At 44.1% G+C, this 140,397-nt stretch overlaps 5 protein-coding genes, 1 non-coding gene and 1 pseudogene across 16 annotated transcripts; 1 reads left to right on the forward strand and 6 right to left on the reverse strand.

Annotated features, from left to right (window-relative positions):
• Window positions 1-4,301: 4,301 nt before the first annotated feature.
• CDSN (corneodesmosin) lies at window positions 4,302-9,011 on the reverse strand. The gene is made up of 2 exons (XM_060189425.1): window positions 8,856-9,011; window positions 4,302-6,665 (listed from the first exon to the last, which is right to left on the reverse strand). Exons 1-2 carry the CDS (start codon window positions 8,938-8,940, stop codon window positions 4,996-4,998), a joined length of 1,755 nt encoding a protein of 584 aa, XP_060045408.1. The 5' UTR covers window positions 8,941-9,011; the 3' UTR covers window positions 4,302-4,995.
• A 33,753-nt stretch (window positions 9,012-42,764) lies between these two features.
• PSORS1C2 (psoriasis susceptibility 1 candidate 2) lies at window positions 42,765-45,266 on the reverse strand. Its single transcript, XM_016192194.2, has 2 exons — window positions 45,125-45,266; window positions 42,765-43,496 (listed from the first exon to the last, which is right to left on the reverse strand). The coding sequence occupies exons 1-2, from the start codon at window positions 45,177-45,179 to the stop codon at window positions 43,141-43,143; spliced, it is 411 nt and encodes a 136-aa protein (XP_016047680.1). The 5' UTR covers window positions 45,180-45,266; the 3' UTR covers window positions 42,765-43,140.
• A 1,318-nt stretch (window positions 45,267-46,584) lies between these two features.
• Window positions 46,585-67,319, reverse strand: CCHCR1 (coiled-coil alpha-helical rod protein 1). Of its 9 annotated transcripts, none has more exons than XM_060189434.1 (18): window positions 67,242-67,319; window positions 66,095-66,161; window positions 65,809-66,016; window positions 62,038-62,341; window positions 60,556-60,719; window positions 60,006-60,141; window positions 59,722-59,832; window positions 59,150-59,299; window positions 55,471-55,581; window positions 55,279-55,385; window positions 51,868-51,980; window positions 51,658-51,715; window positions 51,365-51,501; window positions 51,028-51,216; window positions 50,836-50,937; window positions 47,629-47,780; window positions 47,344-47,515; window positions 46,585-46,845 (listed from the first exon to the last, which is right to left on the reverse strand). In XM_060189434.1, exons 2-18 carry the CDS (start codon window positions 66,108-66,110, stop codon window positions 46,736-46,738), a joined length of 2,340 nt encoding a protein of 779 aa, XP_060045417.1. In that variant the 5' UTR covers window positions 66,111-66,161; window positions 67,242-67,319; the 3' UTR covers window positions 46,585-46,735. The 9 variants fall into 9 exon arrangements, with proteins under 9 accessions (XP_060045417.1, XP_060045415.1, XP_060045413.1 ...); XM_060189432.1 differs by having other exon boundaries at window positions 66,095-66,228; window positions 67,242-67,302; XM_060189430.1 differs by having other exon boundaries at window positions 67,201-67,251.
• A 282-nt stretch (window positions 67,320-67,601) lies between these two features.
• TCF19 (transcription factor 19) lies at window positions 67,602-71,121 on the forward strand. The gene is given in 6 exon segments (XM_007532339.3): window positions 67,602-67,808; window positions 68,177-68,734; window positions 69,475-70,027; window positions 70,260-70,299; window positions 70,301-70,362; window positions 70,364-71,121. Coding segments are annotated over 5 exon segments (1,029 nt in total). The 5' UTR covers window positions 67,602-67,808; window positions 68,177-68,496; the 3' UTR covers window positions 70,500-71,121.
• A 1,741-nt stretch (window positions 71,122-72,862) lies between these two features.
• Window positions 72,863-99,622, reverse strand: POU5F1 (POU class 5 homeobox 1). 3 transcript variants are annotated; one of them, XM_060189437.1, is made up of 6 exons: window positions 99,490-99,622; window positions 97,252-97,410; window positions 74,611-74,731; window positions 74,257-74,387; window positions 73,730-73,888; window positions 72,863-73,371 (listed from the first exon to the last, which is right to left on the reverse strand). In XM_060189437.1, exons 1-6 carry the CDS (start codon window positions 99,508-99,510, stop codon window positions 73,105-73,107), a joined length of 858 nt encoding a protein of 285 aa, XP_060045420.1. In that variant the 5' UTR covers window positions 99,511-99,622; the 3' UTR covers window positions 72,863-73,104. The 3 variants fall into 3 exon arrangements, with proteins under 3 accessions (XP_060045420.1, XP_060045421.1, XP_007532379.1); XM_060189438.1 differs by lacking the exon at window positions 97,252-97,410 and having other exon boundaries at window positions 99,490-99,620; XM_007532317.2 differs by lacking the exons at window positions 97,252-97,410; window positions 99,490-99,622 and adding an exon at window positions 80,435-82,669.
• A 21,357-nt stretch (window positions 99,623-120,979) lies between these two features.
• LOC132538486 (small nucleolar RNA Z195/SNORD33/SNORD32 family) lies at window positions 120,980-121,063 on the reverse strand. Its single transcript, XR_009549842.1, has one exon. It is a non-coding gene; the product is annotated as a small nucleolar RNA Z195/SNORD33/SNORD32 family (small nucleolar RNA).
• A 10,400-nt stretch (window positions 121,064-131,463) lies between these two features.
• On the reverse strand, window positions 131,464-132,109 carry LOC103128072 (charged multivesicular body protein 5-like; annotated as a pseudogene).
• Between the last annotated feature and the right edge of the window lie 8,288 nt (window positions 132,110-140,397).

The raw sequence follows: 140,397 nt of genomic DNA on the forward strand, positions 1-140,397 counted from the left end.
AATGAAAATGAACCATTATATTTCACCAAATACAAAAGTAAATTCCAAGTGGATCAAGGACTTGGATGTTAGACCACAAACTATCAGATACTTACAGGAAAAGATTGGCAGAACTCTTTTCCTCATAAATTTTAAAGACATCTTCAATGAAATGAATCCAATTACAAAGAAGGCCAAGGCAAGCATAAACCTATGGGACTACATCAAATTAAAAAGCTTCTTCACAGCAAAAGAAACCACTACCCAAACCAAAAGACCTCTCACAGAATGGGAAAAGATCTTTACATGTCATACATCAGACAAAAGTTTAATAACCAAAATATATAAAGAGCTTGCCAAACTCAACAACAAGAAAACAAATAACCCCATCCAAAAATGGGGGGAGGACATGGACAGAATATTCACCACAGAAGAGATCCAAAAGAAAGAGAAACACATGAAAAAATGCTGCAAGTCTCTGATTGTCAGAGAAATGCAAATAAAGAAAACAATGAAATACCACTTCACTCCTCTGAGAATGTCATACATCAAAAAATGTAACAGCAGCAAATGCTGGAGAGGTTGTGGGGTCAAAGGAACCCTCCCACACTGCTGGTGGGAATGTAAATTGGTCCAACCTCTGTGGAGAACAGTCTGGAGAACTCTCAGAAGGCTAGAAATGCACCTACCCTATGATCCTGCAATTCCTCTTCTGGGGATATATCCTAAGGAACCCAACACACCATCCAAAAAGATCTCTGTACACATATGTTCTTGGCAGCACAATTTGTAATAGCCAAAACCTGGAAGCAACCCAGGTGTCCAACAACAGATGAGTGGCTGAGCAAGTTGTGGTATATATACACAATGGAATACTACTCAGCTACAAAGAATGGTGACTTCACCATTTTCAGTTGATCTTGGATGGACCTTTAAAAATTCATGTTAAGGGAGTCAGGCAGTAGCGCAGTGGGTTACGCACATGTGGCTCAAAGAGCAAGGACCAGAATAAGGATCCCGGTTCAAGCCCCTGGCTCCCCACCTGCAGGGGAGTCGCTCCACAGGCGGTGAAGCAGGTCTGCAGGTGTCTATCTTTCTCTCCCCCTCTCTGTCTTCCCCTCCTCTCTCCATTTCTCTCTGTCCTATCTAACAACGATGGCATCAATACAACAATAATAACTACAACAACAATAAGACAGCAAGGGCAACAAAAAGGGAAAATAAATAAATAAATTTTTTTAAAAATTCATGTTAAGTGAAATAAGTCAGAAACAGAAGGATGAATATGGGATGATCTCACTCTCTGGCAGAAGTTAAAAAACAAGATCAGAAAAGAAAACACAAGTAGAACCCCAACTGGAATTGACATATTGCACCAAAGTAAAAGACTGGGGTGTGGGGGAGAATACAGATCCAAGAAGGATGACAGAGGACCTAGTAGGGGTTGTATTGTTACATGGAAAACTGAGAAATGTTATGCATGTACAAACTATTGTATTTTTACTGTCAAATGTAAAACATTAATTCCCCCCCCAAAAAAAAAAAAACATTAATTCCCCAATACAGAATTTTTTTTTAAAAAAAAAGAACAAATGAAACTAAAATGGAATGAAGATATAAAAGATCTTAAATAAAATTATTGAATAAGAAATTTAAAAGGGTGGTTATGCAAAAAGACTTTCATTCCTGATGCTCCAAAGTCCCCCACACCACCATAAGCCAGAGCTGAGCAGTGCTCTGCTTTTTCTTTTTTCTTTATTTTTTTCTTTATGTAATATATATGTATATGATAAGGGTAAGGGTAATTTAAAAAAAGCAATGAAATCATGAATTGATTCTTTGAAAGGATAATACTTATGGGCCTTTAACCAGGATTACTAATTTAAAAAAAGAGAAAGGGTGAAGGGAAAGTCTAATGAAAAGAATCAGAAACAAAAAAGCCTTTAAGTACCTTTCTTATCTCTGTTGTGTCGAGGACACACCCACACTAAGCATTCCTTGCTGCATGAAGTTTAAATATTAGTGTAAGATTTTACAGTTCCATCCGGATCCCCTGCTTTAGCTAGCTAGTTACTAAAAGAATTCCTGTGACCTGGAAGGTGACGCAATGAATTAAGCCTTGAACTATCAAGCATGAGGTGCTAAGTTCAATCCCTAGCATGATACATGCCAGCCTAATTCTCTGGTTCCTTTTCTCATAATAAATAAATAAATAAATCTTAGAAAGAAAGAGAGAAAGAAAGAAAAAAGAAAGAGAGAGAGAAAGAGAGAAATAAAGAAAGAGAGAGAGAGAAAGAAAGAGAGAAAGAAAGGAAGGAAGAAAAGAAAAGAAAAGAAAAGAAAAGAAAAGAAAAGAAAAGAAAAGAAAAAAGAAGCATGGGGGGCATAGCCTTTTGAGATGACCACCTCCAGATTTGCAGAAGTGTCTGACCTGGACCACACCAGGCATGAAAGAAATTGCCACAGCAGAGACTGTAACCCTTCAACAATTGTGGGAGACTCTGACTGACTAGATAGACTCTCGTTACTGGCTGCCTGCCGGGAGCCAGATGCCAGACCAAAGATGACTCAACAATGATGCCAGGTAGGACTGTTTTGGATCCCTCCTTTGTCTTCAGCCAGACATGCAGGTTGTCCCAGGTCTGTCTCTATCTATCTATCTATCTATCTATCTATCTATCTATCTATCTATCTATCTATCTTTGCCTGTCTCTGTCTGTCTCTCTGTATGTGACTCTCTCCAGTGTTGGAGATTAAACGCAAGATCTCACTGTAAAGCATATCTTCTACCACTGAGTTATATCCCCAGTCTCCCCAGGCCATTTTTTTTTATTTCTTTATTTCTTTATTGGGGAATTAATGTTTTACATTCGACAATAAATACAATAGTTTGTACATGCATAACATTCCCCAGTTTTCCATATAACAATACAACCCCCACTAGGTCCTCTGTCATCCTTCTTGGACCTTATTCTCCTCTCCCACCCACCCAGCTCAGAATCTTTTACTTTGGTGCAATATGCCAATTCTAGTTCAGGTTCTACTTGTGTTTTCTTTTCTGATCTTGTTTTTCAACTTCGGCCCAGGCCATTTTTGATCAGTGTAGTACAGTTCTGCTTGCTCAGGTCAACAACAGTTCTAAATTCAAGACTTGCTAACACCATTCCAATGGGAAGGAATGGGCTAAAGCCTAGAACGAGTTCCTTGTTAATCAGAGTTCTGAGAAGTGGCCTGGACTTTGGAGTGAGGTCTTTCTCTAGGGACCTGCACAGCTCACTCATTCTTCCTTCCATGATGTATGAGGAGTTCTTCTGTTCAACCTCTCTCTGACTGTCTCCAGAACATCATAAATGTGCCTCATCACCTGCTACGCTCTCTTTCTCTTGGAGAAAAGAACAAGTAGAACCTTTCACAGAGGCACCTCCTTTTCTCCACAACGGTGCTCTGACCTCTTGTTCCTATAGCTCTCTAGAACTGCCATAGAGACAGAGGTAGAGAGGACAGCACTGACTCTGTTCTGCCAAGGGCTGGGACATTTTTATGAAAACTAGTGAGTCACTCTGCTTCACTGACTCCCTGTTATGATCCCACCCTTTCTTTCATTCTCTCCGCCCACAGCTTCCAGAACCACGCCCACCCACCCATCCGAACTCCCACTCAGTCATCAGGAATCTGGTCTGGGGTGTTGTGTCCCTGTGTTCCCAAGGTTCCCGGTATCCCAGAAACCCAGGAGACTGACGCTCAGGAATCCCAAGAAGAATGGCATCTAGAAGGTGAGGCCAATTAATAGTAGAGAAGGAACCTGGGTCAGGAGGGTGGGAATAGTTGGAGCTCCAGTCGTGAGAAAGGAATACAATAGGATGAGTGGGAAATGGAGAGAAAAAATTCTCTGCAACAATGAGAGAGGAGAAGAATGGGGGGAAGGAGCTGGGTGATCCAGGCAAGCACTGCTTTCCAGTTGACAATTTTTTTAAAAAGATTTTATTTATTTATTAATGAGAAAGATAAGAGGAGAGAGAAAGAACTAGACATCACTATGGCACATGTGCTGCTGGGGATTGAACTCAGGACTTCATGCTTGAGAGTCCAAAGTTTTATCACTGCACCACCTCCAGGACCACCCAGTTGACAATTTTTATTGTTTTCCTCCTTTGTGGAACTTTAAGGTATGAAAGTGATATTAGGCCAACTTGTGAATAAAAACGGAGAACACAGGAGACATCACCCAGGTCTCAAGACATCACCTGTGTCTAGAGACACAGGAGAACATCACCCAGGTCTCAAGAGGAGACCCAGGACTCCAATAAGGCACACATTCTTCATCTAGTTCACACAGTTTATTGAGAAATCTGTCCAGGATTTAGGGGGAGCAAAGGACCCTGCTCCAGTTTCCCCAGATGTCCTCCCTCACACAAGGAAGCACATTGAGGAAAGTAGAAGCCAGGAGGGAGACGTGGTAGAGAGATGAAGAGGTATGTTGGGAACTCACAGAGGGTGTGGTAAATTCTGTAATGGAGGCTGAAAGTGGAATCAAGAGTATGAGAGCCCAGTGATATATCCTGTTGCCTGACTAGGTGGTAAGGAAAGGCCATTGAGAAGTAGTCATTGTTTTTGGATAACAATTTGGACTGTGTCTAATTTACCAAAAGAGAAGATAACTTATCCAGACATCAGAGTTATACTGGGACAGTTGAGAGATCTCCCAGTCAAAATTTTCAATAGGTAGGAGTAGCCAACAGATTGTACTATCTCAAAGAAATGGAAGAGGAAATTTTAGGAAGGAGGTATCTGTCAGAGAAGACAATGCAGTAGAATGGGAATCTAAGCTACAGAATGGAATGTTAAGAAGGGCTGAGGGTCCACACTTTTGGAAGATGAAGGTGATAAGAAAGGAAGGAAACTGAGTTCATCCCATGCTTGGGTCCCTAGACTTCTCCCAACTGGGAGGTGGTGGTGGTGGTGGTGGTGGTGTGTGTGTGTGTATATGTCCACATAGGCATGTATATAAAAGCTGATTTATGTTCTGTCTTGTGGCTCTCCCTCGGGTAGGAAAACTTTAGGGTCAACTAGCTGGGGTCCCAGAGGGTTCACTTGAGTCAGAATGTCCCGGATGGAGCGGCAGGGCATCTTCACAGAACTGCCAGGGCCACAGGGCTTGGCACCAGCTGAGGGATCAGGCTGAGGATTACCATCAGGACCCCCACTCAAGGTTGAAGAGGAGACAGAAATGCAAGGTTGACCAGAGGAGCTGGACTTGCTGCCACAGGGTTGAAGGATGACTTTGCCACTGGACTGGGAGCTGGAGCTACCACTCAAAGAGCCAGTGCCTGGTGGGGAGCAGGGACCCTGAGAAACACTGCCACAGGGATGGTAGGAGGAACTGGAACTGCTGGAAATGCCAGAACTACTAGAAATGCTAGAACTGCTTTGGACTCCAGAAATGGAGAGGTTGCAGGGTCCCTTAGAGCCTTTGGAACCAACTCTACAGGGCCGAACACCACCAGAACCCACTGGCTGGAACACAATGACAGAGGAAGGCCCTGACTGGTAGATTCTGGAACCAGAAGAACTCTGACTGGGAATGATGGGATTGCTGGAGAAGTATTTTCCCTCAGAGATGGGGGGTCCAGCCGCAAAGGATGGGGCTCCTGGAGATCCTCTGATAGGGTTATCTTTGGTGAAGTAGCCTACAGGATAGATTTTTCCCCCACTGTAGGTCATGCCTGGGGCCAGGTAATTGTCGGGAGAGCCGCCCACCACCTCATAGCTACCATAGGTGTTGTCTACAGAGGTGATGGGGGGGCAAGGCTTGCCTGGAACGCCACCATTACTGCAGGGGCCACCTTGAACCACTCCAGGGCCACCAGAACCATGTTGCTCCACCACCACCACCACTGGCCTTTGACCTCCTGACACAGAGTGGGAGCTAGAGATGTAAGGGCCAGAGTGTGAGGCAATGGGCCCCCCACTACAGGGAGAATCAGGGACATCTGAACTGCAAGGACGTTGACTGGATACCGAGGAAGTTTGGGAAACAGAAGAGCTTCCTCCAGTCTGTGAATAGCCATCCCTGACTGGTAGAGCTGAACCTGACCCTGAATGGGAACCGCTGCTTCCAGAGAGGGAGCTGCTGCTCACTGAGTGGGAACTGGTGCTCACAGAGTGGGAACTGGTGCTCACAGAGTGGGAACTGCTGCTTCCAGAGTTGGAACTGCTGCTTCCCGAATGGGAACTGCTGCTTCCAGAGTTGCTGTTTCCAAACTGGGAGGACCCAGATGCACCTTGTTGACTAGAGCCAGATCCATAGACGTAGCTGCCCTGGGAATATCCTGTTCCTGGCTTAAATACTGAATATCCTGAAGAGCCACCCTGAATGACACTGGATCCACTGGAGCCACCACTGGAGCCACCGCTGAAGCCACCGCTGGAGCCACTGCTGGAGCCACCACTGGAACCACCACTGGAGCCACCACTGGAGCCACCACTGGAACCACCACTGGAACCACCACTGGAACCACCACTAAAACCACTAGAGTCAACACTGGAACCACTACTGGAACTGCTGTAGCCACCATGGCTACTGAAGCTATTGGAACCTCCTGTTAGACAGGGGTCATTAGGGGAGGTGATTCGAGAGGGGTCTTTACAGGGATCGGAGAAGGTCCTGATGCTCTTAGACAAAGTTCCTGTGGAGGAAAGTAATAGTTAGTAAGAGCTTGAGATATATAGCTTTCTCCAAATATACCTTTTAGACATGTTTTAGTCATCTTCCACTGCTTTCTCCCAAGAGAGGGGTCCAAGAAGGGCTTGGGTGAAACAGGGAGAAAAAACTGTTGTCTCTATGGTAAAATAAAATAGCAACAGAAGGGCAGTTTTATTTAGGAGTGGGAGGTAGGAAGAGTTTGGCTTGGATAGAAGAAACATCTACCAGAGGGAGGAAATGAGACTCCAAAGTAGGAGGCCTCAAAAAACGTTGAGAGGGAACAGAGCAGTGGCAGGAACAAACAAATCTACAAGAAAGGGCCCCAGAAAGAGAAGAAGAAAACAGGTTCTGAGAAGTAGGGGGATAAACTTGCAAGGATGAAACCCTGGTACAGCCCTGGGGCCAAATGGAAGAAGACAAAAGATGAAACAACAGAGCACTGAGAAGGGAAGGGGAAAAAATAAAAGAAAGGAAAAACAAGAGAGCTGATGACAGAGGGACTGAAGATCTGGACTCTCTCAAACTGCTTCAACTGCCTCCCTTAAAACCAGGCCTGGGTACAAGATGGACATTGTCTTCTCTGCTCAGCATTATCCATGCCAGGAAACCTGGGTGGGTGCCCAGATGTAGGGGCACTGACCATTGCTACAGAACCTGCTGAGACCAGTGAGACAGGACACCCCACCCTGAGCCTCCCCTTCTCTCATGGCCCAGCCCAGGGACATGGGGATGAAACCATCCTCCCAGCCTCATGACTATTATCAGCTTCTTTCTCTCCACCCAGCCATGGCACGTATGCCTATGTGGCTCCCTGCAACCCAGCCCCACATCTGACTTGGACTTTAACTCCTGCTCAGCTGTGCAAACACTCCTTTTCAAACCTGTACTTCTAGCCCCTATCTTGTTTTACCTCTAACCCTCCTGTGCTCTCCACATCAATACCCTAGGTACCAAGTAGCTCGGACAAAGCATTATACCTTAGTTTATACCTTCAGCCAGGCTGAATCTGTCCTGCCTTCTCATAGTATTGCTGCATGCACTGAGTGTGATCATCTATGTGCTTTAAAAAAGCAAAGCACTAGGCATCATGATTTATGGTCAGCACACGTTCCATGCACCTCCATCATTAGCCAGGTCTGCACAGGCTGTACTGTCTCCTGTCTGCTCAAAAAAGAATTTCTCTGTATAGGGGTGAAACTATACAACTAAATTTTTTTATAATGTGAACCCATGTTAAATATTAAATCAATACTTTAAAAAAGGAAGGAAGTAAAAAAAAATTCTATGTCCCCTTCCACATTAAAAGCCATCCCTTTTCTCAGTCCCCTCCACACTCAGCGGTCCCCTCTCCTCTGTTCCCCACAGGGTGCACAGCCTGCTCTCACCACCTGCTGTGGACACAGCATTATAACTATCATGTCATCAACAGCTTAGTCCAGGTTTGGACCCTGCTTTATTGCTTTTTAGTTTATGATCTTGAGTCAGATTCCTGATTCCTGATTTTTTGAGCTCAGAGTCCTAGTATGGAGAGCTGGAATGACAAATCTCTCACAAGGTTCTTCTAATGATCAAATATTCTATGGCATTTAAAGTGCTAGAATAGTGTCTGACACACAAAAGGGGCTCCATAAATGGTAGCAATTATTATTAAATTAACTATTAAATGCCCATTCTTCATCCTCCACCACTTTAATCACATTAATAATAATAGCAACAACAACCACTTTCTATAGCCCTCCAATATATATTCTTTTCTTTTTTATTATCTAACCAGAGCACTGCTCAGTTCTGCCTTATAGTGGGGGGGTTGAACCTGGGACTTCCGGAGCCTCAGGCATGAGAGCCTCTTTGCATAACCATTATGCTATCTACCCCCGGCCAGCCCTTCAATATAATTGTCACTTATATTATTTAATTTGAGACTCACTGAGAGACTTGAACTAAGTGTTGTCACTGAGCCCATTTTAAAATTTCAGAAACTGAAGTTCAGAAAGTATAAGTAACTTCCCTAAGGTGGAAAGACCATGAGGAATAAATAGCCTCTGATCCCCTGTACTTTCCCCCTTGCTGAGGCTTCTCACCACAATGGCTTCCCTCCCAGCACTGGATCCCCAGCTTCCCCAGATGTGCTTCCAGCTCCCGCTGTGCACTCCCAGGGGCCCCAGTCTCCTACCTGGCAGGAGGAGACTGATCAGCAGCAGTGTCATCATTCCTTGCCCTCCCACACACCCTGTCCTGGGTGCCTGTGAGGAACCCATCTTGCACTGTGCAGCCTCCTGACTGACAGGAGATCGTGGACACCTCGGCCTTTATGTCAGGATGGACATTCTCTGGGCAGGAGTCACGGTGGGGAGGGGAGGAGGGGAGGTGGGGCAGGTGCCTGAGGGGCGTTGGTGTGGCCATGAGGAGCTGAAGTAATCAGCTGGGGCATCTGCCTACTCAGCAGCAGAGGTGGCTATAGTGTGGGTACCCATGGCCATGGGGCCCTAACAGCTCCTACCACCTTGACTGGCCTGCCCTGGCCCTTGTTGCCTAACCTGGAACCAGGCACTCTGCCCTGACAGCCACCCACTCTGGGGTGGCCACTCTCACCCTGGGGGCCCCTCACCTAGCTCCTTACCTCTCTTGCTTTGCTGCTGCCAGCCTGTCAGACTCTCATCCTCTTTCCACCCTTGCAGACTGGGCATTTCAACTTTCCTTCTCCCTGCTGGAAACTTCATGTGCCTGCCTGAAGTCCCCAACCACAGGCTCTCTTTGGCCCTTTCCTTACAATCCCTGTCTCAGGCTCCATATAGGACACTCTCTCCTGCTGTCACTACCCAAGAACCATGCCTGCCACACACACACACACACACACACACACACACACACACACACACACACACCACATGTGCCATCAAAGAGCTAGACTTTCCCTCTCAGAAACTAGGAATTTGCATTTCAAAAGTCCCTTCAGAGTGAGTCTAGGGGTTGTATGAGGAGGTTCTAGGGGCCAGAACTTTAGTCTAGGAGAGACCCTTGTCATAGCTGGGTCTTGGTTACTCACCTGCCACTCACAGCTGGTGACCCTGTCTCCAGTTTGTGAGCAAGAGGCTAATAAGGCTAATTGGGAAGGTGGTGGCCATACAGCCCATTAGCTGGCTCCTTGGCCTGGATGAGTGAACAGGAAGCAGCCAGCTCACTAGGTCGGGTGAAGGAGGGCCTGGAAGGCAGGAAGGCAGGACTGGAGGGTCAGAGCTCTAGGATCTGCTAAAGGAGGGGGCTCCTCCTCCATCACGTTGCCTGCTCCTGTTGCACTCCTGGCCCCACCTTAGATAATTGCTCACTGGTATTGCCCAAAGTATCAGTATGCCTTGGAGGGAGGGATCAGGAGTAAGGTCAAGTTGCCCTCTCTTGCTCTCCCAGGACCACCCTAGACTTCTTCCTGCTCCCCCCCTTTTTAAAAAATTTATTTATAAAATGGAAATGTTGACCAAAACCATAGGATAAGAGGGATATAATTCCACAAAATTCCCACCACCAGAACTCTGTATCCCATCCCTTGAAAGCATTCCTATTCTTTATCCCTCTGGGAACATGGACCCAGGGTGAGATCCACATCTCCAGACTTCTCTGCTCCACACAAGACAGCTCTCTCGCTAGCCTTTGCCTTGTCTCTGCCATTCTCCCTTCTGCCCTGCCTCTAACTCTAGCCCAGTGCTGTCCACAGAACTTTCTAGACAATGAAGATATTCCTGATCTGAGTTATCCAACCCCAAAGCTGCTGTCTATATGTGATTTTGAGTGCTTGAATTGAGGCCAATGAGAAGCTGAACTTTAAATTTTACTTAATTTAAATGTAAATAGCTTTATGCACTTAATGGCTGTCATCTAGACTAGGCTTTGAATTTCTCTTCAGCACTCTAATGGGAGTGGGACTCAAGAGGGGCTATGGGAGCTATGACAAGAGGAGATGATGGGGCACCTCTGTAAAGCATTGACCAGTGTGAAGAAAAACAAACAAAAAAACATAGTTTTAGAATCAGGATAACCTGGGTTCAAGTCCCAGTTAACAGCCTGGCTCACCAAACTTTTCTGACCAATAGTTTTCTTTTCTTCCTTTCCTTTTCCTCCTTTCTTTCTTTACTTTTTTTTTTCTCCCAGAGTGCTGCCCAGCTCTGGCTTATAGAGGTGCAGGGAATTGAACCTGGGACTTGGGAGTCTCAGGCAGGAAAGTCTTTTTGTGGGAGTCAGGTGGTAGTGCAGCAGGTTAAGCGCAGGTGGCACATAGTGCAAGGACCAGCGTAAGGATCCCAGTTCAAGCCCCCGGCTCCCCACCTGCAGGGGAGTCGCTTCACAAGCAGTGAAGCAGGTCTGCAGGTGTCTATCTTTCTCTCCCGCTCTCTGTCTTCCCCTCCTCTCTCCATTCCTCTCTGTCCTACCCAACAATAACGACATCAATAACAACAACAATAATAACTGCAATAATGGCAACAGAAGGGAATAAATAAATAAATAAATAAATAAAATTTTTAAAAGAAAGTCTTTTTGCATAACCATTATGCAATCATCCCTGTCTGACCACCATTGTTCTTATTTATAAATTGGAGCTATTTAACTTCATTTATTTACTGACTTATTTTACTATAGCACTGCTTATCTCTGGTTTATGGTGATGCTGGGGTTATAATCAGGGACCTTGGAGTCTCAGGCATGAAAGTCTATTGCATAAACCACCCTGGTATCTCCCCAGTCTTCAAATAGGGGTTCTTTTGTTTTGTTTTGTTTTTTAACTATACCTACCTTCATAGGATTTTGTGGAGATTGAATAGAAAACTATCAGGAAGATTAAAGGGGTAAAAGGCATACGCTTCAGAAAAATTAAAGGTGGACTGGAGAGACAGTATAATGATTATGCAAAAATACTTCCATGCCTGAGGCACCAAAGGTTCCAGGTTCAATCCCCACCGCCATAAACCAGAGATGAGCAGTGGCCTGGTACTCTGATGAGAAAGAAAGAAAGGAAGGAAGGAAGGAAGGAAGGAAGGAAGGAAGGAAGGAAGGAAGGAAGGAAGGAAGGAGGGAAGGAGGGAGGGAGGGAGGGAGGGAGGGAGGGAAGGAAGGAAGGAAGGAAGGAAGGAAGGAAGGAAGGAAGGAAGTTGGATGGCGGAGCTAGATAGCATAATGGTGTGCAAAGAGACTCTAGTGCCTGTGGCTCCAAAGCTCCAGGTTCAGTCTTCCACACCACCTTAATCCAGAACTGATCAGTGTTCTGGTTTAAAATAATAATAATAATGACACTAAAAAGTCTTATCTCAGCAATGGAGGATTAATTACTAAAAAAAATTTTTTTAATTTATTTTGTTAAATTGTTATTTATTGGATAGAGACAGGAAGAAATCAAGAAGGAAAGAAGAGATAGAGAGGGAGAGAGAAAGACAAGACACCTGTAGCACTGATTCTCCACCTGTGACGCTTTCCTCCAGCAGGTGGGAACCAGATGCTTGAACCTGGGTCCTTGTTCATGGTAGGGTGTGTACTCTACCAGGTGCATCACAACACATCCCCCAAAATTGAAAATTTAATGACACAGGCACTCAGAAAACAGAACCCAGGTGCTGGGTTGTGATGTACCAGTAGAGAACACACACAACCATGTATGAGGATTTGGGTTCAAGGCCCTGATCCCCACCTGCCAAGGGAAAGTTTCACCAGGAGTGGTGCTGTCCTACAGGTGTCTCTCCTAGTTGCCTCTCTTCCCTCCTCCCCATCCCACCTCTTTGTGTCTCACTTCTTTTTTTTTTTTTGTTAAGATTTTATTTATTTTTGTGTAGACTTTTAAAAATACTTTATTTCTTTATTTATTTTAAAAAGGAGACATTAACAAAACCATAGGATAAGAGGGGTACAACTCCACATGATTCCCAGATCTCTGTATCTCATCCCCTCCCCTGATAACTTTCCTATTCTTTATCTCTCTGAGAATATGGACCCAGGGTCATTGTGGGGTGCAGAAGTTGGAAGGTCTGGCTTCTATAATTGCTTCCCTGCTGAACATGGGTGTTTACTGGTCAATCCATACTCCCAGCCTGCTTCTCTCTTTCCCTAGTGGGGTGGGGCTCTGGGGAACTCCAGGACACATTGGTGAGTTAGTCTGTCCAGGGAAATCTGGTCGGCATCATACTGGCATCTGGAACCTGGTGGCTGAAAAGACAATTAACATACAAAGCCAAACAAATTGTTGAACATTTATTTATTTATTTATGAGAAATATAAGAGAAGAGAGAAAAAGCCAGACATCACTCTGGTATATGTGCTGCCGGGTATTGAACTCAGGACCTCATGCTTGAGAGTCCCATGTTTTATCCACTGTGCCACCTCCCGGACCACTGTGTCTCACTTCTTACGAACAAACAAAAATGAAATGGTGGTGGGATTGTGCAGTTATGTAACCTCAGAGATAACCCTGGTGACAAAAAACCTGGTGACAGAAAACAAAACCTAAAATGTTCTGTGTCTTCCACAAGCAAATGGGACTGGCTCGCCCATAGCCCCAGGCTCTCTCTGCAGCCTCACCTAGGCAATCTCCTTTCCTGCCACTCTCACCGGGCCCCTTAGAGCAGCACACAAAAGTGCTATTTAAAAAGAAATCAATTTTATCAGTTCCTGGGCCAGGCCAGACTTACCCCTCCCTAGACTCTCGGCCTGTTGGTTTTGGTTCCAGGAGGGAGTGGCCAGGCAAAGAGGAGCAAGAAGCCTTGCAGGTGGGAAAGAAGAAAAGAATAGCAAAGCCTGTGGGGTTTTCTTTCCTAGCACAAACAGAGGTGGCCCTATTTGTCCTGTTTCTCCCTCCCGTTCTTCCCAGATGACGTCAGTCAGACACTGGCCAGGGCAGCCAGGGCTGGAGGAGGCAGTCTCTCATGGACTCAGGCCACACACTCCATCTCACACAACCCTGGGTGTGCCCACATGCTTTCATTCTTCTCTACTGTCCTCTTGTCCATGCTGCCTCTCTGCAACTCCTCCTCCATTCAAATCTGCCTGTTCCAGACATTTTTTTGAACTATGCATGATTTTACTTTCCCAGGCCACGCTTTCATTTAGAGAGACAAAGAGCGGGGGCAACACCACAACATCAGGTCTCACTCTCTTGCATAGCACCGCTCACGTGGTGCCTGGACTTGGATTTGAGAGGCATTAAAGGCTACTATGTCTGGCCCTGTGGACAGACACCTGCAGATCCTTAAACCCTTTAAAAATTCAAACAAATGTTCTCCTGTCTTAGGAAATCTTCCATTCTTTTAAAAAATATTTTTATTTATTATTGAATGCAGACAGAAGGAAATTGAGAGGGGAGAGGGAGAAAGAAGGGAGAGACACAGAGAAACACCTGCAGCACTGCTTCACCACTTGTGAAGTTTTCTCCCTGCAGGTGGAAACTAGAAGCTTGAACCTGGGACCTTGTGCACTGTAATGTGTGTGCTTAACCAGGTGTGCCACCGCCTGGCCCATATCTTCCATTTCTTTTTTTTAAATATTTATGTATGGGGTCAGGTGTTGGCTCAACATATGGCTGAGCACATATGTTACAATGCACAAGGGCCTGGGTTCAATCCCCTGATTCCCAACTGCAAGGGGAAAGCTTCACAAGTGGTGAAACAGTGCTGCACGTGTCTATCTTTCTCCTCCCTTCTCTGTCTACCCCTCCTCTCTCGATTTCTTTCTGTCCTATCCAACAACAACAGCAGTAACAACAATAACAGTCGTAACAGTAAAGGCAACAAAAAAATGGGGAAAATGGCCTCCAGGAGCAGTGGATTTGTACTGTAGGCACCGAACCCCAGCAATAACTCTGGGGGCAAAATAAAAGATTTATTTATTATTCAGAGTAAGAGAGAACCAGAGTACCACTCTGGCAGTCCAATGCCAGGAATTGAATTCAGGACCTCATGCTAGCAAGTACAGCATTTTCTCTACTGTGTCAGGTCCTAGGCTTCATGAGATGTATTTCTTTTACTATTCTATACTTTCATTACCTAAAATAAATCCTTGTTGCTTACACACACACACACACACACACACACACACACACACACCATGCAAAATTCCTGTTGTGCACTGTGTCTTTCTAGAGAGAAGATTCAAGCTATCATCAAAGTCACAAAAGTTCAGAAGCCCCAAGTGAGAGTATCAGTAATACTGTTCTCCCATTCAACCCTTTGTCTTATGTATTTTACCCACAAATCTACAGGGATGGACATTTCAGAATAGAAATGTCCATTTTAGATCAAGGACCTGAGCTTGAGAGAATAAAAAGAAAGTGGGAGGGGGGGAAGCCAGTGAAATAACTCACTTAAATTGTGCACTGTTTTGCCATGTGTACAACCCAGGATTGAGCTCAGCCCCCATCCCATCAAAGGAAACTTTGGTGCTGTGGAGAGAGAGAAGGAGAGAGAGAGAGAGAAGGAGAGAGAGAGAGAGAAAAGGAGAGAGAGAGAGGAGAGAGAGAGAAAGAGAGAGAGAGAAGGAGAGAGAGAGACAGAAGGAGAGAGAGAGAAGGAGGAGGAAGAGGAGGAGAAAAGAAACAAACATGAGAAATATCGAGGTTAGACATTGACACACCTGGTTGAGTGCATACATTACAATGCACAAGAACCTGGGTTCAAGTGCCCAGTCCCCACTTGCATGAGGATAGTTTCACAATCAGTGAAGCAGGGCTGGATGTTTCTCTCTCTCCCTCTCTCTCTCTCTCTCTCCCTCTCCCTCTCCCTCTCTCTCTCTCTTTCCCCCCTTCCTGTCTCTCTCTCTTCCCTCTCTGTCTCTATCCAATAAATAAATATAAATTTAAAATAATAGTAAAATAAAATGAGAAAATAGCTGAAAGTAGATCTCATTTTGTGACAGAGACAGGTGGAAAGAGGACACTCAGAATCACTGGGGCTCTGGGACCTTTGCCCCCTCTCTCCCTCTACTTCAGTTAAAATATTTGCCTCTCCTCTCTCCTTCTCTCTCCACCCCGTCTACCTATGTGAACTAACCCGGGAGTATCACTATTCCCTCCTTCAAAGCTAGTGCTCCTGCCAACTCACAGGAGGATCTTCCCTCTGGTTGTTTTCTGCAGTGGGGTTGGTGACCCTGACTCATCCACATTCTCCAGCTTGTCCCTCATGATCAAAAGCATGGAAGGAAACTAGGCATCTGCATGCAAAAGCCCCTACTATTCTGAACTTGGGGGAAGGGGACCTTTAGCCCAGGTGGGCCAATGTGAATGACAACCACAGTCCGTTCTTGTCTCCTTTGTTTGCCTCTTATGAATGTCTCACTCACTGCTGTGATTTCCTGTCTGTGCTCAACGACAAAGGCAGAACCCAGGTCTCTTTGACCTGTTCTCAGACTTGTAGCACATTGTCTATCCAGTCCCCGCATGGCCTCAGAGTGAGATAGGGGACCTTGGCCCTCAATTGTGGGGTTCATGGCAGTGAGTAAAATACATCTCTTTATTGAATTCCAAGCACTTGATCATGGAAGCACTTGATTTTTCTGGAATAAGAGAATGAGTAAAAGGGCCCTGGGTGGTGGCATAGCTGGTTAACTACGTACATTACAGTGTGCGAGGACCTGGGTTCAAGTAGAAGGGAAAGCTTCACAAAAGATGAAGCAGTTCTGCAGGTGTCTCTCTGTCTCCCTTTCTCTCTATCCCCCTTCCCTCTCAATTTCTCTCTACCCTATTAAATAAATAAAGTTAAAAAAAAGTGTAAGTGAAGATTTAAGAAATAGTTCACTTGGATAATATACTGGTTTGCAATATGTTCAGTCCAGGTTTAAGCCCAGCCTCCACCACGTTGAATAAAGCTTTGATGCTATAGTCTCTTTCCCTAGCTCTCTCTCTCTCTCTCTCAGAACTTGAAATATATATATATATATAATTAAGGTGAGGAGAACTTGAATCATACATATATATAAAATTAAGGTGAAGAGCTGGTCAGTGGTGCTCCTAGTTAAACGCATATAGTATGAAGGACCCACACAAGGATGGGGGCTCAAGCCCCTACTCCCCACCTACAGGGGGAAAGCTTCATGAGCAGCAAAGCAGGTTTGCAGTTGTCTATCTTTCTCTCTCCCTCTGTCTCCCCCACCCTCTTGATTTCTCTCAGTGCTAGCCAATAAAAAAAAAAAAAAGGAAAGAATGACTGCCAGGAGCAGTGGATTCTGTAATTCCTGCACTGAACCCCAGTGATAACCCTGGAGGCAAAAAAAAAAAATTAATTAAAAAAAATTTTAAGGTGACGTACGAGGAGGTGGCATAGTGAGTAAGATGCTAAACTTGGAAGCACGTGGTCCTAAATTTCATCCCAGGAATTCCATGTGTAAGAGTGATACTCTGTCTTCTTCCTCTCTTTTGTTAGCAAATAAATAAAATAAGAAAAAAGAAAGAGAGAAAGAAAAAAAGGAAGAAGAAAGAAAGGGAGGGAGGGAGGAAGGGAGAGAGAAGTATGAATGAATCAACAAGTATGCCCAGGCCACTCTTATTCTTTCTTCTTCACTCCGGATGCATCTCCTCACCTTCTGGTTACCATGGTCTCCCCTCCCAACCTCATCACCCTACAATAGCTGTTCAGTGAAGTATGAAGACCAAGGTCTAGCCCCCAGGATCACTCAGTCTTGTGGGGTGGAGGGACAGCAAGTACATAAACTTGGCTGTGACACAGAGGCACTCACTGAGCCTTCTTGTATCTGTCCCGCCCTCATTCCTCCACAGTGACTGTCTCCCCAGTTCCTCTCTTCACTGGATTATCTCTTTTCTCTGAGGATGAAATGCACTTCTGTTAACAAATAGCAGTGCTCACGTGGCTGTGATGAGGAAACTCTGGGATTTCCCCGTGGAGCATGGCACTCGTCAGATGCTGGGTGTGGGTAGGACAGTGCTATTTGGTTTAAAAATCCCCTGGGTGACTCGTGTAGGGAATCCCACCTTAGCATAGCATTTAATTTTTTTAAATTTTATTAGTGATTCAATAGTGATCCACAATATTGTGGGATAAGAGGGGTACAATTCCCACCACCAGAGTTCTGTATCCCATCCCCTCTATTTGGCAAATTCCCTGTTCTTTACCTCTCTGGGAGTATGGACCAAAGATCTTTATGTGGTGCAGAAGGTGGAGCATAGCATTTTTTAAAAACTATTTAATTGGTGGTTATTGGTTTATAGTATGGTTGTTGACGTGTGGCTATAATTTCTCATCTTCCATGATAGGTGCCTGTAAAATACTCTCACCCTCAGCTTAAGTCCTTTTTCATCAGCATGTACCAAAACTCTAAAGGCCCCACTCTTCACCCGAGCTGAGAACCAGTGCTCTGGGGAGCAGTTTACACACATCAAAACAGAATTCATGGGAGTTGGGTGGTAGCGCAGTGGGTTAAGCGCAGGTGGTGCAAAGCTCAAGTACCGGCGTAAGGACCCCGGTTCAAGCCCTTGGCTCCCCTCCTGCAGGGGAGTCGCTTCACAGGTGGTGAAGCAGGTCTGCAGGTGTCTAGCTTTCTCTCCCCCTCTCTGTCTTCCCCTCCTCTCTCCATTTCTCTCTGTCCTATCCAACAACAACAACAACAATAATAACTACAACAATAAAACAATAAGAGTAACAAAAGGGAATAAATAAATATTTTCAAAAAAAAATAGAATTCACTTTCTCAAAGTCGATCCAGTGGTGTGTTCTGTACTGCTTCCACCTGCCTCTTCCTGCATTGCACTCTTCTAGGACTGACCTTCAGGAACATGACCTGGTCAGCCTCCACTTAGCTCCCCCATGCCTGGCCTCACCCCTGCTCAGCCCGGCTGGTACGCTTCAAGGGACCTAGGGCCCAGCAGCTGGGACATGAGAGTGAAGATGGAGTCAGAGCCAGGGGCATCCTGATACAGTGACTACTAAAGAGAAAGCATTTGGCAGATGAGGGATCTTCCTACTAGACTATCTGCCCCGACATCCTTACACACACACACACACACACACACACACACACACACACACACACTCCACGAGCAGCAGTGGATCAGCTAAGTGACAGTCATGCTGCCCAGGCCCAAGACCTCATCACTGTGTTTCAATCACATCTACTCAGGTTACCACCCTCCCATATTGTGAGGAGGTGAGCACAGAGGCTGTGATTATCTTTCAGAATAACAATAATATTTTCCTGTTCTTTGTAGAGTGGGTGCTAAGGAAACCATGCTCACTGTCTGCTCATATCCTCGACTATTAAACAGTCATTCTTTCCAATGTGATTATTAGTGCTTTTTATTGTTACCAGTCACCCAGAATTTGAGACTAGGTTCCCATCCTGATGGGAGTTTCAGAAAACAGCTTGGAGAGGGTGTAAAGGAGGCCCTGTGGAGTCTGAAAACACCTTTGCTTTAGGAAGAGGATGGAGCACAAGGAGAGACTTCCAGTCAGACATGGCCCTCAGCTTCTGGAGACAGATGAGTGTGGATGGTCTTCTCTCCTCCAGGCCCGAGTCCGTTAGTGTGAGAACTCCTCCTGACAGGAAGTGTCTCCTATCCCCCATGTGGGGTCTGACAATTCACCAGCACACAGAGCTCAGCAATAAACACAGAACCCCTTTAATTTTTTCAAAGATTTATTTAACCTATTACATAAGAGAGAGTTTCACATGAGACAGACAGAGAGAGAAAGTGATAGCACTGTTCCAATACATGGGGTAGCAGGGATCATGCTAGGACTCAGACATGCTAGCCTGATGCAGTTGAGCTATTTCCCCAGGCTAAACACACAATCCTATTGAAGAGTCTGGCATTGGGGCCCATCTTCGTTATCCTGGAGCTGAGAACCAGAACCAGAGAGTAACACACTGATCCTGATAAATGTAGCAGTCAGCTTAACAAGCATCCACACATAGGTGTGGGAGGGGTTAATCTTCCTTCTCTAAAAGACCTTGAGAAACAGTCTTTCCTCTGAAGCTGCAGGCGCCAGACCTGGGATCTAAAATGATGCCTTCTAAGCGCACGTAGCACAAAGCACAAGGACCGGTGTAAGGATCCGGGTTCGAGCCCCCAGCTCCCCACCTGTAGGGGAGTCACTTCACAGGCAGTGAAGCAGGTCTGCAGGTGTCTATCTTTCTCTCTCCCTCTCTGTCTTCCCCTCCTCTACATTTCTCTCTGTCCTATCCAACAACAACGACATCAATAACAACAATAATAACTACAACAACCATGAAAAACAAGGGCAACAAAAGAGAAAATAAATAAATAAATACAAATAAATAAATAAATGTTTCAAACTTAAAAAAAATAAAAATAAAATAAAATGACCATGGTGCTGTCTTCTAGTCCTTGAATAAAACTGGCATATTCCCAAGTTTTAACTGCTTATTTCATTCAGTGCTTGTCACCTACCATTGCCTCAGAGGCTCTCTCTGACTTATCTGTTTAAAATCACATCCCCCCCACCTCCAAAAATATTTTCATTAGATATGATCTATTGCAGCAGACCCAAGGACTCTAAAGGAGGAATATGAGAAGGGGATGGAAAGGGAGAGGTAGGGACTAGTGTCCTATGGTGGAGGAAGAGAACAAGTTGGTGGAGGGTGTGGTACGTTGACATCCGTCATGGAGAGTTGTGAAACTGTACACCTGTCACAACAACAGTCTCATAAATTAAAATTCCCCCAATAAAGTGATCTGTAAAAGTATTAAAAACTGGACAAATAAAATCGCATGTTCAGAGTCAGGAGGCAGCTCATCTAGTCATGCATGAAGATCACATAGTAACAACAAAAAGAGGAAGCTTCACAAGTGGTGGATCTGTCCTGTGGTGTCTCTCCTTCTACATCTATCCCTCCCTTTACATTTCTCAACCTCTTTGTGGGGATAGGAGGGGGCTGCTGGAAATGGTAGAATTGCATAGCTGCAAAGCCCTACTAGCAGCAGAATAAAATAAAATTGTGTCGCTGGTATCACAGCAGTAGTACCAGTCTCTCATGCCTGAGGTCCCAGAAGTACCACATTCAATCCCCAGCACCATATTCACAAACTAGTCTCCCTGCCTCTCTCTTTCTCTCTCTCTCTCTTTCTCCCTCTCCCTCTTTTTCTTGAATAAATGGAATAAAATTGACTCTCCACATACACACAAACTGACACTGCTTCCTTCTTCTGTCTTACTTTCCTTCCTAGCACTTACCACAACATGGAATCCTATTATATATATTTTGACTGCATCTGTTTATTTTCTGGATCATGAGAGAAACTCAATAAGCAATGAGAAAAATGAAGAATGAATGTGCGGACCACTTGGCCAAGCATATGTAGATGAATTTTCCAGAGGGTCCTGGAGCCTACCTCCCCTCTTCTCTGTGTCTTGGGTCACCTTTGAGATGAAGAGGGTACCAGTGCAGCCTGGTGCAGCCCAGAGCCTAGGGAGTGTTGATGTTGGAGGCTTGCCTAAGAGCCAGGGCTCTGGAAGGAAATACATTAAGGGGGGCGGGGGGGGGGGGGGGGGGGCGGGGGTTGTATCTAGGTCTCCCTCTGGTGGAGAAGACTGGAACAGCTTCATATAAGAAAATTGATACGTCCTTGCCTCCTACCCCAGGGTGTGGCACTCTCTAATTTAACCTTATTACACTTTTTTTTAATGGTATAACTTTTTTGTTTTTTTCTTTAATATTTATTTATTTATTCCCTTTTGTTGCCCTTGTTTTATTTTTGTAGTTATTACTGTTAATGATGTCGTCGTCGTTGGATAGGACAGAGAGAAATGGAGAGAGGAGGGGAAGACAGAGAGGGGGAGAGAAAGAGACACCTGCAGACCTGCTTCACCGCTTGTGAAGCGACTCCCCTGCAGGTGGGAAGCCGAGGGCTCGAACTGGGATCCTTATGTCAGTCCTTGCACCAGGTGCGCTTAACCCACTGCGCTACCGCCCGACTCCCACCTTATTACATTTTATTGCCATGATTTACTTATTTATTTCCTACCTACACACCGAGCTCCTGGAGGGCAGTGAAGACTGAAACTACTTCCTGGGATTTCACTATCACTTGGTACCCCACGTAGTAGATGTTCAGTAAGTAATAACTGTATGGGCAAATGAATAAACAAATGGATGATTTGGAATGTGTACAGATCTTTCTTATCCAAAGACAGTTTGCTTGCCCAAAGGCTGAGGGTCTGTTCCAATGCATCCTCAAAAGAGTTCTTCTCTAATTAGATTATATACTATCATATGCTAGTTCTGTGTTCGTTCTGTCATTGGCCAAGTATTTATTGACTACCTGCCATCTCCCAGGTGCAGAGCCATTGTTCTCCAGATTGGTGCTTCTATACTATTATTTAATTCTACGACTCTATGTTGCCATAAAATGCAGCTGTGTTCCGTCTGCAGTCACTCCTAGATGACGTCACTCACTCAAGGCAGACGGGAAGAATCAGCACTGTCTAATCTGAATGGATAAGTCGGCACAATGTGTCCCCTGCACTATTATTCCATACCAACCAATCCCACTCAGTCTCTTCCCCAGATAACATGGTGTATCTGAGAGCCAATACCTATTGCCTATTAATAGGTATTAAAATTTCCTATTACCTCATACCACCCCCTTCATTTTTCTGCTCACACACTTTACTTTGTTTTGTTTTTGTTTCTTTAGATAGTAAGAGCAAGACAGAGAGGGAGGGCACACAGCACTGACTTTCTTCAATGAACTAAGGGCTAGGCTTGAACCTGAGCTGCAAAACAGAACCTGTCCTGTCAAACTGTGAAGAAGTGGTTTAGAACCAGGGAGCACTTGTGGTATGGCTCAAGCAAATAAGTTACCTCTCTCAGTAATAACTTCTTCATGTGTAAATGGGACTGATAAAGTGTTTGTTGAGCACCATCTAGAATAAGTGTCAGAAGAGAAATAAGGTGAGGGGCCAAGTGTTGACACACCTGGTTCAGTGTACACATTATCATGCACAAGGACCCAGGTTCAAACCCCAGGTCCTCACCTGCAGGGAGGTAAGTTTCACATGTGGTAAGGCAGGGCTGCAGATATTTCTTTCTCCTTCTTTATCTCCCACCCCCACCCCTCAATTTCTGTCTGCCCTATCAAATAAAACAAAGAAAAGGAGATGGTGCATTGCACCAAAGTAAAAGACTGAGGTGGGTGGGGAGGGGGAGAGTACAGGTCCAAAAAGGATGATAGAGGACCTAGTGGGGGTTATAGTATTATTTTTATTATTGTTATTATCTTTATTTATTGGATAGAGACAACCAGAAATATAGAAAAGGAAGGGGGTAACAGAGAGGAAGAGAAAGATAGACAACTGCAACAACACTGTTTCACAACTTGTGAAGGTTTCCCCCTGCAGGTGGGGACCAGGGGTTCAAACTCAGGTACTTGAGCATTGTGACATGTGTGCTCAACCAGGTGAGCCACCGAACGGCCCCTGGGGGTTGTATTGTTCTGTGGAAAACTGAGAAATGTTATGCATGTACAAACTATTGTATTTACTGTCAAATGTAAAACATTAATCCCCCAATAAAGAAAAAAAAAGGAGAGAGGAGAGGGGGAGAGAGAGAGAGAGATGGAGAGAGAGAAATAAGGCTTAGAGCCAGGGAGATAGCTCAGCCTGTTAAAGCACCAACTTGCATAACTGACGCCCCAGAGGCCACAAATTCAACCCCATCCATCTTATGCCTAGCTGAGCAGTGCTCTGTCTCTTCCTCCTCTTTCTCAAACAAAATAAGTAAATAAAACTTAAAAAGAAAGAGGAGGAGGATGGAAAGCAATAAGGATTTAAAGATACACAAATAGAGGGCCAAGCATGTGACTTGCACTCATGAGGCCCTGGGTTTCATCCCTGTCACTTAGTCTCCTTTCTCTCTCTCTCTCTCTTTCTCTCTCTCTCTCTTCCTCCAAATGGCTTATGGTGGTGTGGGGGATTGAACCTGAGACTTCGGAGCCTCAGGCATGAGAGTCTCTTTGCATAATCATTATGCTATCTAGCCCCACCCCTTTCTCTCTCAAAATAAATAAATAAATAGTAAATTTACCAAAAAAAAGTTGGAGGGAGTCGGGTGGTAGCTCAGCAAGTTAAGCGCACGTGACACAAAGCACAAGGACCAGCCTAAGGATTCCAGTTCAAGCCATTGGCTCCCCACCTGCAGGGGAGTCACTTCACAGGCGGTGAAGCAGGTCTGCAGGTGTCTATCTTTCTCTCCCCCTCTCTGTCTTGCCCTCCTCTCTCCATTTCTCTCTGTCCTATCCAACTACAATGACATCAATAACAACAATAATAACTACAACAATAAAACAAGGGCAACAAAAGTGAAAATAAATAAATATTTTTTTTAAAGTTGGAGGGAAAAATAGAATAATGGTTATAGAGGTTGGGTGGTAGCACAGCAGGTTAAAGGCACATGGCACTAAACTCAAGGAACGAGTAAGGATCCCAATTCGAGCCCCCAGCTCTCCACCTGCAGGAGGGTCACTTCACAGGTTGTGAAGCAAGTCTGCAGGTGTCTATCTTTCCTCCTCTCTGTCCTCCCCTCCTCTCTCGATTTCTCTCTGTCCTATCCAACAATGACAGCAATAACAATAACTGTTGTGCGCGGGCCACAGAGAAGAGAGAGAGGAGGGGTCCAGAGCGAAGAGGAAACACAAATCTTTATTTGCGCTGGCACCTCAGAGTTGGGTGCTAGAGAAGCAGGTTGGGCCACGTGGAGGTAGCGAAAATGGCCGCCTCACGCAGTAACCTTTCCTGCTTCTGAACACCGGAGTGAAGCGCTGGCAAGAGAGTGAGGTGCTGAAAACAAAGGGTTTTTATAGGAGTAACTTTCACGAGAATGGGAAGGGGGAGGAGCAACCATAGCCCTCCAGGATAGGATGATAACTCTCATGAGAATGGGAGGGGGGAGGAGTAACCAGAGCACTCCAAATAACGCGGGGATATAGACAATGTCCTGAGGGCATAACATGGCAGAACACGCACTCCCAGAATGTCCCAACTCTCACGGGAACTAGTAGCCTGAGGGGAAAACATGGCAGATGTGAATGCATCTGCACAATTTCCCAGCAAACAGCAATAATAATAATAACAATGATAAACAACAAGGGCAACAAAAGGAAAAAACCTCCAGGAGCAGTATAGGCACTGAGTCCCTGCAATAACCCTGGAGGCAAAATAATAATAATAATAATAATGGTTATGCAAAAAGATTTTAATGCCTGAAGCTTCAAAGACCCTGGTTCAATACTCTGCACTATCATAAGCCCTAGCTGAGTAGTGCCCTGATTAAAATAATACTGATAAAAGTATGGCTGTGAAAAATGGTTGGATGACAAGATTCTACTCAGTACTTAAATTCTGTAGTTCTAAATTATAGTGCCCACTGTCAGGAAAAAGATAAGGGGCCATACCTGCCCTCAAAAACCTTGTACTTACAAGTAGAGAAAAACAAAGGCATCTACAGACTATCATAGTAATCAAATGAGCATGATGAAGACCTTTGCCTGGATCACATCAGAGACTTAGTTGCTTTGCCTCACTTTCTCCATTAAGATTTTTTTTTTTCCCAGGGGGCTGGGTGGTGGTACATCTGGTTGCTGTGTGCAAGGACCCAGGGTCAAGCCCCCCCCACACCCCTGTCCCCACCTGCAGGGGAGAAGCTTCTCTAGCAGTGAGCAGAGTTGCAGGTCTCCCCCACCCATGTTCCCCTCCCTCTCAATTTCTCTCTGTTTCTATCCAATAAATAAAGCATTAAAATTTTTTTAAAAAATTCTCAATGATACTAAGGACAACTACTAAATGGTTTGCATGTGGAACAAATTATACTGAAGAAAAAGAAAAGGTAGCCAAACTGTCTCTGGGACTTTGTGAGAACTATATTGGGGGGTGGGGAGAGGTGTTTGAGAGGGAGCACCAGGCACAAGAACTTTGGTGGAGCATACGCTGACCTTAGTGTGTTCAATTATAGTCCTGTAGTCCTATGATTTTGCAAAATTCTGTTAAGTCAGCCATAAAAAGTAACGAAGGGGAGTTGGCGGTAGCGCAGCAGGTTAAGTGCACGTGGTTCAAAGCTCAAAGACCGGAGGAAGTATCCTGGTTCAAGCCCCCAGCTCCCCACCTGCAGGGGAGTCGCTTCACAGGTGGTGAAGCAGGTCTGCAGGTGTCTATCTTTCTCTCCCCCTCTGTCTTCCCCTCCTCTCTCCATTTCTCTGTCCTATCCAACAACAATGACATCAGTAACAACAACAATAATAACTACAACAATAAAAAACAATAAGGGCAACAAAAGGGAATAAATAAATAAAATTTTTAATTGTTTTTAAGTAGGGGAAAATTTCATTTCTGTCTTTCCCTTTCCAACAAATATTTCACTGGCTTGTAGTTGTTGAGAATCAATCTGAGGAGGACAGACTTCCATTTTCCTTTCATCCCATTCTCCCTCCCACAATACACTCAACAATGTGAGTTTCTTTCCACTGCTGGGCACAGTTCTGTCAGAAAAGAAAGACTTTCAGAAAAAAAAAAAAAAAAAAAAAAAAGACTATCATATATCAGCACTAAATCTTTCCCTAACTACTGCCATCACCCACCCAGTTTACTAGTCTACAGAATTTCCTTCTTCCCCAGGTTATAAACCCCTCAATGTAACCACTTCTATCTACTCTCTGTTGCCTACACTTATTATGCATTAATGAATTTAGCCACTCATAAAGCAGGTATGTGGTGTTTGATTTTATTTGCCAACTTGATTGGCTAAGGGATGTCCACATAGCCGGGAAAAAGCAGTGTTCCTGAGTATGTCTGAGAGGGACTTTTTTTTCTTTTATTATTATTATTATTATTTATTATACTTCATTTATTGGATAGACAGCCAGATACTGAGAGGGTAGAGGGAGAAAGGGAGCCAGATGGTGGCGCAGGGGAAAAGTTTGATGAGTGGTGAAGCAGGTGTCTCTCTATCTCTCTCCCTCTCTCTCTATCTTCCCCTCCCCTCTCAATTTCTGGCTGTCTCTATTCAATAAATAAAGATAATAATATATATATATATATATATATTTAAAAGAGAGAGACCTGCAGCACTGCTTTACCACTCGAAAAGCTCTCCAACTGCAGGTGGGGACCAAGGGCTCAAACCCAGGTCCTAGTGCAATGTAACATGTGTGCTTAATCAAGTCCACTACCACCACCATCGCCATCACCATCCCTCTTGAGAGGGAGTTTCTAAAAGAAGTTAACATTTGAGTTGGTCAGCTGAGTAAAGAAAATCTCCTGGGGGGGGGGGGGTTGGTAGATAGCATAATGGTTATGCAAAGAGACTCTCATGCCTGAGGCTCGCTCCAAAATTCCAGGTTCAATCCCCTGCACCACCCAAGCCAGAGTTTAGCAGTGCTCTGGTAACAAATAAATAAATAAATAGTCTATACTGAGGATGAGCAGTGACACACCTGCTTAATCATACACTCTACCATGCACAAACACCCAGGTTTAAGCCCTGGTCCCCACCACTGGGGGAGTGTTGGGGCGGAGCTTTAGAGTGGTGAAACACTGATGGAAGTGTCTCTTTTTTTAAATTTTTTTAATTATTATCTTTATTTATATATTGGATAGAGACAGCCAGAAATTGAGAGGAAAGGGGGTGATAGGGAGAGACACAGAGAGACATCTGCAAACCTGCTTCACTGCCTGCAAAGCTTTCCCCCTGCAGTGGGGACTGGGGGCTCCAACCAGAGTCCTTGTGCACTGTAACATGTGCGCTCAACCAGGTGCGCCACCACCCGGCCCCAATCTCTTAAGAAAAGGAAAGAAAGGGAGTTGGGTGGTAGCGCAGCGGGTTAAGCGCAGGTGGCACAAAGCACAAGGACCGTCATAAGGATCCCTGGCTTCTCACCTACAGGGGAGTCGCTTCACAAGTGGTGAAGGAGGTCTGCAGGTATCTTTCTCTCCCCCTCTCTGTCTTCCCTTCCTCTCTCGATTTCTCTCTGTCCTATCCAACAACGACAACAACAATAAAAATTTTAAAAATAGGGCAACAAAAGGAAATATTAAAAAAAAAAAAAAAAAAAAAGGAAAGAAGGGGGTCGGTCAATCAGCACAGCGGGTTAAGTGCACATGGCGCAAAGCACAAAGACCGGCTTAAGGATCCCGGTTCCAGCCCCCCGGCTCCCAACTGCAGGGGCGTTGCTTCACAGGCCATGAAACAGTCTGCAGGTGTCTGTCTTTCTCTCCCCTCTGTCTTCCCCTCCTCTCTCCATTTCTCTCTGTCTCTGTGTTGTTGACATCATCAACAACAACAACAATAAAACAACAAGGGCAACAAAATAAAAAATAAATTTAAAAAATTTAAAAAAGAAAAAAGGAAGAGGTGGGAAGGGAAGGGAATGGGGTGGGGTGGGGTGGGGTGGGAAGGGAGAAGGGAAGGGAAGGAAGGGAAGGGAAGGGAAGGGAGGGAAGGGAAGGGAAGGGAAGGAAGGGAAGGGACGGAAGGGAATGGGGTGGGAAGGAGGGAAGGGAAGGAAGGAAAGGAAAGGAAAGGAAGGGAAGGAAGGGAAGGGAAGGAAGGGAAGGGAAGGGAAGGGAAGGAAGGAAGGGAAGGGAAGGGAAGGGAAGGGAAGGAGAATGGGGGTGGGAAGGGAAGGGAATGGGTGGGAAGGGAAGGGAATGGGGTGGGAAGGGAAGGGAAGGGAAGGGAAGGGAAGGGAAGGGAAGGGAAGGAAGGGAAGGGAAGGGAGTGGGAAGGGGAGGGGAGGGGAGGGAAGGGAAGGGAAGGAAGGAAGGGAAGGGAAGTGGGAAGGGAGGAGGGGAGGGAAGGGAAGGGAAGGGAAGGGAATGGGGTGGGAAGGGAAGGGAAGGGAAGGGAAGGGAGTGGGAAGGGGAGGAGAGGGGAGGGGAGGGAAGGGAAGGGAAGGGAATGGGGGAGGGAAGGAAGGGAAGGGAGTGGGAAGGGGAGGGGAGGGAAGGGAAGGGAAGGGAGTGGGAAGGGGAGGGGAGGGAAGGGAAGGGAAGGGAAGGGAAGGGAAGGGAAGGGAAGGGAAGGGAAGGGAATGGGGTGGGAAGGGAAGGGAAGGGAAGGGAGTGGGAAGGGGAGGGGAGGGAAGGGAAGGGAAGGGAAGGGAGTGGGAAGGGGAGGGGAGGGGAGGGGAGTGGAGGGGAGGGGAGGGAAGATCTCCCTTAAGGCTGTGGGTGGGTCTCCTTCAGTATGATGAAGGTTGAATACAATAACAACAAAGTGGAGGCAGGATGTTTGCTCTCTCAACTGAAAACCTAGCTTCTGTCTTGGACATTGGTGCTTTTTCAGGTTCATAGGCATTTAGGCCCCTTCTGGGATTTACACTATCAATCTCCTGATTCTGGGATCTTCAAATGTCATTAACTCACTCCAATAGCTTCCCTGGTTCTGTAGTTTACAGATGACAGGTGATGGGAGTCCTCCATGATCAGTTCCTGCAATAAATCTCCGTTTCTTTATATTATTGGTACTGTTTCCCTAGAGAAACCTGACTGGTACAGTGTATTAAGTTTCTATGAAGGCCCAGACACAGCATTATATAGATAGAGATGGAACCATGAGTGGTTAAAATCAGAGACTTTGCCATTGAACAGGCTGGAGCACAAACCTCAGTTTTATCATTTCCCCTGTGATTCTGTATGAGTTACTGTACCTCTCCACCCTCCACAGCTCTCTTCCAAGAAATGGTGATAAAAATAGAATTATTATGCAAATTAAACTAGAGCTTAATCTCTAGGGTCACAGTTCCTAAACAGCACAGGCTTAAATGGAAACTGCAAAACAAGAGTGGCTTTGACTCAACAAGAGACTTCTTTAAAGAAAAAAAGAAAAAGTGGTTATGCAAAAACCCTCATGCCTGAGGCTCCAAGATTACAAATTCAATCCCTGTTGGTACTATAAACCAGAGTTTAGCCGTGCTCTCATGCCTCTCTCTCTCACTAAAACATAAGTTAAAATTAAAAAGCTATTATTAAATAAATAAAAAATAAGATGCCATGCTCTTAAAAAAAGAAAGAGAAGGGAAGAAGAGAAAAGAAAAGAAAAAAGAAAGAAAAGAAGTGGGCCTGGCCCTGGCACACTCCTTTAAGCACACATATCACCATGTGCATGGATCTGGGTTCAAGCTCCCACTCCCCACTTACAGGGAAGATACTTCACAAGTAGTGAAGCAGGTCTGCAGGTGTCTATATTTATTTTTTAAATTTTTTATTAATAAAAAGGAAACACTGACTAAACCATAGGATAAGAGGAGTAAAGCTTCACACAATTCCCACCACCAGAACTCTGTATCCCATCCCCTCCCCTGATAGCTTTCCTATTCTTTATCCCTCTGGGAGTATGGACCCAAGGTCATTGTGGGATGCAGAAGGTTGAAGGTCTGGCTTCTGTAATTGTTTCCCCACTGAACATGGGCGTTGACAGGTGGATCCATACTCCCAGCCTGTCTCTCTCTTTCCCTAGTGGGGAAGGGCTCTGGGGAAGCAGAGCTCCAGGACACATTGGTGGGATTGTCTGTCCAGGGAAGTCTGGTCGGCATCATGCTGGCATCTGGAACCTGGTGGCTGAAAAGAAAGTTAACATACAAAGCCAAACAAATTGTTGACCAATCATGGACCTAAGGGCTGGAATAGTGCAGGTGAAGAGTTGGGAGTCCTCCATTTTGTAGACAGCTAGTAGGCATATTTTAGTTAAATTCCAAAGGGTCTGTGGCTATGCTAGGCTTTTTTTTTTTTGGCCCCTGAGCCTGAAATCTGATATGCCAGTGGGTCAAAGTTACTGTCTGGGAGATGATGTTATAGCTGGGAAAAGGACCAGAAAGCTGGATCAGGAAAGAGAATAGTTCCCTGGTATGGGAAAGGGTTACAAATGTTGTTGACTGTAAACCCCATCGATTTGATGTGATCTGGGGTCCATAATTAGCTTAGGAGCCTGTATGACCTCTGCATCCCTGTAGATCTGAGCTCACATTCTGTGGTCATAAGCAGGAACATTCCAAGCTGCCCCAATGTGGACCCATCTTCCTCAGGTGTAGTAGTATAGAGTATGTTGTCCATCCTCCCTGTGGAGGATGGAACATTCTCTACCATTGATGATCCAATTTGAGGGGTATGGGGGCCCTCAAAGGGGTCTATTTTGTTGTTCCTGATAGAAATGACCAGTAACAATGAAGAGAGGGATATATTCGAGGTCTAGGCCCATCAAGTTTGTTTGGTAATCTCAGGACTCCCCGATTAGGGCCCCAGCTGATAGAATGGCCTGATAGTGACTAAAGAGTCATCATTAAAGTATGCCAGTCTCTTGCCCTTATTCAGCTTTTGCAGTCCTTGCTTTATAAGGTTATCTTTGGAGTGAGTGAGAGAACTTTAATAGGAAGTAGGTGAGGAGGGTATCTAAGTCTAAGTAGATACTATTTCATTATGAACTTGATATTGACTCACTCACTACAGACTATTGTGTATTTTTGCTTTCAGGTATATATTTTGCCCTAGTTTATGGATATATGTGAACATATGCTCTTACAGGACCTGGTCTATATCTAGGTTTTGGGACTTTGTTAGGAAGTGAACCTCCTGGAATGGAATTAGAGAATAACATGAAAGGAAAGGTCTCACCCTAGACATGAGGGTGCAGGGTTGGCATTCCATGCCTGACGTCTCTGGACACAGTCTGAAGTGAAGCATGCTGAGATGGTACTCGTTGCATTGATTAGGTTGGGATTTGCAGATGCAAAATCATTTGGTATGACTTGAGAGAAGCATGCAGGAAAGTGAGCACCACCCCAGAGGTTCCAGGATTGGGGGAAATATAGGCTCTATAGAGGAAGTGGGAGGTTCCTGCTGTCTTAAGGTTTAAGAAGACAATAGATAGTTATTGCTATAATCGCATTGTTTGGCAATTGGGCTAACTTTGAAAAATTCCTTTGTTAGGATTTGCTGTATCATACACACCATCACCATATTTTATGTCCTTTGACATTATTTGTATATAGCTATGCCACCCGTTGCTTCTGTTTTCCCTGGACTAAGCTTTTAAGAGAGTCAACATATCAAAGACTCAGCCTATGTATAAAAAAGACTCAGTCTGTGCTTTAAAAAGTTTGAGACATTCAATCAGTTTTCCCCCTCTCATATTACTTAAATAGTGATTTATGTGACTACAAATTAATAGGAGTGTACATAAACACCATTCCCACTACCAAAAGACTGTGTCCCATCTCACCCCTTCTCCCTTCCCCCCTCCCCACCTCATGAAGCTGAACATCCATCCTCACCCTCAACTTCATCCCAGGGTTTTTACTCTGGTGCCCTACTATAGGTGTCTATATTTCTCTCTCCTGCTCTAGCTCCCCCTCCCCCTCTTAATTTCTCTCTGTCCTGTCAAATAAAAATAAAGTAGAAAGCAAAAAAAAAAGTAAACTCAAAAAGAAAAGAAAGTATATGATGACAGCATTTTATATACATTAACACCCTTTTAGTAAGTGAGCAGTGATTCCTTTAACCAATCAATGTATGTACCTTGGTTTCTTTCCCATTCTGCTTTCCCAGTGAAGTTTGCTGACCTCAAACAAAAAGCATCAGTTATGTCACCAGTGAAATAGTTTTACTGGGAAACAGCCATGAAGCAGTTTAGAAACGGCATCTGTAGCCACCACCTCTCATATATAGCCTTTGAGTACAGAGCTCTGGGTAAAGATGCCTTCTTCCTCCTGCTGGGCTGGGAAGCAAAATCACTTGCAGTCAGAGATGTAGGTAGGGTGTGGTGAGTTCTACCTTTGGCTGACTGTTCATGCTGGGTGCTCGTTTATAATTTCTCAAACTCACTTAAATAGGATCTTTATTCTCACCATCTTTATCCTAATGAAATAATTTTCTTTCCTTTTTTTTAATTGATAATATTTGTGGAAAGCTTTTTATTTTTTTAAACTTTTTTATTAGGTTTATTTATTGGATAGAGACAGCCAGAAATCGAGAGAGAGAGGGGATAATAGAGAGGGAGAAAGACAGAGAGACACCTGCAGCACAACTTAACCACTTACAAAGCTTTTCCCCTGTAGGTGGGGACTCGGGGCTCGAACCGGGGTCTTTGCACATTGTAACATGTGTGCACAACTAGGTGCACCACCACCTGGCCCCAGAAAGCTTTTTATTTGATATCTGTTATGAAAACACACACATATATTGTGGGACAGTGGATAAAGCAATGTTATTCTCAACCATGATGTCCTGAGTTTGATCCCGGGCAGCACATGTATCAGAGTGATGTCTGGTTCTTTCTCTCCTCATCTCTCATGAGTAAATAAATAAATTCTTAAAAAATAAAACAAAACAAAAGGCATGCATATAAATAGAAATTTATCTCTTGTGGCCATAAAGCTTTAAGCATTAAAAATGTCTATTCTACATTGGACTTAATAAACAAAATTATTACAAGACACAATAAACTGAAACTATAAATATCCATGACATTTAAACAGAAAACTCATTGAAATAGGCAACCCTGGGCAAAGGAATTCTCCTGCACTGCTGGAAGAAATGTAAATTGGCCCATCCCTTGTAGACAGCAGTCTCTTGAACTCTCAGAAGGCTAGAAGTGGACCTACCATATGACTCTGCAATTCCTCTCCTGGGGATATATCCTAAGGAACCAAATACAATCCAAAAAAGATATGTATACTTACATCCATAGCAGCACAATTTGTAATAGCCAAAACCTGGAAGCAACCCAGGTGTTCAACAACAGATAAGTGACTGAGAAATTTTTGGTATGTATACACAATGAAATACTACTCAGCATGGTTCAGAAGGTAATGTAGTGGATAAAGCACTGACCAGACTCTCAAATATGAGGTCCTGAGTTCAATTCCTGGCAGTACATGTGCTAGGGTGGTGTCTGGTTCTTTCTCTTTCCTCATATCTTTCCCAATAATAAATAAATAAATAAATAAATAAATAAAATATTAAAAAGAAAAGGAAGAAAGAAGGGAAAACATACTACTCAGATATTAAAAATGATAAATTCACCTTCTTCACCTCATCTTGGATAGAGCTTGAAGGAATCATGCAAAAATGAAATAAGCCAGAAAGAGAAGGATGAATATGGGATGATCTCATTTATAGAAGTTGAAAAATAAGAACAGAAGGGAAAACACAGAGAATTTGGAAAGGCTTTGGTATATTGCACCAAAATAAAGGACTCTGGGGGGGGGGGGGGCCTCTCAGGTCCTGGTGCACAAAGGTGAAGAACATAGGCGAGGGGTTAGAGTGTTTTGTAGAAAACTGAGAAATTTTACACATGTACCAACAATTGTATTTACTGTTTACTGCAAACCATTAATCCCCCCTATAAAATAAAAAGGAGGGGCAGGCAGTAGCACACCAGATTAAGCATCCATAGTGTGAAGTGGAAGAATCCCTGGTTTGAGTCCCTGGTTCCCCACCAGGAGGGGCGTAGCTTTGCAAGCAGTGAAGCAGGTCTGCAGGTGTCTTTTTCTTCCCTTTTTTGTCTGCCCCTCCTCTCTCAATTTCTCTCTGTCCTATCAAGCAACAACAGCAACACAACAATAACAACAGGAGAAATGGCCTCCAGGAGCAGTGGATTCATAGTGCAGGCACCAAGCCCCAGCAATAATCCTGGAGGCAAAAAAGAAAGGAAGGAAGGAAGGAAGGAAGGAAGGAAGGAAGGAAGGAAGGAAGGAAGGAAGGAGAAAGAAAGGGAGAAAGAAAGAAAGAAAGAAAGAAAGAAAGAAAGAAAGAAAGAAAGAAAGAAAGAAAGAAGGAAAAAAGGAAGGGGGAGTCGGGTGGTAGCACAGCAGGTTAAGCACAGGTGGCGCAAAGCACAAGGACCAGCGTAATGATCCTGGTTCAAGCCCCCAGCTCCCCACCTGCAAGGGAGTGATTCACAAGCAGTGAAGCAAGTCTGCAGGTGTCTGTCTTTCTCTCCCCCTCTCTTCCCTTCCTCTCTCCTTCTCTCTGTCCTATCCAACAACAATGACATCAATAATAACTACAACAATAAAACAAGGGCAACAAAGGGGAATAAATAAATAAATAAATAAATATTTTATTTTAAAAAAGAAAGAAAAAAGGAAGGAAGGAAGGAAAGAAAGAAAAAGAAAAAGAAAAGGAAAATTCATTCTTTCAGTGAGATGTGAAAAGACTTCTTCCTGTTTCGCATTGGTGTTATTTTGTAAAGTCCAAGAAAAGCACCAGGGTCAGATGAGAGCGGGTGAGAGAGCTTTGCCTTTCTCTGTGTAGTAGAGTGATTTTCTAATGAAGCAGGTAGAAAAGGAAAGCGATATCTTCAGGCAAATTCATTTTAGCTTTTTATTTTTTGCCTCCAGGGTTATCGATGGGGCTCAGTGCCTGCACCTGGAGGCCATTCTCCCCATTTTTGTTGCCCTTGTTGTTGCCCTTGTTGTTGTTGGGTAGCCAGGGGCACGAACCAGGATCCTTATGCCAGTCCTTGCACTTTGTGCCATGTGCGCTACTACTGGCCCTGGGAAGATTCATTTTAGAAAGGGGCACATATACTTCTGGAAATTAAGCCCCTTGCAAGGGGAGGCAGCACAATGACTATGCATGCTTTAGGCCTCAAAGTCCCAGGTTCAATCCCACACACCACTATAAACCAGAGCTGGGCAGTGTTCTGGTAAAAACAAATAGGATAGGACAGGATAGGACAGGACAGGACAGGACAGGACAGGGTAAGGTAGGGTAGGAATAGAATAGAATAGAATAGAATAGAATAGAATAGAATAGAATAGAATAGAATAGAATAGAATAGAATAGAATAGAATAGAATAGAATTAGATAATGAAGTTGAAGGGTTGTCATTCCACACGTGAAGTCTCTGGACACAGTCTGAAGTGAAGCATGTTGAGGTGGCAATCGTTGTGTTGGTTAGGTTGTGATCATCAGATGCAATATTATTTGATATGGATTGGGAGATGCATACGGGAAAGTGGGCCGGCCCTATCCTAAGGTTCCAGGACTGGGGGAAGTAGAGGCTCTATAGTGGAGATGTGAGGTTTCTACTGTCTTAGGGTTCAAAAAGACAATCGATAGTTAATGTTATCATCACATTATTTGGTAATTGGGTTAACTTTGAAAAGTCCTTTTGTTAGGGTTTGCTGTACAGTACCCAGTATCTTGTATATAGCTGTGCTATTGATTGCTTCTGATCTACTTGGTCTAGGCTTTTGAGAGAGGCTGCATATCAATTACACAGCCTATATATTGAGAAGATTCAGTTTGTGTTTTGAAAAACTTTGAGACATACAATTAATTTTCCCCCTCTCGTATTAATTAACTAGTGATTTATATGATTACATTTTACTAGGAGTGTACATAAACACCATTCCCACCACCAAAAGACTGTGACCCATCCCTCCCACCCACTCCCACCCCCCACTGGCCCAGGAAGCTGCATGTCTACCCTTCACCTCAGGGTTATTACTTTGGTGCCCTACTTACAATTTGGTCAGGTCCTGCTTTTAGTTTCCCTTTCAGATCTTCTTACTCAACTTCTGTTGATGAGTGGGATCATCCCATACTCATCTTTATCTTTCTGACTTAGCTCACTTAACATAATTCCTTCTAGCTCTGTCCAAGATGTCTTCCCCTCCTGTCTCCATTTCTCTCTGTCCTATCCAACAACAACAACAGCTATGACAGCAATAACAACTACAACAAGCAAAACAACAAGGGCAACAAAATGGGAAAAATAGCCTCCTGGAGCAGTGGATTCGTAGTGCAGGCACAGAGCCTCAGCAATAACCCTGGAGGCAAAATAAATAAATAAATAAATAAATAAATAAATAAGTAAATATCAGCCAGGGTTATGCAAACAGACACTCATGCCTAAGGCTCTGAAGTCCCAGGTTTAATCCCCTGCACCACCACAAGCTGAGCAGTGCTCTTGTTAAAAAAGAAAGAAAGAAAGAAAGAAAGAAAGAAAGAAAGAAAGAAAGGGAAAGATAGATAGAAGTCTTTAAAAAGACAGTCACTGGGAATGTTTTCATATTTAACCTGAGATTTTCAAATGGCAAACTACTACATAGACTCAACTTGGCATTAGAGTCTCAAACATGAAGTCCCTGAGTTCAATCCCAGCATGACATGTGCCAGGATGATGCTCTGCCCATCCCCAACGCCCCTGAATAATCTAAAAATCACACACACTCCAGAAAAGACCTAGAATTGCCAAAACAATCTTGAGAAGAAAGAACAGAAATGGAGGCATCACACTCCCAGATCTCAAACTGTATTATAGGGCCATTGTCATTAAAACTGCTTGGTACTGGAACATGAATAGACATACTGACCAGTGGAATAGAATTGAGAGCCCAGAAGTGAGCCCCCACACCTATGGACATCTAATCTTTGACAAAGGTACCCAGACTATTAAATGGGGAAAGCAGAGTCTCTTCAGCAAATGGTGTTGGAAACAATGGGATGAAACATGCAGAAGAATGAAACTAAACCACCATATTTCACCAAACAAAAGTAAATTCCAGGGAGTCGGGTGGTAGCAGAGTGGGTTCAGTGCATGTGGTGCCAAGTGCAAGGACCAGAGTAAGGATCCTGGTTCAAGCCCTCAGCCCCCCACCTGCAGGGGAGTCACTTCACAGGTGGTTTAATATACGTAAATCAATCAATGTGATCCACCACATCAACAAAAGCAAGACCAAAAACCACATGGTCATATCAATAGATGCAGAGAAAGCCTTTGACAAAATACAACATCCCTTTATGATCAAAACACTGCAAAAAATGGGAATAGATGGAAAATTCCTGAAGATAGTGGAGTCTATATATAGCAAACCTACAGCCAACATCATACTCAATGGTGAAAAACTGGAAGCATTTCCCCTATGATCAGGTACTAGACAGGGCTGCCCACTATCACCATTACTATTCAACATAGTGTTGGAAGTTCTTGACATAGCAATCAGGCAGGAGCAAGGAATTAAAGGGATACAGATTGGAAGAGAAGAAGTCAAACTCTCCTTATTTGCAGATGACATGATAGTATACACAGAAAAACCTAAGGAATCCAGCAAGAAGCTTTTGGAAATCATCAGGCAATACAGTAAGGTGTCAGGCTATAAAATTAACATTCAAAAGTCAGTAGCATTCCTCTATGCAAACACTAAGTTAGAAGAAATTGAAATCCAGAAATCAACTCCCTTTACTATAGCAACAAAAACAATAAAATATCTAGGAGTAAATCCAACCAAGGAAGTGAAAGACTTGTATACTGAAAATTATGAGTCACTACTCAAAGAAATTGAAAAAGACACAAAGAAGTGGAAAGATATTCCATGTTCATGGGTTGGAAGAATTCACATCATCAAAATGAATATATTACCCAGAGCCATCTACAAATTTAATGCTATCCCCATCAAGATCCCAAGCACATTTTTTAGGAGAATAGAAAAAATGCTACAAATGTTTATCTGGAACCAGAAAAGGCCTAGAATTGCCAAAACAATCTTGAGAAAAAAGAACAGAACCGGAGGCATCACACTCCCAGATCTCAAACTATATTATAGGGCCGCTATCATCAAAACTGCTTGGTACTGGAACATGAATAGACACACTGACCAGTGGAATAGAATTGAGATCCCAGATGTGAGCCCCCACACCTATGGACATCTAATCTTTGACAAAGAGGCCCAGACTATTAAATGGGGAAAGCAGAGTCTCTTCAACAAATGGTGTTGGAAACAATGGGTTGAAACATGCAGAAGAATGAAACTGAATCACTGTATTTCACCAAATACAAAAGTAAATTCCAAGTGGATCAAGGACATGGATGTTAGACCACAAACTATCAAATGCTTAGAGGAAAATATTGGCATAACTCTTTTCCGCATAAATTTTAAAGACATCTTCAATGAAACAAATCCAATTACAAAGAAGACTAAGGCAAGTATAAACCTATGGGACTACATCAAATTAAAAAGCTTCTTCACAGCAAAAGAAACCACTACCCAAACCAAGAGACCCCTCACAGAATGGGAGAAGATCTTTACATGCCATACATCAGATAAGAGTTTAATAACCAACATATATAAAGAGCTTGCCAGACTCAACAACAAGAAAACAAATAACCCCATCCAAAAATGGGGGGAGGACTTGGACAGAATATTCACCACAGAAGAGATCCAAAAGGCCGAGAAACACATGAAAAAATGCTCCAAGTCTTTGATTGTCAGAGAAATGCAAATAAAGACAACAATGAGATATCACTTCACTCCTGTGAGAATGTCATACATCAGAAAAGGTAACAGCAGCAAATGCTGGAAGAGGGTGTGGGGTCAAAGGAACCCTCCTGCACTGCCAGTGGGAATGCAAATTGGTCCAACCTCTGTGGAGAACAGTCTGGAGAACTCTCAGAAGGCTAGAAATGGACCTACCCTATGACCCTGCAATTCCTCTCCTGGGGATATATCCTAAGGAACCCAACACATCCATCCAAAAAGATCTGTGTACACATATGTTCTTGGCAGCACAATTTGTAATAGCCAAAACCTGGAAACAACCCAGGTGTCCAACAACAGATGAGTGGCTGAGCAAGTTGTGGTCTATATACACAATGGAATACTACTCAGCTGTAAAAAATGGTGACTTCACCATTTTCAGCCGATCTTGGATGGACCTTGAAAAAATCATGTTGAGTGGAATAAGTCAGAAACAGAAGGATGAATATGGGATGATCTCACTCTCAGGCAGAAGTTGAAAAACAAAATCAGAAAAGAAAACACAAGTAGAACCTGAAATGGAATTGGCATATTGCACTAAAGTAAAAGACTCTGGGGTGGGTGGGTTGGTAGAATACAGGTCCATGAAGGATGATAAATGACATAGTGGGGGTTGTATTGTTAAATGGGAAACTGAGGAATGTTATGCATGTACAAACTATTGTATTTACTGTTGAATGTAAAACATTACCCAATAAAGAAATAAATTAAAAAAAAAAGACTTTGGGAAAAAAAAAAAAAAAGAAAGAAATTGATAAACAAGATTAGATGAGAAAACACAAGTAGAACCTGAACTGGAGTTGGTGTATTGCACCAAAGTATGACTCTGGGGTGGGTGGGTGGGGAGAATACAGGTCCAAAAAGGATTCAGAGGACCTAGTGGGGGTTGTATTGTTATATGGGAAACTGGGGAATGTTATGCATGTACAAACTATTGTACTTACTGTTGAATGTAGAACTTTTTTTTTTTAAAAGGAACTGATTTCTGGATTTCAATTTCTTCTAACTTAGTGTTTGCATAGAGGAATGCCTCTGACTTTTGAATGTTAATTTTTTTAAATTTTTTATTAAGAAAGGATTAATGAACAAAAACATAAGGTAGGAGAGGTACAACTCCACACAATTCCCACCAACCAATCCCCATAACCCACCCCCTCCCATGATAGCTTTCCCATTCTCTAGCCCTCTGGGAGCATGGACCCAGGGTCGTTGAGGGTTGCAGAAGGTAGAAGGTCTGGCTTCTGTAATTGCTTCCCAGCTGAACATGGGCGTTGACTGGTCGGTCCATACTCCCAGTCTGCCTCTCTCTTTCCCTAGTAGGGTGTGCCTCTGGGGAAGCTGAGCTCCAGGACACATTGGTGGGGTCTTCAATCCAGGGAAGCCTGGCCAGCATCCTGGTGGCATCTGGAACCCGAGTAATGAAGCTGAAGGGTTGTCATTCCACGTGTGAAGTCTCTGGATACAGTCTGAGGTGAAGCATGTTGAGATGGCAATCGTTGCTTTGGTTAGGTTGTGATCGGCGGATGCAATATTATTTGGTTTGGATTGGGAGATGCATACGGGAAAGTGGGCCCTATCCAAGGGTTCCAGGACTGGGGGAAGTAGGGGCTCTATAGTGGAGATGTGAGGTTCCTGCTGTAATTTGATCAGGTCCTGCTTTTAGTTTCCCTTTCAGATCTTCTTAGCTTCTGTTGATGAGTGGGATCATCCCATACTCATCTTTATCTTTCTGACTTAGTTCACTTAACATAATTCCTTCTAGCTCTGGAATGTAAAACATTAATTCCCCAATAATAAAAAAAATAATAGGAAATCTTTCAAGGGAGGGGATGGGATAAGGAGTTCTGGTGGTGGGAATGGTGTGGAATTGTATCCCTCTTATCTATGTATGTCAATATTTCCATTTTATAAATAAAGGGGAATAAAAGAAAAAAAAGAAGAGAGAAAAACAAGACTCTGGGGTTGAAGGTGGGGGAGTACAGGTCCAAGAAGGATGACAGAGGACCTAGTGGGGGTTGTATTGTTATGTGGAAAACTGGGAAACGTTATGCATGTACAAGCTATTGTAATCACTGTCAAATGTAAAACATTAATCCCCCAATAAAGGGGAAAAGAAGAAGAAGGAGGAGGAGGAGGAGGAGGAGGAGAAAAAGAAGAAGTAGAAGTAGAAGAAAAGAACTCTAAAGAACACTAAAAAATAAAATAAAATAAAACAAAATAAAACACAAAGCGAACACTCAACTTGGTTTCTTTCTCCAAACAAAGGTCCCAGAATGGGGGAAAATGTGAGCCTGAATGTTCCTGTAACATTGATATATTTCCAACTATCCTCCTTCTAAGTTCCATGTCTTTATCCACATGGTTAAAACTGGAATTCAGCAGCCTGAAGAGGTTAACTCAGTGAATAGAGCACAGACTTGTATGCATAAGGTCCTGGGTTGAATCCCCAGCACTTCATGTACTGGAGCGGTATGCTGATCTTGTTAGAATTGTGTTCCAGGAAGTCGGCCAGTAGCACTGTGGGTTAAGCGCACGTGGTACAAAGCACAAGGACCAGAGTAAGGATCCGGGTTCAAGCCCCTGGCTTCCCACCTGCAGGGGAGTCGCTTCACAGGCGATGAAGCAGGTCTGCAGGTGTCTGTCTTTCTCTCCTCCTCTCTGTCTTCCCCTCCTCTCTCCATTTCTCTCTGTCCTATCCAACAACAATGACATCAATAACAACAACAATAAAACAACAATGACAACAAAAGGGAATAAGTAATTTTTTTTAAAAAAAGAATAGTGCTCTGATCTCTCATTAATATAGAAATAATAATAAATGATAAATTTTAAAAAGAAAGGAAAAGAAGACAGCAACTCAAACTACTTTCAGATCTCCATGCTTTATCCACTGCACCACCTCACAGGCCACCTTTCTTTCTTTTTTTTTTTTATTTAAGAAAGGATTAATTAACAAAACCATAGGGTAGGAGGGGTACAACTCCACACAATTAACAGGCCACCTTTCAAATCTCTGTGGATAGAAGAGGACATCTAAGGAGCCAGTGATGGTGCACCTGGTTAAGCGCACACATCACAACGCACAAGGGGACCCAGGTTCAAGCCCCTGGTTCCCACCTGCAGGGGGATAGCTTCACAAGTGGTAAAGCAGGGCTGCAGGTGTCTGTCCCTCTCCCTTTCTATCTCCCTCTCCCCTCTCATTGCCTCTCTGTCTCTATCCAATAATAAATTGAAAACAAAAGAAGAGAACATATGAATACTCATGACTTAACTATTGGCAAAGAAGCAACATAGATTCAAAATTAAGAGCACATGGGCCCGGGTGGTGGCACACCTAGTTGAGTGCACATGTGTCAATGCGCAAGGACCCAGATTCAAGCCCCAAGCCCCCACCTGCAGGGGGAAAGCTTTCCAAGTGGTGATGCAGTGTTGCAGGTGTATCTCTGTCTCTCTCCCATCTCTACCACTCTCTTCCTTCTCAATTTCTGGCTTTCTCTATCCAATAAATAAATAAATTAAAAAAAAACAAACACAAAACTGGGAGTTGGGCTATAGCGCTGCGGGTTAAGCACAGGTGGCGCAAAGCACAAAGACCGGCGTAAGGATCACAGTTCGAGCCCCCAGCTCTCCACCTGAAGGGGGGGGGGTCACTTCACAAGTGGTGAAGCAGGTCTTCAGGTGTCTTTCTCTCCCCGGCTCTGTCTTCCCCTCTCCATTTCTCTCTGTCCTATCCAACAATGACGACAACAACAACAACAACAATAATAACTACAACAATAAAATAAGGGCAATAAAATATAATAAATAAGTAAATATTTTTAAAAACACAAAACTAAGAACACATGATGTTTATTTTGTTTTCATTCATGGAAGCACATCTTCCTGATAGCTTCCGGTCACAGACCACCAGGTGGCAGCAGAGAACTCAGTGGTGCTAGCTCCACCCCAAGAAAGAGAAGATGGAAGGGAAGAGGACTGGCGAGGTAGGGGTGTTTAGCTCTAAGAGAAAAAGGAGGGGGAAATGCGAGGGGTAAATAGGGTCTTAAGAGGAGACAGAAAACAGAGCGATTTCTTTAGGGTTCATAATAAGAGTAATGAGGAAGAGGATTAAGGATTTAGGTCAAATTGGAGAGAATTTGAGAGGAACAGAGGGTACAGATGGGCTCAGGTGCTCGCAGCCTGGACAAGAGAAGGCCTCTGCAGCATCCTGTTATCTGTACTCTTCCCGGGGTGGGTCGAGGTCTGGCTCCTCCTGGGATCCATGGTCCACCTCAGGGGCAGGGGGCCAGGGGTTTTCTGGTGGTTGAGGTCCTGCTGGCCAGGGATCATCAGGTCTGGGAGGCTGAGGAGGAGTGGTTGTTGGGGGCTTAGGAGGCCAGTCTCCAGAATTAGGCAGGTCTCTCCAGGGACGATTGGGGCCTGGAGGTGGAGGGTCCTCAAAGAGAGGTGGCGCCCCTGGCCAAGGGTCACCAGGGATAGGGGGGCCCTGAGGTAGTGTTGGGGGGCCCTCCTCCTCTCCAGCTTCTGTGGGTGGGAGAGAAGGGTGGTCTCCGCTGCCTGAGATGCCTGTAGAGGAGGAAGGGGAAAGGTAATAAATAAGGGAAACGAAGTCCAAGTTTTGCCCTACTCCACCTCCCAGTTACAAAGCCAGATGTGTGCGTTGGGGGACAATCTCTTTGGGATGGATCACAGCCTGACCTGGTCCCACAAGACATGTCAAAAGCAAATCTAAGGCGAGGAATATAGCTCACTTAGATTGTGAGAATGTACACAGCTCAGCTTCCAGCCATGCTCCTCCCCACCCCATAAGGAAACTTAGTGCTATGGTTCTTTCACTTTTTCTTTGCCTGTCTCTAGAAAAAAAAGAAGTCTACACATTGAACTATCTCTAGTGACCTGGGAGGTGAAGTGGTGTACAGTTGATAAAGTGTTGAATCCACTGGTATGAGGTCCCAAGTTCGATCCCTGACATAACATATACATGAGTGATGCTCTGGTTATCTCTCTCTTATGTTAATAACAAATATTTTTAAAAGGATCTCAAAATAAAGTAATCTCAAAGTGACATGAAAACCCTGCCTTGAGTAGTTATCTGAACTGTGGTCTGGAAGATGGTGCAGCAGATAAAGCACTGGACTCTCAAGCATAACATCCCAAGTTCAATCCCTGGCAGCACATGTACCAGAGTGGTAACTGGTTCTTTCTCTCTCTCCTCATTTCTCATTAATAAATAAAATACTTTTAAAAAGGGGGAGTCAGGAGGTAGCATAGTGGGTTAAGCGCATGTGGTGTGAAGCACAAGGACGGGCATAAGGATCCCGGTTCGAGCCCCCAGCTCCCCACCTGCAGGGGAGTCGCTTCACAGGTGGTGAAACAGGTCTACAGGCATCTACCTGTCTTCCACTCCTCTCTCCATTTCTCTCTGTCCTATCCAACAACGACTACATCAATAACAACAATAATAACTACAACAATAAAATAACAAGGGCAACAAAAGGGAAAATAAATTTTTTAATATTTAAAAATTTTAAAAAGGGCAGATGGTAGATAGCATAATGGTTATGCGAAGAGACTATCTTGTGCCTGAGGCTCCAAAGTCCCAGGTTCAATTTCCCGCACCACCATAAGCCAGAGCTGAGCAGTGCTCCATAGAGAATGGGAAAGCTACCATGGGAGGGGGTGGGTTATGGGGATTGGGTGGTGGGAATTGTGTGGAGTTGTACCCCTCCTACCTTATGCTTTTGTTCACTAATCCTTTCTTAAATAAAAAATTTAAAGAAAAAAAGGAAAAGAAATAATTATCTAAACTTAACCAACTTTAAACTGATAGGATCCCCCCCCCAAATAAGCTCTACCCAAACCTGGCTGGGACTCCCCACTATCATGACCCCTATAGTGGTGTGCAGTCTCACAGCAGTGTACCTGAGCCCCGTGATGCCCAGACCCCATCTCGACAGTGAATTCCATCCTCCTCAGCACAGACCGCAGAGCCAGTAAATACTTGCCCACACACCATCTCAACTCTGATCAAAAGCCTGCATGGAGTTAACACCCAAACCAGCAAAACATTGATTCTGAGCTGAAATGCACTTTCCTGCATCATACTCCTGTGAATTCCCAGAATCTCTTATGTGCATACAGTTTACCCTCCCCTCATCTTGCCCCTTCTCCATAACCTCCTGGTCACAGCTCACCTCCAGCACACAGGCAAAGGATCAAGATCCCCAGCAGTTTCCAGTTGAGCATCATGACTGTCTCCTGGCCCCCAGTGTCGGGGGTGGGCTAAGTCTGGGTGCCTAGGAACCCCAAGGGGTTTTATAAGGAAGGAGGTCAGTCTCTGGGGAGGGGCCAAACCAGCGACACAAGGAATCCCAACAGAACTTAACCGGTCAAACCCGTTTGGAAGGCCAAAGCTGATGTGTAACCTCTGACGGTGGCGTCCCTCATTTTAGTGATCGATTCGGGACCCAGGCACCCTGCTTCTGAGTGACTTAGTCCTTGATCACCCACATTTGTTTTCCCTTCCCCTTCACACACATCCTTCAGTAATCAGGACTCGTCTGTCATTTCCATAATCACAGGGATTTCCACCCTTCATCCCTCAGAGCCTGTGGAAGCCAAGGGAGCAAACCCCGCGTGGGGAAGCAGTGTAATTACAGGGCTAGAAGACGCTGTGCGGAGGGGGGTGTTGGTGCCTTCGAAGAACACCTGGGATGCAAATAGCACCCAGAACCCCACCACTCTCAACTCTGCCCCCGAGGCTCAGTTCTTCCCCTGGAACTTGCACTCCCCTCAGGACCCAGGCATGCCGCTGGCCTGCAGGAGATTTCTTGTCACACAGGGGCCTCACAGCAATGACCTCTGACCAGTTTCACCCTGGAGCCACACAGCATGACTTCTGGTAAGGAACTATGTGTACATCCTGATTCTTTCTACCCACCCCATCTGGCTCCATCAGTCATGGCCCAGAGGCTCAGAAAGAACCTGTCATCTTAGCCTCTTCCTCCTTCCTCAGGACTCTACCTCATGCCCCTGGTCATCAACTCTGCGCATACCTTTGCCCTCCCCTCATCTTTAGATCTCAGTCTATCTTGTCTAAGTTTCTCAGAGATCCCTTTAGTACTTAGTCCTCAGGGACACTCTGCTCAAGTCTCAGGAATAGTGTGCCCCAAACAGAACTCACGCCCGCCACACCCGATTATTCCTTTCCTGGTGTTCCCTACAGTCAGCAGCCTGGTATCCCTGGGGTGCTCACAGAAACCAAGCCCAGAATACCCCACCCTGGAACACTGTTTCTCAGCTTCCATAATACTTTCCTAATAGGTCTTCCTATTCCTACTCCTCCTCTTTCCCTTATACCCAGCCAAAACCTTTTCTGCACAGCCCTTCAACAAACAAAATCTGTAACTATTGAATAAATCCAAACTCTGTAAGGCCATGTCTCTCTTCAGCCTCTCTACTTTTCTCCTTTGCTGTGAGGATTCTGTACCACAGGACACTTCTTGCAGGACCCCCATGCAATCTAGGAAAGGGGGTCAGAAAAGATCATCTAGAGAAAGATCTCTGTGTGGGGCCACTTATGAGATTTCCAGAACAAGACGGTTGTGGGGAGAATTCCCTTGTATTCCCAGAAATAACATGTCCGAACAGTAGCTCCAGTATAATCATCTTTATTGAGTCACAGAATTCACAGGCAACTTGGCGGCTGGTGCCCCCCAATAGGGAAGCAAGGATGCTAACCCACACACAGCCTTCTCAACCCACTTCTCCAAGATCCTCTTGTGCCCCCATGGAGTGCTGTCTGCTCAGCGGTAGATGGGAGCAGAATTCTGGTTGTCTCCTTGAGAAATAGCTTCCTCTTTGGAAATGGCTTCACTCAGGCCCTGCAGGTCATCAAGCAGGACTGACAGGGATCCTGGGAAAGAAGACTCCAAAGTATAAGAGCCAGACAAGAGAAAGCTGTCAGAGTCGGCCTGCAGAGGAACAGGGCTCCCAGAGGATATGAGGGTTATGTGGGAGAGAAATCCTTTAGTCCAAGGCCGGCGTGGGTAAAAGGAGCTGTAAGCCTACCACATCACAGAGGACAACACATTTTCAGAGTCTGGAGCAGAGGCTCCCTTCCTCTGTAAACCATTATTTTTTTTTCTAAGTATATTTGTGTGTGTGTGTGTGTGTGTGTGTGTGTGTGTTTAATAGTGATTTACAAGATTATAAAATTATAGTGTACAGTTCCACGTCAAACCCACTACCAAAGTTCTGTGCCTCCACCCACCCAATGGTAGCCACCACAGTTCGCACACAAAGTCTTAGTGACAGTTTTGTCTACTTCTGAAGTGTGTGTGTGTTTTTGCAAGAGCATATATTTCAATTCTCTAGATGAGTAAAACCATCTGGTAGTTGCTCAGACTGTTACCTTTAATGGACTCCCTGGTGGAGAGAACTGCTTCTGGGCGTACAGGTACTGGTGATCCTGGGGGCTCAAGGCTCGACTCCACAGGCGTTTCCTTATCCAGCAGGGAAGGCAGTACTGTCAACAGTCGCTGCTGCTTGTAACGGGAGAGGAGACCCTCCTGCTGCAAGGTGGCCTGGGAAGGAGAGGGTTAAAGGCCACCTAGCCTGGGGCAGAGCCTCCCTTCCCCTTTCCACACCTCTATCCTAAGCAGGTCTAAGAAGGGCCCTGGTCTCTGTGCTCCCCTACCAGCATGATGTTCTTGTCCTTCTCAAGCTCCCGTACACGCTGGGTTAGCCGCAGTCCCTCCTCCTTCCAAGCCTCATCTTGTAGGCGCCTGAGCTCCTGGTTCCGTTCCTTTTCACGGACCGCTTTGCGCTGCATTTGACGCAGGGAGACCACTATGGGGGAACCAGAGCACAGAAGGGGCATGTGTAGGCAGCTGAGAGATAGCAAAACATCATGAATACCAAACTAGAATGAGGCAGGAATGCTGTGTCCCCAGTTCTGACACCAACCATGCTCTGTGAGGGGTTGGCTGATGCTCTAGGATCCTGAAAATCTGTGAACCCAAAATTCTATCCCAGCCCCAGTGTCCCGTAAGAGAGAACTGAATAGAGGCCGGGTGGTGGTGCACCTTGTTGAGCGCATGTATTACAATGCAAAAGGACCCAAGTTCGAGGCCCTGGTCCCCACCTGCAGGGGGAAAGCTTTGTGAGTGGTGAAGCAATGCTGCAGGTGTCTCTCTGTCTCTCTCCCTCTCTATCACCCCCTTCCCTCTTGATTTATGGCTGTCTCTATCCAATCAATAAAAGATTTAAAAAATTAAAAAAAAAGAGAGAGAACTGAATAAAGACTGGATACTGGACTCTGTACATTAATGCTCATTTTCTTAAAGTGTCAACAAGTGGCTTGAATGGCAGAGCATGGACTAACATGCCTGAGTTTCCTGAGTTGATTCTCAGTACTGCTACATGTATCAGAATGATGCTCTGTTCGCCCCCCACCCCATGTGAAACTCACATGCAAAGCTTTCCCCCTGCAGGTGGGGACTGAGGGCTCGAACCTGGGCCCTTACACATTGTAACATGTGCGTTCAACTAAGTGCACCACCACCTGGCCCCATGAAACTCTTATCTCTATCTCTCTCTCAGGTGTAATTAATAAAATCTGGGGGAAAAAAAAGCTTCAAAAAGTGTGAGAATAGGGAGTCGGGTGGTAGGGTGGTAGTGCATCAGGTTAAGCATAGGTGGTGCAAAGCGCAAGGACCAGCGTAAGGATCCCAGTTTGAGCCTCCGGCTCCCCACCTGCAAGGGAGGGAACTTCACAAGCGGTGAAGCAGGTCTGTAGGTGTCTTTCTCTCCCCCCTTCTGTCTTCCCCTCTCCTCTCCATTTCTCTCTATCTCATCTAACAATGACGACATCAATAACAACTACAATAACAATAGAAAACAAGGGCAACGAAAGGGAAAATAAATAAATATTTTAAAAGTATGAGAATAGTATTGGGACTACATCAGATTATTTCCAGGTTGGACAGCAAGTTCACTAGGTAGGTCACCTGCCTTGCCAAGTGCATGGCTCAGGTTTGAAACTCAGCATCACATGGCAGGTGCTATAATACCCCAAAGGAGCTCTGGTGCTGTGCTATCTCTCTCCCTCTCCAAATGAAAAAGTGACTGGAAGCAGTGAAATCACATATGTATGAGGCCCTGGCTCTGCTGAAAAAAGAAAAAAGAAAACCTCCCAAGACAAAATAGTCTCATTTAAAAAAAAAAAAAAAAAAGGAAGAGGGCAGGAATAAATAGCATAATGGTTATGCAAAGAGACTCTCATGCTTGAGGCTCCAAAGTCCCAGGTTCAATCCCCACACCACCATAAACCAGAGCTTCTTAACTAGTACTCTGGTTAAAAAAAATTAATTAAGGGAGTTGGGCGATGGCACAGCAGTTTAAGTGCATGTGATGCAAAGCACAAGGACTAGCATAAGGATCCTGGTTCGAGCCCCCGGCTCCCCACCTGCAGGGGAGTCGCTTCACAGGCGGTGAAGCAGGTCTGCAGGTGTCTATCTTTCCCTCCCCCTCTCTGTCTTCCCCTCCTCTCTCCATTTCTCTCTGCCTATCTAACAATGACGACATCAATAACAACAATAATAACAACAATAAAAAAAGACAACAAGAGCAACAAAAAGGAAAATAAATTAATTTAAAAATACAATAGTAAAATTAAATTAAAATAAACAATAAAAGGAATAAATCAAAACATCACTTTGTGGGAGTTACAGTTAAATAGCTATGATATTTGCAACTTACTTTAAATTATTCCAAAAACCATACTCTTAACAATGGTGGCGCAGCAGTAACACATAGGACTTAAATGTATAAGGTCCCAAGTTCAGTCCCCTATAACACATGCCAGATTGGTGCTTTGATTCTCATGAATATGTAAATAAATCATAAAAATACATACCTATAAGAGTATGTATATAGAGAGCTAGTGTCACAAAGGTTAATAAATGGTACACCTAGATAAAACATAACTCCTCTAAGTTTTTGAACATTTCCCTAAGACAGGAGGGATAGCATAATAATTAGGCAAAGAGACTTTAGTATCTAAGGCCCCAAGATCCCAGGTTCAATCCCCCACATCACATAAACCAGAGCCGAGCAGTGCTCTGGAAGAAAAAAGAGAGAGAAAAAGAAAGAAAGAAAGAAAGAAAGAAAGAAAGAAAGAAAGAAAGAAAGAAAGAAAGAAAGAAAGAAAGAGAGAGAGAGAGAGAAAGATAGAAGGGAAGGGAAGGGAAGGGAAGGGAAGGGAAGGGAAGGGAAGGGAAGGGAAGGGAAGGGAAGGGAAGGGAAGGGAAGGGAAGGGAAGGGAAGGGAAGGGAAGGAAAAGAGAAAAAAAGCCCGTAAGAATCAAAGATAATGGGGAGTCGGGCTGTAGCGCAGCGGGTTAAGAGCAGGTGGCGCAAAGCACAAGGACCGGCATAAGGATCCCGGTTTGAACCCCGGCTCCCCACCTGCAGGGGAGTCGCTTCACAGGCGGTGAAGCAGGTCTGCAGGTGTCTGTCTTTCTCTCCTCCTCTCTGTCTTCCCCTCCTCTCTCCATTTCTCTCTGTCCTATCCAACAACGACAACAACAATAATAACTACAACAATAAAACAACAAGGGCAACAACAAGGAATAAATAAATAAATAAAATATTTTAAAAAAAATAAAATTAAATTAAAAAAAAAGAATCAAAGATAATGGCTGGTGTGTGAGCCTGGGTGGTGGTGACTGGCTTGTGGCTCAGGCAGGAAGCATGCGGTTGCTTGCCCTGGTGCTGGCTATATGGGTGGTTCACCACCTGAGAAGTCATCTGTGCCATTCCTGGATAACTTCATTACTTGCATACTTCCAAAAACACTTCAAAAACGTTTTCAATTCTTCCCGGAAGCCTATGTCAAATCTCACCGGCTTTGGCATGCTCTCTCCGAGCCTCATTCAGTCTCCTTTCTGATTCTGAGAGCTGTTCCCGAAGCCGAGTTTCCACTTCTGCCACCTTCTCTTGCAGAGCTGGGGTGAAGGTGCAAGAGGGATGTGTCAAGGAAGCCTTGGTTGGCTGTTCCCACCCCACCCTCCATAGTACACTCACTTCCTGCACACCTTGCCCGTAGATCTCCTGTTGTTGGGTCAACTCCTGCCGGAGACTGGCAGCCTCCTCTGTGCTCTCCTGCTGGCCCTGGCGAGCTGCTTCCAGCTGCAGCCCCACACTGGCCAATGACTCCTGGGTCCGCTGGAGCTCCTGCTCCAGCTGCTGGGCCACCTCACTCAGCTGCAGCCGCTCTGCCTCTCCTAGAAGAGGTGGATCTCTAGTCTCTCCTCTCTTCAGACCCCAGCTCTTCCCTCCTCCTTTCCATTCCCCCCCCCCCCCATGCTCTCTTGGTCCCTGATCCCGTTCTCAGGCTCCAGCTCAGCTCTATAACTCCAGGGCCAGACACACCTTGCTCCCGGGCCCGGCCCACCTCCTGCTGGATGAGGTGGGCACTCAGCTGCAGCTCTGCATCCAGGCGATTCCGCTCTTCCCGTAGCTGCTCCAACTCAAGGCTCATATCCGTGTCTGGTGGGGGTGGAGGGCAGCTGAGACAGGGAAGAGAAAGAGTTGGGGAATCACCCAGCTGCCATAGTCACCAAGTCCCATCTTTCCTGGGTCTTCATGGTTTGTGGTTCCTGCACCCAACACCTTAAAGCCCTACTCTCCTCCCCCAATCCACTCCAGGGGTCCCCAAACTTCACCTCTGCTGCTCCCTTTCCTGGCGCAGCTGAACAAGGGCCATTTTTCGAGCCATTAGACCTAGGGATAAAAAAGCAGACAGCAACAGAAAAGTTACTGAAGAAGGGAGACAGAGAAAGTTAACCAGATGGCCAAACTAGTGAGAAGGCAGAACGACAGAGGGTGGATGACAGCTGGTGGGACAGGGCATATATGGCAGTCACCCAACGCACCCTGAATGGTGTGCACCTTTCGGACGGCATAGCTGACTCGGTTGCTGAGGCCAGGCAGCCGGGCTACCGCCAGCTCCACCTCTGTCATTGTACCCAGGAGCCAGGTCTGAAAGCTAGAGAAGGCACAAACGTCAGCAACTCTTCAACCCCACCTCTTTCCCAAAAGCATTTGGCTCCGAGGGGGAGGGTGGACACTCGGCTTGCTGGGGACAGCGGGGGATGGGACACGGTCTTTTTGGTGGTGGGAATGGTGTTTATGTACACGCCTATTAAATTGTATGTTTATGTACACTCCTATTAAATTGAAAAACTGATTGTATGTCTCGAACTTTTTAAAACACAGACTGAGTCTTTTTAATACATAGGCTGAGTCTTTGATATGTTGACTCCCTCAAAAGCCTAGACCAGGTAGTAGAACAGAAGCAACAGGTGGCACAGCTATATACAAGATGTTGGGTATTATACAGCAAACCCTAACAAAGGGACCTTTCAAAGTTAACCCAATTACCAAATAATGTAATGATAACAATAACTATCCACTGTCTTCTTGAACCCTAAGACAGCAGGAACCTCACATTTCCACTATAGAACCTATATTTCCCCCAGTCCTGGAACCTTAGGTGGGGCACACTTTCCTGCATGCTTCTCTCAATTCATATCAAATAATACTGCATCTGCCAATCACAACCTAATCAACGCAACGAGTGCCACCCCAGAGACTGTGTCCAGAGACTCCAGGTGTGGAATGACAACCCTTCAGCTTCATCACTCGAGTAAGACCTTTCCTTTCATAGTATTCTCTAATTCCATTCCAGGTGGTTCACTTTCTAACAAAGTCCCAAAACCTAGATATAGACCAGGTTCTGTGAGAGAGAGAGCATATGTTCACACGTATCCATAAACTAGTGCAAAATATATACCTGAAAGCAGAAGTACACAATAGTCTGCAGTGAGTACTCTCCAACACTTCATCTGCACTATTCCAACCTTCAGGTCCATAGTGGTTCAACAATTTGTTTGGCTTTGTATATTATTAACTTTCTTTTCAGCCACCAGGTTCTAGATGCCAGCATGATGCCGACCAGACTTCCCTGGACAGACGACCCCACCAATATGTCCTGGAGCTCCGCTTCCCCAAAGTCCCACCCTACTAGGGAAAGAGAGAGGCAGACTGGGATTACGGATCGACCAGTCAACACCCATGTTCAGCGGGGAAGCAATTACAGAAGCCAGACCTTCCACCTTCTGTAACCCACAATGACCTTGGGTCCATACTCCCAGAGGAATAGAGAATGGGAAAGCTATCAGGGGAGGGGATGGGATATAGAGATCTGGTGGTGGGAATTGTGTGGAGTATCCCTCCTATCCTATGGTTTTGTTAATGTCTCCTTTTTTAAATAAATAAATAAATAAAATAAAATATTTTTTTTAATTTAAAGACTGAAAATTCAAGCTCACTGTTGTCAGAAAAGCACAATCCAGTTAACTCATTAAGAAAAAAAAAAAAAAAAGCATAAGCATGCAGCCTGAGAGGTGGCACAGTGGCCAGATTGTCAGATTCCTAAGCATGAGGTCCCAGGTTTGTTTCCTACCACACATGCCATTATGACGCTTTGGTTCTCCATTTAAAAAAAAAGAAAAAAAAAGGATAGGAGACCCAGGAGGTATAGTGATTGAAGGCCCAGATTTGCAAGCATGAAGTTCCCAGTTCACCCCTGGCAACCCAGGTGGTACTTATTCCAGTTCCACGGTACCTCCGACATGCTGCCAGAACTTGAACCTAAGAAGTATGTCAAAACCTACCCAGTGAGCTATCTCCCTGCTCCTTCAGTTGCTGTTGATTATAGTTACAGAGCTCTAAATTACCATCTCTCACAATTCTGACACCAGTGAAGGCCTGCTCTTGTGTTATATCAGCTGACTGTGCCAAAGCAGAACCAGCATGGATCACAAAAGTTGAGAAACTCAAACATGCCTCCTGGAAGGAGGGTCAGGCAGCACCAGGGGCAGGGCTGGAACTTCCCAGGAGAGTCCACATCTGCACCAAGCAAGTGGATGGCAAAGGCTAGAGGGTGTAGCTCCCAAGGCACGGCAGAGGTCATGGGAGGTAGTGTGGTGGATAGAGCACTGGACTTTCAAGCATGAGGTCCTGAGTTCAATCCCCAGCCGCACAAGTACCAGAGTGATGTCTGGTTTTTTCTCTCCTTCCTATTTTTCTCATGAATAAATACATTTTTAAAAAAGAGCGAGAGAGAGAGAGAGAGAGAGAGAGAGAGAGAGAGGGTGAAATCGAGGCACCTGCAGCACAACTTTACTGCTTGTGAAGCTTCATACTTGTGGGTGGGGAGAGAGTAGAGCTTGAGACTGTAGCATGTTTGTCCTATCAGGTGTGCCACCTCCTGACCCCGAAATCTAAGCCATATCTAACAAATCTGGCAATTATCCAAACTTAGATTGTTTTAAGCCTAGTAAACATATTAACAAGAATCATTTAGTGCTGTCTTGGTAAAGTAAACCCCCATCACAGCGTATCTTTCTGTTCTCCTAAAAAAGGAGGCACATACAATGGGTTGATTTGGGTGATACTTCATTCTAACTACTCCCATGCACATCTGATTTATTATTATTATTATCATTATTATTATTATTATTATTTTGCCACTAGGGTTATTGTTGGGGCTTGGTGCCATCTGACTCTACAGGTCCCAATCCCTTCCCCCCAGCACACTTTTTTTTCCTTTTGGTAGAGAGTGAGAGACAGAGAAGGAAGGGAGGGTTACTACCAGCACAAACAAGTCTGTGCTTCTCAAGAGTTCTTTCTAAAGGTTACGTAACAACAGTTGGGAAGAAAACACTTGGAAGGTTGGTATGAGAGGTTTGCAGCTGCTCAAGAAGGAAACTGGCACATGTTTTAGAAGGCTCATCTAGTAAGACAGTAGAGAACAGATTTAAATGAATAGATTAAATCTGTTTTCTTTTTTTTTTTCCCCACTCCCCGCGGCCGCCCCCCAAAATCTGTTTTCAATGGAACACAATATGTCTGTAAAATTTTAGAGAGAAATAGAGACCTAAGTATCCATACTCCCCATTCCAGAACAACTCTGAAGGTGAAGTTCCTCCTTGATGCTCTCCTTTGCTCAGGCTGGGACTAGACTGAACTGCAGAAGAGTTGCTCACCTCCAGCCAAACGCACAAGGACCATGGTGTGAGTGTGGAGGGGTTGCCAGAAAACAAAACAAAACAAACAAACAAACAAAAAACACTGGGACTTTTACAGGGCTAAACATCCCAGGCCCTGCATCCTCCACCGGTCAATTTTCCAGCATCTCTCCCTGAGGCTTTTTAACTCCAAAGCATCAGCAAAGCTGGAAAGCAAACATTACTACTCCACCCAACCTCCAACTCAGATACCTGTTAACAGCACTGACTACAAGCTTCAGCTGCTCCTCAGTCTCAGCTGTCTGCTGCTTGCGCCGACGCTTGGCCTCCTGTGCACGGTTCAGCTCCATTTGCAGGGCCTGGGAAAGATACAGTGAAGATAAGTTGTTCTCTCTCCTTGGGTTTCCCAGGCCTCCCCAGGCTCTGCCTGTTTCCGGCACTGACCTTGGCGCCCAGCCGCTCCACCTCCACCTCCGCAGTTCTGTCCTGCAAAGAGCGCTGCAGGATGGTCTGCTCCTGGCTCTGGGCTGTAGCTTTTTCCTGAAGTTCTGCCACCTGGAGAGAAAAGAAGAGGAGGTTGGGCAAGGAATGTCTAGAACTGTGGGGACACTGGAATGAAGGGACAGGCATACAGTCTCTGAAAGAAGACCATGTAGGGAGGTGGTAGCAACGGTATGGAATTATACCCCTATTGACGTGTAATTTTGTAAATCAATAGTAAATCACTAATAAACAAACAAAAAATAGGAAAAAATAGAGACAAAAAAGTACATGGAAACCAAGTATTGATAGATATTTACTACTTGGTTTATACTTTTTTTTTATTATTATTACTATCTTTATTTATTAGATAGAGACAGCCAGTAATCAAGAGGGAAGGGGGTGATAGAGAGGAAGAGAGACAGAGAGACACCTGCAGTCCTACTGCATCGCTTGTGAAACTTTCCCCCTGCAGGTGAAGACCGGGGGTTTGAACCTGGGTCCTTGTGCACTGTAACATGTGCGCTCAACCGGGTGCACCACCACCGGCCCCTTGGTTTATACTTTCTTTCTTTCTTTCTTTCTTTTTAATATTTATTGATTCCCTTTTGTTGCCCTTGTTTTATTGTTGTAGTTATGATTGTCGTCGTCGTTGGGTAGGATAGAGAGAAATAGAGAGAGGAGGGGAAGACAGAGAGGGAGAGAGAAAGATAGACACCTGTAGACTTGCTTCACCACTTGTGAAGCGACTTCCCTGCAGGTGGGGAGTCAAGGGCTTGAACTGGGATCCTTATGCTGGCCGGTCCTTATGCACATCTGCAGGTGTCTATCTTTCTCTCCTCCTCTCTGTCTTCCCCTCCTCTCTCCATTTCTCTCTGTCCTATCCAACAACGACAACAACAACAATAACTACAACAATAAAACAACAAGGGCAACAAAAGGGAATAAATAAAATAAATATTTTTTTAAAAAAAGAAAGAAAACAACAAGAGCAACAAAAAGGAATAAATAAATATTTTTTTAAAAATAGTATTCTGTAGACTTACCCAATCCAAATTTATCTAAATAAATGACACTAATTCCAAAGTAATACTAAGTCAGCACTGCATGGTTACTATATAGTTATATAAACTTATCAGTACCTAACTATATTGATTTTGTGTATTAGAAAAAAATGTCGTGGTCCAGGAGATGGCGCAGTGGATAAAGCATTGGACTCTCAAGTATGAGGTCCTGAGTTCAATCCCTGGCAGCACATGTACCAGAGTGATAACTAGTTCTTTCTCTTCTCCTATCTTTCTCATTAATAAATAAAATATTTAGAGGAAAAAAAAAAAAAGGAAAAGAGGGGCCAGGCAGTGGTGCACTTGGTTAAGTGCATACATTACAGTGCACAAGGATCCAGGCTCAAGCCCCTGGTCCCCACCTGCAGGGGGAAAGCGTCACGTAGTGAAGCAGGGCTTCAGGTGTCTCTCTGTCTCTCTCCCTCTCTACCTTCTCCTCTCAATTTACTCTGTCTCTATACAATAATAAATAAATTAATTAAAACATTTTTTAAAAAAGGAAAAAATGTTTAAGGAGGACCTAGAAGGGGTTGAATTGTTATGTGGAAAACTGAGAAATGTTACACATGTACAAACTACTATATTTTACTATTGACTATAAACCATTAATCCCCCCAGTAGAGGAAAAAAAGACCATGCAAGGAGATAAGCTGGGGTTCCAGGTTCAACCCCCAGCACCACCGTAAGTCAGAGCTGAGCAGTGCTCTCTCCCCACCCCACCCTCACCCCATCTTTCTCTCTGTATCTTTCACTAAAAATAAATAATACTTTGAAAAATATTTATGATTTAGAGAGTGACACTAGAACACTGCTCAGCTCTGAAAAGAAGTCTTTTTTATAGCCATTATGCTGTCTCCTCGGCCCAAAAAAAATAAATATTCAAAAAAGAGAAGGGAAAAGCAGCAGCAGCAGCAGCAGCCACTGGAGTTCCCGACACTGGAATCTGAATCTAGTTTTCCTTCTAAAAGCATGTTCCATGTGTCCACACCTTGTTGACCAACACATAAGGACCCGCCTCCTTTGCCTATGTCACCCACCCTAAAACACTGTCACCTACTTACTTATAAGTCATTTCTAGGGAGTTGGGTGGTGGCGCAGTGGGTTAAGCGCACGTGGCGCAAAGTGCAAGGACCAGCGTAAGGATCCCAGTTTGAGCCCCCGGCTCCCCACCTGCAGGGGGGTCGCTTCACAGGCGATGAAGCAGGTCTGCAGGTGTCTATCTTTCTCTCCCCCCTGTCTCCCCACCTCTCTCGATTTCTCTCTGTCCTAACAATGACAACATCAGCAACAACAACAATGAAAAACAAGGGCAACAAAAGCGAAAATAAATATAAAAAATTAAAATTAAAATAAAAAAGTCATTTCTAACCATGTTATCTCATGTTGGTCTACTTCCAGTCTCTCTGTTGCATTATCTTTTCTATTTTCTTTTAAAAGCTTATTGTTACTTGACTCTAGTTATTTGTTTGCCTGCTGTGTATGTCTGCTCTACAGCACAAGCTCCATGAGAACAGATACTTGTCTGTTTTAGCTCAGTGTTGTGTTCCTAGTACACAATAACTACTCAAGAAATATCCAATATTAAATCACTAATAATTTTTTTTTTTTGCCTCCAAGGTTATTGCCGGGACTTGGTGCCTGCACCACGAATCCACTGCTCCTGGAGGCCTTTTTTTTTTCCTTCCCCTTTTTGTTACCCTGGTTGTTTTACCATTGTTGTGGTTACTATTATTGTTGTTATTGATATCATTGTTGTTGGACAGGACAGAGAGAAATGGAGAGAGGAGGGGAAGACAGAGGGGGGAGAGAAAGCAGACCTGCTTCACCGCCAGTGAAGCGACTCCCCATGCAGGTGGGGAGCTGGGGGCTCGAACCGGGATCCTTACGCCCGTCCTTGCGCTTTGTGCCACGTGCACTTAACCCACTGCGCTACCACCCCAACCCCCTAATAAAATTTTTTAAAAGAAAAAGAAATATCAATGGGCCAGGTGGTGGCACACCTGGCTGAGCATACCTATTACAAAGCACAAGGACCCTGGTTCAAGTCCCCAGCCCCCACCTGCAAGGGGAAAGCTTTGTGAGTGTTGTAGCAGTGTTGCAGGTGTCTCTTGTCTCTCTCCCTCTCTATCATCCCCTTCTCTCTTGACTTCTGGCTGTCTATCCAATAAGTAAAGAAATAAAATTTAAAGAAAAAGAAATATCAGGCTGGGGGTATAGCATAATGGTTATGCAAAGAGACTCTCATGCCTGAGGCTCTAAAGTCCCAGGTTCAATTCCCCACACTGCCATAAACCAGAGCTAAGCAGTGCTCTGGTCAAAAAGAAAAAGAAATACCTGTTGGTGCAGTTCAGGCGATAGTGCAATGAATAGTGTTGGACTTTCAAGTATTAGGTCCTAAGTCTGATCCCTAGCATTGCATGTGCCAGAGTGATGCTATAGTCCTCTCTATCCCTCTTTCTCACTAATAAATGAATAAATAAAATATTTCTTAATACAAGCAATATTTGTTGGATGAGTAACATCCCTATGTAAGGAGCGAGGAGTTGAAGAGAGAATATGGAGAAAGAGGGCCAAGTGACCTGTCCCTTCAGCTGTTCCACGAGTGCTCTGTGCTCCAGGTCCTGGGCCTTCAGCTGCACCATGAGGGCAAATACTTTATCCCGCCAACCTTGCAGCAGGGACTGGCACTTCCTGGTGAAGTCGGGCTCCAGGCCATCAGAAGACTGAACCTGTGGGTGGAAGAAGGGAGCAGTGTGTGCATTCCTGGGGGAGCAGATGAAGAGGATGGCATCTTGGTTTTCCCTCTGATCTGCCCAAATAACAGGAGCTACAGCGAGAGGAGAGGAAAGGGGACTGGGCAGTGGAACACCCAGTTGAGCACACACATTCAAGCCTCATGTGCCCATCTACAGGAGGGAAACTTCCCGAGTGATGAAGAAGTGCTGCAGGTGCTCTCTCTCTCCCTACCTTCCTTCCCCTTCCCTCTCAATGTCTCTCCCTAGCCAATAAATATTAAATAAAACTTAATAATAACCCTAAGAAGGCTCCCCTGGCAAGCTCTAGCAGCATGCTATCCTTTCCCATCCTCAGGAAGGCACCCAGGAGGTGTGGGTGGGGTGGTTGAGGGACAGGGGTCTGGAGCAGCACCTACCTTCCTAGCCAGCTCTTCCTCCTGTATGGAGAGGATGTGTATAAGGCTGTCCACACGCACCTGCAGCAGTTCTGTTGTTGTGTGCAGACCATCCCGCTCCTCCTTCAAGTGCTGCGGGTAGATGGGAAAGGAAAGAGCTGCCGCCTCAGTAGCACCTCCATGTTGGCCCTCAGGGCACAGGCTATCCATGCCCCTGACAGCACCACCTTCTCTCCTGGGGGCTGTCGACCTGAGCCTTCAGTTCACACTCCCTACACCTGAAATGCACCCTGCACTCTTCTCACCTGCACGGTTTCTAGAAGCTCCTGTCGCTCAGGTTCCCACCTTTGACCGCGGACCTCAGGAGGAACTTGATCCCCCACGTATCTCCTTAGATTTTCAACCAAGGTCACCTGAGCCTCCAAGTCTTCTTGGGTCTTGCTAGGGTGGAAGTAAGAATAGGGTAGCCGGGAGTCAGGCTATAGCACAGCGGGCTAAGCGCAGGTGGCGCAAAGCACAAGGACCAGCATAAGGATCCCAGTTCAAACCCCGGCTCCCCACCTGCAGGGGAGTCGCTTCACAGGCGGTGAAGCAGGTCTGCAGGTGTCTATCTTTCTCTCCCCCTCTCTGTCTTCCCCTCCTCTCTCCATTTCTCTCTGTCCTATCCAACAACGACAACAACAATAATAACTACAACAATAAAAGAACAAGGGCAACAAAAGGGAATAAATAAATAAAATAAAATATTAAAAAAAAAAAAAAAAAAAAAAAGAATAGGGTAGCCAGCAGTGGGGTACTCTAGACACCTGCTACTGGGACCTACTCTGGCAAACCCACAATGTGCACCTTGCTTACCTCAGCTGCTTCTGTAGCAGCTGGGCCTCCTTCTGGGCCACTGTCAGCTCCTTGGTTTCTCCTGCCCTCCTGGTTTCCAGACTATTCAGAGACTTCTCCAACTCTGTAGCTTTGTTAGTCAAACTGGAAAGAGCCTGCTGGTGAGCCTGTGTCAGGGAGGAGAGCTTCGGAGAAGAGAGATTTCAGCCGGGCTAAGCTCATGCCACAGCTGGGCTTTCCAAATCCCCCTGCTCTGTCTTTGCCCCTTCCCTCCCAGTTTGTGATCTCTGACAACAGCCCAACATAGCACATTGTGCCCCACTCTCCAGTCCATCAGCAGTTCCGGTCAGGACTCCCACCAATACACATCTTCACTTCTCTAGGCCTCCACTGCCACCGTCATTTCTGGCCCAGACAACTGCAAAAATCTCCTGACTGGCTTTTTAAAACCTCCAGACCATGAAGATAGCATAGTAGTTATAAAAAAGGACCTCCATGTCTGATGTTCTAAGGTCCCAGGTTCAGTCCCCAGCACCACCATAAGCCAGAGCTGAGCAGTGCTCTGGGAAGTCACTCATGAGGCCTGTGCTCCCAATCCTGCTCTTTGCTCACTGTGAAGCTGAACATCTCCCACCCAAATTCACCTGCTCTTTTTTTAGTTGACTAATCAAAAAAAGTTTATGGGGGCCAGGTGGTGATGCACCTGGTTGAATGCACATATTACAATGCTCAAGGACATGGGTTCAAGCCCCCGGGTCCCCACCTGCAGAAGGAAAGCTTGGCAAGTGGTGAAGCAGGGCTGCAGCTGTCTCTCTCCCTATTTCCCCTTCCCTCTTACTTGCTGACTGTCTCTATTCAATAAATACAGATAAAAAATGTTTAAAATATTGTATTTCCTAATGAAAGAAAGATACACAAAAGGAAACTGAGACACAAGAGCACTGCTCAGCTCTGGCTTATGGTGGTGCTTGGGATTGAACCTGGGACCTCAAGAGTCTCAAGCATGAAAGTCTTTTGTAAAGCCATTATGCTTATCTTCCCAGTCCTAACTGATTGATTCAAGAGAAAGGAGAGGAGAGAACCAGAGCATTACCTTTGCACTTGTGATGTCTAGGATAGAACTTGGGCCCTCAGGGAGCTGGGCTGTAGCGCAACGGGTTAAGCGCACGTGCCGCAAAGCGCAAGGACCAGCCTAAGGATCCCAGTTTGAGCCCCGGCTCCCCACCTGCAGGGGAGTCACTTCACTGGCAGTGAAGCAGGTCTGCAGGTGTCTATCTTTCTCTCCTCCTCTCTGTCCTCCCCTCCTCTCGATTTCTCTCTGTCCTATCCAACAACAATGACAGCAACAACAATAATAATAACGACAATAACAATAAAAAACAACAAGGGCAACAAAAGGAAAAATAAATTTAAAAAACTTAAAAAAAAAAAAAAAAACTTGGGCCCTCATGCTAGAAAGTCTGATGTTTTATCCACTACACCACCCCTGGGAACAACATTCACCTGCTCTTGGTGCAGCCTCTGAACCTCTTCTAGCTCTCGCTGACTCCCCTCCTCCAGGTTCTTCCGGATAACCTCGGCCCCAGCCAAGGCAGCACGCAGGCCCTCAGCCTCAGCCCGACCAGCTTTTTCTGCTCGTGCCAGAGCCTCCAGCTCCATGGCCTGTGACTCCAGCCTCATCTTCTGCTGCAGTGAGGTCTCCCGGAGGACTCGGACCTCCTCCTCAAGGCGCCGCAGCTCTCCCAGTTGACGAGAAATCAACTCAGCCTGCTGGCTCAGAGCCTGTGACCCTGCTATCTCCACAGACCTTCAAAGACAGGTTAACACAGGTGAGTCTTGTCTCTGGTACTAGAAGGGCGGCCAAAATCCTAACTAGAACTAGGAGAAGACCCCTCCCTTTATGTCCACGGAGGGGAAATGGGAGATGAGCAAAGCTCACAGGACCTATAGACTAGCTGAGATCATGGAATATGATGTCAAGATAGTGAGTTATCTATATACAGGAGATGTACCCCCATCATTAAGTCACACGTGAAAGGTGAAAGAAAGAAGGAAAGAAAGAAAAAAAGGGGAGTCAGGCGGTAACACAGCGGGTTAAGCGCAGGTGGCGCAAAGCACAAGGACCAGCATAAGGATCCCGGTTCGAGCCCCCAGCTCCCCACCTGCAGGGGAGTCGCTTCACAGGCGGTGAAGCAGGTCTGCAGGTGTCTATCTTTCTCTCCTCCTCTCTGTCTTCCCCTTCTCTCTCCATTTCTCTCTGTCCTATCCAACAACGACAACAAAAACAATAATAACTACAACAATAAAAAACAACAAGGACAACAAAAGGGAATAAATAAAATAAATATTAAAAAAAAGAAAGAAAGAAAGAAAGGAGCATGTGCAAAGCATGGAAATAGCAAAAAGAAAGACTTTCATTCCTGAGTCTCCAAAGATCCAGTTTTCATCCTGGTACAACCATAAACCAGAGTTGAGCAGTAATCTGAAGAAAATATATATATTTCCTTATAATATATATATATTAATAATTATTAATAATATATATATTACATACACATGTAGAGATTTCTGAATTCTGATTTAATATATATTACATAATACTACATAGTAATATATATATTACATAATAATACATAATTAATAATAATATATATTACATAATACTACATAGTAATATATATATTACATACACATGTAGAGATTTCTGAATTCTGATTTAAGGGCAAGGAAAAGTGGAAGGGACAGAAGAAAGAGGTCACAGCAATTTGGGAAACGGTTCTACTGATAGAGCATTGGGCTTGCACGCTTGAGGCTCCTGGTTCAATCCCCAACACCACATGTATTGGAAAAGGGCTCTATCCAATAAATTTTTTTTAATATTTATTTTATTTATTTATTCCCTTTTGTTGCCCTTGTTTTATTGTTGTAGTTATTATTATTGTTGTTGTCGTTGTTGGATAGGACAGAGAGAAATGGAGAGAGGAGGGGAAGACAGAGAGGAGGAGAGAAAGATAGACACCTGCAGACCTGCTTCACCGCCTGTGAAGCGACTCCCCTGCAGGTGGGGAGCCGGGGTTCGAACCGGGATCCTTACGCCGGTCCTTGTGCTTTGCGCCACCTGTGCTTAACCCGCTGTGCTACAGCCCGACTCCCTATCCAATAAATTAAAAAAAAAAAAGTAGTGGCTTCCAGTATCAACAAACAAGGTCAAGTAAAGGCATTTATTGAGTATTAGGTATTCTGTGTGAGGAGTCTAAAACAGTAACAATAATCTACACAACTTCAACCTTGGGAAAATTCAGTCTCTATGTCACATCACATAAAGTTTAAACCAGTTTAAAGGCTGGTGAGGTAGGTCACCTCACCTTATGATGCACACAGCCTAGGTTTTAGTGCTCAGCAATGCCAAAAATTAAATAAAGTTTAAATCAGCTATAACATAGCTCTTTGAAGACACAACTGAATTTTTAAAGTTTGGTTTCTTCTTCTTTTGGATATAGACAGAGAAACTGAGAGGGGAAGAAGAGATAGAGAGGGAAAGAAACAGAGACACCTGCAGCTCTGCACCACCACTTGTGAAGCTTTCCTCCCCAGGTGGGGACCAGGGGCTTGAATCCAGGTCCTTAAGCACTGTAACGTGTGCACTTAACCAGGTGTACCACTCCATGGCCCCTAATTTCTTTCTTTCTTTTTTTTTTTTTTTTTTAAGATTTATTCAGGCTAAAGGAGTCCTAGCTGGCAGCCAAACTAAAAGAGTTGCCATGTCCTGAAAGGTAGGTATCCTTTCTTTGATAGAATCCAAGGTAGATCCATCCAAATTCCCACTCTAGAGCAAAACGACATTCTATTCATTCATTTATTTAGTCAGGGTAAGACCAGTCTCACAAAGCATTGCAATCAATAAATTGTTTCTGAGCTCTCTACCTCACACTTACTTATCCCTTAGAAAGGGATAAGTAAAAAAACATAAATTAGACCTCTAGAGATTAGGACATGTGGGCCAGACAGTGGTGCACCTGGTTAAGCACAAACATTACAATGTGCAAGGACCTAGGTTCAAGTCCCTGGTCCCCACCTTCACTAGTGGTGAAGCAGTGCTGCAGATGTCGCTTTCTCTGTGTTTCTATCCAACAATAAATAAATAAAAGTAAAAATATAATAATAAAATAGATTAGGATATGTTGAGAAGTCAAACAGGTTTAGACTCCTTGATGATATAATATATGGTAGCTCAGCCTTTGAAATTTTAAGTGCTAAGATTAAATCCCCGGTTTTATCAGGGCCAATCATATAAGTCTAGGCAATCTGCTAGTTCTAAACTTGAGATCATATGAGCTGAGCAAAATGGCATTCTAGTACATTTGTGAGAAGCAACACATGAAACATCAGTAGGAATCTTTATAGACAAGACAAACTGTCAGTTCCAACGGTGTATACTCCATCACAATGAATCCACAATAGCACAATATAAGTGTATAGTCCTAGTGTATACTTCTTCATAAATACATTTTTAAAAATTTTTAAATTTATTTATTCATGAGAGAGATAGGAGGAGAGAAAGAACCAGACATCATTCTGGTACATGTGCTGCCGGGGATCAAACTCGGGACCTCATGCTTGAGAATCCAGTGTTTTATCCACTGCGCCATCTCCCGGGCCACAACTTCTTCATATATCTTATACTATGTTGATTATGAATAGCTTTTGGTCAATCTGACTCTTGGACTTTAAATTCCTTGGTGTCAGGACCTCTCATTTTGTTACCCCATCCATCCCTAGTGTCTAGCACACTGCCTTATCGTTTATGCACTGTATGCATCAATAACTGCCAATGTAAAAAGAAACAAGGCAGTGGCATACCTTGCCATGTACAAGAACCTACATTCAAGTCCCCAGTCCCCACCTGCAGTGGGGAAGCTTTAAGTGGTGAAGCCATGTTGCAGGTGTCTCTCTTTCTAACTCACCCTGCCCTCTCTCTATTTTTTTTTTAGTCCAGAACACTGCTCAGTTCTGGCTTATGGTGGGGTTGGGGATTGAACCTGGGACCTCCGAGCCTTAGGTTTAAAAGGCTTTTGCATAACCATTATGCTGTCTCCCCAGCCCTCGCTCCCTCGCTCCCTGCCCTATCAATTTCTCTCTGTCCTATCAAGTAAAAGGAAGAAAGGAAGGAAGATAGGAAGTTATGGAATGAAGAGCTAAAATAGGGTAAGGAATTTAATTCAGTGAAGGGTCACTGGCAAGGAAGCCCAAGAAAAGGCAATAATGGATCCCTACCTGCCTCTCCACCCTGGTTTCTGTCCAGTGCCAGAAACATCTTGTTCCCACACCACCACTGGAGGTCTCTGGTTGTCTGGCAATCTTTTTGAGACATCTTCATGGTCTGGGGCTGGGAAAATGTCTGAGGCCCAGGTGGGAGCCATTCTTGGCACAGTTGAAAGGGGTCGAGCTTGGAAATGGGATGGGGGGATCAACCCAGTGGAACCTGAGGAATCACAAAGAGAAAGAAGGTCAATTTACCAGGAAGAGACAATCAGCAAGCCCTTTGCCAGGTGCCACTGACCTGAAGGTCGAAACATCTCTGCATTACTTGAGGTCTCTAGATTCTGTGTCCAGTCATCTATGTTCCCCTGGACAATAGGAGAAACAAGGACACTCCAATTCAATTTTTCAAGCCACCTTCCAAAGAGAAAGTCCCTACAATAACAAATCCATCATCCTTAAGTTTAACAGGCAGGTTTTGCCAATTCTTAGCTCTTTTTCTACTTCCCCAAAGAAGTAGCAAATACTCAAGATCACTTGAATGACCCATTCCGGTTCCTAGTAACTACGGTTTAACAGCCATGAGATAGATGGTGAGAATTTACTGAGAGAGGGTGAGGGGGCCCTTAGGTTTTTACTCATACTTTCAGGATTCTGGACTGTGCCTTTACCCTCCTCCTCCTCCAGTGTCTACTGTCTCTGGTGTTCCTGGTCGGAGGTGAGAAGGAAGAGATGCAGTGCAGGGGCTGGGAGCCCAGTCTCCAGAGCTCTCTCCATGGCTCGGCAAGGCCTTGGGAAAGGCCGTCTAGACACCACCAAGCCATGACTCCCGGGTCGGTCGTGCGGGCCCAGGATGAATGTGGCCACATGTAGGGCGGGGCGCCACCCCCAAAAGCCCCGGGAATCCAAACAGCCTAGACCCCCTTGGCAAAAAAAAAAAAAAAAAAGTCAGCTCCCTGACATCTCACTCAAACCCTCCCAGCAGCGGTCCTTTCAGTTTCTCTCCGCTGGCTCTTCACTGGCCATTCCCCTCGCCCACACGTCTCCCTTCAGGGGCCAGAGCGCAGGGACGGGCTCAATAGTCCCCACCCTCCCACCTGAATTCATCCAGCCCCCTACTCCGTTTCTCTGTTTCCAGAATTATCCTGGTCCCTCTCGATCGCCCTCATGGCTCACTCGGCTCTCACCCGCCGCACCTGCTCGGGCGTCTGCAGCCCCACTCGCCTCCCCCAAACACCCCTGAATGTTCCCTGCGCTGGACCCTCAGATCTAAGGCTGTTCTGATCACCCCTCCCGTTCCTTGACCCGGCCCCTGAGCCCCTCTTCCCCTATGGACCCCAGAACCCACCCCCACATCCCCCTCGGCCCCTTCCCGCCCCCAACCGACTCTTCCCGAAAGCCCCTTACCCCCGCGCGAGAGCCCCCCGCCCCTTGGCCACACCCCCTACACGGAAGTCCTGGCCTAGCCGCTATTCCTGACCGCGCCTGCGCAAAGCGGGCAGGTTGGCGCGCCATTGTAAAGCCGTTTCACCCGAAAGGGGGGAGCGGGAGTGGGGAGGAAGAGGTGCACGCAGGCGCAGTAATGCTTAACGTCGGTCCAATTAAGGCCTTGTGGCTTCTCCGCGCCTTGGCGGCTCCGCCCAACTCCGGGAACCGGGAAAACTTGTGAACTAATCAGAAAAAGCAGAAGGCGGGAGATCGGGTCCACGCCCCACCGCGTCGACCAATGGAGCGGAGGCTTCCTAGGAGTCGACCAATCAGAAACGCCCTGGGGGGCGGACTCGTACGGCTCAAAGTCCCGCCCGGGTATTTCAAAGGCGGGGTCATCGCTGCCCGCGCTCGGAGGCCTTGCCCCTGCTGGCGGGGCTTCTTTGAATACCTCGCTGTCAAACAGCCTCGGGAGCTGCCCAAGACTGAGGGGTCCCAGGATCGCCTGTATCTGGAGAGGACACCAATCCAGCACACCACTGCCTGATAGATCCGGAACTGGGCAGGGACGGGGAGGAAAAGTCTGGGTTCGTCTCTCATCATCTTGGGGGGAGGGGGCTCTTTCCTGTTTCATTCCATATAGTGAAGCTGGGAAGTAGGGGGTTTGTAGCTGCTCTGTTAGAGAACATAGTTAACTACCTTTGCACTGCCTTTTCCTCGGGGGTGGGAGTGGAGGCTGTCAAGCTAACTAGTTAGGAGTGAGGTTAGCCAACAGAGTAAGACATAGGCGAACAGCAAATATTACTCTATTTGGATAAGCAGAATTGACAAAGTTTTTCTTCAAATTGTACTGAAGTGACAAGTTAGTATTAACACAGAAGTCGAACCACACACGCATACACCCAGCATTTTGCATTTACTCAGAAGCTGCCTAACCTATTGTTCCTTTGCACAGATTGAAAGCTCCCGGAATATTTTGCGGCTAGAGGGTCCGACTCATTTAAGGGCACCATAGTACAAGTTCGTTTTTGCACTGCACTGGGACCTTCCCCAGGGTTTTGATTTGCCAACCTTTCCGATAATCACTACTTTTGCATCGTTTGTTTAGGCTCCATGGACTCTGAATTTGCATTCACGGGGTATGTTCAAAGTTAAAATTGTCCAAAGCACAGCTCAAGTTTGTATCGGATGGGAACTGAGACCACCGTGCATGGCTTAGGAGAGGGAAAGGTGATGGACAAGTAAAGTGGAAGTAGTGTGGAGGGGGCACCGCCCATGCTGCCCTGCTTCCAGCTGTTGCGTATAGGGGGCGGTAAGGGCGGAGATCTCTACACTTTCCATGCCCCAAACGGAGCCGGCTGCACCTACCGCTTGGGCTGCAGGGTTGACCTGTGTGATGTGGCCCTGCTGCCCCAACGGGAGCCTGGTGCCATCTCAGGAATCCACGCAGAGCTACACGCCGAGCGCAGGGGTGATGACTGGAAGGTCAGCCTGGAGGATCTTAGCAGCCAAGGTGAGCAGAATAACCTTGTGTTTGGGCAGTTGCAGTTCTGGGACTGGAAAAAGGTATTTTTCACAGGTCCTCTGTCTGCCTATTGGAAGATTATAGTCCAGACCTTTGCCTTCCCATGAAAAGTGTGCAATGTCAGAAGTCCTCCTACAGGGCTGTCACTTGATAGTTTGTTTAGCATCATCAGGGAAGCATGTGCATCATCCCCATTTGATAGGCAACAAAAATGAGGCACAAAGAATTTATCCAAGGTCCAAACCTGGCGGGGCTAGGATTTGAATTCAAACATCAGCTATGCTAATAGCTATTCTTTTGAGGTATAACTACGTGAGAGTGGGCATATCCCTGACAACTGAGACTCAGTAACTTAAAGTTCTGTGTCAAAAGTGTCAAAAGAAAAGCATGTTCCCAGCTAACAAGGAGCTCAATATCTGGCATTACCTCCTGAGGGACTCTGAATATGAAAAATACCTTAACAGGCATCATGTTGTGTTCCATAGATAATCAGATTTCCCCCATCCCTTTCTCTTTTTACTTTATTTATCATTGAATAGACAGAGAAATTGAGAGGGGAAGAGAGACAGAGAGACACCTACAGCTCTACTTCACCACTCGTGAAGCTTTCCCCCTGCAGGTGGGGGCCAGGGGTTGCACCTGGGTCCTTGAGCACTGTAATGTGCGCGCTTAACCAGGTGCGCCACCACCGGGCCCCATGACTCTCATCATTTTTTTCTCTTTATCAGGAACTTTAGTCAATAATGTCCGACTCCCAAGGGGTCACAAACTGGAGCTGAGTGATGGTGACCTTCTAACCTTTGGCCCTGAAGTCCCCCCAGGAAGCAGTCCCTCTGAGTTCTACTTCATGTTTCAGCAAGTCAAGCCTCAAGATTTTGCTGCCATCACCATCCCTCGGTCTAGGGGAGAAGAGGGAATCAAGGCTGGTTTCCAGCCCATGTTGCCCCCCCAGGGGGCTCCACAACGCCCCCTTAGCACCCTATCCCCTGCTCCAAAAGCCACACTTATCCTCAACTCCATTGGCAGCCTCAGTAAGCTGCAGCCTCAGCCCCTCACCTTCTCTCGAGGTGGGAGTGGATCACAGAGACAGCCTGTCCCCACTCCCCCTGGGGATGTGGAGAGCACCCCTTCTGCCCCGCCCCCAAGGAGTCGGAGGAAATCAGTTCACCGAGTGTTGCCAGAACTAGATGATGAGAAAGAGGTTTCAGAAAACCCCTTCCTTGTCCTTGCAGAACCCAGAAAGAGACCCCGTGTAGAGAAAGCCCCACTAACACCCAGTGGGTAAGTGAAAAGAACTTTGTATTAAGTTTACTACCAAAAAAAAAAAAAAAAAATTCAGTGCCTTTTCCTCTTCAGACTGGGAGGTAGCCCTCTACTTGCAGGGTGGGGAGGGAGGCAGACAGATGCTGGAATGGCAAATTCTGGGCTAGTGGGTCTGTCTAGGCTGATTATCCAGGGGGCAAATTCTAAGTTCCTATAGGTTTTCAACAACCCTGGTTTTGTTGCTCTTCAGAAACTGACGTGGCAGTCCTTGGAAGCACCCAGTGAGCACCCCCAATGGCTCTCCCTGAAGTTGGAGTTGGGGAGCCCTGTACAGCCCCTTGTTGCTACCTACCAAGAGGAGACAGTGGCCTGGGTTCAGTGTGATGGTTGTGATGTCTGGTTCCACGTACCCTGTGTTGGTTGCAGTGTGCAAGCTGTCAGGGAAGCCAACTTCCAGTGCCCAGGGTGTCATGTTGACATTCACACCTAAAGCTCTAGTGCCAAGGCACTAGAAGACAAAGCTAGAACCGCCAGACCCTGAAGTGCCAGTGGGTCTTGATACCCCCCTTCTTCCTTTGACACCATCAGGAGGGAATGACTGCAGGCAAAGGTCTTGCTATGGAGATGACCAGGGTGATGGAAGAGATAATTTCCCGCCAAAGATAATGTTGCTGCCAAGAAGTTGCCAGTGAACTGGAAATTACCAGTTACCAAGTTATTTTGGACACTGTAATCTGTGAGCAGAGCACCCATCAGTGTAGACTATGCTTGACAAAAGATTTTAAGTCCCAGCAACCCAGGAGGTAGTACAATGAATAGAGAGCACTTGTAAACTTGAGGCCTCCAGTATTACATGTGCCAGTTAATGCTCTAGCTTTCATTAATAAATCCTTTTGAAAAAATGTTAAGACCAGGATAAAACAAGCCCTCAATGTTGAAATTGTCACGTATGGCTTTTTTTTTTTTTTTTTTTTTTTTTTTTTTTTTTTTAAGATTTAGGTCACAGAACTTCCTTACTTGGTGGGTAGTCCTGTTGACAATAACTGTAACCTGGTTTCTCAGAGCTTTGCTTACTTATATCCAAATAAATGAGATTTTATTTACCCTAAGTATTTACTACCTTTGTGGACCTGATATTCCTTGCTTTCCAGTTCTTGAAGGGAACAGACTTGGTAAGATCTGTAAAACGATCCTTAGGAAATGAGTAGAGTGCAAAGAGTGTTGGGGGTGACTCATTTAGTAGAGCCATTGGAACCCCACCATAGAGTAATGCTGTTGCCTCTTCTATCTAGTCTCTCACCCTCTATCAAGAAGACAAAAAATAGCTACTTAGAATGGCACTGAACCCCAGCAATAGCCCTAATGGGAAAATAGCAAAGCAAACTCAAAAAAATGTATACACAGGGTGAAATGCAAGATGAAGAAAAAAAATTCAATATTGTTTAAGGTTTCTAATATGAAGGAAATCAGACCCATCATCAGGTTCATGAGGATGGTAGAAATTTAACCTGCAATGACAGAAAACCTGATGAGGCAGCTAGAGCTCATGCAAGCTTCATCCAATGGGTATCAACCTAGCCTCAGTACTTAACTGATTTTCTTCTGACACCAGCTAAAGCTTCCCATCATTAAACTTTATCACGACATTTTTTCCCCTTGGAACCTTGCATAAGCATAGCTATAACTCTATAATCAGAGCACACGGGGGGTTGATGACTCACTCACAGGGAAAGCAAAAATCTAAGTGGAAACTAAATGATTCCTGTTGTCAGGAAAGCACACATGGAGTTTCTGGCTAAGGCAATAAAGACTTGAGTTCCTATGATCCTGTAGAGGCCCAAGTATGAGAATCCCCAACTCAATCCCTGGCATCACATATGTTAAGAGTGGTGCTCTTTGGGGAGTCGGGTGGTGGCACAGCAGGTTAAGCGCAGGTGACGCAAAGCAAGAACCAGCATAAGGATCCTGGTTTGAACCCCTGGCTCCCCACCTGCAGGGGGAGTCGCTTCACAGGCGGTGAAGCAGGTCTACACGTGTCTGTCTTTCTCTCTCCCCTCTGTCTTCCCCTCCTCTCTCCATTTCTCTCTGTCCTATCCAGCAACATCAATAACCACAACAATGTTAAACAACAGGGCAACAAAAAAGAGGAATATTAAAAAAAAAAAAAGTGGTGCTCTGGTTCTCTTTCCTCTATCATTAATAAATATTAAAAAAAAAAAAGAAGAAGATGGGGGCCAGGAGGCAGTGCACCTAGTAGAGTGCATGTTATAGTACACCAGGACCTTGACTCAAGCCTCCGGCCCCCACCTGCAAGAAGAAAGCTTCATGAGCTGTAAAGCAGTATGTGTCTCTCTCCAAAGTAAATATGTATTTTTTTTAAAGTTCTTAGCATAAAGTTATTGAGGACTTCTAGTATTTATAAAAGGAAAACACTCAACTCAAATTTTACCCAGGACCTCCTAGTCACTAGGACAGACTTCTAAGTAGGTCAGGGCCGGGTGGTGGCACACCTGGTTGAAGGCACATGTTAAAATGCACAAGTCCCCAGCCCCCACCTGCAGAAGGAAAGCTTCATAAGTGGTGAAGCAGAGCTGCAGGTGTCTCTGTCTCTCTATCCCACCCTTCCCTCTAGATTTCTGGCTGTCTCTATCCAATGAATAAATGTAATTAAAAAAAAAAAAAAGGTCATACACAAAATTGGGTTCCATTCCTAGAGTTGTGACTTTGTACAATTTAAACAGAACCTTAGTTTCAAGGTCATTCGGTATCTTCACAAGAGATAACCAAAGACAAGTCTTCAGAAACCAAAGGAATATAAATAACGTCAAGTGTCCACACAGGTATCCTCTCAGGCTTCTTTATTTAAGAACAAAGAGATTAAGTGAATTGGGAATTAAAATCCAGAGTATTCTTGAACACCACCTTCCCTCCAGCCAGTTCCTCCCAACAGATTTCCCCTACTCTTTAAGTTCCCAATTCCTTTCTTGGTAAATTTAGAACTAAAATCCCCAAAGCCTTAGTATTAACCCCAGAGCTCTCATTCCCTCGCTCTCCCCTTCTCTATGTTTCATTTCTAGGAAGTACAAGCATCTTACTTAGTTTGAATGCATGGGAGAGCCCAGAGAGGTGACAGGAACAGAAGGAAAGGCTTCACCTTCAGTGAGAGGGACTGAGGAGTAGAGTGTGGTGAAGTGAGGGCCTCCATAGCCAGGGGTACCAAAATGGGGCCCTGGTGCTAGAGGAAATGATATTGGTCCCCCCGAGAAAGGAGGTCCAGCAGCCTCAAATTCTTCTCTTTGCGAATAGTCATTGTTTGATCGCTTGCCCTTCTGGCGACGGTTGCAGAACCACACTCGGACCACCTGGATTATAAGACACAAGGGAGAGTGTTGTTGGCAGGGGCCGGGGTGGTGGTGCACCTGGTTGAGTGCACACATTACAATGTGCAAGGACCCAGGTTCAAGTCCCCGATCCCCACCTACAGGGGAAAGCTTTACAAGTGATAAAGCAGCGCAGCAGATGTCTCTGTCCCTATTCCCTCTAGATTTGTCTCTATCCAATAAAGATAATAAAAATAAATTGAAAATACTCAAAAAGAGAGAGAGAGAGAGAGACATTGGCTCAAACTTCGCATGTCTGCCTTTGCTTGGCCATTTCATCTGGAGCTAAGGGAAATGAAGCTGGTGACTAGGGATGTGGGACACATGGGATGGCACTCACGTCCTTCTCAAGCCCAAGCTGCTGGGCAATGTGGCTGATCTGCTGCAGCGTGGGTTTCGGGCACTGCAGGTACATGCTCTCCAGGTTGCCTCTCACTCGGTTCTCGATACTAGTTCTCTTTCTCTTTCGAGCCTGCAGGAGCGTCTCGGCTTTACAGATCTGAACAGGGAGGGAGGAGGAGACAAGGGAAATCATTTTTATTTTCTTTTTATTTTTTTAATATTTATTTATCAATAAGAGGGATAGGAAGAGAGAGAGAGAGAAAGAACCAGACGTCACTCTGGTACAGGTGCTGTCGGGGCTTGAACTCAGGACCTCCAGCTTGAGAGTCCAATGCTTTATCCACTGCACCACCTCCCAGACCACTGAAGAGCATTTTTAAAAACAAACTGCCAATGGGGCCTTGATGACAAGTGAGATAGGCCCCATCCCACTGCCAGCAAAAGGGAGAGCACTATAAGCCAGGGGCGGAAGCAAGGGACCCCGGGGCAAAGATTTAGCAGGTCTGTGTATCCCTACTCCCTCACCTCCTGCAGATTTTCATTGTTATCAGCTTCCTCCACCCACTTCTGCAGGAGGGGTCGCAGCTTACACATGTTCTTGAAACTGAGCTGCAGAGCCTCAAAGCGGCAGATGGTTGTTTGACTAAAAACTTTGCCTAAGGAAATAAAGAAGCAAGGTGAATCAACAGGCAAGCCCTTCATGTTTCCCCAGCCCTTATAAGATCCCACACCATAGTACCAACTCTTCCCAGAGGCAACAGGCCCAAGTATCTTCTCCTCCCACCCCCTTCAGGGTAAAGGTGGAACACAGCCCCTCCTTCCCTTAGTGGAGAAGAAATGCCCCAAAGTCAGGAACGTTTCATCCAGGGGGAGACTCACCAAAGAGAACACCTAGGGTGAGCCCCACGTCAGCCTGCGTGTATCCCAGGGTGATCCTCTTCTGCTTCAGTAACTTAGCAAACTGCTCAAGTTCTTTTTGTAGCTCTTTGATATCCTGGGACTGCATTTAAAGAGGTAGCGAACATGGAAGAACATTATCATACCAGTTACCCCCCCCCTTCCCCAGAACTTCTGATCTGTGAGAATAGCTTTACCCACCTAACATCAAGAAACAATCCATCTACAAATATTTACCCAGCAAATCAAATTGGGTAGCTAGCAATAAAACAATTACTGGGTTATGAAAGGAGCTCTAACATCTACAAAACATTATTCAACTCATCAAGAAACAAAACTGTACTTGGCAACAAATGCTGTTTGACTTAAGTATTACTTGGAGTGAATAATCCAGACTAGAGAAAACAAGGGCACCAGGTCTCTCTGAATTCATAATTAAGTATAATCTCCCTAAGGGCCAGGTGGTGGCACACCAGGTTGAGTGTACACGTTATAATGTGCAAAGACCCAGGTTCAAGCACCCAGCCCCTACCTGCAAGGGCATGGGAGCTTTATGAGCAGTGAAGCAGGGCTGTAAGTCTCTGTCCCTCTCTACCTCCCACTTCCTTCAATTTTTCTCCTATCCATCAAATAAATAAGTAAATAAATAATAAAATTAATATCTCTTTAGATTGAGAGTCCCACAGTGATAACAACAAATTTCTTTCTCTCACATAAAAACTCATTACAAAAATAGGTCTCAATGGGTAGGGCAGTAGCTTATTGGTAGAGTATAGGACTAGCATGTATGGGGCCCAAGGTTAAATCGTGGGCACTCATAAACGAGCAGTGATCTGGCCTTTCTTTCAAATCCCAGGACCAGGGAGATAGCAAAGCTTGAGTACTTGCATGTAAGAATTCCCAAATCTGTGGTCCAGGAGATGGTACAGTCATTAAGACATTGAACCCACAAGCATGAGGTCCTGAGTTCAATCCCTGGCAGCACATGCACCAGGGTGATGTCTGATCCCTTCTCTCTCCCCACCTATCTTTCTCATTAATAAATAAAATCCTAAAAAAAAATAAAAGTCTCAAATTCAAACCCCAACACACTAGATGCCACAATTAACAAGTGTTCTGTTTTCTCTCAAAAGTAAATGAGTCTTTAAAAACAAGTGTTGGGCTAACAAAATAGCTCACTTGTAAAGTGTGCGGGGTTTGAACCCAGCCCAGGGGGAAGTTTCAGTACTATGTTGCCTTTCCCTCTGTCTATCTGAAAAAAGTCAGTCAGTCAGTCAGTCAGGAGGCATGAAACCCTGGTGGGAAGAGAACAGCAATAACTTTTTATTGTTGCCTGGATGGCACGGCACTAGAAAGAAGCAGAAAAGTGAGACATCACAAAATGAAAGCTTCTTCCATTGTCATGAAGGTCAGGCTTAAACTTTGTTGGACACATGACAAAGCAGCGCAAGATCAATTTTTTCTTTCTTTCTTTCTTTTTTCACCAGAACTGTTCAACTCTAGCTTGTAACATGGCAGGAATGGAACCTGGGCCCCTCAGAGCTTTAGGGATGTCTTTTTGCATAACCTTATGCTATCACCCCTCCCCTAGTTAAGTCTTTATGTTAAAACAAAAACAAACAAACAAAAAACAGGGGGGGGGATCAGGTGGCAACGTGTTAAGCACACAGGGTGTGAAGCTCAAGGATCCTGGTTCCAATCCCAGGCTCCCTACCTGCAGAGGTCACTTCATCAACAGTGAGGCAGGTCTGCAGGTCTATCTTTCTCTCCCCTTCTCTGTCTTCCCCTCCTCTCTAGATTTCTCTGTCCTATCCAACAACATCAATAATAGCAATAGTAATAACCACAACAACAATAAAACAATAAGGGTAACAAAAGGGAAAAAATTAGCCTTCAGGAACAGTGGATTCCACAGCAATAATCTTGGAGGCAAAAAAAAAAAAACATAAGGAGTATTTGGTGGTCTGGGAGATGGTATGATGGGATAAAGCATTGGACTCAAGTATGAAGTCCTTAGTTTGATCACCAGCAGCACATGTCTGGTTCTTTCTCTACCTTACTCATTAATAAACAAAATCTAATAAAAAAAAAAGTATGCAGAAGTTTGTGGGTAAAATGTTACCACCCTATTCTTTTTAAGGTATCCTTTTGCAGTACAGAAAGCATCTTCGGGAGTTGGGCAGTAGCGCAGCGGGTTAAGCGCAGGTGGTGCAAAGCACAAGGACCAGCGTAAGGATTCAGGTTTGAGCCCCTGGCTCCCTACTTGCATGGGAGTCGCTTGTGAAGCAGGTCTGCAGGTGTCTCTCCCCATCCGTTTTCCCCTCCTCTTTCCATTTCTCTCTATCTTAGCCAACAAAGACAACATCAATAACAACAATAATAACTACAACAATAAAACAAGGGCAATGAAAGGGAATAAATATTTTTAAAAAGAAAGCATCTTCATTGATTAATTCAATAGACATACTGTATACTTTTTTTTTTTTTACTGTATACTTTCTATAAGCCAGTGGTTACAGTTACATACAATAGACAGTAAGTCTGGACCTCTTGGAGTTTCCATCTAACATAGAGATAAAGTAATTACTACCCAAAAATGTTAGAAGAGCTATAGGAAAAGAATAGGAGTGGAAGGAATCATAGGGAAAGGAGCAGAAGATGGTGTTTTTTTTTCCTTAAATGTTTATTTATTTATTTATTTATTTATTTACCAGAGCACTGCTCAGCTTATGGTGGTACAGGGGACTGAACCTGGGACTTTGGAGCCTCAGGCGTAAGAGTCTCTTTGCATAACCATTATGCTATTTACCCCTGCCCCTATTTATTTCCTTTTGTTGCCCTTGTTGTTTTATTGTTGTAGTTGTTATTGTTGTCATTTTTATTGTAGTTATTATTGTTGGCTAGGAGAGAAATGGAGAGGAGAAGACAGAGAGGGAGAAAGACACCCAGCGGAAGTAACCTCCCCTGCAAGTGGGGAGACTGGGGCTCGAACCGGGATCCTTGCGTCAGTCCTTACGATTAGTGCCACCTGCACTTAACCCACTGTGCTACCCAGAAGATGGTGTTTGAACAAAGGGAAAGGGTAAAACAGAAAGGCCCTGTGCTGTCTCTGGTTACATCAAGGCCTGAGTGGCTGAGGAAGACAGTAGCAGCTAAGTTAGGTGAACAGGGGTCATGGAGAGCCTGCAGATGCTGCAGTGCTTTTTGGTTTAACCAGCTGAATGGCCAAAAGTTAAATGACTGCTCAAATTTTTAAATACTCATGTCAGCTGATGTGTTAACCTTCAGGAGGCAAGCATATATTAGGAAGGCAATACAAAAACTCTAATGTAGTTGATAGTGACTGGGACCAGAGATAGCAGTTAAATTGAAGATATTAAGTGGTCCAAGTTGTAAGCATAGAGTGTAAGATTTGAAAGGGATAAAAAAATAATTGATGGCCATGGTGGAGTCATGAGAGAAACTAATGGGAGTCAGGCGGCAGCACAGCAGGTTAAACACAAGTGGAGCAAAGTGCAAGGACTGGCCTAAGGATCCCAGTCCAAGCCCCTGACTCCCACCTGCAGGGGAGTCACTTCACACGCAGTGAAGCAGGTCTCAGGTATCTTTCTCTCCCTCTCCTTTCTCCATTTCTCTGTCCTACCCAACAACAATGACATCAATAACAATAACTACAGTAAAAGAAGGGCAACAAAAGGGAATAAATAAATATTTTTAAAAGAAACTAACCTAGGCATGCCTATTTGAGATTCAAGTAGATGAAGAAAATACAAGAGCTAATAGGTGGTGTCACCTGGCACTACAATGGCCAAAGGACAGGAGACAAAAAAAAAAAAAAAAAGGGTGGAGGGAGGAGGGCAGACCTTGGTGCAGTTTTGGCAGCTCTAAGTATTTCCCAAGGTCTTATATGCCTGAGCAATACTGGCTGGCTTCAGTTTCTCATGAAATAAATATATGTCCTCTTGTTGCCTTGCTCCAGGCTGACTTTGTTTCAAAGATGAAACCATAGCTCCTTCTGTGCAGTGGGGACCAGGTTTGAAGTTGGGTCATGCACATGATGAAGTGTGCACTATCCAATTAAGCTGTCAGACCTAAAATTTTAAAACTCTTTTAAAGATTTTATTTATCTACTTATGAGAGAAGACAGTCAGAATATCACTGTGGCATGTGGTGCCAGGGACTGAATGCTTTGCAAGTCCAGTGCACTTCAGCTGTTAACATCTCCAAAGCTACATGAATTCATCTTTTTTTAAAAAAAAAAAAAACCACCTCAAGCCTCTACTTGACCTCAACTGTCCCTTTCTCAGCTTTACCAAATCCTATTTTGGAGCTGAAATAAGGTAAACCCCAGTTCAAATCCTAGCTTCATCATTTAACAGTTAAGACCTGTGAAATAGGCTAATAATACCTCCCAAGGAGATTTTGTATTAGCTAATGAGATAATGATGTAGAAACCAAGTACATAGCCAGACACTTAGGAAGTGGCGCACAATTGGCAGCCATTATTATTCAAGGCCCAGCAGTCACCACCTACAAGCAAAGAGCTCCAGGCTCCCCTACAGCCACTCACACCTCCTTCTGTGAGGTCCAAAGGCTTAGTACTTGATCTCTAATTGCTTACACTTGTCTCTAGGGAGGGCTGCAAGCTACATGCAGCAGGGCTGGATGTAGAAGCTTTCTAACCCTCACCTAACACTACATTTGGGGAATTGTCTGGAGATAGTTACTACCCATTTCCTTTATTCACAACTTAAAGACCAAGAATTAATGAAATTGGCATGGCCCATTTTCAGCGTGCCAGAATGGAACATTTTGTTAAAAGGTAACTCACTAGCTCTAAGGCAAAGATAAGCCCTAACTAGTAGGGTGGTAAACTCTACACATTCACACACAGCCCAAACAAGGCCCACAAAACCAGCCACGCCCTACACTTTTAGGAACAATAAAGTTTTCGCCTTCAGGCCATACTTCTCCCTAAGGTCAAGATGATGGGTCTGATAAGGATCAAGTTTTCAAGGATTCAGAGAGGGGCGGGAGTTTCAATTCCCTCAGCAAAGTCTGCAACGATGCAAGAGCGGATAGGAACTAACTACACAATGGCCAAAGATGCAGTTCTGGCAGCCCTGGATGGTGGAGGTGGAGGTTGGGGTGGGGGTGACTGAGTATTGGCGCACTTGGTTAAACTGCGCAAGGATCCGGGTCACGCCCCACCTACTGCGGGGAACCTTCACGAGTGGTCAAGGTTATCTTAGATACCACCCTCTTCTATCTCCGCCTTCCCTCTAAATTTTTCTTAATCCAAAATACATTTTTAAAAAATGGATAGGGGGAGTCCGGCGGTAGAGCAGCGGATTAAACGTCGGTGGTGCAAAGCTCATGGACCGGCATAAGGATCCCGGTTCGAGCCCCCGGCTCCCCACCTGCAAGGAAGTCGCTTCACAGGCGGTGAAGCAGGTCTGCGGGTGTCTTTCTCTCCCCTTCTCTGTCTTCCCCTCTTCATTTCTCTCTGTCCTATCTAACAACAACGATCAATAACTACAACAATAAAACAAGGGTACCAAAAAATGAAATAAATAAGTATTTTTACAAAATGGATGGGACCTCCTTAACGATGCCCAGCCCCCAACTTCCCATTCTGATTCCCCGCAGACCTCCAGAGTCCTCACCTGTGGCTTTCCCAGAATTCTGGCTCCTAGCTCCCACCTACTGCAGCCCCTAGAATTGTCTTCAAGTCTCCTACCCGGGAAGCCGGGGCCACCCCCGCCAGCCTAGCTTCTCCCCTCCACAGCCCTTGAAACTCACTTACCTCCTCGGGGTTTTGCTCCATTCTCTCCTTCTCTAGCTTCACAGCAATTCGAGGACCAACCGCGCAGGGCTCAGGGGAGGCCCCATCGGAGCTGTTCTCACCCCCAGCACCCACGTCGCCCTCTGGCTGAGGGATCTCCAGGCCACTTTGGGGCACCAGCCCCACTCCACCCTGCGGCCCACAGCACGCCATCCCTCCACACATGTCGTAAGACCCGGGACACGGGGGAATCGCCCACACCTCAGAGCCTGGACCAACCCCCGGCCCGATCCCTGACCCACCCGGAGAGCCTTGGAAACTCAGCCAGGTTCTAGGGTCAATCCAGCCCTGCTCCGGCCCTCCTGGGCCTTCACCTCCACCACCCGGCGGGGGTGAGAAAGGAAAGTCCGAAGCCAGGTGTCCCGCCATGGGGGAAAAAGGCGCCCCACGCTGGGGGGGCTACTAAGAGAAGAGCTCTCCAAGCAACTCCTTGACGCCTCTCTCTTCCTCTCCAATCCCACTCGTTAGCCTTGACCTCTCAAGCCCCGCCCCTTAAATGGGTGGAGAAGAGGGAGGTGGGGGTAGGGGTGGGGGAAACTGAGGCGGGGAAGGTACTTGTTAGGTGGTGAGATGTTGTCTGTAACGAGGGAACTCCCAACTAGTCACCACTCCTGGTCCCAGTCCTCTAGGTTTAGTTGCCGGCCGCCTTTGCTCTTGTCATCCAGTCCTCCCTTTGGGCCCTGCACACCTCAGAGCTGCTATCAGGGACCCCCAGGACAACTCCTCTAATTCCGCAGGAGCCCAAGTGCTTTTGCCTTCTCCAAAGACCCTGGTTCACTCACAGTTCCTCAAGCATGTGTTGTGTCATAGGCCAAACAGTACTGGGGCTACTCCTTCATAGTCACCTAATGCTGCCCTTCTCCAGTCCCCAACCAGGGAACCTAGGCTTCCCATAGAGATTGCTGCCTAGACTTGGTAACCCCAGTGCCTCAGAGGCCTAATACCCTTTTGCCCAGTCTGCTAAATTCTATCCTATCTCCAGAGAAGACTACCAGACAGAACCTCTTTGCCAGATCTCCAACCGTTCTGCCTGCTCACCTATCAGACTCCCCTACTGACCCTACTCATTACCTAGGAGTCAGGCTTTGGACTGACTCAGCCTCAGCACCCCAGCTTTTGCCCAGAGGGATCAAACATCCCTCTTGGGAAGCTCCTCAGTGAGACCCTCACACCAGACCCCTCCCCCACTTCAAGGATTGGAATACCGACTACCTAGCAGCCTTTATTTCCCTCTCCCACCTCCCCAGCCCTGGCCTCCAGCTCTAGGCCCTGGGTGGGGAAAAGTCTAGATGGGCGGAGGAGAGAAAAAAAATATCTGAATGTAGGTTCAAAGAAGCTGACCAGGTACTGGGGGAAGAGGCAGGACAATGGCTTTGGCTGGGCATTCTGAGTCTCCAGAGAAAGCAACGCTAACCCAAAACAAATGCTCAGCCCTTGAATAGGACTAGATGGCTCCCCTGGGGGCAGCTTCCTGGCCCCCAACCCTCAGCTCCAATCCCCTCACACAGAACCCCCCTCAGAGTAACTAAAGAGCTCCAGTAACACCCCCTCACTTACTCCCTCAAGACTGGGCCTTAGACAAGGTCCCCCACTGAGAACCAGGTACCTCACTACCCCTTCCTCTGGAGGCTGGGGAGCCAGCCATGTCACTCACCCATCCCCCAACATCCCAGGCCAAGGGATACCCTTTGTTTAGGGGGAGGGGGGCTGTCACAAAGAAGTCAAAGTGGTGTAGAGGGGGTGCTTGAAGCTTGTCCTGAGCTCTCCCACAGGGTGTATTTTCCTGGGCCAGTCCTGTGTGTCCTCAGGGTTCAAGCTGCGGGCCGGTCCTTAATTTTGTTTGCAAGAGAATAGTCTGAGTGCCTGTCTTGAAGGGATGGTATTTGCTTGTCTGCTCCCAAAGTTTGCCTATAATGCGGGCCCCAGGGGTGAACTGGGGACTTCAGAAAGGGTCTAGACCTGAGCTCCCTACAGCTGTAGGCCTTATTTGGGGTTTAGTGAGGTCAGCAGCTCTTTGCTGCCTTATGAAAGTGTCTAGACCACTTGACTTTCAATTGGCTTCCCCCTGGTAGGACCTATGAGTCCTGAGCCCACCTCCCAGTCCCCTAAATCTGTATCACATACTCCTGTTCTTGTGTCCATTTCTGTGTGCTTAAAAAAAAAAAAATTAAGTTGGGGGGGAGATAGCATAATGGTTATGCAAAGAAACTCATGCCTAAGGCTCCAAAATCACGGGTTCAATTCCCCACAGCACCAAAAGCCAGAGATGAGCAGTGCTCTGGTGAAGAAATAAACATGTTTAAAAAAAATTTTTTTTTGAGAAAGAGAGAGCGAAAGACACAGAGAAACACCAGAGCACTGCTCAGCTCTGGTTTCTGGCAGTGTGGGTGATTGAACCTAGGACTTTGGAGCCTCAAGCATGAGAAGCTCTTTACATAACCATTATGCTACCCCTCAATTATGCTGCTGTGATTTCTTTCTCTAACACCACACACACATGTTAACATTTTTAAGGGAAGAGAATCAGCATACCTCTAGCACATGTGACACTAGGGATCAAAATGTGGACCTCATACTTACAAGTATAATGTTTTATTGTGCCAACTCCAAGGCTTTTTTTTTTTTTTAAGATTTATACATCTAGGGCCAGTTGTGATACTTGTGTTCGATACAGGGTAGAGCAGAACCCCCAACTCATTAAAGGAGAATTTGGTGCTGTGATTTCTCTCTCTGCTTCTGTCTAAAAAATATTTTTTTTGCAGCATGCATCCCAACATTTGACTGCTCTGTTTAAATCTACAGAGAACTGGAGCTGAAGCAGTATTCACCTCTCTGCCATAGATGAAGGGATCAGGTGAGGGTGAAGAGAGGTGTTTGGGGCAGGAAGGGCCCCTTCCCCAGCCATCTCCCCAAGCCCCTGAAGGACAGAGTCACCAGGGTACTTTTGTCATGCATCTCTCTACTGTCTGCCAAGAAGACCGCCCACCCATAGAGGGAGGGGCAGGTCAGAAATCCCCACCATGATCCAGATCCCGATCCCAGCAGGCTGCCTCTGTATCCCCAATAGGTCCTGGATCCAATAGGTCCTGTTTTTGTTTTGTTTAAGATTTCTTTTTTCCTCCAGGTTAGCGCTGAGGCTCAGTGCCTGAACTATGAATCCACTGCTCCTGGAGGCTACTTTTCCCCTTTTTGTTGCTATTGTTGTTATTGCTGTCCTTGTTGGCTAGAACAGAGAAAAGTCGAGAGGAGGGGAAGACAGAGCGGGGGAGAGAAAGATAGACACCTGCAGGACTGTTTCACCACCTGTGAAGGGACTCCCCCCTCCCCCGCAGGTGGGGAGCCAGCCGGGGGCTTGAACCAAGATCCTTGCTCTTCACGCCATGTATGCTTAACGCACTACACTACCACCTGGCACCCTAGTTTTTTTGTTTTTAAGATTACAATTTGTAAAAATAATAATAAGATTACAATTTGTGGTCCGGGAGGTGGCGAAGTGGATAAAGCATTGGATTCTCAACCATGAGGTCCAAGTTCAACCCCCGGCAGCACATGTACCAAAGTGATGTCTGGTTCTTTCTCTCCTATCTTTCTCACGAATAAATAAATAAATAATTAAAAATATATATTACAGTTTATCATTGCTTAGTATACTTCTGGCAATAGGCACCTGGCCCACTGCAGAGAGAGCAAGCAAGGGGAAGGCTAGGGGTCTGGGGGCCCATCCTGCCTTGGAGCTGGATTCCTGATCCAGGTCAGTACAGCAATTGCCTGAAGGCTGACCTAGAACTTTAATGGCCAACTTAGTTTATCTGGAATCCTAATATGGATGTGAGGGTGATCTGGCTGTGACAGCATGGAGATCACCAGGGTTGATCAGGCTGATCTGGTATCCCCTTCCTCCCTCACAGCTCCATGTGCATCCCTCCCAAAACTGCCAGCTGGCTGAAGACAACCTTCCTTGAATAGAGAAGACAGGTCTTCAGTTGAGGGTATACAAGTAGTGCGCTCCCCTGCTAGAACCTCCAAACGAACTCTCAAGGTCCTAATATGGCCCTCCTGAAGTGTCCTGAGCTGGCTGAGGTGGAGATGCTCTCCTCCCCTCCCCCATCCTCATAGTTTGGCCTGAAGAGAAGGCAGCATCATTTCTGTTAGAGCAGCTTTCCACTGGACCAGCCCAAAACTGCTGGGGGGGGGAGGCGGTCGGTGATTGCACATATCATCATGCCCTAAGGACCCACGTTAGCGCTCCCCCTCCCCACCTGCAAGGAGTCCACAGGTCTGCCCCCTGTATCTCTTTCTCTCCCCCACTTTCTCCCTTCCTCACTCAATGTATCTCTGTCCTGCCAAACAAAATTGAAGAAAAAAGAAAGTAGGGTCAAGCACTCAGACCCACCCCCTCACCACTCTGAGTCTCAGAGTAGCCAAAGACCTCAACAAGTCCCCAAAAGCAATTTAGCACTGGGTTCACAAACTCACTGCATATATCTTTATTATTGTACAATGTCAACATCTTTCACAGAAACAAATATATGTCATGTCCAAGACCCAGTGAACATAGGTAAGGTCTACCAGTAGGCAGCAAAGAAAGGTAATGGCAACCATGCTGGTGTCAGCCAAGCTCTCCTCTCACGAAGGCCCAGGGGTGAAGTATTCAGAGAGTAAACTGCAAGACTTGTTCTGGGCAGGGGAAGATAGCATAATGGTTATGCAAAGAGACTCTCATGCCTGAGGCTCCAGTCTCAGGTTAAATCCCCTGCACCACCATAAACCAGAACTGAACAGTGCTCTGGTAAAAAAAAAAAAAAAAAAAAAAACCTGGTCACATGAGCCAATGGAGGCTTGGGTCACATGGTAGTAGAATACCTTTTTTTTCAATTTTTTTATTTATTTGCTTATTCCTTTTTGTTGCCCTTTTTGTTTTATTGTTCTAGTTATTATTATTGCTGCTGATGTTGTCATTGTTAGATAGGACAGAGAGAAATGGAGAGAGTAGGGGAAGACAGAGAGGAGAAGAGAAAGACAGACACCTGCAGACCTGCTTCACCGCCTGTGAAGGGACTCCCCTGCAGGTGGGGAGCCGGGGAATCAAAAACAGGAATCCTTATGCTGGTCCTGCGCTTTGCGCCACATGTGCTTAACCCGCTGCGCTACTGCCCGACTCCCAGTAGAATACTTTTGACAAGGCACAAGAAAGGAAACATTTAAAGACTCAGGAGAGAATGGCTTAGGTTTGGCCCACATTGGGAGATTACATTCTTTAATCTCAAAATCTGTATTTTCTACTGCTCACTGTAAACCAGATCTCTTCTTAGCATGTAGCTTCACTTCTTTCTGGTGAAGTGTACAACTGAAGTCTTCTCCCCAATCCAGACACTTCAAACTGAGTAGTCTGGTCTTTGATGGTAGCCTGCACGGGCATAGATAGAGGTGAAGGCTTGAGATGAAGAAGCCTGAAGGAATCCCCAGCAGTCTGTATTACCAATGTTTCAGGCCCTCACTCTGACTCTCTGGCTTTTAGCAGCCCCCATGTATGCCTCAGTTTCCTTACCAAGTAAATTGTATTAAATGAACTCTAAACTTCCTAGCAGCCCAGACATAAAGCTGCTGCCCCACTCCCATCCTTCCTCTACCCCTGTACTTACTTGGCATAGGGATGTAGATTTCTCTCTGCATACCTAGGAAGAGAAATTGGGGTTGGAGGATGGGAGAGGAGAGACTCAGAGACATGTTGGGTCAGGTCAGGTGTTCCCCTACACTTTACTTCCCACTTCCAAGTAACCTTCCTGGGAAAACCTCTAAAATTTGATCAATATATGTGTGAGGAATTTGGCATGCCAGTTTTGATTTGTGCTTAGTGCTTGGGAGCTTACAAGAAACACATTTCAGGTGGCCCGGGAGGTGGCACAGTGGATAAGGCACTGGACTCTCAAGCATGAGGTCTTGAGTTCAATCCCTGGCAGCACATGTACCAGAGTGATGTCTGGTTCTTTCTCTCTCCTATCATTTCTCATAAATAAATAAATAAAATCTAAAAAGAAAAAAGAAAAAGAAACACATTTCAGGAGGTAAAACTCATCATGGATGGAAAAGTAAGGCAAAAAAAGAAAGGGTACAAGAGAGGGAGTTTCCACTGGAAAAACCTACGTCCTCTTATCCTATATTCCTTTGCTTGTTCTTATTTTTCCCCCTTTTTGTTGCCCTTGCTTATCGTCGCTGTTGTTGTTGTTGTTATTGCTGTCATCATTGTTGAATAGGACAGAGAGAAATGGAGAGAGGAGGGGAAGACAGAGAGTGGGAGAGAAAGATAGACACCTGCAGACCGCTTGTGAAGTGAACCCTCTGCAGGTGGGGAGCCAGGGTTTGAACCAAGATCCTTGTGCGGGTCCTTACTTTGCGCCATGTGCACTTAACCCACTGCGCCACCGCCCAGCTCCCTGGTTGTTCTTTAATTTTCTGCTCTGGGACCTCAGCCTCCAGAGATGCCAGGTGATGCTTAAGGTGGCTTCTAGCTCTACAATTCTCAGCATACCTGCTGTCCTGCCTTGCTTCCACTTCTTCCAGAGAAAGGTGCCTACAGCACCTACCATGACCACTGCAGTAGCCAGGAGTCCACAAATGATCCAAATAGGCAGTTGCTTAGGACGGGAAGAAGTGTCTGAAATGTAAGAGAGTGGGCTGCTGACAGAGCAGTCAGGCGTACAAACATACCTTTCTTTTCCTGGGACACTGGCTGATCATCTCAGGTCATGCAGAGATCCCTTCATTGTTCTACTGCTCAATGAAACCAGAGTTTCTGCTCAAAGATATCTCAGTAGCTCTTAAGCAGTCTTAACACACACACACACACACACACACACACACACACACACACACATGAAGTCCTACCCCTGATCAAGGAGGACCAATGGACTGCCGTACAACCACCATTCACACTGCATTCCATGGTGACTGTGTGACTGTCGGTCACATGCCTCCCTATTTAGCTTCTGTGTGCTAAACCCTCAGTCAGAACTAGGCCACCATGTGGCTGACCAAATATGTGTGTAAGAAAGCAGGATGACTAGAATGGTCAGCTATGGGATGTTTTGGCAAAGCATAAAGGTAACAGCATGGAGTCTCTCAGGAGCATCTGAGAAGACTGTATTCCTTACCCACCTATTGCTGTTATCTCAGGTTGGGCTCCTGCCCCAGCTTCCAGGTATTTCCGGAGAGGGTAGACACAGCTTCTGCTCAGGAAGGATTGCTCCTTTTCAGTCTCCCAATCTGGCTTGCTTTGACTAGAGTTGAAAGACTCCAATGTGCTGAGAAGGAAGTCCTTGCCATCATAGTTGTATTGCCAGTGTCCCCGGCTGGTCTGGTCCCCCAACAGCTCACAAAACACCGTGGTCTGGAGGATGTGTGACTCTGAAATGTGACAGCCCCAAAACTCCAAAGTTATATGAAAGAAAAAAAAAGTAGCCTTTTATTTTTTTTTTAATTTTTAAAATTATCTTTATTTATTGGACAGACAGCCAGAAATCAAGAGGAAGTAGGGAGATAGAGAGGGAGAGAGACAGAGAGACACCTACAGCCCTGCTTTACCATTCACAAAGCTTTCCCCCTGCAGGTGGGGACCAGGGCTTGAATTTGGGTCTTCATGCATTGTAACATATGCACTCAACCAGGTGTGCCACCACCCAGCCCCAAAAGTAGCTTTTTCTACCTACACTTTTTTTTTTTTAGTTTTTTAAAAATATGTTTGTTTATTATTGGACAGAGACAGAGAAATTGGGAGAAGAGGGAGGAATAGAGAGGGAAAGAGACAAAGAAAGAGGGACACCTGCAGTCTTCCTTCACCACTTGTGAAACTTTCCCCCTACAGGTAGGGACCAGGGGCTTGAACCTGGGTCCTTATGTATGGCAATGTGAGCACTTAACCAGGTTTGCCACTGCTTGCCCCCCTTAAATTTTTTTTTTTTTTAGACATTTATTTTCTTTTTTGTTGCCCTTGTTGCTTTATTGTAGTTATTGTTGTCGTTGTTGTTGGATAGGACAGAGAGAAATGGAGAGAGGAGGGGGAGAGAAAGACAGACACCTGCAGACATGCTTCACCGCCTATGAAACATGCAGGTGGAGAGCTGGGGGCTCTAACTGGGATCCTTATGCCAATCCTTACTCTTTGTGCCACCTGCACTTAACCAGCTGCACTACTGCTTGACTCCTTTATTTTTCTTTTTAAGAATTTTTTTATTTATTCATGAGAAATACATGAAAGAGATAAAGAACCAGACATCACTCTGGTACATGAGCTGCTGGGGATTGAACTCAGGACCTCATGGTTGAGAATCCAATGATTTATCCACTGCTCTACCTCCCGGACCACGGGGGCATCTTTTTCCCATTGCTGTTATTGTTCTTGTTGTTGGATAGGACAGAGAGGGGGGAGAGAAAGACACCTGCAGACTTGCTTCATGGCTTATGAAGCAACTTGCCCCCTGCAGGTGGGGAGGCAGGAGCTTGAACTGGGATCCTTGCACAAGGGATCTTTACATCCCGGATCCTTGTGTAGGTCCTTGTGCTTCGCTCTATGTGCACTTAACTCAGTGCTCTACCGCCCAGCCCCAGAGTCTTTTGCTTTAATACAATACACCTTTAATATTTATTTATTTTAATTTACTGGAGTACTGCTCAGGTCTGGCCTGTGGCAGTACAGGAAATTGAACCTGGGACTCTGAAGCTTCAGGCATAAGAATATCTTTAATTTATGCTATCTTCCCTGAATTTATTTATTTGTATGTTTTTAAAATATTTATTTAAACAACAAAGGAACCCTAAAGCAACCAGAAGGACAGAAATTACTAAAGTTAGGGCAGAAATAAATAACATTGAGAATAGGAAAACCATACAAAAGATCAATGAAAGTAAATGTTGGTTCTTCGAAACAGTAAACAAAATCGACAAACCTTTAGCCAGACTCACAAAAAAAAAAAAAAAGGGAGAAGACCCATATAAATCGGATAGCAAATGAAAGAGGAGATATCACAACAGACACTGCAGAAATTCAACATATCATGCGAGGCTTCTATGAACAACTATATGCCACCAAGTTAGAGAACCTGGAAGAAATGAATGATTTCCTAGATACCTACCAACTTCCAAAACTAAGTAAAGAGGAAGTGGATAACATGAACAGGCCCATCACAGCTAATGAAATTGAAACAGTTATCAAAAATCTTCCCCAAAATAAAAGTCCTGGACCAGATGGTTTTACAAATGAATTCTACAAAACTTTCAAAGAAGAACTAATACCTCTACTTTTAAAAGTCTTCCAGAAGATTGAAGACACTGGAATACTCCCTGCCAGCTTCTATGAAGCCAAAATCACCCTGATACCAAAAGCAGACAGGGACACAACCAAAAAAGAAAACTACAGACCAATATCTCTGATGAACATAGATGCGAAAATATTGAACAAAATTCTAGCCAACAGGATACAGCAGTACATCAAAAAAATTGTTCATCATGACCAAGTGGGGTTTATCCCAGGCATGCAAGGTTGGTTTAATATACGTAAATCAATCAATGTGATCCACCACATCAACAAAAGCAAGACCAAAAACCACATGGTCATATCAATAGATGCAGAGAAAGCCTTTGACAAAATACAACATCCCTTTATGATCAAAACACTACAAAAAATAGGAATAGATGGAAAATTCCTGAAGATAGTGGAGTCTATATATAGCAAACCTACAGCCAACATCATACTCAATGGTGAAAAACTGGAAGCATTTCCCCTCAGATCAGGTACTAGACAGGGCTGCCCACTATCACCATTACTATTCAACATAGTGTTGGAAGTTCTTGCCATAGCAATCAGGCAGGAGCAAGGAATTAAAGGAATACAGATTGGAAGAGAAGAAGTCAAACTCTCCTTATTTGCAGATGACATGATAGTATACATGGAAAAACCTAAGGAATCTAGCAAGAAGCTTTTGGAAATCATCAGGCAATACAGTAATGTGTCAGGCTATAAAATTAACATTCAAAAGTCAGTGGCATTCCTCTATGCAAACACTAAGTTAGAAGAAATCCAGAAATCAGTTCCTTTTTCTATAGCAACAAAAACAATAAAATATCTAGGAATAAACCTAACCAAAGAAGTGAAAGACTTGTATACTGAAAATTATGAGTCACTACCCAAAGAAATTGAAAAAGACACAAAGAAGTGGAAAGATATTCCATGCTCATGGGTTGGAAGAATTAACATCATCAAAATGAATATATTACCCAGAGCCATCTACAAATTTAATGCTATCCCCATCAAGATCCCAAGCACATTTTTTAGGAGAATAGAACAAATGCTACAAATGTTTATCTGGAACCAGAAAAGACCTAGAATTGCCAAAACAATCTTGAGAAAAAAGAACAGAACCGGAGGCATCACACTGCCAGATCTCAAACTATATTATAGGGCCATTGTCATCAAAACTGCTTGGTACTGGAACATGAACAGACACACTGACCAGTGGAATAGAATTGAGAGCCCAGAAATGAGGCCCCACACCTATGGACATCTAATCTTTGACAAAGGGGCCCAGACTATTACATGGGGAAAGCAGAGTCTCTTCAACAAAAAAAAAAAAAAAAAAAAATTATTTATTTATTTTCCCTTTTGTTGCCCTTGTTTTTTATTGTTATAGTTATTATTGTTATTGTTGCTGATGTCTTTGGATAGGTCAGAGAGAAATGGAGAGCGGAAGGGAAGACAGAGGGGGAAAGAAAGACAGACACCTGCAGACCTGCTTCACTACTCTTGAAGCGACCCCCCCTGCAGGTGGGGAGCCAGCCGGGGGCTCAAACCGGGATCCTTACGGGGGTCCTTGCGTTTTGCGCCACATGCGCTTAACCCGCTGCACTACCGCCTGACTCCATGTTTGTTTGTTTGTTTGTTTATTGCCAGAGCACTGCTCAGCTCTGGCTTATGGCATTGTGGGGGACAGAACCTGGGACTTGAGAACCTGAGACATGAAAGTCTCTTTGCATAACCATTATGCTAGCCTCTACCCTTTATTTTTTTAATGAGAGAGGCACAAAGAGAAAAAAAAAAAAAAGAGAGAGAGAGAGAGACTAGTAGCGAAGCTGGTTAAGGGCAGGTGGTGCAAAACACAAGGACCGGCATAAGGATCCCAGTTCTAGCCCCTGACTCCCCACCTGCAGGGGAGTCGCTTCACAAGCAGTGAAGCAGGTCTGCACGTGCCTATCTTTCTCTCTCCCTGTCTCCCCCTCCTCTCTCCATTTCTCTCTGTCCTATTAACAAAGACAGCATCAATAACAACAACAATAATAACTACAACAATAAAACAAAGGCAACAAAAGGGAAAATAAACATTTAAAAAATAATATTAACAACAGCCACAATAATATAACTAGAGCATTGCTCAGCTCTGGCTTATGGTGGTGTGGGTGATTAAACCTGGGATATTTTATAAAGCATTGGATTTTTAAAAAATATATTTATTTATTTTCCTTTTTTGTTGCCCCCTTTTTTTTTTTATCATTGTTGTGGTTATTATTGCTGTTGTTATTGATGTTGTTGTTGCCGGATAGGACAGAGAGAAATGGAGAGAGGAGGGGAAGACAGAGAGGGGGAGAGAAAGATAGTCACCTGCAGACCTGCTTCACTGCTTGTGAATCGACCCCCCCCAGGTGGGGAGCTGGGTCCTCGAACTGGGATCCTTCCTTGGGATCCTTCCTGCGGTCCTCAAGTTACAGTTACGAGCCATGTGCGCTTAACCTGCTGTGCTATAGCCTGACCCCCCCCCAAAAGCATTGGATTTTTAAAAAATAATTTATTTTTATTTTAATGAGAGGAAGATATATAGAGAAATATCAGAACACTGCACAGCTCTGGCTTATGGTGGAGCTGGAGATTGAACCTGGGACCTCTGAGCTTCAGGCAGGAAAGTCTTTTTGCATAACCATTACACTGTCTCCCCAGCCTGAAGTTTTTTTTTTTGTTTGTTTGTTTTTTTACTAGAGCACTGTGCAACTCTGGTTTAGGGTGGTGCAGGGGATTGAACCTGGGGCTTTGTTGCCTCAGGCATGAGAGTCTCTTTGCATAACCATTATGCTATCAACCTCCATCTGCCTGAATATATTTTTTTAAGTGGGAGAATGGTGATTTACAGTACAGTGTTAATACAATTTCTCATCTCCCATGATGGGTATCTGCAAAATATTTTCACCTTCAACTTAAGTCCTTTCCCTCCATTATGCAATGGATCCCAATCCCCTCTTCACTACCTCCCATTCCATCCACCCCACCCACCCCCTGATCTCTTATCTTTGCATATATATGTGCTTCCTTCAATATTGTGGGAGCTAGGCTCAAATCAGCACACTATCCAACTGAGCTATTTCACTGGTCCTAAAGGACCCTTCCTTCCTTCCTTCCTCCTTCCTTCCTTCCTTCCTTCCTTCCTTCCTTCCTTCTTTCCTTCCTCCCCCTCCCCCAGCACTGCTCAGCTCTGGTTTACAATAGTGCTGGGATTGAATCTGGGATCTGTGGTGCCTCAGGTGTTTAAATCCTTTGCATAACCATTATGCTATCTCCTCAGCTTATTTGTTTGTTTCTTTGTTTTATAGAGAAAACCAGAGCATCACTGTAACAGAATGCAATGCTGAGGGTCAAATTTGGACTTCAGGTTGGAGGTCCAGCATTGTACCACTTCCTAACCCTCATTTCCTCACATTCAATCTGGGTTTGAAGATACTAATAGCCCTTATCACACAAGTGACTATCAAGGGAGATTATACATGCCAGTGTTGATGTAGAATTTATGAACTCGGGGAGTCGGGCTGTAGCACAGCGGGTTAAGCGCAGGTGGCGCTAAGCACAAGGACCCGCATAAGGATCCTGGTTCAAGCCCTGGCTCCCCACCTGCAGGTGTGTCCCTTCACACAGGTCTGCAGGTGTCTATCTTTCTCTCCCTCTTTCTGTCTTCCCCCTCCCCTCTCCATTTCTCTCTGTCCTATCCAACAACAATGACAACAATAATAACTACAACAATAAAACAACAAGGGCAACAAAAGGGAATAAATAAATAAAATAAATATAAAAAATTAAAAAAAAAAAAAAGAATTTATGAACTCGGGGCTGGGTGGTGGCACAACTGGTAGAGTGCAGACATTACCATGTATAAAAGACCCAGGTCTAAGCCCCTGGTCCCCACTTATAGGAGGGAAGTTTCAGGAACAGTAATGCAGTGCTGCAGGTGTGTCTCTTCATTTCCCTTTAACTCTTGACTTCCCTGTCTCTATCCAATAAATAAATGAATAAACAAACAAACAAATATTTATGAACTGTGGCCCAGGAGGTACTGAAGTGGATAAAGTGTGGAACTCTCAAGCACAAGGTCCCAAGTTTGATCCCCAGCATTGCATGTGCCAGAGAGATACACTGGTTTTTCTCCCTCACCCTTCTTATAAACAAACAAATCTTACAAAAAATAAAAATCAAAAATCAAACAACTTGGAGCCAGGTGGTGGCACACCTGGTTAAGCGCACACATTATAGTGTACAAGGGCCCAGGTTCAAGCCTCTGGTCCCCTCCTGCAGGGGGAAAGCTTCGTGAATGGTGAAGCAAGGATGTGGGTATCTCTCTGACCCTCTCCTTCCCCTCTCAATTTCTGTCTCTATCCATTAATTAATTAATTAATTAAACCTTAAAAAATAAAATCAGGGAGTTGGGCGGTAGCACAGTGGGTTAAGCGCACATGGCGCAAAGCGGGAGGGTCGGCTTAAGGATCCTGATTGGAGCCCCTGGCTCCCCACCTGCAGGGAATCACTTCACAGGTGGTGAAGCAGGACTGCAAGTGTCTGTCTTTCTCTCCCCCTCTCTGTCTTCCCCTCCTCTCTCCATTTCTCTCTGTCCTAACAACGACTACAACAACAATGAAAAACAAGGGCAACAAAAGGGAAAATAAATAAATAAATAAATATTTAAAAAATTAAATTAAAAAAAAAAACCCTCAAGCACGAGGCTCTAAATTCAATCACTGGTAGTGCATGTGCCAGCATAATGCTTTGGTTTTCCTTCTTTCTCTCTCTTTTTTATTTTAAAGTATTTTACTTATTTTGTTTTTGAGATGCAGAGAAAGACACAAAAACACCAGAGCACTGCACAGCTCTGTCTGGCTTATTGTGGTGTGGAGGGACTGAACCTGGGACTTCAGAGCCTCAGGCATGAGAGTCTCTTTGCATAACCATTATACTATCAACTCCTGCCATCTTTTTCTCTTTTTTAAATATTTGTTTATGAGAGGGAGAGAGAGAACCAGACATCACTTTGATAAATATGCTGCCTGGAATCAAAATAGGGACTTCATGGCTCAGTTCAATGTTATCGCACTACATCCCAGACCACACTCTCTTTCTCATAAATAAACAAATCTTAAAAAATAATTTAAGGGAAGTTGGGCAATAGAGCAGTGTGTTAAGCACATGTGGTGCAAAGCACAAGGACCAGAGTAAGAATCCCTGTTGCAGGCCCCAGCTCCCCACCTGCAAGGGAGTCATTTTAAGGCGGTGAAGCAGGTCTGCAGGTGTCTATCTTTCTCTCCCCCTCTCTGTCTTCCCCTCCTCTCTCCATTTCTCTCTGTCCTAACAATGACAACATCAATAACAACAATAACTACAACAACAATAATTAAAAAAGGGCAACAAAAGGGGAAATAAATAAATAAATAAAAACTTAAGGGGGGATCAGGTGGTAGCGCAGCAGGTTAGGCACACATGGCGCCAAGTGCAAGGACCCACACAAGGATCCCAGTTCAAGCTCCTGGTTCCCCACCTGCAGGAGGGGGGGGGGTGTCGCTTCACAAGAGGTGAAGCAGGTCTGCAGGTGTCTATCTTTCCTCTTCTATTTTCCCTTCCTCTGTCCTCCTTTCCCCTTCCCCTCTCAATTTCTCTGTCCTATCCAACAACAATGATGGCAATAACAATAATAACAATGATGATAAAAATCAAGGGCAACAAAAGGGAAAAAATGGCCTCCAGAGGCAGTGCATTCGTAGTGCAGGCACCTAGCCCCAGCAATCACCTGGAGGCAAAAAATTAAATAGATAAAATAAAAAAATAATAACGAAAGGGGGGGAGAGGAGTCTGGGCAGTGGGGCACCTGGTAAAGCACACATAGTAGGAAGCACAGGGACCCATACAGGGATCCCAGTTAAAGCTCCTGGGTCCCCACCTGCAGGGGGAGGCGGAGCTTCACAAACTGTGAAGCAGGTCTGCAGGTGTCTATCTTTCTCTCCCCCTATTTTCCCCTCCCCTCTCAATTTCTCTCTGTCCTATCAAAACAAACAGACAAACAGAAAAAATGGCCACAGGAGCAGTGGATTCATAGTATAGGCACGGAAGGAAAAAAAAAATTAAGAACTTGTAACTATTATTATCATTTTTATTATTGGTAACAGTAAAATGAGTAGCACTTACTAGGTACTCACATGTTTGTTAGATAAAAAAAAAAAAAGTAAAGGGCAGGGTAGATAGCATAACGATTATGCAAAGAGACTCCAAAGTTTCCACAAAGTCTTTGGAGCCTGAGGCTCCAAAGTCCCAGGTTCAGTCCCCCACAAGACCATAAACCAAAGCTGATTAGTGCTTTGGTTAAAAAAAAAAAAAAAAAAAGAGAAGTGGGGAAGGAAGATAGAGGAGACACCCATACCTGCTGCAGGTGGGGACTGGAGATTCGAACTTGGGTCCTTGTGCATTGTAATATGTGCTCAATCAGTTGTGCCACCTCCTGGCTCCCCTTACTGGGTCTTTAGGGTTCCCATAATAAGTCTTCACTGTGTGTGTGAAGAAGTGCTATGCCAGGGTAGACAGCATAATGGCTATGCAAGGAGATTCTGGTGCCTGAGGTTCAAAAATCCCAAGTTGAATCCCTGTACCACCATAAGCCAGAGCTGAGCAGTGCTCTGGTAAAAAATACTATGTTAGAAAAATACCAGTTGTTTTCCAGATGTTAGATTATAAAACATTGGATATATCCCCAAATGAAATGAAGAAAGGCTTGGGGACTAGGTTGAGAAGACAGTATAATATTTATGGAAAAGACTCTCATGCCTGGGGCTCCAACGTGCCAAGTTCAAACCCCAGCTCGCCATTAGCCAGAGCTGAGCAATGCTCTGGTTTATGTATCTTTCTCTCTCTAATATACACAGAGAGAGAGAGAGAGAGAGAGAGTGAAGGGACTTACTAGCCCTTATCCCCTGACTGGGTAAGGGTGAGCTTCTCCAAATAGGGTCCCACCCTTTCCAGTGTCCAGTACCTAGTATTCAGTTTGACAATTGGTTATAGAACAGGGTTTGCAGTCAGAGACAAAATTCCTCAGACGGAAGGTAGTAATTTAAGACTCTCAGTGACAAGGTACTACAACTAGAGTGTCCAGCATAATACTTGGGACCAAGCTTAATAAATATTACTGAACTATGATGACTGCACAGTTCTATAGCTTTAAGATCATACTGAGGATGGAGGGTAGATAGTATAATGGTTATGCAAAGAGACTCTCATGCCTGAGGCTCCAAAGTCCCAGGTTCAATCCCCTGCACTACCATAAGCCAGAGCTGAGCAGTGCTCTGGTAAAAAAAAAAAAAAAAAAAATCATACTGAGTTCCACCTTGGCCCCCTTCACCTTGACTCTGGTTGTTGTGCTCCATGATACGCCTTAGGATGATGACAAGGTGCTGAGCTCTGGCCTTCAGTCGGAGAATAAGCTTCTCCCAAATACCTGGGTCCCTGGACCAAGATGCCTGGGGTTTTGCCCTCCGGCCTTCCTTGCAACACCATAAGAAAGGCTGATCATCCAAGTATCCAGAGAAGTCATAAGGGCTTTGCCCAGGACCTGGCTGGGAAAGAGCAGTGAAGTCATAGCGCAGAGAATGGGTTGCTGAGGAGAGAGAGAAAAAATGGAAAAGGTTTATCTGTAGCAGGTGTAACATCTGTAACATCACTGGAAGATGATCCCAACAGGTTCCTGTGAAGTGAGACAGGCACAAAGAATGTGTCAGCGGTGTATGGATTGACCTCCCAACACCCATGTCCAGAGGAGAAGTAATTGCAGAAGCCAGAACTCCCACCTTCTGATATGTGGCATTACCATTCAGCATATCTGTTTACTTAAGTCAGAATTGGCTTTGTTTGGTTCATACTTCCATTGGGGGAGAAATGATAGGGGAAGATGACCTGAGGGCTCTGAACTCCAACTCCATCAGGACCCAGAGAGAGAAGAAAAAAAAGGATATTCAGAAGTAGTAATAGAAGAAGAAGGGACGACAAAGAGGGGGAGGGATAGACACCTGCAGACCTGCTTTACCAATAATTGTCAAGCCCTGAATATATCTCCAGAGCACCACTCAACTCTGGCTACTGGTGGTGCTGGGAATTGAACCTGAGACCTCCTGTGTACAAGTCCTATGTGCTACTACTGTGATATCTCCCTTGTTCACCCTAGACATTTTTTTCCCTAGTTATTCTTCTCTATCCCCACCAAACCAACCCAAGATACCCTGGCTTGATTGTACTATAGTCTAAGTCTTTCCGCTTTCAGATTTTGCTATAAACAAAATGGGCTATCTGCAAACAGGTATCTGACTACATATGCTCTGCTGCCCCTTTAAGACTTCCCTCTTGTCCTCAGGATGACTTCCAAGCTCCTGAACAGATAAAACAAGATTTTCAGACCTCCCTGTGATATCCAGATCACTCTGCCTTCCCCTTGCCTTGCCAAGAGTGATTACCCCCCACCCCCCGTTTGGTTTATCTACAAGAGCTCCTTCTCTCTCAACAATGACTGCCACCCATGCCTTCTCAAGTCATTCTGAACCTCAAGAGGTAGAATTCACTTTTTCCTTTCGGAAGCTCCAAAATCCTACATATTCTGCTGTGTCTGTAATATTCTACTGCACTTATCGGCTCAATAATCCTTACCAGCTGACCCTATTTATTATTACTTTGTGAAGAGATGTACATTTATGAGGCCAAGCTGTGGCACACCTGGTAAAGAACACACATTACAGTGCACAAGTACCCAGGTTCAAGCCCTCAGTCCCCATCTGCTGGGAAAAAGCTTCAGAGCGATGAAGCAGGGGTACAGGTGTCTCTCTGTCTCTTTTCCTTTAAATCTCTTCCTCCCTTTTCAATTTCTCTCTCAATAATAAATAAAAGAAAAAGACTAGGGGCCAGGCTGTGGTGCACCTGGCTAAACATACACACATTATAGTGTGCAAGGACTGGGTTCAAGCCCCTGGTCTCCACCTGTAGGGGGAAAACTTTGTTAGTGGTGATGCAGGGCTGCAGGTGTCTCTGCTACTCTCCCCCCCCCCAATTTTTCTTTGTCTCTATCCAATAATAAAAAATACATAAAAAATAAGAAAAATAAAAAGATTAAGAAAAAAGTAAAAAATTTTTTTCCTTACAAAAGTAAATTTTTAAAAAAGGAAGAAAGAAAAAAAGTGTGATTGATGGGAGGACTAGCTCAGATGGTAGAGTGTAAGGCTAGCAGGCCTGAGGGTCCCAGTTTGATCCCCAGCACTGCATGGGCCAGAGTAATGTGCTCTGATTCACCTTTCTTCCTCTCTCTCTCTTTGCCTCCAGGGTTATTGCTGGGGCTCTGTTGCCAGCACTATGAATCCACTGCTCCTGGAGGCCTTAAAAGACACTATGAACCTACTTCTCCCTAGATTAGCCTCGGAAGTGGTCAAAAGGCCTCATAAAGTGCGGTTTTGAGGAGGTTATGATTTTGCTAAAGTAGAGAGGTCTACACAACTGGGTCCTCCACAGATGAGCAACCTGGAGAGGCACCACTATGCCTCAGGTAGTGGTGGGGCACGGGAACACAAGGTACTAATCCCTGGAGGCCAAGGCTCTGCTGTGGGCAGGCAGGGGTGGAGGGTGGGGGCTGAGTTCGACTCGGGCGGGGCTGGGATTGCAAAAGGTCAGCAAAGGCGGAGGAGGATCCAGAACTCACTGGCCTGGTCTCCGGAACCATCCGATCCCAGCAAGCGAAGCAGTAGGGTGAAGAGCAGCGGGCCTGTGGGCCAGGAGAAGTGCATCCCACCAGGCCCAGCAGGCCGGCAGTCCAAGACCTCCCCAGCCGCCAAGCTGGGTGCGTTGCAAGTACTGAGATGTTCCTATTGGATCGTAGCTGCTAGGAAGGCGGGACTTTCCATTTTCCTTTAATCCTATTGAGCTAAAGCTTTTATGGACCGAGGGAAGCGTTTTGCTGCTGCCAATTTCGGGATTCCGGGTAGAAATTGATTTTTTTTTTTTCGCACTTATCCGTAAAAATCTTGTTTCTCCCCCAGAATCTGCTTTCATGTCCTATTTTCTAGTTTCTGACTTGTCGCAGGTTTCATCTTAGATACAGAATGATTTAAAGAAGCATCAGAAGTTTGTTTCTGTTTTTAATAAGGTAAAACACGTGCATATAACAAAATTAACTTTTTTTTTCCTGTCAGTCGGTGGCAGTGGATAAAGCATCTCAAGTATCGCATGTACCAGAGTGATGTTATGGTTCTTTCTTTCTTTCTTTTTTTAAGAATTTATTTATTTGGGGCCAGGTGGTGGCACAGCTGGTTAAGCGCACATATTACAGCACTCAAGGAACCAGGTTCAAGCCCCTGGTCCCTACCTGCAGGGGGAAAGCTTCACGAGTGGTGAAGCAGGGCTGCAAGTGTGTCTCTGTCTCTTTCCCACTCTATTTCCCACTCCCGTCTCAATTTCTCTCTGTCTCTAATATAAATAAATAAATAAATAAATAAAATATTTTTTAAAAAGAATTTATTTATTCCTGAGAGAGATTGGAGGAGAGAAAGAACCAGACATCACTCTGGTACATGTGCTGCCGGGGATCGAACTTGGGACCTCATGGTTAAGAATCCAATAATTTATCCACTGTACCACCTCCCGGACCACATCTTTCTTTCATTAATAAAAAAAATCTTTAAGGGCAGGGGTAGATAGCATAATGGTTATGCAGAGACTCATATGTCTGAGGCTCCAAAGCCCCAGGTGCAATCCCCTGCACCACCATTAGGCCAGAGCTGAACAGTGCTGGAGTAAAAATAAATAAATATTAACAAAAAAGGGGGGATTTAAAATTTTATGGGGGGGGGTGTGATGGCACACCTAGTTGAGCACACGTGTTACCATGTGTAAGGACCCAGGTTCAAGCTCCCAGTCCCCACATGTGGGGGGAAAGCTTTGTGAGTGGTGAAGCAGTGATATAGGTGTCTCTCTATCACCCCTTCCTCTTGATTTCTTGCTGTCTCTAACCAATAAATAAATAAAGATAATAAAAAATCAAATAAAATTCATCTAGGTTTTATTTTATTTATTTTTAATATTTTATTTATTGATTATAGAGGTACAGGGAGAAAGAGAACCAGAGCATCACTCTGGTACATGTTCTGCCAGGGATTGAATTTTATGCTTATAAATCCAATGCTTTATCCATTGAACCACCTCCCAGGCTGCAGGTTTTAATTAATTTTAATTACTTTTTTGATCATCTGAGGTACCTCACTGCTCAAGATCTGCTATACACACAGAGAGAGATACCCGGAAAGAGAGAGAGAACTAGAGAAATAGAAACACCAAAGCATCTACTGATCTACCACTGGGGGACACTTTTTTTTAAAATTTATTTCTTTATTGGGGAATTAATGTTTTACATTCAACAGTAAATACAATAGTTTGTACATGCATAACATTCCTCAGTTTCCCATTTAACAATACAACCCCCACTATGTCATTTATCATCCTTCATGGAACTGTATTCTCCCCACCCACCCCAGAGTCTTTTACTTGGGTGCAATACGCCAATTCCATTTCAGGTTCTACTTGTGTTTTCTTTTCTGATCTTGTTTTTCAACTTCTGCCTGAGAGTGAGATCATCCCATATTCATCCTCCTGTTTCTGACTTATTCCACTCAACATGATTTTTTCAAGGTCCATCCAAGATCGGCTGAAAACGGTGAAGTCACCATTTTTTACAGCTGAGTAGTATTCCATTGTGTATATATACCACAACTTGCTCAGCCACTCATCTGTTGTTGGACACCTGGGTTGCTTCCAGGTTTTGGCTATTACAAATTGTGCTGCCAAGAACATATGTGTACACAGATCTTTTTAGATGGATGTGTTGGGTTCCTTAGGATATATCCCCAGGAGAGGAATTGCAGGGTCATAGGGTAGGTCCATTTCTAGCCTTCTGAGAGTTCTCCAGACTGTTCTCCACAGAGGTTGGACCAATTTGCATTCCCACCTGCAGTGCAGGAGGGTTCCTTTGACCCCACACCCTCTCCAGCATTTGCTGCTGTTACCTTTTCTGATGTATGACATTCTCACAGGAGTGAAGTGATATCTCATTGTTGTCCCATGAGTACCCATTCATTGGGGAAACTGAGGATCCTTCCTGAATCCACATGGATCCCAGTCACTTTCAAAGCCAGCAACAAGCAGCTCCTGACAGCTTTCAACCTGACGCTGTTGACTGGCTACGGAAGAAGGGCAAACGCTAGAAGAAGAAGAAGAAGATTGTTGTCTTTATTTGCATTTCTCTAACAATCAGAGACTTGGAGCATTTTTTCATGTGTTTCTCAGCCTTTTGGATCTCTTCTGTGGTGATATTCTGTCCAAGTCCTCCCCCCATTTTTGGATGGGGTTATTTGTTGTCTTGTTGTTGAGTCTGGCAAGCTCTTTATATATGTTGGTTATTAAACTCTTATCTGATGTATGGCATGTAAAGACCTTCTCCCATTCTGTGAAGGGTCTCTTGGTTTGGGTAGTGGTTTCTTTTGCTGTGCAGAAGCTTTTTAATTTGATGTAGTCCCATAGGTTTATACTTGCCTTAGTCTTCTTTGTAATTGGATTCGTTTCATTGAAAATGTCTTTAAAATGTATGCGGAAAAGAGTTCTGCCAATATTTTCCTCTAAGTATCTGATAGTTTGTGGTCTAACATCCAAGTCCTTGATCCACTTGGAATTTACTTTTGTATTTGGTGAAATACAGTGATTCAGTTTCATTCTTCTGCATGTTTCAACCCATTGTTTCCAACACCATTTGTTGAAAAGACTCTGCTTTCCCCATGTAATAGTCTGGGCCCCTTTGTCAAAGATTAGATGTCCATAGGTGTGGGGCCTCATTTCTGGGCTCTCAATTCTATTCCACTGGTCAGTGTGTCTATTCATGTTCCAGTACCAAGCAGTTTTGATGACAATGGCCCTATAATACAGTTTGAGATCTGGGAGTGTGATGCCTCCAGTTCTGTTCTTTTTTCTCAAGATTGTTTTGGCAATTCTAGGTCTTTTCTGGTTCCACATAAACATTTGTAGCATTTTTTCTATTCTCCTAAAAATTTGCTTGGGATCTTGATGGGGATAGCATTAAATTTGTAGACTTATTTTCTTTTTCTTAACCAGAGCACTGCTCAGCTCTGGTTTATGGTGCAAGGGATTGAACCTGGGATTTTGGAGCCTGGGGCATGAGAGTCTCTTTGCATAACCACTATGCTAGAATTAGACTTTTAGTACATGGACTCTTGAGTTCAAGCCCCATCATTTCAAGTGTTAAAGTGATGTTCATGTTCTTTCCTATCACTCAATCAATATTTTTTATTATTATTATTTTTTACCAGAGCAGTTTATGGTGGTGCGGGGTATTGAACCTGACTTTGAAGCCTCAGGCATAACAGTCTGTTTGCATAACCATTATGCTATCTACCCCCACCCTCAATCAATATTTTAAAAAGGGATATTTAATTAACAAATGTACTGTGCTCTGCAGAGGAAACTGGCCAAATTTTGGTGAAAGCCTTGTTAGCTTTTTGTTTGTTTGGTTTGAATTTTTAGGGAAGATTAGGGGGAGGGAGGTAGATGCAATGCTTAACTCCAGCAAAACTCAGAGTGTGCCCTCTAGTGTCCATGTGAGCTCAAGGCCCCAATAATGAAAAAATTAACCACTTGAATGATTCTAGTCTAGGACATGGGAATGAAACCATATGCCAAAATGTTGGGGCCACATTATGAACTTATTTTGTTATTCCAATAAGTTTGTTTATTTTTTAATTTCTTTTTAAAAATTATATTTATTTATTTATTTGTTGGATAGAGACAGCCAGAAATTGAGTGGAAGGGGATATCGAAAGGAAGAGAGACAGAGACACCTGCAGCCCTGCTTCACCACTTGCAAAGCTTTCCCCCTGCAGGTGGGGACTGGGGGCTCAAACCCAGGTCCTTGTGCACTGTAACATGTGCACTCAACCAAGTGTGCCACCATCCAGCCCTCAATAAATTTGTTTATATGTCAGATTATTTCACTCTATCTTTGGAAGAGATATAAATTCAGAATCCTGCTCACATCATTGGCCTACACAGCCCAAGAGATGATTGCTCCCCCCTCTGGGTTCTCAGGCTGTTGGAGTGATCAAATCAACATTAAATAGATTAGTCAGATAAAGGAAACAATTTAATGTGCTACAGAGACTATATTGTTGGGGAGGGGGGACAGCATAATGGTTATACAAAAGACTCTCTGCCTGAGGCTCTGAAGTCCCAGCATAAGTATCACCATAAGCCAGAGCTGAATGCTGTGATCTTTTCCTGTGTCTTTTTCTCTGTATCTGTCTCTCTTTCTCTCATTAAAATGAATAAAAATATTTTTTTACTTTATTTATTCCCTTTTGTTGCCCTTGTAATAAAAAATATTTTTAAAAAGATTTAAAAAAAGCAGTTATCTTTGAGAAAGGAACCCCATCGGCTATAAACCATTAATCCTTCCCATTAAAGGGGAAAAAAAGAATATATTATTAGTAGGTGTATTGTTGTGAGATAGAGGCAAGAAAGACAACTCAAGACCAAGGTTCAAAGTTTAGAGTCTTGGGAGTTTGGCAATAGCCCAGCGGGTTAAGTGCAGGTGGAGCAAAGCACAAAGATGGGCGTAAGAATCCTGGGTTCGAGTCCCCAGCTCCCCACCTGCAGGGGAGTCACTTCACAAGCAGTGAAGCAGGTCTACAGGTTTCTATCTTTCTCACCCCCTCTCTGTATTCTCCTCCTTTCTCCATTTCTCTCTGTTCTATCCAACAACGATGACATCAATAACAACAACAATAATAACTACAACAAAAAAACAAGGGCAACAAAAGGGAATAAATATTTTTTAAAAATTTAGGGGGCCAGGTGGTGGCGCACCTGGTTGAGCACACATGTTACAGTGTGCAAGGACCCAGGTTAGAGCCCCTCATCTCTACCTGCAGGGGGAAAGCTTCACAAGTGGTGAAGCAGGGCTGCAGGTGTCTCTCTGTCTCTCTCCCTCTCTATCACTCCCTTCCCTCTCAATTTCTGATAGTCTCTATCCAACAAATAAAGATTTAAAAAAAAAAAGTCTTTACTAACCAGCCGAGGACTGACTCCCAGCAAAGGTGTTGCCCATTGTTTCCAACACCATTTGTTGAAAAGACTCTGCTTTCCCCATTTAATAGTCTGAGCCCCTTTGTCAAAGATTAGATGTCCATAGGTGTGGGGGCTCACATCTGGGATCTCAATTCTATTCCACTGGCCAGTGTGTCTATTCATGTTCCAGTACCAAGCAGTTTTGATGACAATGGCCCTAGAATACAATTTGAGATCTGGGAGTGTGATGCCTCCGGTTCTGTTCTTTTTTCTAAAGATTGTTTTGGCAATTCTAGGCCTTTTCTGGTTCCAGATAAACATTTGTAGCATTTTTTCTATTCTCCTAAAACATGTGCTTGGGATCTTGATGGGGATAGCATTAAATTTGTAGATGGCTCTGGGTAATATATTCATTTTGATGATGTGAATTCTTCCAACCTATGAACATGGAATATCTTTCCACTTTTTTGTGTCTTTTTCAATTTATTTGAGTAGTGACTCATAATTTTCAGTATACAAGTCTTTCACTTTTTTGGTTAGGTTTACTCCTAGATATTTTATTGTTTTTGTTGCTATAGTAAAAGGAATTGATTTCTCAATTTCAATTTCTTCTAACTTAGTGTTTGCATAGAGGAATGCCACTGACTTTTGAATGTTAATTTTGTAGCCTGACATCTTACAGTATTGCCTGATGATTTCCAAAAGCTTCTTGCTGGATTCCTTAGGTTTTTCCATGTATACTATCATGTCATCTGCAAAAAAGGAGAGTTTGACTTCTTCTCTTCCAATCTGTATCCCTTGAATTCCTTGCTCCTGTCTGATTGCTATGGCAAGAACTTCCAACACTATGTTGAATAGTAATGGTGATAGTGGGCAGCCCTGTCTAGTACCTGATCTGAGTGGAAATGCTTCCAGTTTTCACCATTGAGTATGATGTTGGCTGTAGGTTTGCTATATACAGACTGCACTATCTTGAGGAATTTTCCGTCTATTCCCATTTTTTGTAGTGTTTTGATCATAAAGGGATGTTGTATTTTGTCAAAGGCTTTCTCTGCATCTATTGATATAACCATGTGGTTTTTGGTCTTGCTTTTGTTGATGTGGTGGATCACATTGATTGATTTACGTATATTAAACCAACCTTGTATGCTTGGGATAAACCCCACTTGGTCATGATGAACAATCTTTTTGATATACTGCTATATCCGGTTGGCTAGAATTTTGTTCAATATTTTCGCATCTATGTTCATCAGAGATATTGGTCTGTAGTTTTCTTTTTTGGTTGTGTCCCTGTCTGCTTTTGGTATCAGGGTGATGTTGGCTTCATAGAAGCTGGCAGGGAGTATTTCAGTGTCTTCAATCTTCTGGAAGACTTGTAAAAGTAGAGGTAGGTATTGGTTCTTCTTTGAAGGTTTTGTAGAATTCATTTGTAAAACCATCTGGTCCAGGACTTTTACTTTTGGGGAGATTTTTGATAACTGTTTCAATTTCATTAGATGTGATGGGCCTGTTCATTTTATCCACTTCCTCTTGACTTAGTTTTGGAAGTTGGTAGGTATCTAGGAAATCGTCCATTTCTTCCAGGTTCTCTAGCTTGGTGGCATATAGTTGTTGATAGAAGCCTCGCATGATATGTTGAATTTCTGCGGTGTCTGTTGTGATATCTCCTCTTTCATTTAGTATCAGATTTATTTGGGTCTTTTCCCTTTTCTGTTTTGTGAGTCTGGCTAAAGGTTTGTCGATTTTGTTTACTCTTTCGAAGAACCAACATTTACTTTTGTTGATCTTTTGTATGGTTTTCCTATTCTTAATGTTATTTATTTCTGCCCTAACTTTAGTGATTTCTGTCCTTCTGGTTGCTTTAGGGTTCCTTTGTTGTTCTTCTTCTAGGTCTTTTTTTTTATTTTATTTATTTATTCCCTTTTGTTGCCATTGTTGTTTTATTGTTGTAGTTATTATTGATGTCATTGTTGTTGGATAGGACAGAGAGAAATAGAGAGAGGAGAGGAAGACAGAGAGGGGGAGAGAAAGACAGACACCTGCAGACCTGCTTCACCGCCTGTGAAGGGACCTGCCTGCAGGTGGGGAGCCGGGGGCTCGAACCGGGATCCTGACACCGGTCCTTGAGCTTAGCGCCACCTGCGCTTAACCCACTGTGCTACAGCCCGACTCCCCTTCTTCTAGGTCTTTAAGATGTGTAATCAGGCTGTTTATTTGTGCTTTTTCTTGTTTCCTAATGTGTGCTTGTATAGCTATGAACTTCGCTCTTAGGACTGCTTTAGCTGTGTCCCAAATATTTTGATAGCTTGTGTCTTCATTTTCATTGAACTCTCGAAACATTTTGATTTCTTCCTTGATTTCCTCTTTGACCCAGAAGTTGTTAAGAAGTGCCAGAAGCTATTTCTCTGCTTGATAGAAGATAAGCCTTGAAACAACAGAAGCCCTCGAGATAAGTTTCTAATTCCCGTAAGAAAGATGTTTACCAGAAACTAAGTGACATACCATATAGTTATATTAACATACCATATAGTTATAGTTTAACAGAAATAGTTGTAAGGGACCCTCCACCACGATCTCTGTCTCTCCCTTCCCCCTATGCTCTCCCTTCCCCAAAGCCTTAAAATGCCTGTGAACACAATAAAAATTTGCAGCTTGATCAGAGTCATGTCTTGCTGTCATTTCTTGTGTCTCCTGTCCCTTTCATTCCAGGTTTCATGGGTTTCTAGCCCCTGTTCACTGCCCCGCTGGCCGGGGCATTCTGGTGCCCGAACGTGGGGCGAAGAAGCCTTCTGGAGACCTAGGAACACTGCTGATCAAGAGGATAGGCGTATCCAAAATTCACTGATCCACCGCGGCCGAGGGGGTAATGCAAAGGCTCGCATAGATCGCCACGGAACTTCCAGGCTGTGAGTCGCATCTGGAGGAGTGTCACAGCGGCGAGGTAAGCACTACCATGGGAAATGAATTTGGTAAAGAAGACTTGTTTATTAAAGGACTCAAGGAGTCCCTCAAGACACGAGGAGTAAGGGTTAAGAAAAAAGATCTCAAGAAGTTTTTTTTTTATTTTGTGAGTGATGTTTGTCCATGTTTTCCCTTAGAGGGGACTATTGATGAAAAAAGATAGGCTAGAGTAGGAAACTGTTTAAGAGATTTTTATGAGACCTTTGGTCCAGAAAAGATTCCAGTCCAGGCTTTTCTTATTGGAATTTAGTAAATGATATACTCAAAGTCTATAAGCATTGTCCTGATGTGCAGTGAGTCATGAGAGAGGGAGAAAAAGTCTTACAGGGACATTCCCGGCTACCTTCTGTTTGTGAGTCTGTCTCTATTCCCATGCCTGATTCAGGAGACCCGCCCCTCAGGCCACCTGCTAAGTGCCCTCCAGTTAAGATTTACCCTTGTTTGACAACCTTAAGACCCCCCCACAACTAGCACGAAAAACAGCTTCCCTTAGATAATTAATAGAAGAAAAATGAGAACATTTACAATTAGTTAAAGAACTGTGGGCTCTTGATTTGGCATTATCTTAAAATTATCCAGCCAAAAAGATCCAGCTTTTTTCCCCTCTACTCTCAGAAAGCGTTAAAACAGTTCTGAGTGAGATCTTATCTGGCTAGCAAGTTATTCTTTAAAGAAAGAATGAAATCAATCAAACAAGACGTTCTCTTTAACTTAAAAGCTATTAATCAGAGAACCAGTACACACTTTTGATAGAAATTTAATGATTTGTTTCTTTAAAACTATAAAATGTACCTTAGCCTAGAAAAAGAACTTTCAAAGATTTTTCTCCGCGCTTCTCCATGCATGGCGGTAAACTAAGCCTGCCTGTTCCACCCGCACAGCCAATCACAGCACAGAGCTCCTGCTCCACATATTGGCAAACACTTCAGTCAATCATTCTTAGCCACAAACGCTCCTCCTGGGAGGCTCCTAGAAATCCAAAAGCCGCTTTTCAAAGGGAAAATTTTTCTTTTCACCAAGAATGTCTGTTTTAAGTCTGTACCTTGTTTTCATTAATGTGTGTTAATCCCTAAGTAACTAAAGTTTGTTTTAAGTTTTAAATAATATTTAGTTAAGCTAAATGTGGTTTTAAAGATCCTGACTCATAGAGTTGGCACACCTTTACCAAAGTAAAATATAGGACAGTTTCGTCCTTCTGATAACTAATATCAGCATCAATTCATTAGTTAAAAGATTTTCTGAGATTTCTAGGCGTGGTAAAACGCCTCTGCAGTCTCTCTCACTCTTGTAAAAATTCTAAATATTACCAGCACCCCAATACCAACTGCCACTATTTGTTAATTTATTAATTCCATGCTTGAACTGGCTTTCTAATAACCCAGTCAGTGTAGAGCAGTGGCCTTGCCAAGAAAAAAAGGGTTAAACATGATATTCCTGGCCTGATAAAAAAAATTTTTTTCTGATAAAAAATTTTTATTCAACAGATGTGATTCAACAAAATTATTTAGTGTAAAATGGTCATCTAAAAATGTTAATAAATTTTATTTTGAACATTTCAGCTATAAGGTTTATGTTAGCCTTTTAAATTACCTATCCAAATCAAAGTGAAAGATCAATTAAGTTGTGTACCCACCCTTGTTCATAGCTGCCCTAAGGGTGTAATAGCTTTGTGATAAACAAAGATCCTAACAAACAAAGTTTAACATTTTACTTAAAATTGTTTAAGACTGGCTTGGGTTAGTAAAAGATAACACAATGGTTATGTTAATTATTTACATGCCAGAGGCTTTTGCTCTGGTTTTCCTCTTTATATCTTTCTGCTTTAAAAAATTATCTGGTTTGTTTTAAGACGGTGTCAGAGATTTATTCTTGGCAAATGGTGTTTTTGGTCTGATAGAAGATTTGTTTTGGCAAATCCTGATTTAACAAAATTATTATTTTGAACATTTAAACTATGAGGTTTTATTTTAGCCTTTTAAGTTGCCATATTAGAGTTCTAAAGAGCAAAATATATTAAGAGTTTTATATCTATGCTTACTCATGATAGCCTTGTGATGAGTAAAGATCTTAGTAAACTAAAGGTATAATAGTGTGCTTAAACTGTCTAATCAGTTTAAAATAATGCTAAAAAATGGTAAACATTTTATCATGTCAACACATTAGGTATTGACTTTCTATAACATATTAGTATATTCTAATAAAGAGCCTTCTAAAATCATATGAAAGAACTCAAGCCAATTCTCACCATTAGATCATCAATTAAGTTGGTACAAGTTCTCTCCCTAAGTAAATAATTATAGGTACATCTGCACATGAAGAACTGACTGCTCATATGGTAAGATTTAATACTAAACATTTTTCATTTTTTTATTTATGGGTGTGTGATGACTCCTAAAGTCACTCATATCCTAAAATTTTTCTCATTTTTTTACAAGCCTCTTAAAACTTTAACGCTTGACCTGCCATACTGAGAGCACTTTACTGGCTCCTGCATTGTTTAATTAAGATCTTGCTATTCAGACTTTTAAGATTAATCTCCATTGATAAAAGCCAATGCTCTCTGGCAGATTGATGTAATTCACCTGCCCATGTTTAGTAAACAAAAACCTTTTTTTTCTCAGTTGATATTTTTTCCAAATTTATGTGGGCTACAGCTCAAACAAGAAAAACTAAAACCCTTAAGGTCAATTAATAAAAAAAAAAAAAGAAGGGGAATGCACCCCCCAGTATTCAGTTGGCTAATGTGTCAATGAAGTAACTATAATAAACCTTCTTAATATTTACAAAAATTCGAATTGTTCATTTATTGTATCTCATTGACAAAGCCACCCACTTTTCCAGTCACAGAGACATATTCTTTTTCTCTTTTTCAACACTGGATGTCCATGTTTGTTTTAATTTTATTATGGTGGATGACATTATTGCTCTTGCAAAATCCACAGAGTCCCTGTTGGCAAGTCCTTACCACAAAGGACGCCATGGCAGTATATAGTCCAGCTAACCTCACCAGCCTATCCAAGTCTTCTCTTTCTGCTGACCTACCACTGCTGACTTCATCTTTGCATGTTTATTGACTGCTCACTTTTCTCAAAATATTCCTCATGTTCAAGGAACCTCACCTAATGTGTATGCACCTCCTCTGTGTTTTGGTAAACACCATCCTATATTTTCATGTCAATTCTTCTCTACCTGGTCCTTGCCTCCTAGTTTTGTTTGTTCCACAACTGACCCTCTATGAAGAAGAAAAATTTCATCATTTGGCGCTGACAACCACCAGAGGACCAGATGTGCTGTGTTTCTTCCCCTGGACATAACATCCACTGACTGCTTCCCTTAGACTTGCTGGTGGCACGCTAGGAGACTATATATATTCCTCCCATGAATTTTCTGACAAATTACAACAGGTTATAGACTCCACCACAAATAGTCTTGAGTCACTACAGAGCCCCTTATGGGACCCTTCTTGATTAGTCTTTTGTTAATGATTACCTTAGGACCCTTTATTTTCAATAAGATTACTGATTTTATAAAACGGCAGATTGACTCCTTGGCATCAAAACCTTTGCAAATACATTATCACAGACTTGATTTGGCTGACAGAGGCCTGGCTGAACCTGAGGGTGACAGACCTCCTTTTCGGATGGCATAAAACTCAGAATTATGCATTGAGGCATCCAACATTAGCAGGGCAAGTACACCAGTAAGGGGTATAAGGCAAAGCACTGCAGGAGGAGGACCTTATAGTCCACCTCTGAGTCCCCCGTGACGCAAACCTGATTTGCATGGAGGTTGGTGTCAGCAACAAAAAACTTCTGCTTTGAAGTTGTCTGCACCCTGGAAACCGTGGCTCTCCCTCCCTTCCCCAAAAAGACACCAAGGGCCTTAAGATGCGGGAAGATTGTTTTTACATTCACCCCGCGGGAGGAATTGGGTCAATACTTCCCCCCTCTGCTTATGCCCACCAAACCTGTTGTTAAGTTCTCTGCCCCTCAGCCTCAATTTCCTGCTTCAGTTAAATTATAACGAAAGGAGGAGATGCCAGAAGCCATTTCTCTGCTTGATAGAAGCTAAGCCTTGAAACAACAGAAGCCCTCGAGATAAATTTCTATTCCTGTAGGAAAGATGTTTACCAGAAACTAAGTGACATACCATATAGTTATAGTGACATACCATATAGTTATAGTTTAACAGAAATAGTTGCAAGGGACCCTCCACCGTGATCTCTGCCTCCCCTTTCCCCTTATGCTCTCCCTTCCCCAAAGCCTTAAAATGCCTGTGAACACAATAAAATTTTGCAGCTTGATCAGAGTCATGTCTTGCTGTCATTTCTTGTGTCTCCTGTTCCTTTAATTCCAGATTTCGTGGGTTCCTAGCCCCTGTTCACCGCCCCGCTGGCCGGGGCAAAGAAGTGTACTGTTGAGCTTCCACATTTTGGCACTGTTACTAATATTTTGTTGATTGTTAAGTGTTAGTTTAATTCCACTGTGGTCTGAGAAGATTCTTGGGATGATTTCAATGCTCTTGAATTGGCTGATGCTGTCTTTCTGGCCTAATATATGGTCTATACTTGAGAATGACCCATGTGGATTTGAGTAAAATGTGTATTCCAGTTTCTTGGGAATGACTCTGAAAATGTCCAATAGTTCTAGTTTATCTATCTCTTCATTTAGCTCCCTTATGTCTTTACTGATTTTCTTCCTGGATGATCTGTCAAGTTGAGAGAGTGGGGTATTGAAGTCCCCTACAATGACTGTGTTGCTATTAATATATTGTTGTAGCTCTTTCAGTAGAAGTTTGATGTATTTAGATGGCTTCTCATTGGGTGCATAGATATTAATAATTGTTAAGTCCTCTTGATTGACTGATCCTCTGAGCATTAAGTAGTGTCCATTCTTATCTTTTTTAATCTTATCTATTTTAAAGTTTATCATGTCAGATATGAGAATAGCTGTTCCTGCCCTTTTTTGTGGGCCATTGGCTTGTATGATAGTTTTTCATCCTTTCACTTTAAGTCTTGTTGAGTTAGGTGGGTTTCCTGTTAGACAGCATATTGTTGGGTTGTGTTTTCTGATCCATCTTCCTACTCTGTGTCTTTTAATAGGTGAATTCAGGCCGTTGACATTTATTGATATCAAAGATTGAAGATATTTTAATCCCATTCTTAAAGAGTTTTAGAGTTTTTTGATATATGTCCTATTTGTGGTGGTCTGGTTGTTTATAGGAGACCTTTCAGAACTTCTTTCAGGGCAGGCTTGATGATGGTTGATTCCTTCAACTGTGGCTTGTCTGAGAAGGTTTTGATGCTTCCATCTAGTCTGAATGACAGTCTAGCAGGATACAGTATTCTTGGCTGAAAGCCTTTCTCATTGAGCACTCGATAGATATCTTGCCATTCTCTTCTGGCCTGTAGTGTTTGTATGGAGAAGTCTGCTGCTAATCTTATGGGTTTTCCTTTGTAGGTGACTCTTTGTTTTTCTCTTGCAGCCTTGAGGATCCTTTCTTTATCCTTATTCCTTTCCATTCTAAGTATGATATGTCTTGGTGTCTTTAGGTCTGGGTTAATTCTGTTTGGGACCCTCTGGGCTTCTTGAATCTTTATGTCTTTGATGTTGTCTAGACTAGAGAAGTTTTCAGCTATTAAGGCCTGGAGAATGCTTTCTTCCTCTCCTTCTCTTTCTTCCTCTGGTATGCCAATAATGCATATATTGTTTCTTTTGAAGTCATCCCATAGGACTCTGTTGTTGTTTTCAGCATCTCTTAATCTCTTTTTGAGATCTCTTACTTCTTTTTTAGTTGTCTCTAATTCATCCTCAATCTTGCTAATTCTGTCTTCAGCCTCATTGATTCTATTCTCTCTGCCCTCTACTGTTTTCTGGAGTTCATCTATTTTGTTGCCCTGCTCTGATACTGTTTTAGCTTGTTCAGCTAGTTGCATTCTTAGCTCAGCGATTTCAGCTTTCAGCTCTATAATAACCATGAGATAATTAGTATTTTCTTCCATATTCTCATTTGTTGTTCCTGCATTTCTGATTATAATTTTTTCAAATTCTTTACTCACTCCTGTTATTATTTCCTTAGCTAATGTTTGGATGTTGAACTCGTTATTTTGTGCTTCACCCTCTGGAGGACTTTTAGCTGGACTCTTGTCCTGGTTCGATTCTCCAATATTTTTTCTTGTTGTTTTAACCATTTTATATATTATATTATGAGTTCCCTTTATCAGTACTTTTCAAATTATTGATCACTATTGCCTGGATTGCCTTTTGTCTAAGTAAGTTAATTAAAGGGTTCACAGTGGTGGAAGTTAACATTTATTTCAATCCCTGAGTTGGAGCTCAGTGGTTTAAAAGCCTCTTTCTTTTTTTTTTTTTTTCCTTCCCTGTAGGCTATGGGAGCCTGAGGGCTTTTAAACTATCAATAGGCTTCCTAGCTTAATCACTGACTTCTGACCAAGAGATAAAGTAGGGTGTGGCAGAGATAATCCAGTGGTTATGCAAAAAGACTTTCACAGCCCCTTAACTATGCCACTGAAGTATAGGTCTTCTGAGTTTCCTGGTTAGATCTCTGTCCCCTGGTGTCCCTTCCTGTTGCTGCTCCAGATTCGGTGATTTACTGGGTTCCTGTGGTCATTCTAGTCCTGTCTTGTTTTGGTCCCGGGTGGTCTCCTTTGGTATTCCTAGTTGATCCAGGAGAGGAGAGAAGAGGATAGGAGAGGAGAGAAAGTGATCTGCTGCTCGTAGCTCCACCTCCTGCCATTTTTCTTTCTTTCTTCTTCTTTTTTTTTTTCTAAAGATAGGAGAGGGAAAGAACCAGACATCCCCCTGGTACATGTGCTGCCGGGAATTGAACTCAGGACCTCATGGCTTGAGAGAACCATGTTTTATCCACTGCGCCACCTCCTGGGTCACAAGGCCATTTTTCTCATTTTTGTTGCCCTTGTTGAATTTATTGTTATTGTTGTCATTGCTGTTGTTGTTGGATAGGACAGAAAGAAATTAAGAGAGGAGGGGAAGACAGAGAAGAAAAGAGAAAGACACCTACAGACCTGTTTCACTGCTTATGAAGCGAGGCCCCTGTAGGTGGGGAGCTGGGGGCTCAAACCCAGGTCCTTATACCAGTCTGTGCACTTTGCACCTTTTGCATGTAACCCGCTGCGCTACTGCCAGGCCCCCGTTTATTTATTTATTTATTTATTTATTTTAGGGGGAAAAAGGGTGTCAGGCGGTAGCACAGCAGGTTAAGCGCAGGTGGCTCAAAGCGCAAAGACTGGCATAAGGATCCCAGCTCCCACCTGCAGGGGAGTCGATTCACAGGCAGTGAAGCAGGTCTGCAGGTGTCTATCTTTCCCCCTCTGTCTTTCCCTCCTCTCTCCATTTCTCTCTGTCCTATCCAACAACAATGACATCAATAACAACAGCAATAAAACAAGGGCAACAAAAGGAAATAAATAAATATTAAAAAAAAAAGAAAAAAAGAAATTGAGAGGGGGAGGGGAGACAGAGAAGGAGAGAGACAGAGAGATTTTCAGCCCTGCTTCACCATTTGTGAAGATTCCCCCTGTAGGTGAGGACTGGGGGCTTTAACCTAGTTCTTGCATAAGGTAACACATGAACTCTTTAGGGTTTGCCGTGGCCCAGCCCCTATTTATGTAAATAAATCCTGGTCAGATATTTAATTTATTCAACTATATGAGTCACGGTTTTTAATTTATGAATAAATACGATTTATTTCCCTTTCCCCATTTATTTGTTTTTAAGATTTGTTTATTTGAGAGAATGGAAATGAAGAGAACCAGAACTATGCCACATTTGATGTTAGAGACTATACTCAGGATCTCATATGATTTTTTAAATATTTATTTATGTATTCCCTTTTGTTGTCCTTGTTGTTTTATTGTTGTAGTTATTGATGTCATTGTTGTTGGATAGGACAGAGAGAAATGTAGAGAGGAGGGGAAGACAGAGAGGGGGAGAGAAAGATAGACACCTGCAGACCTGTTTCACCACCTGTGAAGTGACTCCCCTACAGATGAGGAGCCAGGGGCTCGAACCGTGATACGCCAGTCCTTGTGTTTTGCACCACCTGCGCTTAACCTGCTGCGCTACCGCCCAACTCCCAGGACCTCATACTTTTCATACTTTTAAGTCCAAAGGTTTTTTTTTTTTTTTTTTTTTTTTCCTCCAGGGCTATTGCTGGAGCTTGGTGCCTGCATCATGAATCTACTGCTCCTGGAGACTATCCCCCCCCCTTTTTTTGTTGCCCTTGTTGTGGTTATTATTATTGTTGTTGTTATGATGTCATTGTTGGATAGGACAGAGAGAAATGGAGAAAGGAGGGGAAGACAGAGAGAGGAAGAGAAATATAGACACCTACAGACCTGCTTCACCGCTTGTGAAGCAACCTTCCGTGCAGGTGGGGAAACGGGGGCTAGAACCGGGATTCTTACCAGGTCCTTGCACTTCGCGCCTTGTGCGCTTAACCTGCTGCACTACTGCCCGAACCCCCCAAGTCCAAAGTTCTAATTACTGTGCTACCTTCTAGGGCCTGCACCGCCCCTTGTTTCTTTTCTTTTCTTTTTCTTTTCTTTTCTTTTCGTTCCTTCTCTTCTCTTCTCTCTTCTCCTCTTCTTTTCTCTTCTCTCTTTTCCTCTCTTTTCTTTTTTCTTCTTTTTCTTTTTCTCTTCTTTATTTTAACAATTTATTTATTAATGATAAAGAAAGGAGAGAGGGAGGGAATCAGAGTATCACATATAATGCCATAGATTGAACTTGAGATTTCATATGTATGAAGTCTAGCCCCTTTGAAACCTCCTGGGTCATCATCACCCCCATTTTTTTTACTTCAAATAGAAAGAGACAGAATGAGGGAGTTCAGGTAGTGGGGCAGGTTAAGTGTACACATTACAGTGTGCAAGGACCTGGGTTTGAGCCCACTCTCCCAACTGTAGTGGGGACACTTCTCCCATCCTTTTTCAATTTTTCTCTGTCCTATCTAATAAAAATTAGAAAGAAAAAAAAAATGGCTGTCAGGAGCAGTGGATTTGTAGTATTGGCACCAAGCCCCAGCAATAACCCTGGTGGCAATAAAAAATAATGGTTAAGCAAAGAGACTCTCATGCTAGAGGCTCTGAAGTCCCAAGTTCCCACAACCTCTCCCCACCCCATTCACATACCATAAACCAGAGCTGACTAGTGCTCTGGTTAAAAACAAACACCAGGAGTCAGGTGGTAGCACAGCAGGTTAAGTGAATGTGGCAAGTGAAGCAAGGACTGGCTGAAGTGAGGATCCTGGTTCAAGTCCCCGGCTCCTCACCTGCAGGGGAGTCGCTTCACAGGCGGTGAAGCAGGTCTACAGGTGTCTGTCTTTCTCTCCCCCTCTCCGTCTTCCACTCCTCTCTCCATTTCTCTCTGTCCTAACAACGATGACATCAACAACAACAAAAACAATAATAATAATAAAACACCATGAAGCACAAGGACTGGCACAAGCATGCTGGCCCAAGGATGCTGGTTTCAGCCCCTAGCTCCCCATCTACAGGGTGTCACTTCATGGGGGTCACTTCACAAGTGGTGAAGCAGGTCTGTTTATCTTTCTCTTTCCCTCTGTCTTCCCCTCCTGTCTTGATTTCTCTCTGTTGGTTTGGTACTCCCATGTGATTCTAGAATTACCTGGATCATGTTCATGGTAAGGCCTGAGCCCTACCAGTGAGCTATCTTTTTTCCTCCAGGATTATCGCTGGGGCTTGGTACCTACACTATGAATCCACTGCTTGCGGAGACCAGTTTTTCCTTTTTTTTTTTTTAAGATTAAAAAAAAAATTTATTTATTCCCTTTTGTTGCCCTAGTTGTTTTATTGTTGTAGATATTATTATTGTTGTTGTCATTGTTTCATAGGACAGAGAGAAATGGAGAGAGGAGGGGAAGAGAGAGAGGGGGAGAGAAAGACAGACACCTGAAGACCTGCTTCACCGCCTGTGAAGCGACTCCCTTGCAGGTGGGGAGCCGGGGGCTCGAACCGGGATCCTTATGCGGGTCCTTGCGCTTCACACCACTTGCGCTTAACCCATTGTGCTACCACCCCTCCCTTTTTTTAAAAGATTTTATTCATTGATGAGAAAGATAGGAGGAGAGAGAGAACCAGACATCACTCTGGTACATAATGCTGCCGGGGATTGAACTCAGAACCTCGTGTTTGAGACTCATTGTTTTATCAACTGAGCCACCTCCTGGACCACACTTTTTTTTTTCTTTTTGACTATTATTGTTGCTGTTGTTGTTGCTGTTGGATAGTACAGAGAGAAATCGAGAGAGGAGGGGAAGACAGAGGGGGAGAGAAAGACACCTGCAGACCTGCTTCACTGCTTGTGAAGTGACGCTCCTGTAGGTGGAGAGCCCGGGGCTCTAACTGGGATTCTTGAGCCATCCCTAGCCTTTCCTTTCATGCTGTGTGCAATTAACCCACTGCATGTGGCCCACCTCCCCACCCCCATTTTGTTATTATTAATAGTTTTACAATATTGTAAGATTACAATTTATAGCTCCACACCAAACCCACCACCAAAGTTCTGTATCCCCATCCTCCTGCCTCCCAAAGAGAACCACCATAGTTCTCATAAGTTTTTTTTTACAACAGTTTGCTTGTTTCTGTTTTGTTTGGATGATGATGATAATGATTTTGGCAAGTTCATGTAAATCAGATATCTAAATTCCATTTATGAGTGAAACCATCTGGTAGTTGTAGTTCATCTCTTTCCTTATTTTGCTAAGCATAATCACCTCCAGTTCAATGGAATTTGTCCCAAAGGACACAATATTATCTTTTTTGATTACAGAGTAGCATTCCATGAAATACATATCCCATAACTTTTTTGGCCAGTCATCTGATAAAGGGGATTTAGGTTGCTTCTACTTTTTGGCTATTGTGAATAATGCAGCTATGAACATTGGAGTGCATGTGTCCCCTCTAATTAGTGCTTGAGTGTCCACTGGATAAATGCCTAAGAGTGGTATTGCTGGATCATAAGGTAATTTCATTTTTAAAAGATTTTTAAAATATTTATTTTATTACTTATTCCTTTTTATTGCCCTTGTTTTATTGTTATAGTTATTATCGTTGTTGTTATTGATGTCATCGTTGTTGGATAGGACAGAGAGAAGTGGAGAGAGTAGGGGAAGACAGAGAAGGGGAGAGAAAGACACCTGCAGACCTGCTTCATTGCTTGTGAAGCGAGGGGGTCTCGTACTGTGATCCATACGCTGGTCCTTGCGCTTTGCACCACCTGGCTTAACCCATTGCGCTACCACCTAACCCCCCCTTTAAAAAAATTATTTATTTATTTATTCATTCCCTTTTGTTGACCTTCTTGTTTTATTGTTGTAGTAATTGTTATTGATGTCATCATTGTTGGATAGGACAGAGAGAAATGGAGAGAGGAGGGGAAGACAGAGAGGGAGAGAAAGACAGACACCTGCAGACCTGCTTCACTGCCTGTGATGCGACTCCCCTGCAGGCGGGGAGCCAGGAGGCTCAAACCCAGATCCTTACGCCCCTTGTGCTTTGCACCACATGTGCTTAACCTGCTGAGCTGCCATCAGACTCCCCCCTTTTTTTTAAGGACTCCCTAGTCTTCCAAAGGGGCTATACCAGTTTGTATTCCTACCAGCAGTACCGCAGAGTTCCCACAACATCTCCAATAGCTGTCATTTCCTGATTTGTTGATGGAAGCCATTCTCTCAGGTGTGAGATGGTATCTCAGTGTAGTTTTAATTTGCATTTCTCTAATGATAAGTGAAGTGGAGCATTTCTTCATGTGTCTGTGGGGTATGTCTGTCCGTCCATCTGTCCGTCTGTCCCTCTCTCTTTGCCTACAGAGTCATTGCTGGAGGTCAGTGCAGGCACTACGAATCCACTACTCCTGGTGGACATTTGTTTTTTCCCATTTTATTGGACAAGATAGAGAAAAATTTAGAGAGGAAGGGGAGATAGAGAGGTAGAGAGAAAGAGAGATGCCTGCAGATCTGCTTCACCTCTTGAGAAGTGTCCCCCTGGTCCTACTGCAGGTGGGGGTCTGGGGCCTCAAACCAGGATCCTTGTGTGTGGGTCCTTGAGTAATCTGTACTATGTGTATTTAACCAGGTATGCCCTCTGTATCTCTTCTTTAGAAAACTTTCTGTTTACTTCTTTGGCCCACTTTTTTTTTTTTTTTAAGATTTTGTTTATTTATTTTACGTTTTTATTATATTTTATTTATTGAATAGAGACAGGCAGAAATCAACAGGGAAGGGGGAGATAGAGAGACAGAGAGACACCTGCAGCCCTGCTTCATCACTCTGAAGCTTTCCCCATGCAGATGGGGACCGGGGGCTTGAACTCAGGTCCTTCCTTGTGTATTGTAACATGTGAGTTTAACCAGGTGAGCCACCATCCAGCCCCAAGAGTCTCTTTGTATTCTTCTTCTTTCTTTTTTAAACATGTCAGAGAGAATTCTTTTATTTACTTACTTATTCATTCCCTTTTGTTGCCCTTGTTTTATTGTTATAGTTATTATTTTTAAAAAGTATTTTATTTATTTTATTTTTGAGAGAGATGCAGAGAGAGAAAAACACCAGAGCACTGTGCAGCTCTGGTTTATGGTAGTGGGGGGGGGTTGAACCCGGGACTCTGGAGCCTCAGGCATGAAAGTCTCTTTGATAACTGTTATGCTAACTACCCCCGCCCTGTTATAGTTATTATTATCATCATTGTTGGACAGAACAGAGAGAAATGGAGAGAAGAGGGGAAGACATAGAAGGAGAGAGAAAGACAGACACCTGCAGACCTGTTTCACCACTTGTGAAGCAACTCCCCTGCAGATGGGGAGCCAGGGGGTTTGAACCGGGATCCTTACACAGGTCCTTGTGCTTTGAGCCACCTGCGCTTAACCCGCCTGACTCCCTGTATAACTATTATTCTATCTATTCCTGCCCTCTTTTTTCTTTTTCCTTTTTTTTTTTTGGGGGGGGGGAAGCAGGGGCAAAGCCAGCAAAACCCTGGCTGCCCCCAGCCAGGGGGGTCCAGTGGGCACAGGCCGATGGCAGCAGACCCCACAGTTCAGAGGTGGGGGCCAGAAGTCTCAAAGCGGTGCATGGGGTTGATCTCATGGCTGTGAGGCTCAAACGAAAGATGGTGATTGTTTCTCACCACCGGCCTTTTTTTTTTTTTTCTTTCTACTAAAGCACTGCTCAGCTCTAGCATATGGTGATGCTGGGGATTAAACCTAGGGTTTTGGAGTGTTGGGCATGAAAATCTTTTTGCATAACCATTACGCTATCTCCTTCACCCTGTCTCTTTATGTTTCAGTCCACTGGTCAAGCACACAGTGGAAATTATCCCTATCCAGATGGGCTTCATTCTTGGTTTTCTTGTTTCCTTTTGCTCCTTTCCTGGAGCTCTTCTTTTGGGTGGGGTGTGGGAACTGAAGAGTGATTCATCTTTCTGGGAGGGTCCAATACTTATTCCAAGGTCACTTGTGCATTTGACAACTGGGAAGCCTTGCTGGTCCTGCTGTGGCAAAGCTATCTTACTCACTGAAGGAGGCAGAACCCTGGTGGGTTTTTTTTTTCCCCTCAATCTGTAGTCATTGCTCTTTTTTCTAGGCCTAGCAACACCATGATCACTTTCCTCCTGGGCTGACCTAAGGCTATAAAGTATTTTAAGTCTTAGATACCTAGGAAGGTCTCATAGATAGGGGGAAAAGTATTTCCTTACTTGAAACACAGGAATCTTTTCTGATGGTGTTGAAAAAGTAAAGCAAAGCAAAATAGAAGATAAAAGAGACGTAGAACAAAACAAGCAAAACCCACTTTGAGAAATAAACAAAATACAGCTGGTTTCCTCCCATGAAGCTCACAGCACCTTAGCACATTTATGTTTATTTATTTTAAAGATTTATTTGTATTTATTTATTTATTTATTTTCCCTTTTGTTGTCCTTGTTGTAGCCTCGTTGTGGTTATTATTATTGCCATTGTTGATGTTTTTCGTTGTTGGATAGGACAGAGAGAAATGGAGAGAGGAGGAGAAGACAAAGAGGGGGAGAGAAAGATAGACACCTGCAGACCTGCTTCACTGCCTGTTTTCTTCTTCTAGCGTTTGCCCTTCTTCCGTAGCCAGTCAACCGCGTCAGGTTGAGCCTGATGTAAAGTTTCGAGACCTCCTTTGAATCTGGAGAGGTGGCAGTCGTTGACTATGTGGGTCATAGTCTGTCTGGAGCCGCAGGGGCAGTTCGGGTCGTCTCTGGCTCCCCAGCGATGGAACATAGCTGCGCACCGGCCATGGCCTGTTCGATAGCGATTGAGGAGGGCCCAATCATAACGTGCTAGGTCAAAGCCGGGTTGACGCTTGCAGGGGTCTGTGATGAGGTGTTTGTTCTTTACCTCAGCTGACTGCCAACTCTGTTTCCAAGAGACTGGAACAGAGAAGTTCAGTGTAGGCATAGGGGACCAGATTGGGTGACGAGACGTCAAGCGTTGGACAGAGTGGGCGAAGATATCCGCGTATATTGGCAGGTCTGGTCGAGCGTAGACGTGGGAAATGAACTTAGATGATGTCGCATCCTGACTAATATCTGGCAGGGCGATGTTGCTAAGAACTGGCAGCCATGGAACCGGGGTGGAACGGATGGTTCCAGAAATTATCCTCATGGAGGAATATAATTTGGAATCAACCAAGTGGACATGGGGGCTATGGAACCATACTGGGGCACAGTATTCTGCAGTGGAATAGCATAATGGCAGAGATGATGAGCGTAGTGTGGAAGCGCTCGCGCCCCATGAGGAGCTGGCCAGTCTTGCAATGATGTTATTCCTCGCGCCCACCTTTGCTGCAGTTTTTATGAGATGTTTGTGAAATGACAGAGTGCGATCGAGAGTAACGCCAAGACAGACTGGCTGGGCTTCATGCCGGATTCTCGTATCGCCAAGCTGCACATTAAGCTCACGCGAGGCCGAGGCATGGTGTAGATGGAAAACAGATGATACCGTTTTTGCAGTGCTAGGGATTAGTCGCCATTTTTTACAGTAATCAGATATCAGAGACATGTCTTTCGTAAGTGTTTCCTCAAGGATGTCGAACTTTGATGCCTGAGTTGCACAGCAGATGTCATCGGCGTAGATGAACTTCCTTGAAGAAGTTTCTGGAAGGTCATTGATGTAAATATTAAATAGCGTGGGAGCCAGAACAGAGCCCTGGGGGAGGCCACTTGAGACAAGTCTCCATCTGCTAGACTTGTCACCCAGATGCACCCGGAATCTTCTGTTTTGGAGAAGAAACGATATAGTGTTGGCCACCCATGGAGGCAGGCATCTTGAGATCTTGACTAGGAGACCACGGTGCCAGATCGTGTCATAGGCTGCTGTGAGATCAACAAAGACAGCACCCATCTTTAAATTCTTCTGGAATCCATTTTCAATATAAGTTGAGAGGGCCAGGGCTTGTTCGCAGGTAGATCTTCCTGGGCGGAAACCAGCTTGGGCGGGTGATAGGAATTTCTCTGTAAGAGGAGAAATACGTGACAGAAGCAGCCTCTCAAGAACTTTGTAACACACGGAGAGGAGAGAAATTGGTCTATAGCTGGCGGCCAGTGTTGGGTCTTTCTTTGGTTTCAAAACTGCCTGTGAAGCGACACCACTGCAGGTGGGGAGCCAGGGGCTCCAACCAGGATCCTTACGCGAGTTCTTGTGCTTCATGCCATGTGCGCTTAACCCGCTGCACTACTGCCCAACTCCCTATTTATTTTTATCAGAACGTTGCTTAGCTTTGTCTGGTTTGTAGTGGGGTAGGGGATTGGACCTGGAACTTCAGAGCCTCAGGTATAAGAGTCTCTTTGCATAACCATTATACTATTTTCCAGCATCCCTTTTTAAAAATACATTTTGGTGGTCCAGGAGAATGTGCAGTGGGTAAGGCTTTGAACTCTCAAGCATAAGGTCCCAAGTTCAGTCCCCAGCAGCACATGTACCAGAGTGTTGTCTGGTTCTTTCTCTCTCTTCTATCATTTCTCATGAATAAATAAATAAAATCTTTTTTTTTATTTTTATTTTTACCAGAGCACTGCTCAGCTCTGGCTTATGGTGGTTCAGGGGGTTGAAACTGGGACTTTGGAGCCTCAGGCATGAAAGTCTCTTTGCAGAACCATTATGCTATCTACCAAATAAAATCTTTAAAAAAACATATATTTTGGGGAGTTGGGCGGTAGCACAGTGGGTTAAGTGCAGGTGGTACAAAGCGCAAGGACCAGTGTAAGGATCCCAGTTCAAGCCCATGGCACCCCACCTGCAATGGAGTCACTTCACAGGTTGTGAAGCAGGTCAGCAGGTGTCTTTCTCTCCTCTCTCTATTTCCCTCCTCTCTCCATTTCTCTCTGTCCTATCCAACAATGACGACATAAATAGTAATTACAACAATAAAAAAAATCAAGGGCAACAAAAGGGAATAAATAAATAAATACATTTTGTTTTAATGAGAGAGACACAGAATGAGACACAGGGAGACTAGAGCACTCCTCAACTCTAGTTTATGGTGGGTAGAACAGGGGATTGAACCTGGGACTTTGGAGCATTAGACATGAAAGTCTTTTATTTATTTATTTAATTTTTTGGTTGCCTGGCACTGGAATAGAAATGAAATTCTTTTTTTACATAACCATTATGTTGTCTCCTCAGCCACCCCCCCCCTTTTTTTTTTGCCACCAAGGTTTTTGTTGAGGCTGCTCCTCTCCCTTTCCGAAAATGAGAGGGAAGGGAAAGACACTTGCTACTTTACCACTGGTGAAACTTCCCTCCTGCAGGTGGGGGATCAGGGTTCAAGACCCAGATCCTTGTCTTGATAATATAATGTACTATGCTGGGAATCCCTGCCTATTGTCGTGTCACAACACCACCTACCTCCTTCCTCCCTTTTCCTTTTTTTTTTTTGTTTTCTCTTCCCTTAAAAAAAAATTATTTGATGTTTTTTTTTTTTTTATTAACAAAACCATAGGGTAGGAGGGGTACAACACGCAATTCCCACCGCCCAATCTCCATATCCCACCCCCTCCCCCGATAGCTTTCCCATTCTCTATCCCTCTGGGAGCATGGACCCAGGGTCATTGAGGGTTGCAGAAGGTAGAAGGTCTGGCTTCTGTAATTGCTTCCTCGCTGAACATGGGCGTTGACTGGTCGGTCCACACTCCCAGTCTGCCTCTCTCTTTCCTTAGTAGGATGGGTCTCTGGGGAAGCTGAGCTCCAGGACACATTGGTGGTGTCTTCAATCCAGGGAAGTCTGGCCGGCATCCTGATGACACCTGGAACCTGGTGACTGAAAAGAGAGTTAACATACAAAGCCAAACAAATTGTTGAGCAATCATGGACCCAAAGCTTGGAAAAGTGGAGAGGAAGTATTAGGGAGGTACTCACTGCAAACTCTAGTATACTTCTGCTTTCTTACTTTGGTGCCATACTCCAAACTCAGTCAATTTCTGCTTTGCGTTTCTACTTTTTTTTTTTTTTACATGCATAACATTCCCCAGATTCCCATTTAGCAATACAACCCCCACTATTTCATTCGTCATTTTTCATGGACCTGTATTCTCCCCACCCACCCACCCACCCCAGAGTCTTTTACTTTGGTGTAATACTCCAATTTATTTGATGTTTTATTATCTTTATTTATTGGATAGAGATAGCCAGAAATTGAGAGGGGAAAGGAGTGACAGAGAGGGAGAGACAGACATACCTGCAACACTGGGTCCTTGAGTGTGGTCATTTGTGTACTTAACCAGGTACACCACCACCTGTTCCACCCCCTCACACTTTTTTTTTTTTTGGCCTCCAGAGTTATTTCTGGGGCTTGGTGCCTGCACCAGGAATCCGCTGCTCGTGGAGGCTATTTGTTTTCCCCTTTTGTTGCCTTTGCTTTATCATTGTTGTGGTTATTATTATTGTTACTATTGATGTCGTCATTGTTGGATAGGATAAAGAGAAATCGGGAGTCGGGTGGTAGCGCAATGGGTTAAGCCATGTGGCGCGAATGAATGAACCGCAAGGACCGGAATAAGGATCCCGGTTGGAGTCCCCGCTGCCCACCTACAAGGGAGTTGCTTCACAGGCCACAGGCGGTGAAGCGGGTCTGCAGGTGTCTATCTTTCTCTCCCCCTTTCTATCTTCCCCTCCTCTCTCCATTTCTCTCTGTCCTATCCAACAACGACGACATCAATAACTACAACAAGAAAACAACAAAAGCAACAAAAGGGAATAAATAAACATTTTTAAAAAAAGGATAAAGAGAAATCGAGAGAGATGGGGAGACAAAGATAGACACCTGCATACCCGCTTCACCGCCTGTGAAGTGACTCCCCTGTAGGTGGGGGGACTGTGGCTCGAAAGGAGATTTGTAGGCCAGTCCTTGTGCTTCTTTGTGCCATGTGAGCTTAACCTGCTGCTACCGCCGGAACCCCCCTACCTTTTTTTTTTTTTTTTTTAGCACAGCACTACTTGGCTCTGGCTTATAGTGAGTGGTAGGGACGACTGAACCTGGGACTTTGTTGCCTCAGGTACAGAGTCTCTTTGCATAACCATTATATTATCTATCCCCCCAACACTCCTCCTCCCCCCAACACTCCCCCCCCTTTTTTTTTCTACCTAAACACTGCTCAACTCTGGTTTATGGTGGGGCAGGGGATTGAACCTAGGATTTTGGAGCCTCAGGCATGAGAGTCTCTTTGCATAACCATTATGCTATCTACCGCTGCCCTATTTATGTAATTTTAATTAGAGATAGAGAGGTATACACACACACACAAACACACACACACACACACACACACACACACACACACACACACACACACACCAGAATGCAGTTCAGTTCTGGCTGGTGGAAGTCCTGGGGATTTAAAATTTGACCTCAGAGCTTTAGGCATAAGAGTCTTTTACATAAGTATTAAGCTGTAAACAACTCCCCTGGCTTTTTTTTTTCTTACTAGAGAGCTGCTCAGCTCTGGTTTATGTTGGTGCAGAGGACTGAAGCTGGGTTTTCTGAGCCTCAGGCATGAGAGTCTCTTTGCATAACCATTATGCTATCTAGGGGGCCAGGTGGTGGCGCACCTGGTTGAGTGCACATGTTACAATGCGCAAGGACGCAGGTTCAAGTCCCCAGTCCCCACCTGCAGTGGGAAAGCTTCACAAGTGGTGAAGCAGTACTGCAGGTTTCTCTTTGTCTCTCTTCCTCTCTGTCCCCCCCCTCCCCTCTTGATTTCTGGCTGTCTCTATCCAATAAATGAATAAATAAAGATAATAATAATAAAAAACATTATGCTATCTACCCCTGGCCCTTTTTTCTTTTTATTTATTTATTCATTCCCTTTTGTTGCCCTTGTTTTATTGTTGTAGTTATTATTGATGTCATTATTGTTGGATAGGACAGAAAGAAATGGAGAGAGGAAGGGAAGACAAAGGGGGAGAGAAAGATAGACACCTATATCCTAAGGAACCCAACACATCCATCCAAAAAGATCTGTGTACACATATGTTCTTGGCAGCACAATTTGTAATAGCCAAAACCTGGAAGCAACCCAGGTGTCCAACAACAGATGAGTGGCTGAGCAAGTTGTGGTATATATACACAATGGAATACTACTCAGCTGTAAAAAATGGTGACTTCACCGTTTTCAGCCGATCTTGGATGGACCTTGAAAAAATCATGTTGAGTGAAATAAGTCAGAAACAGAAGGATGAATATGGGATGATCTCACTCTCAGGCTGAAGTTGAAAAACAAGATCAGAAAAGAAAACACAAGTTGAACCTGAAATGGAATTGGCGTATCGCACCAAAGTAAAAGACTCTGGGGTGGGTGGGTGGGTGGGGAGAATACAGGTCCATGAAAGATGATGAATGACGTAGTGGGGGTTGTATTGTTAAATGGGAATCTGGGAATGTTATGCATATACAAACTATTGTATTTTCTGTTGAATGTAAAACATTAATTCTCCAATAAAGAAATAAATTATAAAAAAAAAACAATAAAAAAAAAAGAAAGACACCTGCAGACCTGCTTCACCGCCTGTGATCCCCCTTTTTTTTTTTTCTTTTTTAATCTCTTGTGCTTCACTGCTCTATCGGATTTTGTTAGCTACCATAGGGAGGGAAAGAAATCACAGCACTGAGGTGTCCTTCAATATGGTGGAAGCCATGCTAGATCCTGGATCACTTATGGCAAAGTAGAACACTAACCAAGTGAGCTATTTTACCAGTCCAGTATGTTTTTTTTTTTTTCTTTCTTATAAGTATTAAAGTAAATGAGTTGTGTTTATGATCTGAATAAAATAAACTGTTGGACTCGGGGGATAACATAATGTTTATGCAAAAAGACTTTCATGCTTAAGGCAAGAAAAGTCCCAAATTCAAACTCTAGCATAAGCCAGAGCTGAGCAGTACTCCGGTAAAAACAAACAAACAAGTAAATGAAAAAAAAAATTGCTGAAGCTGGCACACCTAGCAAGTCCCAGAAGGAGAGTAAACATTATAAGGAAAAGGGTCTGGTACTAGCTGTTACAGGAGATTTGGGTTTCATCTCCCTCACCACCCTGTGGCCTCTATCAATGAAAGAAATTTCTCTGAGAATGTGACAAGACCCATTCTCAGGTCAACTAGGTAAAATCTGATGGTCAAAATATTTAGTTGATAAAAACAAATATGAAATAGAAAAACTAATAACAAATCTAAATCAATCATTTTATTAATTATTTTTTTAAAGTGAAAGCAAGGAAGTTCTTCTTTATAGTTTTAAAAATTTTGTTATTAGATAGAGAGAAATTGACAGGGGCAGGGAAGATAGAGAGTGAGAGAGACAGAGAGACACCTGCAGCACTGTTTCACCACTCTAAAGTATTCACTTAACCAGGTGCACCACTGCCTGGCCCCAATTAATTAATTAATTATTGACAATCAATATAATTTAATAAATACAAATATTTATTCATTAATGAGAAAGAGAACCAGAGCTTGAACCTGGGTCCTGTGTAACATGTGCACTCAACCAGATAGGCTCCCACCTGGCTCCCACTGCTCAGTTCTGGTTTATGGTGGTGCTGGGGATTGAGCCTGGGACTTCAGAGCCTCAGGCATAGAAGTGTTATTTTGTTTTAATATTTTTTTATTTATTGTTGGATAGAGACAGAGATAAATTGAGAGGGGAGTGGGAAGTAGAGAGGGAGACAGAGAGACACCTGCAACACTGCTTCATCATGTTTGAAGCTTTCCCCCTGAAGGTGGGGACCAGGAGCTTGAACCTGCATCCTTGCACACTGTAATGTGTGCACTTAATCAAATGTGCCACTGTCTGGCTTCCTAGGCATGGAAGTGTTTTGTAACATGGACGCTAAATCAGGTGTGCCACCAGCCAACCCCAGAAGTGTTTTGTATAAGCATTACGTTCTCTCCCCAGCCTGTTCATGACTTTTCTTATTCTTTTTGTTTTTTTTCTTTTTTGCCTCCAGGGTTATTGCTGGGGCTCGGTGCCTGCACTAAGAATCCACTGGTCCTGGAGGATATTTTTTCCCTTTTGTTGCCCTTGTTGTTTATCATTGTTGTTGTTGATAGGACAGAGAGGAATCCAGAGAGGAGGGGAAGACGGAGAAGGGGAGAGAAAGGCCTGCTTCAATGCTTGGGAAGTGACCCCCTGAGGTGGGGAACCCGGGGCTTGAACAGGGATCTTTACTCCAATCTTGTGCTTCGTGGCATGTGCGCTTAACCCCCTGCACTACCGCCCGGCCCATCTTTTAATTTTTTTAAAGATTTTATTTATTAATTAATGAGAAAGGAGAGAGAGAGAGAGAGCGAGCCAGATATCACTCTAGTATATGTGCTGCTGGGGGTTAAACTTGGGACCGTATGCTTGAGAGTCTAGTGCTTTATCTACTGGACCACCTCTGAGAACACACGACTTTTCTAGTCACAGAAAAAATGTTGGATAGAGATCTTTGTGGAATGGTTAGTAGCAGTAGGCAGAGTTCAACTTAAAAACATGTTGAGTTTGGGTGATGGTGCTTGTTATAGAGCACACACATTACCATGCACTATGTCCTCAGTCTAAGCCCCTGGTTGCCACTTGTAGGGGGAAGCTTTGTGGTGATGATGCAATGCTACAGATGTCTCTTTCTCTTGCTCTATCTCTCCCTCCACTCTCAATTGCTCTATGTCCTATAAAATCAAAATAATAAATTTTAAAGAGAAAGAAAGTAAACAAATTTTAACCATTACATGGCAGCCTAGGTAGCACAATGTATAAAGCTTTAGACTCTCAAGCATGATGTCCTGAGTTCCATTTCTTGCATTGCATATGCCAGAGTAATGCTCTGGTTCTTTCTCATAGAAAAAAAAAGCAAATAAGTAAATGCATTATGATCATTATAATCCTTATAATCTATCTTTTTTCCCTTTTGAAAAATATTTATTGAATATAAATAAATGTCCTATATCAAAAATATTCATTATTGGTTGGAATTCAGGCTGTAATACTGAGGGAACCATGAATCAGAATAGTCACTCATGATACAATAGTGGAAATTCTATTCTAATAATTGACACAGTAATGATTTACTCACAAGACACAACAAAATCCATAAAAAAAAGCTATCACTTTAACCAAGCTATCATACCACAATAGAAAAGGGTTTTGAACCATAATATGAATAGCTCCAATAATCTCATCTTTGTCCTTATCAATTTGAGATTATAGGGTGATATTGTCAGAATTTCAAGATTTTAATTTTCTTGTTTTTATTTCAAATTACTACTAATGAAGGAAAACAAGTCAAACTTAACTACTGGTACTCTTAAGTAAGTTAGTCTATCATAAGTTAACTGGAATAAAAATTTAGTATGAAACAAATACCTTCCAAGTGATGTTTTCTATGTCTTAATAGAAAAAAATTAAACAGCAATGTAATTAACCTTTCCTTCAAAGAAAGGAAAAACCTCTCAATCTGTTATGATAAATTTATAAAGATATATATTTTCTTTTCTTTTTTAAAAAATATATTTTCTTCTTTTTAAAATATTTATTTACTTATTCCCTTTTGTTGCCCTTGTTGTTTTATTGTTGTAGTTATTATTGTTGTTGTTGGATAGGACAGAGAGAAATGGAGAGAGGAGGGGAAGACAGAAAGGGGGAGAGAAAGATAAACACCTGCAGACCTGCTTCACCGCCTGTGAAGCGACTCCCTTGCAGGTGAGGAACCGGGGGCTTGAACCGGAATCCTTACGCTGGTCCTTGCGGTCCTTGTGCTTTGCGCCACCTGCGCTTAACCCGCTGCGCTACCGCCTGACTCCCCATTTTCTTTTCTGTTTTTAATAAAGATTTTATTTATTTATTTTAAAGAATTTATTTATTTATTCATGAGAAAGATAGGAGGAGAGAAAGAACCAGACATCACTCTGGTACATGAGCTGCCAGGGATTGAACTCATGCTTGAGAGTCCAGTGCTCTATCCACTGCACCACCTTCCATACCACTAGATTTCCTAGTCCTACAATGCATTGTTTATTTTACAGAATGTACTCGAATGATCAAAGTCTATGGAGCAGGAATCTGTGGCAATCCAAATTCATCCATCTTTATTCTTTGTAGGAACCCTTTCTGGAATTTCAGGTGCAGATGCTGCTTCATCCAAGTCAGAACTGTCTTCATCATCCAAGAGCTCATCACCTAGTGCATCCAATTCTGCTTCCATGTCATCTCCATCTAATTCTGGTGCGCTATAAACTGACTCAGGACTTTTTGGATTTCATTTACATCTTCCATCATATCCTCAAGTTGGTCTTGTAAATAAATCCCTGATCTGGTCAATTTTCATTTCCTTGTATGCTTTCTTCATTTCCTTTGCTCCAGCTTTCAAAGCATCAGCTGTGGTCTTGGTGTCCTTTAATGACTGGATGGTGCAATTGGCTTGTTCCATGTTAAATGACTGCTGGGCAGTATTGTCCTTCTGCAGCTCATACATTCATTTTTGCTTTAAAACCCACAAGGCTTTCCATTTGACCATATTCTTAGCAGGACTTTCTCTCGTCTTCTTGATCTGATCCTTATAGTTCACTAGCCCAGCATCCAACTGAGAAATCTTCTTGTCAATGGATTCTTCCTTGCTATTCACCATGCCAATGCAGTCAGTCAGGTTGGGCGGTAGAGCTTTGGGTTTTACTTTCCCAAAGATTTGGTTCATCTGGGGGCAGCTGCAGAGAGTTAATCTTCTTTCTTAAAGTGTAAGATGATGTGTTTTTTTGGGTTATACCAAGGTTTTACAACATAAACATGATCAAATTGGGAAATCTTTTAGGATGTAAAGATCTCTAAAGGTAAAGATAAAAGAATCCCGAGGAGGAATATGGCTAAGCAATGGTGTCTTAGTGGGACAGGGGAGGAGGCCTACTTTTACTACAGCCCAGGGAAACTGTCCCCAGGGAACTGGGGGATGATGGGAGATAAGCAGGCATGGTGACTGTGGGTTTAGTTCATAGAAACTAGGGGGAGAATATGTGTTAAATTCAGTTGGATAACGTGCTGTTTTGCCATGTGTGCAACTCAGGCTTGAATATGGCCTATTCTCTCTTTCCACTTTAGTGAGAACAGGACTTAGCCACATGCCTCACTGATTCTCACTTTCTTCCTAGTGCCCTTAATGGTGAATATGCCACAGTGAATGTGACCTTGAGGCAGATCTTGGAGGCAAAGTCACTGTGATGTGCTGGACATTGAGCTTCCCTCCTTGGAATATCTTGCTGGCCTGGCTTCAGGATGACAAACCTCAGCACACCCAGCAGTCTGGGGGTGTCCTTTCTGGTGGGAGTGGGTCCTACTGGACCTGGGTGGCCACCTAGGTGCCCCACGGAGAGGAGCAGAGGTTCACATGCTTCCTGGACCACAGGGGGAACCAGGGTGTGAACCATGTGTCCTCTGGTAAGCCTGGGGTGATCCTGGAGAGTACTGGGCAGAGGAGGAGAGCTAGTCTGTTACTCTGGGTTTCTCTTTTCTTTCTTCTTCTTCTTTTTTTTTTTTTTTTTCCAAGATTTTGTTTATTAATGAGAAAGATAGGAGGAGAGGGGAAGAACCAGATTTTACCCTGGTGCATGTGCTGCTGGGGCTTGAATTCAGGACCTCATGCTTGAGAGATCCACTGAGCCATCACCCAGACCACTATAGAGCCTTTTCTAGGAATGTTCCTGATGCAATGAAGTCATGGCCCATCTTTCTAGATGTTGCTGCTGCTGGTGGTACTCTTGTTTTGATATTTATTTATTTATTTATTTATTTTAAGATTTTATTTATTTATTCATAAGAAATGATAGGAGAGAGAGAAAGAACCAGACATCACTCTGGTACGTGTTGCCAGGGATTGAACTCGGGACCTCATTCTTTAGATTCCAAAGCCTTATCCACTGTGCCACCTCCTGGGCCACTTGTTTTGATAATTCTCTGTTCTCTGGTGCCAGAAGAAAAAGCTGACTGTGAAATGCTCAGATGAGAAATCTGGGAGTGGAAAGGACAAAGGTCCTTTATATCTCACTCTGTACAGAAAGTAATAGCAGTAGGAGTGGGATTCTTTTGGTGAGAAAGGGAACAACTACATCTGTAGCTTTAAAAAAATATGTTTATTGTTCAGTGGAGAAGCAATTACAGAATCCAGACCTTCTACCTTTTGCAACCCACAGAGAAATTTGGTCCATACTCCCAGAGAGATAAAGAATAGAAAACCTTCCAATGAAGGCTGATGGGATATAGAACTTTGGTGGTGAGAACTGTGTGGAATTGTACCCCAATCTTATTAATCATTATTAAATCTCTAATAAAATTAGAATTTTATTTATTTATTTAAGAGAGATATAGGAGGAGATAGAGAAAGAGAGAACCAGACATCACTCTAGCATATTTGATTCCAGGAATTTAACTCAGGACTTGCATGAGGGTCCAATGTTTAATCCATTGTGCCACCTCCAGGCTGTCACATCTGTGTTTATATCTCTTATCCCTGCCCAAGCCAGGCCAGACACTTGAGTGTCAACTCTGGTCTCTCCTTGCCCTGGGTGAGGACTGACCTGGGGGAGATCATGAGCTCCGGCTCTGCTTTCACCCTGTTTCCCTACTCTTGGACTCAGCAGGAACCATCCAGGGTGGATGCGCTGGGATCATATATACATTGGGGAGGACCTAAGTGATAATGGAACCAGAAGGAACAAGCAGTATGACATTAATGGGTGAACAGTAGCAGGGAGACCTAATGAGGAGGGGTAAACACTGGACATGAAGTGGCTAACTTTATTAAATTTTTAAACAAATATTTATTTATTCATTTATTCATTTACTTCCAGAAGAGAGAGTTTCACATGAGCTAGAGGAAAGAAAGAAGCAAGAGCACCTTCTGGTATATGCAATACAGGGGGCTGAACTGAGAGTGTCAGGCATGTGAGCCCAACACTACCATTGAGTCATTTCTCCAGTTTTTTTTTATTTTAAATTTTTATTCCCTTTCGTTGTCTTTTTTATTCTTGTAATTATTATTGTTGTTGTTTTTGATGTTGTCATTGTTGGACAGGACAAAGAGAAACCGAGAGAGGAGAGGAAGACAGAGAGGGGGAGAGAAAGACACCTGCAGACCTGCTTCACCACTTGTGAAGTGACCCCCCTCTAGGTGGGGAGCCAGGGGCTCGAACCAGGATCCTTATGCTGGTCTTTGTGCTTTGCACCACGTGCCATTTCTCCAGTCTTGAAGTGGCTAGTTTGCTTTTTGTTTTTGCCTCCAGGGTTATTTTTGGGGCTTGGTACCTGCACTACAAATTCACTGCTCCTGTAGGCCGTTTTTCCCATTTTGTTACCCTTGTTGTTGTTGTTATTGTTGCCATTGCTGTTGTTGTTGGATAGGACAGAGAGAAATGGAGAGAGAAGGGGAAGACAGAAAGGGGGAGAGAAAGATAGACACTTGTAGACCTGCTTCACTGCTTGTGAGGCAACCCCCCCACTGCGGCAGCTGAGGCTCTAACCGAGATCCTTAGACCAGTCCTTGTGCTTCATGTCATATGTGCTTAACCCGCTGTACTACCCAATGTGACTATTTTTTTAAATTAATTAATTATTTATTTATTGGATAGAGACAGAGAGAAATTGAGAGGGGAAGATAGAAAGGAAGAGAAACAGAGAGACACCTGCAGTCATGGTAAAACTTTCCCCCTCCAGGTGGGGACCTGTGTCCTTGCACATTGTAGTGTGTGCACTTAACCTGGTGCAACTGCCTGGCTCCAAGTGGCTAGATTTTAAACTCCCCCCCCCTTTTATTGCCCTTGTTGTTTATCATTGTTGTTGTTGTTGCTGTTGTTATTGCTGTTGTTGTTGGATAGGAGAGAGAGAAATCAAGAGAGGAGGGGAAGACAGAGAGCGGAAAGAAAGATAGACACCTGCAGACCTGCTTCACTGCCTGTGAAGTGACTCCTTTGAAGGCAGGGAGCCAGGGTTTAACTGGAATCCTTACATGGGTCCTTATGCTTCGTGCCATGTGCACTTAACCCGATGTGCCACCACCTGGCTCCCACTTTTTTTTTTTTTTTCCTAAACAGAGCACTACTCAGCTCTGGCTTATGGTAGTGTGGGGGATTGAACCTGGGACTTTGGAGTCTCAGGCATAACCATTATGATATCTACTCCAACAACAGAAGTGGCTAACTTTAATAGGATTTCCCCTATAACTGATTTTGCAACCCCTACATGTAAGAGGATTTCAATAGAGGACTCTCTATTTCAAGGGTTTTAGGTGCAAGATGGGGGTCATACTGCTAATAGTTCAAAGTCACAGAAGAACCTTATGTCTCAAGACACCCCCTCAACACATATACACTCCACTGCCCCCTGGTGAAAGGGTGGCACAGCAGGTAAAGCATCAAACTTGCATATGGGGGGTCCTGATTTTGATTTTGACACCACATGTACTAGAGTGACGCTCTGGTTTCTGGTATCTCCCCTTCACCCACAATAAAACCTTATAAAAAAATGACTTATTTGGGAGTCTGGCAGTAGCGCAGTGGGTTAAGCGCATGTGGCGCGAAGCGCCAAGGACCAGCGTAAGGATCCTGGTTTGAGCCCCCAGCTCCCCACCTGCAAGGGAGTTGCTTCACAGGCGGTGAAGCAAGTCTGCAGGTGTCTGTCTTTCTCTCCCCCTCTCTATCTTCCCCCTCCCTCTCCATTTCTCTCTGTCCTATCCAACAACAACAACAACAATAACTACAACAACAATAAAAAACAAGGGCATCAAAAGGGAAAAAAATAAAAGTCTGAAAAAAAATAACCTATTTGCATAGGAAGATAGCAAACTAGTCATTCAAAAGAATTTCATGCCTGAGGCTACAAGTTAAATTCCCAATTTCAGTCCCTAGCACCACCATAAACTAGATCTGATCAGTGTTCTGTGAAAACAAACAACGCCTTCCCTAAGGTAAGATACAGCTCCACTGGGGCTGTCAGCCATTGGTTGCTTGAGTCCCAGCCTGAAAAGGGCAAGACTGGCTGGGCAGACTCAACCAGGCAGCAGCTCTTGGGTTGGAGTTGAGATTCCAGACCCAGAGGAACAGGAAGGAGAAGTGCACTTTGGGAGCTTGGGTGACTGAAAGTCAGAGCCAGACCAGGCCAGTCAAAGGACATGGGCTCCTGGGTCAGCCAATAGAGCTCTAGACCAGTGTGTGTGTTTTATTATTATTATTTTAATTTTTTAACCAGAGCACTGCTCATTTCTGGCTTATGGTGGTGTATGGGATTGAACCTGGAACTATGGAGCCTCAAGCATGAGAGTCTGTTTGCATAACCATTATGCTCTCTACCTCCACCGCGTGTGTTCGTCTTTTTTATTTAAAAAAATATTTTATTGGGGAGTCAGGCGGTAGCACACCGGGTTAAACCATGTGGCGTGAAGCACAAGGACCAGCATAAGGATCCTGGTTCGAGCCCCCAGCTCCCCACCTGCAGGGGAGTCGCTTCACAGGTGGTGAAGCGGATCTGCAGGTGTCTATCTTTCTCTCTCCCTCTCTGTCTTCCCCTCCTCTCTCCATTTCTCTCTGTCTACCTAACAACAACATCAACAACAATAAAACAACAAGGGCAACAAAATAATAAATAAATAAATAAAATAAAATAATAATTTTTCAACTTGCGGGGGGGGATCGCTTCACAACCGGTGAAGCAGGTCTGAAGGTGTCTTTCTCTCCCACTCTCTGTCTTCCCATGCTCTCTTGATTTCTCTCTGCCCTATCCAACAACAACAGTAATGACAACAATATAACAACAACAACAACAACAACGATAAACAACAAAGGCAACAAAAGGGAAAAAAATAGCCTCCAGGCGCAGTGGACTTTAGGGTAGGCACCGAGCCCCAGCAATAATCCTGGAGGCAAAAAAAATGTGGAATAAATTTTAAAAATTATTTTTGGGGAGTCCGGTGGTAGCGCAGCGGGTTAAGTGCCTGGCGCAAAGCGCAACGACCAGCAAAGGGATCTCAGCTTAAGCTTCCGGCTTCCCACCTGCAGGGAAGTCGCTTTATAGGCGGTGAAAAAGGGAAAATAAATAAATATAAGAAGAAATCTATAAAATTATTTTATTTATTTAGAATAGAGACAGAAAGAAATTGAAAGAGAAGGGGAAGATAGAGAAGGAGATAGACAGTGGTCTGGAGGTGGCGCAATGGATAAAGCACTGGACTCTCAAGCATGAGGTCCTAAGTTCGGTCCCTGGCAGCACATGTACCAGAGTAGTATCTGGTTCTTCCTCTCTACTACTATCTTTCTCATAAATAAATCTTAGTGAAAAGAGAGAGAGAGAAGGAGAGAGATAGATATATCTGCAGCACTACTTCACTGCTCATGAAGCTTCCTTCTTGCTGCTGGCCTAGGGACTGGGGGCTTGAACGGAGGTCATTGTGCGTGGTCATGTACTCTACAGGGTGTACCACTGTCTGGTTTCTTATTTATTTATTTATCACAGCTGCCTAAGTTTAATCTTTTAAAAAATTTATTTTTAAAAATTATTTATTTATTCCCTTTTATTGCCCTTGTTGTTTTATTGTTGCAGTTATTATCATTGTTATTGATGTCATCGTTGTTGGATAAGATAGAGAGAAATTGAGAGAGGAGAGAAAGACAGAGAGGAGCAGAGAAAGACAGACATCTGCAGACCTGCTTCACCACTTGTGAAGCGACTCCCTTGCAGGTGGAGCGGCTCCGGCTGGAACTTGAACCAGGATCCTTACACCGGTCCTTGCGCTTTGTGTCACATGTGCTTAACCTGCTGCCTGACTCCCAATTTAGTTTTTTTTTTTAAATGAGGGGTTAATGGTTTACAGTATAGTGACCCCCCCGCCACCCCCACTCCCATCACCAAAGGTCCATGCCTCCATCCCATCTCCATAGATAACCACTATAGTTCTCTCACAGTCTTAGATAAAGGTTGACATTTTCCCCTTGCATTCACATGCTCAGTTCCCCCCACCCCTCTCTACCAGAGCTTGTGGTGGTGTGAGGGATTGAACCTGGGATTTTGGAGTCTCAGGCATAAGAGGATCTTTGCATAACAATTATGGTATCTGCCCTCTGCCCCATGTTCTATTTTCTATATTCCATATATGAATGAAACCATTCTGTAGTTGTTTTTTACCTCCTTACTTGGTTTGCTAAGAATAATCTCCAATTCCTTCCACTTTTTCCTAAGGAACACAATATTGTCATTTTTATTTTATTTAATTTTAAGGTATTTTATATTTATTATTATTATTTTTCTTTATTATTTCTTTATTGGGGAATTAGTGTTTTGCCAGGGGCCAGCCCCAGCAGGTTATTAGGGTATCTTGGAGGAGGAGGGGTGTCGGCAAAGAATGAAGAATGAGAGACCAGAGTGAGTTGATGCTGAATCAAGCTCAAGCAGACATCTCTGTCATACTCAAGCAGAACTTTATTTTTATAGTCTCATAAGGCTTAGATCATTAAAACAAAAATCACCAAGGTATTGATTATTAATACAAAAATCACCAAGGCTTTGGTCACTAATATATAAACCACCAAGGCTTTGGTCACTAATACATAAACCACCAAGGCTTTGATTATTAAAACAAAAATCACCAAGTAAGAACAGCACAGGTAGGGAACGAGACCTCCTGCTTTGTGGAACATTCGCATTCCAAGGGCCCTTTTCTCCCTAGAGATCACATCACCATTTCTATGTCTTTTTCTTGGTATTCTCTCTATATCTAAATCTTCCTGGAATCCTTCTGTTTCATTTCTGTCTTTTTGAGTTATGTTCTGAAGTTTGTTTTTGCCATTTCTCTGCTGTTTGCACATTTATTGTGCTGATTACTGCTGAGCCAACAGGTGGTATTATTATTATATTTACTACATTTCACTTTGCTTACATATTAGGTGGTGGGAGATGGGGGTTGGGGGTTATGTTTCTCATTATTCCCTTGAGCTGTTTTATACTCTGTGAAGTGTGTATATATGGTTTCTCTGCACAATCTCAGTCTGAATTCAAGCCATGGGGGTTTGCTAATAGGTGGCATTTGTGTTTGAAGAAGCAGCACTCAGTTTTCCATTTGACTATCAGCTGCTGCCAATTACCTTTTAGCGGCCAGCTGCCACAAATTACCTTTCTGTATTTCTGCCTTAGTTTGGGGGGTAGATCAGACTGGTAAGGCAAATCCACTTCTACTGTGGTGTGACAGACACTGCCACCAGTTCAGCAGGCTCTCAACCCAAGGCCATGGGCCAATGCTCAGAGGTTACCCCCTATCACAGTCAGACATGCACAGCCCTGACTGCTTTTGCTCAGGGGCAAAATGGTGTCATTTGTTGCCAGAGCTCTTAACCTCCACACACTTGGTTTCCATCCTGTGCCCCCTCTCCCTGACTATGTACACCAACACTCACTTGAGGCCTTGGTGTCTGCAGATGTCCCAGCTGCAGTTTAATGAGGTTTGTGGGTTTGATGGTTGTCAGTATTTGTTGTTTTTGGAGGAGAGTCTTTGCTGTTTGCTGTTAGTCCATAGCCATGCCTCCTGGAAGTACAATTAAATTTTTTTTAAAAAAATTTATTTATTTATTTCCTTTTTTTGCCCTTGTTGTTTTCATTGTTGTAGCTATTATTGTTGATGCCATTGTTGTTGGATAGGACAGAGAGAAATGGAGAGAGGAAGGGAAGACAGAGAGGAGGAGAGAAAAATAGACTCCTGCAGACCTGTTTCACTGCCTATGAAGTGACTCCCCTGCAGGTGGGGAGCAGGGGCTCGAACCAGGATCCTTATGCCAGTCCTTGCGCTTTGCGCCATGTGTGCTTAACCCACTGCGCTACCGCCCAACTTAAATTTTTTTATTGAGGGGGTTAATAATGCTTTACAGCGCAGTCACTGTCACATGCTTATAATATATACCAGGTCCCCACAGTTTTTTTCTCCCCGGACCCCACCCTTTCCCCAGAGTTTCTTGCTTT

Source organism: Erinaceus europaeus, chromosome 4 (genome assembly GCF_950295315.1).
Source record: "Erinaceus europaeus chromosome 4, mEriEur2.1, whole genome shotgun sequence".
NCBI lineage: Eukaryota > Metazoa > Chordata > Mammalia > Eulipotyphla > Erinaceidae > Erinaceus > Erinaceus europaeus.

What these genes read in the sequence shown, in the direction of transcription:
- PSORS1C2 (XM_016192194.2), bottom strand. Translation starts at nt 45,179, where the DNA reads ATGATGCTCAACTGGAAACTGCTGGGGATCTTGATCCTTTGCCTGTGT. An exon ending in CCTTTGCCTGTGTGCTGGAG is followed by an intron (nt 43,497 to 45,124) that starts GTGAGCTGTGAC and finishes CCTCCTCTACAG; the next exon opens with GCATCTCAGGCAGCGGAGAC.
- CDSN (XM_060189425.1), bottom strand. Translation starts at nt 8,940, where the DNA reads ATGGGTTCCTCACAGGCACCCAGGACAGGGTGTGTGGGAGGGCAAGGA. An exon ending in GATCAGTCTCCTCCTGCCAG is followed by an intron (nt 6,666 to 8,855) that starts GTAGGAGACTGG and finishes TTTCCTCCACAG; the next exon opens with GAACTTTGTCTAAGAGCATC.
- CCHCR1 (XM_060189426.1), bottom strand. Translation starts at nt 66,662, where the DNA reads ATGTGGCCACATTCATCCTGGGCCCGCACGACCGACCCGGGAGTCATG. An exon ending in CAGGAAAGGGAGCAGCAGAG is followed by an intron (nt 51,502 to 51,657) that starts GTGAAGTTTGGG and finishes TCCCTGTCTCAG; the next exon opens with CTGCCCTCCACCCCCACCAG. An exon ending in ACAGGAGATCTACGGGCAAG is followed by an intron (nt 50,938 to 51,027) that starts GTGTGCAGGAAG and finishes CCTTCACCCCAG; the next exon opens with CTCTGCAAGAGAAGGTGGCA.
- POU5F1 (XM_007532317.2), bottom strand. Translation starts at nt 80,842, where the DNA reads ATGGCGGGACACCTGGCTTCGGACTTTCCTTTCTCACCCCCGCCGGGT. An exon ending in CACCCTAGGTGTTCTCTTTG is followed by an intron (nt 74,388 to 74,610) that starts GTGAGTCTCCCC and finishes TTATTTCCTTAG; the next exon opens with GCAAAGTTTTTAGTCAAACA. An exon ending in AGCTTGGGCTTGAGAAGGAC is followed by an intron (nt 73,372 to 73,729) that starts GTGAGTGCCATC and finishes CTTATAATCCAG; the next exon opens with GTGGTCCGAGTGTGGTTCTG.